Source organism: Arvicanthis niloticus, chromosome 18 (genome assembly GCF_011762505.2).
Source record: "Arvicanthis niloticus isolate mArvNil1 chromosome 18, mArvNil1.pat.X, whole genome shotgun sequence".
NCBI classification, from domain to species: domain Eukaryota; kingdom Metazoa; phylum Chordata; class Mammalia; order Rodentia; family Muridae; genus Arvicanthis; species Arvicanthis niloticus.
In genome coordinates this window covers 42,968,522-43,107,863 of record NC_047675.1, presented here as the reverse complement: position 1 = coordinate 43,107,863, position 139,342 = coordinate 42,968,522, and the positions used below count along the sequence as shown (strand labels likewise).

Sequence of the window (139,342 nt, the reverse complement as noted above, 5' to 3'; positions counted from 1 at the left end):
TTGTGTTGCCTTGGCTGACTCTCCTCTCCAACTGTGTGCCTTGATAAACTCTTCCCTCCTTAAGCTTCTTTGGTTACTTTGTCTCAGCAACAGGAAGTAAGAGGAAAAGTGGCAAATGCACAGAGCCCCCAGGGTGGCACCAAACTCAAGATCCACCTTCTCCTTCTCAAGTGCTGAGATTACAAAAGTAGGCCACCACCTTCGCCATGTTGTTAATAGAACTAACTCAGATTGGCATCATAATTACCATGTACTGGGAAGTTTTGTAAATGATTTGTATATATTTGCTTATTAATTAAATAATTAATCCCTACAAACTCAATGAAAAAATATGACCATTGTACAGATGAGAAAACTGAGGCAAAAAGAGGCTAAACAGCTTAAATTGGACCAAACTGGTTTCAGACCCACTCTCATAATGACCACATCAGCTTGCTTTATTTTAACTTCAGTCTTTCTTTCTTTCTTTTTTTCTTTTTTTCTTTTTTTTTTCTTTTTTTTTTTTTTTTTTTTTTTTTTTTTTTTTTTTTTTTTTTTTTTGTTGTTGTTGTTGTTGTTTTTCGAGACACGGTTTCTCTGTGTCCTGGCTGTCCTGGAACTCACCCTGTAGACCAGGCTGGCCTTGAACTCAGAAATCTGCCTGTCTCTGCCTCCCAAGTGCTGGGATTAAAGGCGTGCGCCACCACCGCCTGGTGTCAGTCTATTTCTAATTTGCTTTTCTTTTATTAAAAAAAAAGTTCGTTTCTTTTAATGTAGCATTTGTTTTTATTTTATGTGCACTGACATTTTGCCTATACATATATCTGTGCGAGGGTGCCAGAAGACCTAGAAGTCGAATTATAGAAAGTTGCGAGCTCTCATGTGGGTGCTGGAAATTGAACCCGGGTTTTCTGGAAGAGCAGCCAGGAAGTGCTCTTAACCGCTGAGCCGTCTCTCCAGCCCTGTAATTTTTCTTTCAAAACGAGAAAAGTGATTGCCTTGGGGTGCAGCTCGGTTGGGAGAGTGCTTGCGTAGTACTGGAGGTTTGGGACTCTGCCCCTAGTCCAGAATAAACACGGCCCGGAGGGAGGCTTAGACATCTGTCATTTTAGCACTTGGGAGGCAGAGACAGGATGATCAGGAGTTCAGGGCCATCCTTGGTTTCCATAGTGAGACTGAGGTCACACTGGACTACAATAAGTCCTTGTCTCAAAAAATTAAAATAAAAACGATTAAGTTTTTTTTTTTTTTTTTTTTTTTTTTTAATCGTGAGGATGGTGGAAGAATTTGAGATCTGACATTTTCACAGCCGAGAATGGAAAAGCCTAGGATTTTGCTGCCCATCCTTGCTCCTTGCTTTGTTTTCATTTAGACCAGGAATTGAAGAAGAAGCTAGGTTAGTCACATGAGGCTTGATCACTTCAGAGAGAACCACAGCCCAAGACTACCTGGGGTCAATGTACATCAAGAGACAAATAAAGAGGTCACAGCACATATAAAGCTGAGCTGGTAGGGTGCTTGCCTAGCATGCCTGGAGCCCTGGGTTCAAGCCCCAGCACTGTAATCCCAGCACTCAGGAGGCAGAAGCACAAGGGTCAGGAGTTCAAGGTTATCCTGGGACAAGTGAGATCCAGCATCAGAAGAGAGAGGGGAGAGACGGAGTGGGGTTTGGGGGATCGATCGGGACCGCACACTTGATACTTAGAAATAGAGAGATACCAGGATATAGACAATGAGAAGAATTCCAAAACTCCAGGCTTTGAGGAGCATTCTGCCTTGGGCAGGGCCACACACCCATCTTCTGTCTGTCCCTTGCCCATCCTCTTCAAGTCTGGGTTGGCAGCTTGCTTTGGTCAAACTCAGGCCTGCTTCCCCAGACAAAGTGGTCCCCACCTCCAAGCATCCAGGTAAGATGGATATACCTGCTCACATCCATCCACTCAAACTCCTGAGACTTAGGCCAACTAGGCTCAAAGTCTCTGTCCCTCCCCCAATTTTTATTCTGGCCACCCCCCTGACCCAGGAGCTTTCTGTTGTTCCTCTAACAAAGAACTTTGGACTCGGATGTGAGGGTACTCTACACAAGAGAAACCCCTTGTTACAGAGACTACAAGCTTGACATCAAGGTATCTGTGGCATAATTCCTTCCCTGGAAAGGCCTGTTCCAGGCCTCTGCTGCCAATGCTTGGCGCGGCTTAGCTTGTACACAGAAGCCTCACCCCATCTCTGCCTTGACAGTCAAGGCGTCCTCCCTGTGTGTCTATGTTCCAGCTTCCCCTTTTTATAAAGATTCTTCCCCACCCAGCATGACTTCATCTTGACTTATGACATCTACAGCAACCCACTTCCAAATAAGGTCACATTCAGAGGTGCTGGGGGTTATGTCTTCTAGGGATGGGCACAGTTCAATGGGAGGCAGAGTCCAATCCCCTCAGCTATTTCCCAGCCTGAGGTACCTCACTCCTGGATGTTCTCTGTGTGGATACAAGTCTTCCCTACTCTCCCCAGTCTCATTGTAGAGCACTCATGGGGCATACTTATGATTTCCTAGGCTCATGAGTGGGCCCCTGGCAGAAGGTTACTCAATTCCTGGTTAAGCACTGGAAAGCTTTATTCCAATGGATAGCCATTGACTGGAGTCTTTACCATGCTCTGGCTTCACAGGACAGCAGGACAGTTTGTGTGTGTGCGTGTGTGCGTGCGTGCATTTTCTAAGACAAGGTTTCTCTGTGTAGCCCTGGCTGTCCTAGAACTCTTTCTGTAGATGAGGCTGGCTTCGAACTCAGAGATCTGCCTGTCTTTGCCTCCCAAGTTCTGGGCTTAAAGGTATGTGCCATCACTGCCTAGTTCACAGGACAATTTTAAAGGCACTGAACCTGAACAGCTCACAATGAGCTAATAAATTACACTCAGCTTGGGTAATAGTGACACTATAAATTTAATTAGCAGTGGTGGCTGACAGCTAGCTAGTGTCTCGACCAGATAGTCATATGGTAGTTAAAGATGTAAAGACTTGTGGGAGTGAGGAAAAGAGGGAAAGAGGGAGGAAGAAGGAAAAGGAGAGAGAGAGAGAGAGAGAGAGAGAGAGAGAGAGAGAGAGAGAAGAAGAAGAAGAAGAAGAAGATTTGTTAGGTCTCTTGGGTCTGGAGTTATAGGTGCTTGTAAGACACCCACCATGGATGCTGGGATCCAAATCTGGTCCTCATGAGAAAGCATCAAGCACTCTTAACCACTGAGCCATCCCTTCAACCCTAGTTTATTATTTTTTAATGTCTGTTTTTTTAAAAGTATGTATATGTGTGGTTATCTATGTATGAGACTATGTTCATGTGAGTGCAGTACTCGCAAAGGCCAGGAGATGGCGCTGGATCCCACAAAGCTGGCGTTATTGGCCATTGTGAATCACCTGACATGGATGCTGGGAACCATTCTCTGCAAGAGCACCAAACGCTTTTAACCAATGAGCCACCTCTATGACCCTGCTTTCTTCCTATATTCATCTTTTTTTTCTCTTTCATTTGGCTAAAAACTCCAAGCAGATCTTACCCAAAAGCTAATTAGACAAATCATGGTTAAGGTGGGGGAAGCTGACTCACCTAGTCTTCAGCCAGGGCAGACATCACCAATCAATCGGGGACACCACTGATACATCTAAATCCCAGTAGCTATGCTGCCTTCATCTCCCTCTCAGAGAGTAGCCACTGATATGCAACATTAGCCTTGCTGAGGAGGGAACGTGTGGGCGGGCTCTCTGGCTCATCCCTTCTACTTTGCAAATGGGGAGATTAAGTCTCACCAGTGAGAAGAAGAAAACTTAACAACACCCTCCCTAGTAATGGGTAGTAACGGGAGACTCAGAGTGGCTGGCATCCTGGCTCAGAATACTCCCCAACCCCCATAATGCCTGTCTTTTCCTCCAGCTTCATCCAGGGTATGCCAGCAACCTGTGTATTTCTCACCTGTCTGATTGTCGTCTGAATCAGTGATGACAGTCCCCTGAATCAGTGATGACAGTCCCCTGGGGAGACTCACCTTGTCCTGGCTCCATCTGCCTCAGACCCTGGAGGCCACCTGCTGTTCTCTCTCTCTCTCTCTCTCTCTCTCTCTCTCTCTCTCTCTCTCTCTCTCTCTGATGTTGGTGTTGGAGGCTCTGCTATCTTGCCCTGTATTTTGGGGGTTCTCTCTGATGGTCTCACCATCTGGAGCCCCAGAAGTCTAGGGGGTCCTGCCTCTGCTGTGACTATACCCTTGGTACTTGGGTCCTCACCGCAACAACCCTGCTTTACCTCCTTCAAATAAATGCTCAGGGCTGCCAGGCCCCTCTGATAACTAACTAACTGGACAGGTAGGCCTCAGCAAGCAGCAAAGATTGACTCCTTAGTCCCTGGCTAGCTGGCTAATAACCAATGTCGCTATGAAATACTCATTTTGTGGAGTCAGGAAAATAGGTCAAAGCGTAAAGGTACCCGATGCCAAGCCTGACAGCCTGGATTTAATACTTAGGACCCGCATGATGGAAGGAGAGAACTGACTCTCACAAGTTGTTCTCTGTCCTCTGACCTCTGTTCATGGGCTAACACACACACCCATCTTAAGTGAATAAACGAATTGAAAAAGAAAAAAAGAAACTATTTTTTGAAACAGTGTCTCACTTAGCCCAAGCTGGCTCCAAACTTAATACTTAAAATGTAGCAAAAGATAACCTTGAACTTCTGATCCCCCTGGACATACTTCCCAAGTGCATGTGGCACCATGCCCAGTTTTATGGTGGAGATAGAGCCCAGAGTGTCACGAAAGCCCGACAAACACTCTGCCAACTGAGCCACATCCCAGCTGCCGGGAGCCTTTGTATGCTGCCATGTTTTGTTATTTTGATGGCTACATCTGGGGCCCAGAAGACAGGGTGTCATCTCCGTGGGGACTGGCATCTTCTGGAGACACCCTCCTTGTCTGTGCCCCTGTCTCCTCTTTCAGGGACTCAACTGTCTTCAACAGCCGCAGGATCTCCTGCCAGACAGACATGTGCTTGGCTAACTCCTGAGCTCTCCCTCCTTGTGTATCTATGCTACAGCACTTGGGTCACTGTGGGCGTTGAATATTCCCCTTCTGGGGGCAAACAGAAGCTTCTGCCTTTTGCTTCTTTCTTCCCACTTTTCGGTATGATTTTCCAACTATGTTGACGTAATGTAATTAAGTAATTGCCTCCTCTCCTGGGGGTCTCCTCCAGGAAGCATCAACGAAGGGAAATGGAGACTTAGAGATTAAGAAAAACTCTGCAGGTGTGGTGCCATCGAGGGACAAAAAACGGCCAGGAGGCACATGCTGTCTGGGACATGTGATGCTTTCTTTAACCCTGGAAACCTCTGATCCTTTCACAGGCGGTCCCTGGGCGGGATGTGTCCTGTCCACCTTCCCCTAAGAAGACCCCGCTCCCACAACCACTCAGAATCCACGAATGTGGCCTTATTTGGGAAAAGGGGGTCTTGGCAATGCAGGATCTCAAAACGAGGTCATCCTAGATCAGAGGGGCTGAGAATCCAATGTCAAGGCGTGTGTAAGAGCAGAGAAAGAGCACCAGCACAGGGCTGGGGGGGGGGGGGGTTCTATGAAGTCAGGAGCAGAGATAGGAGCTACACCTCTGCAAGCCAAGGAAGCTGGGTGGCAGGTCACCCAGGAAAAAACCCCGGACTTATTTCCCCCAGAACTTCCCATTGGATCAACCTTCTAGCCACTCAATTCTGATAATTTAGCTTCTTGCACTGGGGAAAAAAATTGTTTTGTTTTTTGGGGTTTTTTGTTTGTTTGTTTGTATTTGTTTTTATTTTTGTGAGGCAGGGTCATACTATGTAGCCAAGGCTGACCCAGCACTCACTATGTAGTTGAGGCTAGCCCAGAATTTATGTTGGTGCTCTTTCCTAAACCACCTGAGTGCTGGGATTGCCCAGCTAAGGCATCAAGAAGCATAGTACATGAGTAGAGGCACAGGCGTGCCTCAGCTCTTGCAGGACTGAGAGGGACTATGAGCGCATGAAGCCACCCTGTCACACATAGTGAGTACCAGGCAGTCTTGACAAGATGTTTGCCTAGCATCCATGAAGCCCTGGGTTCCGTCCTCAGAATCAAGTAACCAGGTGTGGTGGTGCCTGTTTGTAATCCCAGCCTTTGAAAAGTAGAGGGAGGAGAATCAGGAGTTCAAGGTCATCCTGTCTTTGATGGGAAGTTTGAGATCAGGCTGGGCTATGTGAGTGACAATATGGTGGTGGTTTGAATAGGAATGGCCCCCATAGACTCTTGTGTTTGAAAGCTTGGCCCATAGGGAGTGGCTCTAGTAGGAGGTGCGGCCGTGTTGGAGTAGGTGTGGCCTTGTCGGAGGAAGTGCGTCACTGTGGGGGAGGGATTTGAGGTCTCAGATGTTCAAATTATGTACAGTGTGGCACGCAGTCTCTCCCTGCGGCCTTCAGATGAAGATGTAGAACTTTCAGTCTCTTCTCCAGCATCATGTCTGCCTGTATACCACCATGCTTCCCCGACATGATGATGACGGACTGACCCACTGAACCTGTAAGCCAGGCCCAATTAATGTTGTCCTTTGTAAGAGCTGCCTTGGCCATGGAGTCTGCTCACAGCAATAAAATCCTAACTATGATAGAGACCCAATTTCAGAAAAAGAAAGGGTAGTAGCCGGTAAGAAGGCCGGATGGCAAAGGGCTCGCTGTGCAGCGAGGGGACCTTAGGTTGGCTCCTCGGCACCTCTGTACTCTGCCAGGCCTACTCGGAACACTAGTGCTTAGAAGTAAGAGCAGGCCGATCCTTAGGGCTCACCGGCCACCAGTCTAGTCAATGAGTGTGGGTAGAAAACTTATCTCGGAAAAACAAAAAATCAAGTGGAGAGAGCTAGAGGCACCTCTGGCCTCCACACACAAGAGCTCAGGCATCCACACACATGTGGCTGTACAGGAATGTCCTCCACACGGGGACATTCCATCCTGGGGGAAAGTATCATGAGACCCAGGAAGTAAGCAGGCTTCACACAGGGGAAGCTGAAACAGAGGAGAGCCACTATAGTCCCTCCCCAGGGTAGAGAAGCGGCAATCAGCTACTGGGAGGCCAGCAGTTGCCCAGAGAGAGGTTAGCCTGTCTGATGACACACAGAGCTCCAGCGACCCACCTTTGTTGGCCATGTTAGAGTGCACTATTGGAAATGCAGCCACCTTTGACTTGCCCATGCTCCAGTAGGTGACCCCAATAAACAGGCTCACCATCTTGGGCTTTGGTGTCATTGTTACTTTGATTTGAAATGGGTTCCTTAACTGGGGTGAGTAGTATGTGTGTGTGTTTGTGTTTGTATGTATGTTGTCACTCCAGGAAGAGTCTCACACAACTTGTTTACACATGTGTAGGCACACACAAACACACATTCAAATGCACATCACACACACACACACACACACACACACACACACACACGGATTGTAGAATGTATTACAGTAGACACAGGAGTCTAACATCCATCCCTTTGACCCCTTCTAGAAGGTCATAGCCAAAGTGGTCAGCTGCACTCATCACTGGGGCAAGCAGAGGTGTCATTGTGTCGGATGACGCACCCTCAGAGAGAACCTCTGGGAAAATAGGTAGTGTGTGGTTCTGTCCAATAGGAAAAGCACAGCATGAAGTGGGGTGGGGGCAGCCACTGGCCACTGGGGCTGGGAAACTAAAATTCTTTTCATGCATGGCACACACAAACAGATGCCAGATGGCCCGAGGCCAGCGTGTACGAAACAAAACTCGAAAATATTTAGTTGCGAATATAAGACAGTATTTTCATAACCTTGGGGTAGGACAGGGTAGCTTCTATGAGATAAGCCTTGCATCTCGAAACATTTGACTATGCCCAAGCTAAAAAACAGAAAAGCCTCTGGGGCTCACAGGATTCCATAAACAAGCAGGCAGACGAGCTGCGGGCCAGCGGAAGATCCTGCTGTGGGGGTGAGCACTCAGGATTCACCTGGAGTGGATAATGAGGTCGGCCATCCACTCCATCTGTGAAATGGACAAATACATTAGCCCGGCATTTCCCAGAGCAGAAACTAGATCATAGGAGATGGTCCTGTCACTCACTTGCACACATTGCCCGCACACACGCAGATGTATGCCACACACACAAATGTTGGGGAGGCGGTACAAATCAAGCAGGGGGTGCGGCAATGTGCTCCTCCATCAGACTAGCAGAAAACGACAGAATGATGTACTTAAGGCAAAGCCAGCGGGGAGAGGAGGAGATGCAGGACCCTCTTGGCTGGTCTGTATTGGGAAAACCAGGTTGGGAAGCGCTGATTGATGCCTGGTTTTGTTTGTTTTGTTTTTCCATGGCTATTGCTATTATTGTTTTGAAACAGGATTGCCTGTTGGTCTTGACCTCTCTATGAGCAAACAATGATCTTGAACTTCTGAGCCTTCTGCCTCCACCTCCCAAGTGCTGAGATTGCAGAGGCCACCACATCTGGCTGATGCAGAGCTAGGATGGAACCCAGGGCTTGGTGCGTGCTAGGACAGCACTCGACAAACTGAGCTGCATGTCCAACTTTGGGGCTATTTTTTTCTAACAAGCTCCCAGCTGGTATTGCTGCTGCTGATCGGGGTCTGTGTTTTAAGGAGGCTGTTGAGAACAGCCACAGGAGCACCCTCTCGGCCAGTGAGGAACCAGAAACTGCCCGACTGGTCACTGGTAGGGGCTAAATTATGTTCCCTATAGGATACTGTAATTTTTTTTTGTTTGTTTTGTTTTTTTTTTTTGAGACAGGGTTTCTCTGTGTAGCCCTGGCTGTACTGGAACTCACTCTGTAGACCAGGCTGGCCTCCAACTCAGAAATCCGCCTGCCTCTGCCTCCCAAATGTTGGGATTAAAGGTGTGCGCCACCACCGCCAGGCAGGATACTGTAATCTTAATACTGAATCTCTGATAACTTTATGGAGAAGTAAGGTCTTTGCATACAGTTAAATTGGAGTGACTGGTGGGCTCCTGTACAAGATTGGTGTCCTTTTGTTGTTCTGTTTTAGGGGTTGTTTGTTTGTTGAGACAAGGTTTCTCTGCGAAGTCCTGGCTGTCCTGGAATTGGCTTTGTAGACCAGGCTGGCCTTGAACTCACAGATCCACCTGTCTCTGCCTCCCAACTAGTGTCCTTAAAAGAGGGACAAATCCGCAGATGCCCTTATCTAAGTTTGGAGACATGCTCATCGCATCCAGGTTTTGCAAACACCAAGCAGTAGCCCAAGGTGAGCGGCATCAACGTTAAATCCAAATGCTCCAAACTGGGCCACCTCCATGCACTGACGTCATACCTGACACTGTGACTCTTTCAAGCACAGAGTTATTAAAATACTGGCGGAGGTTATCTTCAGGAGGGGTGCCTGAGCTGCATAAGAAGCATGGCAGATGGCATTGTCTTGGCTCCCCTCCTACTGTGGTTTGAATCTGAACTGTCCCCACAAGTTCATGTGTTCAAACACTTGATCCCTAGCTAGGGGTGATGTTTGGAGATACTGTGGATATCTGGGCAGCCTTGAGAGTTGTAACCTTCCCCTCCCTCCTCCTCTTCCTCTTCCTCTTTTTCCCCCTCCTGTATTTTTTATTTATTCTCTAACAATTTCATATATGTATGTAATGTACCTTGATCCTATGTACCCCCAACCCTGGACATCCCCACTATTCCTTCCTACACTCATGTCTTTGTCTCCTCTCTGTCTCTGTCTGTCTTTGAGACAGGGTATAACTTTGTAGGCTAGGCTGGTCTGGAACTCACAGAGATCTGCCTACCTCTGCTTCTTTTTTTTTTTTAATTTTTTTAAAAAATATGTATTTTATGTATGTGAGTACACTATAGCCCTGATGAGGGCATTGGATCCCATTACAGATGGTTGTGAGCCACAATGTGGTTGCTGGGAATTGAACTCAGGACCTTAGGAAGAGCAAACAATGCTCTTAACCTCTGAGCCACCTCTCCAGTCCCTACCTCTGCTTCTTAAGAGTTCAGATTAAAGCGCTCATCACCACACCCAGGTCTTCTGTTTTGTTTTGTTCTTTTGTTTTGTGATCCACTGAGTCTCCTCAGCACTGCACGCTGGAATGCTGGCTGAGCTTGTCGGGTAGCTCCTTTTTAGCTCTTGTGCAGGGCACGGTGACTGTCCTGAGTCATGCCTTCTGATTATTTCCTCTCTGCTTCCTTCCAAGCTGTGAGGGGTAGACTCACTGGCACCCACAGTCGCTCCTCTCCCACCAACATGGACCCAAACTGTGAGTCAAAAGAAATCTTTTCCTCCCTAGAGTGGCTTCTGTCAGGCCAGTTGTCATAGTGATGAGACTAGTAGCAAGTGTAAATCGTAAAATTTCTCATTACGTTTATGCAAATTTTATAATCCTATGGGCTGGAGAGACAGACAGCTTCAAGCTGACTAGGGGGACTTGCTGAGGGCCAGGCATGGCATCTTTAATCCCAGCACTCAAGAGACAGAGGCAGCTGGATATCTATGAGTTCTACATAGTGAGTTCCAGACTACCTGCTACCTGCTACCTGCTACCTGCTGAGGCCCTATAGAGGCAGGGCTATCAGTTCAAGGCCAGTCATGGATTCAGAGTTAGAGGCTAGCCTGGGCTAAATAAATCTCATCTTAAATAACAATAATAAGTAGAAGGGCCCTGGGTTCAAGACCTAGCACCACATATACACACAAAAGGTAAAAATCCATCCAATCAGCAAATATTTAGTGCCTACTGGGTAGGAGTAGAGCCTGCAACATTGAACCTAAGAGAATCTGGTTAATATATCTTTCATTTCTTTTCTTTCTTCCTCTTCCTCCTTCTCCTGTTCTTTTTGTGGGGGATGAGGTTAAGAGGAATTTGAAACTGGGTCTCAAGCAGCTCAGGCTGTTTTGAACTCTCTACACACAGCTAAGGATGACCCTAACATCCTGATCCTCCAGCCTCCACTTCCCATGTAATGGGATTATAAGACCCATTTATATGCTGACGAGGATTGAACCCAGGACTTCTTCATGCATGCTAGACAAGCACCTTACCCTTTGAGCCATATCTCCATCCTGGTCACTGTTTCTTAAACCTTATCTACCTTGGATTGTACAGCATCCTCCTCCCATGAGAAAACATCATATGATTTCTCTGTGCACAGAAAGGCAGAAAGCAATTTGTCAGTGTTTTCCAGAAAGTGTACACACACTCAAGTGCACGTGCACACACACACACCCCAAGACTTCAAAGAGAACACGACATAGCAATTTTCTCTCCCTATTTTCTGTTTCATAAAAGAACCAGAGAATTCAGATCCATCTTTCATGTCATAGCAACAGAAAGGAACAAAAAAGCCCCCAGAAAGAAGCTGACAGCCAAACAACGTGGATCTGCAGAAAGGTGTGCAGAGCCCAGCACCAGGAAACAAACAGCAGCCAGGAAGAGTAAACCAACTGCTGTCCTACCTCCCACGGCCCAACACATTGGAGAACTGCGTGGGGCTCCCACTTGAGCCCCTGCGCCTGCCACTGAGATAGGGGAGTCCCATGAGCGAGAGGGAACCAGGCACACTTACAGAGGCCAGGAACCCAGGGCACTAGTGTGAGACCAGACCAAAGAGGGTTAAGCTCAGGAACACGAGGACAAAATGAGTAAAAATCAAACTGAACAGACATGGATACATCGGCATGGGCAGCAGTTTGGTTTTTTGTTTTTGTTTTTTGTTATTATTTTGTTTTTTGAGACAGGGTCTCTCTGTGTAGCCCTGGCTGTCCTGGAACTCACTCTGTAGACTAGGCTGGCCTTGAACTCCCAAAGACCCATCTTCCTCTGCCTCCAAGGGGTTAAAGATAGGCACCACCACTGCCTGGCTCAGCACCGACAGTTTTTACTGCAGAGGCTTGGTTGTCAAGGAGAGGATAAAAGACCTCAGAGACACCCAGTGTGATTCCCTTTGCCTGAAGTCCAAGACCAGGCTATAGCGCTGGAGGTCAGACCAGAGGCACTGACCAGCACAGGGTGACGGTGGGCTAAACCAGCTTCTTCCTTTGTCTTTCTTTCTTCCTTTTCCTCTGTTCCTTTATTCCTTTCCCTCTCGATTCACCCCACCACCACTTTTACGCAAAGTTTCATTGACTTTCATTTTCTGTGTATGAGTGCTTGCTTGCCAAGTATGTCTGTGCACCATTTTGTTCCCAGTTTCCTTGAAAACCAGAGGATGGTGCCAGATCCCCTGGAACTGGAATTACAGTGGACTATAAGCTGCTGTGTGGGACATTTGCAATGGCAGCCAGTGCTCTAACCATTAGGCCATCCTTCTATCTCCCCTTCTATTTTTTTATGAGACAAGTCTCAATGGAACCCCAGCTTGGTTCATCATATAGCAGAGGGTGGTTTTGAACTCCTGATTCTTCTACCATTACCTCACAGATATACTCCTTCAGGCTCAGTTTTGGGAATGAAGTTATCTGACTATATCTGAATGCTTGATTCTCAAAGTAAACGCATGCAGAAATTCACAAAGCTGGTCCCTTGGCACTCTAGTCTGTATGTTATAGTTTGATTTTTTTTAATGAAAAGATAAAAATTAAGCAATAATTCTGAGACAGGAATTTCCAACTGTGCTGGCTTGTTTTATGTCGACTTGACACAAGGTGTAGTCATCTGAGAGAGGGAACCTCTATCGGGAAAGTGTCTCCCTAAGATACAGCTGTAGGCAGGCAGTGGTGGCGCACGCCTTTAATCCCAGCACTTGGGAGGCAGAGGCAGGCAGATTTCTGAGTTCGAGGCCAGCCTGGTCTACAGAGTGAGTTCCAGGACAGCCAGGACTATACAGAGAAACCCTGTCTCGAAAATTTAAAAAAAAAAAAAAAAAAAATCCAGCTGTAGTCAATCCTGTAGGGCATTTTCTTAATTAGTGATTGATGGGGGAGGGCCTCCACCTTGTGGGTGGGGTCACCCCTGGGCTGATGGTCCTGGGTTCTATAAGAAAGCAGGTTGAGCAAGCCAGTAAGCACGGGTCCTCCATGACTACTGCATCAGCTCCTGCCTCTAGGTTCTTGCCCAAGAACTAGAGACTTGAAGCTTAAACGTTCTGGTTCTGTTGCCAGTAACCAAGTGCTAATCTTTTGTGCAGCGCACAAAGGTTAAGACACGGGAATTCCCAGCAACTTTCCAGATAGGAGGTCATCAGCCGTTACAATATTGCCTATCTGTGGTGAAGGGGAGTCTGCCAGGGGATATCAGCACCTGGCCATAAACTTGACTCACTTCCAGCCTCCCAGACAGTGTTGGGCTGTGGCTAGATGCCCAAGCACAGTTCTGTTCTGCAGGGTACTCAACCGGGGCCAGTGGGCAGGTCCCCAGCAGTCCACTTATGTGACGTGGCAAACAAGAATGCACCAAAACCTAGGGAAAGAGGAAGGCAACAGCCCACTGGAAACTGGGAAGGAGAATACTGTGTGTAGACCTCAGGATGGCCGTGGGCTGGAAGTGTGCCTGACCCCAATAATCCCTTGTCATCTTGGGGGCGAGATCATCCCCACCGGCACTGAAAATGTATCCCAATCATGAACAAGTGTGGGAGCTACTGGCATCTGGTGGGATCTGTGGGCAGGAAGGCTGGACATTCTGAGCCGTGTAGGACAGTCCTCTAGGACAATGACGTTCGTCCCTTCATGTGGGCGCAGGTCCTGCTTGAAAGGAGCGTCATCTAAAACTCAACCTCATTTTATATACAAATGTGTTTTCTCTTTCCTGCTCCTTCATAAGAGTGACAGCTCATTTTACAGTACAGTCACCATGAACCACGGAGGGAACCTGGCTCTGAGAATTTGGATATGACCTTTTTTAGAAAATTGATGTCACCAATTTTAATGGCCTTTCTGCTTTCGCTGTCTGAATCACACACAGGGAACACCTGTGGCTGCCCCCCGCCCCTCCCTGGAGCTTCAAAAAAGGGGTGAGCGTCTGAGTCCTGCTTCATGTGTGGGAGGATACCTGATGCCTTATGTGGGATTTTACGGCGACCCACCTTCTGTTTAGCTCTCTTTGGCAGTATCATGTGACAACGCTTCTGAAATGATGGGACTAGGCAGGTGAATTATATACTGGAGAATCCGGCCTGCAACAGAAAGGCAACATGCCGGGTCAAGAGGCCAGGGGAATGGTTTCTGCACGGAGTTGAGCCAGAGCTGAATGGAGAGACTACTGAGCCCAACCAACATGAGGACATGACTATAGGAAATACAACCAGGGCATAGGATAAGCAGAGAAGGTCCAGTCATCCCATCGTTCCAGGTGGACACTTTTGTCCTGTGAGAACCCATCTATGCTGACCTGTGAATGCCGAATGAAGAAAAATCCAGGCTGAGGAGTTGCAAGCCAGGGCCAGAGGGTAGGGAAGCATTATGGGCGATGGATGAGACTTTGATCTTGACTGTACCCAAGTCACTCTGCCAGGAGTATGAGTGACTAACTTCTCCAGAACCTCCACTGCCTGGAGCTTGCAGAAGCATGGCTGACCTGTTCCCCCCAGCTCCACCAGAGAGAGGCGGTATCCGCCGCACTGCATTGGGTCTGGACTTCTTACAATAGTGGGGCTCTTTGGTCTTGCTGCTCTGCCTCCACTTCAGATTCAAATCTGAGGATGTTGCAAGTCAAACACAGATGATACTGACCGAATGGGCACAGTGAAGAATGTTCACTGAGGGGAGGGGCACCATGATTAAGAGACTTGCTTTTGCAGAGGACCCATGTTGGTGTTTATTCCTTTACATGGTAGCTTGTAACCATCTATAACATCAGTTCCAGGGGAATCCAACACCCTCTTCTGATCTCCGTGGGTACAACTCACACATGCACTGCACATCCATACACTTAGGTGAGACACTCATATACTTTTTTTTAAGATTTATTTATTTTATGTAGTCCTCTCAGAGACCCATTACAGATGGTTGTGAGCCACCATGAGGTTGCTGGGACTTGAACTCAGGACCTCTGGAAAGAGCAACCAGTGCTCGTAACGGCTGAGCCCTCTCTCCAGCCAGACACTTGGTATACTTAAAAATAAAATAAATGAATCTAGTTTTAAAAAGAACATCTATTGTGTAGTGTCTACACCAAATGTACAAGTTTCCACCTTAAGAGGAATGAAAGACTCTTTATTTCTGGAAAAAAAAAATTGAGTGACCATGCATTACAGATTCAGGGTACCCAAATTCCATTTTCCACTGTAATAACTATTATGTAATAATATTATGAACAGGACAAGGAGAATCATAGATTAATGTATTTCAAATACTTTGCTGGAGACACCAGGTTGAGTGAGTCCCAGCAATGCAGGGACAGGTCTCTAAGAGGTGACAGATGTTATCTGACCACACCCTTAGTTTTGGGGTTGTCAGGAGTGAGGGGTCTCTTTATGCATTCCAAACCACTTAGCTAATAACCAGAAGGATGTCAGATCACAAATGGAGGCGGGCAATAGATAGATAGCTATGACAAGCTAAAGGTGGCCCAAGATAATCTGGCTCTGGACCTGAAACATTCCAACCTCTCCCATCACAGAAGTCCTTATCAATCAATCAATCAACCAATCAATCAGTCAATCAATCTTTATTGACACAGCTCCCTTCCAGCAATTTTCCTTCACAGTGGTCATGGCTGCCCTGAGGCAGGGTACGAGCCAATCAGATCTCCAGAAGTCAGGGACCACGGTGGGTCAGGATCAGGAAAGGTGCAGGGGCTTCCAGTTGTTCCTCTGCAGCAGCAACAAGGTCCCCAAGATACTAGGGTTCTGTATTGGACTTGGCTAGGAGGGCACAGGTGACAGGCAGGCTAGCTCTCTTCCTGCTTCCGGGTTCCAGCCTACCGCCCCGGAGAGCCTAAAGCCCGAATCCTCGTGGGTTTCAACGCCCTCTGCTGCCCATTCCTGCCACTGCACTTTGATGCCAGAGGACTGAACCAGGAATGAGGAGATATTTGGGGGTTTGTAGCCTGACAGAAACAAAGTCAAGGAAAAGCTGGCCCCAGAAAGAAGATGGGAAGGAGAACACATTTCCAGACACAGTTCCTGGGTCTCTCTGTGTTGTAAGGTACTAATTCAGGACTCTAGTCTCCCCCAGACAGTTCTCTGGCTCCTCTTGTACTCAGGATTCACACTAGGCCACAGAATCCCCATAATATTGAAAGTATTTTAGGGGGAAAAAAAGTAAGTGTTTTTGGTCTGGGAATGTAGCTTAGTCGGTAGAGGGCTCACCTTGCATGCGCAAGTCTCCATCTGAAGCACTGTCTGGACTGCAATGGGCACATACACCTGGAGGCCCAACACTGAGGCCGAGAACGCAGAAGGAGTGTAAGTTCAAGGTCGAGGCCACTACTTAGCAAGTTTGAAATCAACCTGGGCTACGTGAGACTCAGCCTCAAACCAAAGAAAAACTAAAGAGCTCTCAAGGTTTCTCTTGATCTTGTTTACACGGACGGAATAACACCCAACAGCTGTCACTCATCAAGGGTTACAGTGTATCCCGAGAACTAGATTATTATCAAGCCCATTACTCAGATAAAAAAAAACTGAGGCCAGCCCTCAGCCAGAGGCTAAGTCTTGTGTCCTGAGCCCACAGTTGCTGTTACAGATGTCAGGTGATTTGAAGGACAGCAGTAACCACAAGTCCTTAGAGCTTTTAGCCTGGCCACATTACACTCGGAAGCTTGACTTGGTCTGTGGTCCTGACTCCTCTGGACCTAACTAGTGTTCAGGAGCCCTCTGGAAACAGAGGAAAGGTTCTATGTGGCCTCTGGTGCTTGGGAATCTGAGCAGAGAACAGAGCAGCCTCCTCCACCTGCCAGTGCCACCCAGGCTAGTTGCACTTTAGGTGACAGGCGCTAACAAAGGGCTGGTGCACAAGGCAGAGGGTCTAACACAACCACACTCCAAGTTCCAGAAGGCTGCCAGTGCAGCCTTCTGGGATGCAGATGCGTAGGTGAGGTCCCCCTTGTTTTCTGGGATGAACCAGGTGATGCGTGGGCTGGAAGGGGATTGAGAGAGTCTGCCCGTGTACTCAGGCCCGATGAGGCTCTGAAGACGGCTCCATTACTAATGTGTTTACCTTGAAAATAGGAGGACCTGGGTCCCATCTTTAGAACCCACGTTACAAAAAGTTAGGCACGGTGGCCAACACTAGGAATCCTAGCGCTGGGGAGGCAAAGACAGAGGACTCAACTAGTGAGCTACCCCAAGCTGCTTGGCAAGTTCAGGGCCAGAGAGAAACATTGTATCAACACCACCACCAAGAGCAACAACCAAGGGGATGGTGATATCGGAGGGTGTTCCCACACCCTGGTACACCCTCAAACACAAAAGCGTCAAGGAGAGGCAGATCGGTGGTTAGGAGCACCGGCTGCTCTTGCACAGAAACTGATCCGGATTCAGTTTCCAGCACCCACGTGGGGACTTACAACCACCTGGAACTGCAGTTCCAGGGGATACGATGCCCTCTCCTGGCCTCTGTGGGTCCCATGCCTACACATGGCACACAGACATCATGCAGGCAAAACACTCATATACATAAAATAAAAGCAGATAAATCACTGAGAAAAGAAAGCCTGCTAGGGGTTGGGATGTAGCTCAGGGGTAGAGCAACAGCAGAGAGGGCTAGTTCTTGGCTGAGAAGACACATAGTCCCTTCTGTAGCATCTTTTAAAAGCAAGACCCTCTGGGCTGGGAAGATGGCTCAGGGGTAAAGCACTTACCATACAAGCCTGACAACCGGAGTAACATCCTTAGTGACAACCTGAGTAACACTAACAAGCCCATGGCCTTTCTACTAAAATAATACTTGGTTTGTGGTCCACTCTGGTTTCTAGATCTTTTTTTTTTTTCTCCCATGCTTGCACAGCTTACTCAAACACAAGGATTCAGTCCTCAGCAGCTCTTTCTCGGTACTGGTTGACTGACTTCAGGGCCTTGTGCCTCTCGGTCCTTCTCAACCTTAAACCAGAGATCGCGGTAATGATGCTAAGTGCAGAAGGATCATGGGAAGTAGGTCAAGGAACTGGTAGTTGTATGTATGACATTTGCAGAGCCTGGCACAGATAAATCTCAAACAAACAAACAAACAAACAAATAAAAAAAAAAAAACCTAACCGACCAACCAACCAAACAACCAAACAAAAAAAACTGATGGCGTTTGGTAGTTGTGAGTGGAGGACGCCTGGCCTAGGACTCTCACTTTAGAAAATGCCAAAGCTTTGGGCAGCAGCCTGGAGGTTTGATTTAATTGGTCTCAGGTGGAACCTGAGTGTAGGTACTTCCCAGGTGATCCTGGTAATGGAAGGTAGGAAGTCTGGGTCACAGCTTGGCTGGCATCCTGGGTCTCTTAAGGGGAGGGAATGGCACCCAGTAGGGTGGCACCCAGCAGCTGTCAGGAAGCCTTAGCCGGTTACTAGAGCATCCTTTGTGTTTTTTATATGCTTGACTCAGTCGTGAGCAGGCGCGCGTGGTGAGTTTGGCTCCTGCCTCTCCTCAGCAGGAAGGATGGGCATCACCCACTCAGAGCAAGGTCAGCATGCTGGTATAAAGCTCTGTTTTGTCCTTGCCAAGAGTCCCTAATCCTTGTGAAGTCATCAGAACCCTCCCTCTCTTTGCCTGGGGCTCTGCTCACGCCTGTGGTAGGAAGGGACCCACCCAGATTCTTCTAGTCACACCTCAGTTGCTAGTTTTCCAGCGAGGGCCAGAGAACCTCAGATCTCACACTGAAGGAGGCTCCCAGGAACACAGAAGCCTGGGTCCGGGCCTGCCCAGTGCTAAGCGGCTGCTTTGGGCTTTTGCTGCCTTGTTTGCTGAGCGAGACCTTCCTGGCTGCTTTGAGTGGGAACAGTGGCTGTGTGGCCCAGACTGCCCTGGAGGGGTCCACCGTTGCCCAGCTGGACATCTGCGTGGGTGACATCCTAAAGCACTCATGATTTGGCTCAGTGACAGCGGGGGGGGGGGAGGGGGTTGGGTGGTGGTGGGAGTGGAGTTAGCCTGGCAAATCATCCCACCTCCTTCAGAAGGGACCCGCTTGGATTCTATTTGTAGGCCCAGAGGCTGAGCATCCTCACATCACCTCTTCAGGCCCCAGAGCTGTGAGGACCAATGGGAATAAGGCAGACAGTGTCTCTTCACCAATAAGGATTTTTGCCCAAGCCTATACAAGGACCCACAGTTCCTGGATCCCTGTACTCGATTAGTATGGAAGCAGATACACTCAGGTAAATGCATGAAGGTAATTCCAGGGGCCTCACAGCAGCCTCTGGGTATGACCTCTGAACCCGGACGTGCTCCAGAACCCCCAGTATGGCATTCACTTTTACTATCTTATATGTCCCCACAACCTATAGCTTGGTGTCTTTTGACAGAACTGGCACTGCAAATGTTGGTTAACTCTTTGCTGTTGTTTGTTTTTCGGTTTTTCAAGACAAAGGTTTCTCTGTGTAGCCCTGGTCATCCTGGGACTGGCTCTGTACACCAGGTTAGCCTTGAACCTAGAGATCTGCCTGCCTCTGCCTCCCTAGTACTGGGATTAGAGGCATTGGTCACCACTGTTGGCTTTTTGTTTTGTCTTTTGTTGTTGTTTGTTTGTTTTGCTTTTTTTTTGAGACAGGGTCTCACTATATAGCTCTGGCTGTCCCAGAACTCACTATGTAGACCAAGCTAGCCTAGAACTCACAGAGATCCTCTTCCTCTTCCTCCCAAGTGCTGGGATTAAGGGTGTGAGCCACCACTGCCTGGCAATGTAGACATTCTTTCCACAAACATTTATCAAGTACTTGCTGGGTGTCATTTGAAGTACTGGCAACTGGACACAGTCCACGGCTGCTGGAGCTGATATTCCAGGGAACAAGTGGGCGTAGGTGGGTGGGTGGGTGGGGAAGAAATATGACAAAAGAGTAAACAGAGATACCAGGGTTAAGTATGGGTCACACACCACCCCCTGTGTTTCCGGAATCCTCATTTGTTTCTTTCCAGTGTGGACTGGGCTCGGCTGAGAGCTTCTGCTGTTGTCACTCTGGCTAAGGTCCCTCATGGCCTCAGGTATAGCTCACTGGCATCTCTGGCTGGGAGGCTGCTATGATGACCTTCTTCACCATAGTTGATGTGGCCAACATGTGATTGTTTATATAGGGTCTTGTGACCCAAATGTTCTAACCCGTTTGGTCTAGGTTCTCATGGTCTAGCCTGCGGGGTTCCTCATTAGGGTAGCCAGAGAGTTTCAGGAAGCCAAGGAAAAGATACAAGACCAATTCAGGCCCGGGACAGGGGACTAGCTTGGTGTCACTGCACTGTCCTATAGAATTAGAGGACCAACTGAGAAGTAAGAACAGTAACTTCTACAATCTGAGCAATGAGAGAGAGCCAGAGTCAGAAATTGGTCTTCTAGACTTTTCTTAGTTTCAAGTGTTAGGCTTTCTTTTTTTTCCTTTCCTTCTTTCCTTCTTCTTTCCTTCTTCTTTCCTTCTTCTTTCCTTCTTCTTTCCTTCTTTCCTCCTCTCCTCTCCTCTCCTCTCCTCTCCTCTCCTCTCCTCTCCTCTCCTCTCCTCTCCTCTCCTCTCCTCTCCTCTCCTTTCCTTTCCTTTTTTCAAAAAAAAACCACAGGGCCTTACCTAGCCAAGGACAAACTTGAACAGGCATGTGATTAGAGATGACCTTGAGCCGGGATCCTCCTGCCCTTATCTCCTGAATCAGAAGTTTAAAAGTACTCCAGGCTACACAACAATGACCAGGACAGCCTGAGCTACATATCAAAACCCCAAACAAAATAAAATTAAAAAAATATTTTTGCAAATATTGAAACAGCAGGTGTCTCAGGGCCAGCTGTCACTGGTCAGTTCCCCACCTCCGACAGCAGCACTGGGCAACAGGAGGCGTGGCCACTACTCCCAGGACACTACACTGTCCCTACTATCTCTTTCCTGGCCACCGATGAGATGTACATCCTGTGGAATAGAAATATATCCACCCTTACTGTGAGAGCTGAGGCTGGGGTTCTGGGCTCTTCTTCTCCACAGTTTAGGCAGTGGAGAGGACGAACAATTCCCCACCTTCACCCTAGGCTGGGAGTTTCTGGGAAAGAGTAGGCGGGGCTCATTAGGGCCAGTTTGCAAGTGTTGATTTGGGCATGTGAAAACTGAGAAAAGGTCTCCTGTATCCCCAGGCTGATCTTGAACCCCCTCTACATCTGAGGATGGCCTTGAACTCCTGACCTCCTGGCTTCTACAAGTGTTAGGGTTACTTGTATCTACGTTGTCATACCCAGTCCTTGTGGGGCTGGGAGCTGAAGAGAAGACTTTGTGTATTCTCGGCAAGCACTCAACAAGCACTCAGCTACGTCCTCGGTCCTTCTACTCAGAATGAAGAGTCTCCTTTTTAATTTTTAAAGATGTATTTTTGTAGCCATGTGGTGGTGGTGGTGATGCCTGACTTTGATCCCAGCACTTGGGAGTCAGAGGTAGGTCGATCTTTGTAAGTTCAAGCCTAGCCTGGTCTACAGAGTGAGTTTCAGGACAGCTGGGGCTATACAGAGAAACCCTGTCTCGAAAAACCAAAAAACTTCCAGGACAGCCAGGGCTACACAGAGAAACCCTGTCTCGAAAAACCAAAAAACTTCCAGGACAGCCAGGGCTACACAGAGAAACCCTGTCTCAAAAAAACCAAAAAAAAAAAAAGAAAAAAGAAAAAAAAAAGAAAGAAAAACCAAAAAACAACAATTAAACGATGTCTTTTTGTGTCTATATGAGTGTGTGCATGGGTGTGTGCAGGTGTTATAGGCAGGGTCTCTCACTAAACCAGTGTTTATGTTTTCTCTGTTAGGCTGAAGCTGAGTAAGCCCCAGCAATCCTCTTGTCTCTGGCTTCCTCAGTGTTGGGTTCTAGGGTGCCTGGTGTGTTACATGGGTGCTGGAATCTGAGCTGTGATCCTCATGGTTGTACAAGTGTTCTTAACCACTGAGGTATCTCTCCAGCACTAAACGAGAAGTTTTAAATGGCAGCCATGGTAGAGAGTGTATATTATCCATCCTTCACTTTAAAAAGTAGTGCTGGGTTGGAGGGATGGCCCAGCAGTTAAGAGCCCTGGCTGCTCTTCCAGAGGTCCTGCATTCAATTCGCAGAAACCACGTGGTGGCTCAGAACCATCTGTAATGGGATCTGATGCCCTCTTCTGGCATGCAGGTATAGGTGCAGATAGAGCACTTGTATACATAAAATAAATAAATGAATAATTTTTTTTTTAAAGTAGTACGGTCAGGTCATGTGGCTCCATGTCTATCAGGCCCAACGAATTAACTGGTTCCTTGGATTCTGTGTCCAGATAGAGTAGAGTCCTTGGGTAGACGCAGATGCTTTTGCACTCAAAGGCTCTGTCTTGTTTTTGGTCTTTGGTCCAGTGGTGAGGGAGACGGCAAGGGGCAGAGCTATTCACCGCCTAGTTCCAGGGGCTGCCCTGGATGATGGCCCGAGTTCACATTTATAAGCTTGTATGTTCTTCAGTGAAGCTGGCTTCTTTTCTTTTGTTGTTGTTGTTTTGTTTGTCTAGAGACAGGATCTCATGTAACCCAGGCTAGCCTCAAACTATCTGTGTAGCTCAGGATGGCCTTAGACCATAGTTTTTTTTTTTTTTTTTTTTTTTTTTGAGCAAGGCACTTACTACATAGCTCTGGCCGCCCTGGAATTTACTGTGCCTCAAATCCAGAGCTCTGTCTGTCCTTGTCTCAAGTGGTGGGATTAAAGGCATGTGCTGCTATATTTGTGGAGACACAGGCTTCTTTTTTTGTTTGTTTGCTTTTCTAGCCCCTTGCTGCCTCTAGGCCTCAGTTTCTGTAGATGGCTATTTGTCCTGACTTCTCCTTTCGTTTTTTTTGTTTGTTTGTTTGTTTCTTTGTTTTTTTTTTTTTTTTTTTTTTAAAGACAGGGTTTCTCTGTGTAGCTCTGGCTGTCCTGGAACCCACTCTGTAGACCAGGCTGGCCTCGAACTCAGAAATCCGCCTGCCTCTGCCTCCCAAGTGCTGGGATTAAAGGCGTGCGCCACCACTGCCCCAGCAAGACACGGGCTTCTAAAAAAAAAAAAAGAAAATAAGAAAGAAAGAAAGAGAGAGAGAAAGAAAAAAGAAAAAAGAGCACTGACTGCTCTTTCAGAGGTCCTGAGTTCAATTCCCAGCAACCACATGGTAGCTCATATCCATCTGTAATGGGATCTGATGCCCTCTTCTGGTGTGTCTGAAGACAACTACAGTCTACTCATATAAGTGAAATAAATAAATCTTAAAAAGAAAAAAGGAAGGAAGGAAGGAAGGAAGGAAGGAAGGAAGGAAGGAAGGAGAGAAAAACCAAAACCTTGGCTTGGGGCTGTAGCTCAGTGGTAGAGTACTTGCCCAGCATGGACAAGGTCTTGGGTTCAGTTAAAAGAAAAAGAATAATTAGAGCTGGGTGTGGCAGAACACAAGGGCAAGCCCAGTACTCAGGAGGTGGAAGCATGAGGATCAGATGTATAAGGCCATCCTGAGCTACACAGATAGTTTGAGGCTAGCCTGGGTTACATGAGATCCTATCTCTAGACAAAATCAAAAGCCTCATTCAGTGGGCACGGTGGTTCCCACCTGTAATCCTCTGCCTGGTCTCCTCTGTGGGAGAGGCTCCTAGAGAAACCCACATGCCATTAGTACACAGGAGGAGAGCCTTGTCTTGGGAGGTCAAGAGAAGAGGAGATGGAAGGCTCTAAGTGAGCCTGGAGGGCACAGCAAGACCCAGTCTCTAAACAGACAGACAGACAGAGACAGACTGACTGACTGAAACTTGGTCAATAGTTGAAAAACCATTTTGGTGTTCTCAGTTCTGTTTTCAGCGGAGAGTGGCTGAGCATACCTGGCTCCTGTCTAGGAAAGTTTTCTTGTCTCTCATGCTCCACAGTCCTGCCTGCTGTCTCATCCTGGGCCACCAAGTCTCCAGAAAGGTCTGTCCCTTTTCAGAGAGACAGGCACGGCCATGACACGGTTTCGGCTGTGGATCCTGGAAGTGGCCTTAGATCCCAGCTCTGTGTTGGGTTGGACAAAGTGATTTGTTGGTGCCGTGTGGATAAAGTGGGTTGCTCAGGTCTCTGTCACAGTGTAAGATCCTTCTGGAAGCAGTCAGCACTGAGGACAGTGGCCTTTGGCCCAAGTATTATTGACCCAATGCTTACTAGGCTGATACTGGCAGTGTGTCCTCATTGCTTACAAAAGGTGACATGGAACATACCCATGGGGACCTGGATTCCTCTATGGGGCAGCTCGCACCTGTGTAATAGCAGGACCCGGCCTATCAGTTGGCCCAGGAGTTTTCTCGAAGGTTCTGCCACGGCTCTGGTTCACATGATGACACGAGTCCTAGTCAGGGTTTCTATCACTGTGATGAGATACCATGACCAAAGCAAGTTGGAGCGGAAAGGAAAGGGTTTACTCAGCTTACACATCCACAGTACTGTTCATCACTGAAGGAGACAGGAAGGAACGCAAGCAGGTCAGGAGCCTGGAGGCAGGAGCTGACCCAGAGGCCATGGAGGAGTGCCTGGTTTGCTCCCCATGGCTTGCTCAACTTTGACTTGTAGAACCCAGGCCAGCCCACAATGGACTGGGTCCATCTCAGTCAATCACTAATTAAGACAACACTTTATAGGTTTGCCTCCGGCCCTATCACACAGAAGCATATTTTTTTTTTTTTTTTGAGGTTCCCTTCTCTCAGGTGACTTTAGCTTATGTCAAGTTCAGATGAGATTTCCCAGCACAGCATACAACTCCAGGATACAGCTCCAGGGTCTAAGTTGAGAGGCTCACAGAAGACTGTGAAAGTCTCCCGTTCAGTCAGTGGGCACAGCCAGGACAAGGACACAGGTGTATGGCCCATGTTTCAAACACATTGAGGGCATCCTTCCATGATGCTGGAGATCTGAGACCAGGGCACTGAAAGTGAAGCTTCAAGCAGCCCTCAACTGAATTCTGTGTAGCCCCGCCTATCTTGAAACTCACTCTGTAGACCACGATAGCCTCTGACCCAGAGAGCCACCTGCCTCTGCCTCCTGAGTGCTGGGATCAAAGGGGTGCCCCTCATGGCCAGACTCCACTGTTGGGAGCCAGCTCCTAACTGAAAAGCGCCTATCATCTTTGCAGCCATCTTGGGCCATATATTTGCAGGTTGCTACTTTTCCACCCTGACAAGAGACTTTTTTTTTTCTAGCATGATGTTTTTGCAAGCACCCTACAACACCTAAGCACACTCTGATAAACATCTTGTTTTTCGCAGACAGATCCTGTTTTGTTGTTTAGTGTCCACAGCTGCAAGGCACTCATGGTAAAGTGTTTTCAGCTGCACTCCCCTGTTTGTGCTTATATACCCACAATTGCCTTTCAATAAACGAGACTTGAGCCCTGATTAGACACCCTGTCTTGTCTCCATTCTTCGAGTTTCTTGCCCCTCCATCCCCACTCTCTCTTGCAGACCCTGTTAACTGACCTGCAGGCTGGATTACCCCAGCACTGGTTTTAAGGACTTTATTCAAAGACAGTTCAACAGCAACCCTCTCCAGGATAAAGGGAGGTGCCTACAGCACCAAAGAGCTCTGTTAGGCCAGGTCTCCAGACCTACATGACCCTGTGGTACCAAAGACAAATGACTCTACTTCCCACAATCAGGGGGTCTGCAAAATGTGTGTACAAACTCAATCAGCTTGACTTGGCTTTCTGAGAGAATCTTTTTTTTTTTGGTCCTGTGACATCAGTGTAGATCTGTATTTGAATTACACTTTTTTTTGGTGAGTGACAATTCATTTATGTGTGTGCATGTGTGTGCACACGTGTGTATGTGTGCTAATGAGTGCATGTGTAGTGTGTGTATATGTATGTGTGTACGTGCCAAGTGTGCATAGTGTGCATGAGAGAGAGAGAGAGAGAGAGAGAGAGAGAGAGAGACAGAGACAGAGACAGAGACAGAGAGACAGACAACTTGGACTGGGTTCTCTCTTCCATCACTTGGGTCTTGGGCTCTAACTCAGGTCATCAGGCTTGGATTTTTTTGTTGTTAATGTTAAAAGTCTCTGAGTTATAGGGTAACTCTGTGGCCATGGTTAGACTTCTACAGCATGTAATGAATCCCTTGATCTCAACGTTTACCACTTGCTCAGCCGTGGAAAAAGATAGCCCTCTTTTTCAAGACTGGTCCATGCTGTGTCTGCAATGCTGACTCAGCAGAATCTACTAAATTAAAAAAAAAAAAAAAAAAAAAAAAGATAAACCGAGGGACGGTGGCACTGGCTTAGTTGTTACAATGCTTGCCTTTTGAGGACGAGAGCCTGCACTGGATCCTCAAGTCACACATTAAGACAAACAAGAGCACTAGGTGTGGTGGCACAGATTTATAATCCTGCCATGGGGAAGGCAGAGATTCTGGGGTTCACTGGACGGGGTGGGGGTGGGCAGAAGGTGTTTAGGAACAAAAGATACCCATGACCTCTTGCTTCCACATACTTGTATGCACACACCTGCACACACACACACACACAAAACCACAAGTGATTCAAATGTCTTCCCCATCACATGATTTTATTAATGAAACAGCTTAAAGACAATTCGTTTTGTCCCACAGTCTTCTAGAAAATTCTTCTAGAAAATAGTTCAAGTTGTAAACAGACTTCCAATACATAAAACAGAATGACTTGACCATACACAAATTTCAGCTCAAAATACTACACTCTGTTTTCTTACCATTATAAAATCCAGTCCATACAAACTACGTAAAAAAGATAAAACACTTTCACTGATCCTTGGTACGAGGGAGCAGCACAAAGGCCTTATTTCCCCAGGACCCAGGTCTAGTGCTAGGGGTGACGGACTGGACCCCACAGTCATCTACAATATCCAAGCCCTGTAAACAAAACGCTGCTACTTAATTTAAGAAAATCAACATATCCTTCTGCATAAGCGTTGCTTGTAAACCATCAAGTAACTTTGTAAGAAACATTACAAATTAAGAAAAAAAAAAAAAAAAACATTTCTGACTTTGCTGCAGACACCAGCAAAGGGATAGAAAAATCGGTCACTCCACCCAACAGATACATTTGGCCCACGAGGCGGGAGACGGGAACAGTGCAAGGAAATTCTCTGGACAGTTTTGTACTTTTGTGACCTTCTGGCCCCTCAAATATTTTACACTTTTTAGACAATGACTTTCATTCTGTTTATGTGCGCCCACTGTGCACGCGTTCCCCAGTGAGAGCATTGTGTGAGGGCGCTCAGCTCTTCCACACGCAGTCCAGCCTCACCGGAGTGTAGCTGTCTTCTGTCTGGGGACGTCACTAAATAGTGAGAACTTCAGGATTTAAATGAAAACCCACTTTACAGGTACCACACCATGGAATACAGGTATGTTAATGAGACAGATTTGTGTTTTCACGGGATGGGTTTTATTTACCTATTTTTCCTCCAGACAGTGTTTCTTTGTGAGGCCCTGGCTGTCCTAGAACTAGCTCTGTAGACCAGGCTGGCCTTGAACTCACAGAGATCTGCCTGCCTCCGTCTCCTGGGTGCTAGGATTAAAGGCCTGTGCCACCACTTCCCAGCTTGGTATGGTATTTTTGAAACCTGGTATGTATGTGGTTTTTATGGAGTTGTCCTTACGGTAGGAGCAGCATCACAGGGTAAGTCGGCAATGTGCTAGGAACCAGCTCTTTGCAGGGGGGTTCTATCAGGTGCTCAACACAATACACAATACACAATACATAATACACAATACACAATACAGTTGGAGTACTTGCAGGGCCCCAGGAAGGGGTGGTCTCCAGCCTGGGGATGGACAGTCTTATTTAACTCAATTCATGTTCTTTTTTCAATGGGTTTGATAGTTTTCTGTTCCAGCAGAAGTCAGACAGATGCTAAGAGACAGAAAACCAACAAACCGCCATGTTCACTGTGTACCGTGGGTGGATCTCTTCTGACCGCTGCAGACTGAGTTCTGCCTGGGTTGTGTCTGCAGCCTGTATACTGACGAGGAGTGAGTGTGGGGTGATCTCTATGCTGGGGGTAGGGGGCTGGGCATGAACTATGGGGCTCACGGTGAAGAGCGGTCAGCACTTCCACTGAAGCCACCGTCTTTGTTTATGGCTGTCACTCACGATTTACAAATGCGACAACATGGTTCAAGGAAGTATCACCATATGCTACTGTTGACATGGATGCTTACAGAAGGAGGATACAAGCAGAAGCTAGGTTTTGAGTGGGTTCAGAACCAAAGGACCCCACGGGTGGAAAAAGTCACTGGCTACTGAATTAAGCAATAAGCAGTTTGTGCTTTTTTTTTCTATTTAATTAACTGTTAGCTTTTTTCTTTTCTTTTTTTTCTTTCTTTCTTTTTTTTTCTTTTCTTTTCTTTTTTTTTTTGGAGACAGGGTTTCAATGTAGCCCTGTCTGTCCTAGAACTTGCTCTGTAGACCAGGCTAGCCTGGACTTAAGAGATCTGCCTGGCTCTCCCTTCGGAGAGCTGGGATTAAAGGTATTCACTACCATGCTTGACTTCTCTCTCCACGGAAGGTCACTTGGTATAGTTCCTAACGTAAAGTTCTTCAGCCCATAGGATTTAGATGACCTCTAATAAGGAAGCTGAACTCTAAGGTGCCACCTGGAAGAAGTTGTTACATGACAGACAGAGTGAAGGCTGAGTTACTTTTTTAAGTTTGAGGATACTTTTGCCCTGGGTACCAGTTTCCACATTATTTATTATTTACCTGTTTTTATTTGTGTGTGCACGCGCTTGAGGAGGTAAGGGGATCAGGTCCCCGGAGCTGGAGTTACGGCAGCTGTGAGCTGACGTGTCGGTGCTGAGCTGTCTCTCTAGCCCCAATCTCTCTATTACTGTTGTTTGTACAAAGTCTGCAGTCGCATTCTGTGAGTTATTCTAGGCACCTCCGCAGTCCTCCCCACCCTGGTCACCAGCATCATAGACATAGTTTCTAGAGCTTCTCTTGAAGCAAAAACCCCTGTGATGAAGATATGAAAAAGGGGTCCCTTTCTCACTGCACACAAGCTATTCCCACTTCTGACTCTACTCAGAGTTTGGGGTTCAAGGTGTATCGAAATTCAGAGCTAAACAAGGCAGGAGATGAAAGCCTGGCTTGCTCACTGGAGCGTGCCACGGGATGCAGGAAGGACTCCCATAGCTGTTTGCGGGGCCAGTGCAGAGGGAAAGTGTCAGCCGGCCTCTGTGAGGTGACCGGGCTCTGAACACTTCTTGATGGACAATCTGTGACCACACAACGCTGAGACAGATGCTAGATGCTGAGGTAGTATGTGCAGCCTGGTGCCGGCCCCCGACTCTGAGAGAGCCTGTGGTGACTCCTCTTCTAGTTTCCAGTTGCTCCAGGCTGGAGATGGGTTTGGCTATGCTGGGTGCTGACCCGGAAGCTGCCAGGGCTGGCTGGTGGGAAGTGCCAGCACAGAGGCATGGTCAGGGGCTGAGAAGGCACAGTCTGGGTAGGCTGCTGCTCCCAAGCTCTGGCTCCAGGGAGCAGGAGTTACAGCTCTCTCTTTTTTTCTAGTTTTCTTTTCTTTTCTTTTCTTTTTTTTTTCAAGACAAAGTTTTTCTGTGTGGACCTGCCTGTCTTAGCTCTGTAGACCAGGCTGGCCTTGAACTCAGAGATCTGCCTGCTTCTGCTTCCAGGGTGCTGGGATTAAAGGCATGTGCTGCCACCACCTGGCTTAATTTTTCTTTCACATTTACTTACTCATGTGTGTATGAGAGTGTGTGTAGGGGACACCTCGTGGGAATCAGTCCTCTCTCTCTACCACATGGGTTCTGGGAATTAAGCTCAGGTCATCAGGCTATATCTGTTAAGCCACCTTACTGGTTCTCCTTTCCTTGTGTCTTTTTGACACAGTTCAAACAACTAGAGAGCCAGATGGGAAGAAGAGTGGGGAGCTTGAAAACCAGCAGAGTATACCAGGGATGCTCTGATGAACGGATCCAGATCCCTCCCTCCAGAGGGCTGTGGGAAGGACCCTGTTCTCAGCCTCCTCCCAGAAGCATGCAGGCACCAGGAAAACAGCCCAGCGCTGAGGCTGGGGAGGGGAGCTGTTCTCACCAGCTGAGGCTGCTTTCCCATGACCACAGGGCTCCTTCCCATTTCTAGGCAGGGTTGAAGTGAACCGCTCACTTTTTGCTTTCACCAGAGGAGACAGAATAGGAACAAAAGGACGGGTTCCCTAGAAATGTTTCACAAGAGGTAACACAGAACCTTGCCAGCTCTCAGGGGAAGTTGGCTGAGCCCGCCAGGGACCTCCCTGGGCAGCCAGCCCAGCTTGGGAGACAGAAGTGTCATTTCCCAGCTTAAGGCAGAGTAGGCAGCAAGAAGCTTAAAACAAAACGCATGTCAACCAAACATGATGCTTCTGGTGGGCATCATGGCTTAAAGAGACCCCTGGAAATAAAAGACTGTTAGGGAAAGTTGAACCATGAGGCACTCTGGGAAGGGACAACCATGGTGGCCGGTGGCCAGTGGCCACAGTCAAGGGACCAAAGTAATGACAAGCAGTGGAGGACATAAGGCAAAGCCTAGCTGGGCCACAGGACTACCTCACAGGGCCCATGGAATGACTCCTTTTTACTAAACAGTCCCCAGAGCTCCTGGTTTTCGAGAGCTCTGGATGTGAGCAGAGCACCACACAGACTGTGCTGAGTGCAGTGGGTCCCCTGGTAGTGTTGGCAGACACAATCAGTCAGAACTGCAGAAAGCACTCTGTTACCCTAATGTCATTCCACTTGATGGGAGCAGAGGCAGAAGGCTTAAGACCTTATCTCAAAAAAACTCAAGAAAAAAAATGCACAAAATAAATAAACAAGACAATGAGACTCTGTAGCTCTGCCCACCGGCCTGAAAGGCTCTGTTATTTACTACCACTGGGCCAGAGCCTGAGGCCGTGCAGGGCCTGCTCATGTGGTAAGGGTCTACATGGCTCCAGGTCCTCAGGCCTCACACTGCACACCTGCCTAGAATCTCCACCACACGGATACAGAGGGTAGCAGTTTCCACAGACAGCAACCACATTAAAGAAGAAGCTTAAGTCTAAGCTAAGTCTAAGGCCTCAATCAGCATTTCAGAAAACACCCAGTTCACTTGCTCAACCCAGAAGACAAATGATACTGTGGTGAAGATGAAAAGTTCCACCCCGATAAAGGACTTTAAAAGGATCCTTAGAGGACTCCATTAGGCAAGCTCTGAAAAGAGGGCGCTCACCACATGCTTTTGCTTCTGTTTTTGTTCTTTGAGACAGGGTTTCTCTATCTAGTCTTAGTTGTCTTGGTGCTTGCTCTGTACATCAGGCTGGACTCGAACTCACAGAGACCCACCTGCCTCTGTCTCCCACTTGCTGGGTCTAATGGTGTGCACCGGCATGCCTGGCTTGACTGTAACTCTTGAACACTAGAGCACATGTCTTGGGGTGTTTCTGACACCCTAATGTTGGAGATGAGAGGTGGGATGTGTCCAGAAAGGAAAGGATTTTCTAAGCACAAACAGATGTCAGCTGGTTTCTAAAGTGGCGGTGGATGCTGGCCTAGGAATGACAGGAGGCAGGGAGGCTTTGCTCCCAAACAGTGCCCTCCTGGCCCAGTATCTTACAGCACTGTCTGTGTGGACAGTAGACGAGACCAAAGAGGCAATGGTGCCACCACTACTGATGGGTAACACAGCAACCAAGGTCCCACAGCCACCCTGATGTGTGACACAGCGGCCTCACAGTCACCCTGACATGTAACACAGCAGCCCTGGCCTCATAGCCACCCTGACGTGTGACACAGCGGCCCACAGTCACCCTGACATGTAACACAGCAGCCCACAGTCACCCTGACGTGTGACACAGAGGCCCACAGTCACCCTGATGTGTGACACAGCAGCCCACAGTCACCCTGATGTGTGACACAGTGGCCTCACAGTCACCCTGACGTGTAACACAGCGGCCTCACAGTTACCCTGACATGTAACACAGTGGCCCAGGCTCCACAGTCACCCTGACGTGTGACACAGTGGCCTCACAGTCACCCTGACGTGTGACACAGTGGCCTCATAGTCACCCTGATGTGTGACACAGCAGCCCACAGTCACCCTGACGTGTGACACAGTGGCCTCACAGTCACCCTGACATGTAACACAGCGGCCCACAGTCACCCTGACGTGTGACACAGTGGCCTCACAGTCACCCTGATGTGTAACACAGTGACCCTGGCCTCACAGTCACCCTGACATGTAACATAGCAGCCCAGTCACCCTGACGTGTGACACAGTGGCCTCACAGTCACCCTGACATATAACACAGCGGCCCTGGCCTCAAAGTCACCCTGACGTGTAACACAGCAGCCCAGTCACCCTGACATGTAACACAGTGGCCCACAGTCACCCTGACGTGTAACACAGTGACCCTGGCCTCACAGTCACCCTGACATGTAACATAGCAGCCCAGTCACCCTGACGTGTGACACAGTGGCCTCACAGTCACCCTGACATATAACACAGCGGCCTCACAGTCACCCTGACATGTGACACAGCGGCCCTGGCCTCACAGTCACCCTGACGTGTAACACAGAGGCCTCACAGTCACCCTGACATGTAACACAGCAGCCCACAGTCACCCTGACGTGTAACACAGCGGCCCTGGCCTCACAGTCACCCTGACGTGTAACACAGCGGCCCTGGCCTCACAGTCACCCTGACGTGTAACACAGCGGCCTCACAGTCACCCTGACGTGTAACACAGCGGCCTCACAGTCACCCTGACGTGTAAAACAGCGGTCTCACAGTCACCCTGACGTGTAACACAGCGACCTCACAGTCACCCTGACGTGTAACACAGCGGCCTCACAGTCACCCTGACGTGTAACACAGCGGCCTCACAGTCACCCTGACGTGTAACACAGCGGCCTCACAGTCACCCTGACGTGTAACACAGCGGCCTCACAGTCACCCTGACGTGTAACACAGCGGCCCAGTGTCACCCTGATGTGTAACACAGCGGCCCACAGTCACCCTGACGTGTAACACAGCGGCCCAGTGTCACCCTGACATGTAACACAGCGGCCCACAGTCACCCTGACGTGTAACACAGCGGCCTCACAGTCACCCTGACGTGTAACACAGCGGCCTCACAGTCACCCTGACATGTAACACAGCGGCCCAAGCCCCACAGTCTCCCCTTTTTTTAGAGTTCACTAAGGCCATAAACCACACTGCCCTTCCTCCAAAGACAAACTGAACTGAGCCTTGAGACCAGAAGACCAGTGACACAAGTCTGCAGACCCAGGTTCCTGACCACGCTCCTGACCACTGGACCTGTTCAAGTGCCAGGTAATTTCCTAGGAACAACTGAAACCGTGGATCTGGGGCCAAAGCAGGAAGGGAAGATTTGTTCTCTTAGGCGCTGCTCCCCAAAATCATGGGCTCCTGTTGGCAGCTGAGCTGGGCTGAGACGCTGTTATATTTCCACCCGAGGAGAAGCTTTGCCATTTTCTAGTCTCTGGGCCAACTGTGAAAGGCATCAGCACATAAATTTAATGTCTATTGCATGATGTACTCCAGTTAATCTAAGCAGGCAAGCCTGTGAGGAGAGCTCAGGCCTGTGAGGAAATCGCAGGGTTCTGAAGGAAGGAAGGCAGGGCTCTGAGGGGAGGGCTGGGTCTCTAAGGACAGTCCTGGATCTGAAGGTGCTCTGCTCAGGGCTGAGGAGAGGGTCAGGCTCTGAGAAGAGCACAGCGTTCTTCTGACTACTGACTACCCAAGTCTTTCATTTAAGTAGGCCAGGTCCACTTGTGACCTGAGAGATGGCCATTCCCATGGGAGCTAACTTCTGGGAGAGTCTCCAATGCAGAGCTCCTTCAGCAACTTCACCCTGACTTGGGGACCAGCAGAGACCAGAGGCTGGGACATTGAGGATCTGTTACTGGGGGTACGAAGAACAGATACACAGGGTGAAGTGTAGGAGACAAATCCCACCAGTCATGATTTTAAGTAGAAGAACATGATTTGAGGTAGCTGGGTCAACCTCGGTCTTGAACCTGGAACATATTTGCTTCATTTTGACATCTGGCCTATCAGGACTGAAGGGGAGAGGATGTTACGGTAAGGAGCCAGTAAAAAGGAAAAACTTCCAAGAAACTACAGCACCTTTCAAGAGACGGAACAGCAGCCTCAGGCATCTAAGTTGCAAACTGTATCAAATCAGACAAGCGCTCTCTTCTCTGATCCTAACAAGGACAGAAACTAAGCCCTCTATCCCGCGCAGCCCTGCTGTGTGCATATGCTGCTCTTCTGCTACAGGGAAAACACAGCCTTTTAAATGACTCTTTCAAGTTCAAGTTGAGTTTCAAGTAATCACCTTGCAGTAGCCCCAGAAGAATTACCGCTCCTCCAGGTTTAAAGTGCCTAGTTAAAAAAAAAAAAGGGGGGGGGATGTGGGGGATGGAACACGAGCCCTAGAGGGTCTGACTCCTCAGGATGCTCATTACTTGCTTCTGGGCTTTTGTTACAGGACAGAACACTGACTTCTTCTTACCTGTCAGGGAACCAAGTCCAACTCTACATTGCGAGGTAGCTGACCACAGACACTAAGATCAGGAGTGAATGTAAGCACTACCCATCCAATTAACCAGGAAAGGCCACAAAGCAGGCACCTGAGACTTCTCTGGTGCTGCTGGAAGAAATCAGCACCAGTGTCTAAGGTGTATCTTCTCTGCATCTGAGGAGGAAGAACAACGGAACAGGGCCCCTAAATCTACTGTCAGTGCTAAAATGCTTAACAGTAAAAGAAGGAACAGAACTCACCAGGCAGAAGGCAGAGGTACTCACAGCTGCGGGAAACGAAGAAAAACATAGCTGAGCCTACAGTTCAGCTCCTCCACAGCTTCACAGGCAGGAGTGAGACATCCTCCTGAGCAGAGGCTCCTCTCCACTCTGGGCCAATGGGCTCGCTCTGTGCTTACCCCATAACTAGACGTGTATAGGGAATGGGGCCGGAAGGAGTCTTTTGGGGACTATTCAAAAGGCAGAAAGACCTTGCAGTATGCCAAGGCGGTTTTCCTCCCCTTCTGACTGCATGGGGCAAATTCAATCAAGTGTTAGCTTTAGTCTTTATGAGCAAACCCCGCCTTGCTTCTCGAAGACACTCAGTAAAGCTCGAGACTTCCAACAGCTAACTGACAGGAAAAGAAGCAAAGGTTACCCAGTTTCTTCAGCTGGAAAGACTTGGTTCTAGAAGCTGAAACAATACTACAAGTGATGCATACTTTTTAGAAATAAAGACACCTACGTGCCAAGAAGAAAAATCAAGTTCCCGTTGAAGGGCTGGACTACCCTCGGGAAGCCCAAAGGCCTCGCTTCTGCATCTGGCTGCTGCTCACATCTGAATGTCCCTTGTAGGAAGAGGAGAGCATCCACAACCACCTCAGACACGAAAAGATCAAAGCAGAAAGTTCTAGAAAAGATTCTAAGCTCATATAAGATGCAGCAGAATCAACCTAATGCTAATATGATGAATATTATGAGATGTGCGCACAGGGCTTCAACTGTCCTACAGAAGCACTTGGAGACACAGGCATGGGCTGGGTACATGAGGCACTTGGCATCTTTGATTCTGTCCTAGTTTCCTGCTCCATAGGCCAGCCCACTGACACATATAGCTTTTCATTTAAAATCCAGCAGAACTGATGAGAACATTCTCTGCTTAGCGCAAAGCGCTGCTATGAAGGCTGGGGTGCTATGATCTGCTTGCAGACCCAGATCAACCCACACAGAGGTCCTCATTCAAGCTCCAGTGACTTCATAAGCCAGACAGGGAGGGCTGAGTCCCACCTGCTTCCTTGGGAGGTTCCCAGAATCACAAGCGCAGCTCTTGGGAGTAGGTCAGTATTTGCTGAGTGATGCAGGCACTGCCTTGCCTCAGCAGTCACTGGCTTCCTCAGGGCTCTCAGATCAAGGGGAGTCACCATCACAAAGAAGCCTTGCTCTCCCTTTGGCAGGTATTTTCCAGGCAGTTCTGGGCCTCAAGGTACATACAGTGAAAGCCACCTCATTCCTTCCCAGAGCATCCATGTCTTCACTGGCCACAGGAGGGCTGTGCAATCAGGAAAGCCAGCCTTCTAGAAGACAGCACTGCAGGGCTTGTCACACTCCTTGGAGAACTTCTGGAACCTCAGGTGTAGTATACTGGGTAGGGGATATTAAGTGGAGCCCTCAAGAGGTGCTAGCTGTTTCCCCAGACACCTGACTAGTGGCCATTCAGACCCCAAGGCACCACAGCAAGGACAGCTCTACTTTTACCCCCTCCTGCTTAGGGTTGGCCTCAGCCCACTTATAAAGAATGAAATGACACCTTCGAGTCCTTGGACATCAGAGTACCTCAGCAGCAGTGCTCAGAGCGATGTAACAGGACACCTGCTCCAGCACAAACAAGGCTCAGACACAACCCCCAGGTCTTTTGGTTGCTGGATCATATGAAAAGTCCAACTGGAGCCATGACTCCTCTGAGCAGTCATGCTCAGCCCTAGATTGGCCCTTTCCAGAACCAACCACTAGCTGGTAAATACATTTGTAAAAATCCTACTAAGGAAGAGAGACGCAACCTAGCAAAACTGACTACTGTCTACAAACAGTGCAAAACTGACTACTGACTACAAACAGTTCCACATTTACAGGAAACATCCTAGCAAAACTGACTACTGTCTACAAACAGTGCAAAACTGACTACTGACTACAAACAGTTCCACATTTACACGAAACATCCTAGCAGAACTGACTACTGTCTACAAACAGTGCAAAACTGACTACTGACTACAAACAGTTCCACATTTACACGAGATGTCCTAGCAGAACTGACTACTGTCTACAAACAGCTCCACATTTACACAAAATGTGTGTTTGACACAGCTGTGTAACTGAAGGTAGAGGGATTCAAGGGCTTATCTGAAGCACCAGGAGACAGTAGTGCACGTAGCCTGTGACTACAATTCAAAAGTAAACATACAGACGGACTTTCAAGTCACGTGGCACAGCCTGCACACACACATTTGCTCACCCTGCACACTTTTTCTTCTCACAGGACACACACACTCTTGAGATTAAAAAAAAAAACAAAACAAAACAAACAAACAAACAAACAAACTTCATTTCAAATTAAGCACTTAAATCTTTAAAAAAAAAAAAAAGCTGTGTTTGATATGTTAGAAAAAGAAGCAAGCAAACAAGCAAGCAAGCAACAAGCCTACTTTAGACCCTAGCTTAGGAGGGTGCCTTGATTTGCCTACTGTAGTTTAAGAGACAACCTTCCTGTAAAAAGAAATTGCACTTCCCCCAAAGATGTTTATGTTTCAAATTTTAAGATCTAGCCTCAGTTGCCAAATGCAGTAGCATGCATCCGGTCAGAGTGCCTTACAGAGGAGAGAAGGACCACTCAGATTCTGAGATACAAGTGGGGTAATAAAACAGGCCTGCATCAGAGGAGCTACAAGCTATTCCACAGGGCTAAAAGAGTTATGAAGAGGTCTGACTGACTCTGAAACATCAAAATAAAATTCAATACAGCCCTACTTGTCAACAAGATGGTTTTACACACACACACACACACACACACAAAATAATAGTTTGGCACTTAGCAGCTTTTGTTGATATTGCATCCCATATTAAGTTGCAAATTTATTTTATAAAATATTAATTTCTGCAGCTACTGTGTCAATAAACTGAACTGAAAACCTGTTTTGGTTTTTGTTTGTTTGTGTTTTGTCTTTTTTCAAAGTGAACTGATCAAGTCAACAGGCACCGGTGACATTGCTGTCACCTGTTCCTCTAAACAAGGAACTGTTTCTCCTTGGAGAGGCCTGAAGCAGACTGAGAAGAATTTTAAATTTCAGGAGTTAAAAACAAACAAACAAACAAAGGGGAAATCAACCAAAACAGAGCTGTTACCACAGCTGTCCTGGATATCTGTTTCTCTCTGCTCTGGCTGGCCAAGGCTCTGTCCTGTGCAGATATTTCACCAAAGTCAACTTGCCCCTTTTGGCAATTTCTCTCCTCTGAAGCCACCATCTCAGCAACAGCAGAAAGTGCCCCTCTGCAGCAGCTTTTCTGATGGAAAGCTTCCCAATTGGGAAACGTGCCAACAATGTGGCTTGAAACGCATCCCACAACCCAAGCCTGGCGGTGACTGACATCAAATTCACTGGATGGCATGAATGTGTGTCACACCTGGCCTACTGCAAGGGATAAAACCTTAGACTGTCTCTTGCCAAGTTGCTTCCGGCCATAGCAGTTAGGAAGCGGGTCCCAGCCCCTTTTACACCCATCCCCTGTCCTCTTTTTAGTAACTTCTTAGTGCTGATGGCTCCCAGCAAGTGTAAGAAAATCCTGCAGAGAGGCCCCCCTTTTAGAAAAAAAGGATTGATGTCTTATATGCACTTTAACTGCATATAAACATCTCACGTAGGAAGTTTCTAGAAGAAATTCCTGTTCTCCAATATAACCAAAGGATGTACTTATACATTTAGCAATCAGTAAGATACAATTTTGCCTCTTACACTCATACTTTAAGAGAAGGAAATATGAAGAAAACAGTTAGAAATGAGCAACTCTCTATCTAGCTGACTAGAAACTTGACATTGCGCACCATGAAATGATCCAGTGCGACAAGTCTCTTGTTTCACACCAAGGTGCCATAATCTAAATGGAAAACAAAACATCTTAGGAGAGAACTCCCACTAACTAAAGAATTCTTTTGACTAAGGGGAAGTGAACGGGAGGGTGAAAGTGGAAGTGACTGATGGGGAAGGGTACTAATGGGAACAGAATAAAATTAAGTTGAGGTAGTTTATTCTACCAGGCAAACATTACTGGGAGCGAAATTCATCTAAACTCCTACACTTTGGGAGCGGCCTGTTACGAAGACACAATTCTACACACACCTGCATTCAAAGACAAGCTTGCAGCTCTAAGCAGCAGTAAACAGGACTGAGTGTGCTTTCAGACAGATCAGATGCAGACCTTTTGATCCCTATACACGGTACCCGGACAGCTCCCCCCCCCCCCCACATGTTTCACTGTTTTTAGCGGTAGCAGAAGTCTCCTTTGCCCGACTCTGTCTGAAGCCTCCTCTGCACTAGCAGCCTGGAGCATAGAAAATGGTTCTGCTTTTCCAGGTGGACAGCAAGAATGTATGACTGGGCTCCCACCCATCTCACAGAGCTACCCCAGAACTCTCTCAGCCTGGTGCAGGATCTTTTATGGTGAGCGATTCCTTTAAGCTCACACAAAGGCTTCAGACCCGAGCTTCTCGGGTGACTGAATCTTTACTAAGGTAGACTGTTGCCAGAGAGGAGTTTATCTTAGTTTCAATTCATCAGAATATAGTTTTTTAAGAGTCTTAAGACAGAGCACTAGGATTAAGGGGGAACTAACTGCACAAACCTCAATTACTGGGCAGGGCCAGGCATTCTACCCTCCTATGCAGCACAAGAACAGCGGTGTGAGCCAGGTATGTTGGCTTGCATATATGGATTCCACACACACTGGAACGCAGCAGTCAGTCAGGTAAGAGTTCCCTTCTGGGAAAATGCACCTTAGGGCTTTAACTTTGATATTTCACATGACACCAACCCCCACACCCTTCTCCTAGGACACTCACTAGCCTTGGTTATAAACACACCAGGCTAGCGGAACTGATTCCTCCCAGGTCGTTTTTCAACAGTACACGGTCTCCAGACAAGGGCAGAAGCCTGAGCTTCTAAGCATGAAAAAAACCACCAAAGAGTAACCACACTGAAGCCCAGCACACAGCAGGATGGGGCTGCTTCTCTGCGCTTTGCTGCCATCCAGCCACGTGATACGCTTGGGGCAGGATCTCACTTTTGGCTCCTCTTCTTCCTCAAGGGGAATGGACCCGGATGCGGAACAAGCCTTGTTGCAGCTGCAGGCGGAAGAGCTTGCAGTTGGCTATGCGCAGGGCTGCGCAGCCTGTGCGCCGGAGGTCGGATGGCAGGAGCGGCTTCGTGTGGTGCCAGGTGCCCGTGCTTCTCTTAAACTCCCGCACGTAGTCGTAGTTGGTACCTAAACCACAGAGGGAGCAGAGCTACGTGGATGCCCCTGAGCCGCAGCAAGCAGCTCCCGGGAGAGCATCGCAGCTTACTCACCTGTGTCAAGGTCTCCGATAACATAAATACTGGCTCCTATGGGGACGGCTCCATAGACAAAGGAGGAACTGGCAGGGATGCATAGGTTCTGATCATTAAGGTAGATCCACCTGCAAGCAAGGCCAACAGACACAACTCAGAAAATCAGATGTACAGCTGACACGATTAGGACGACAAACGGACAAGGCAGCTCGGGAAGGCATCAGCGCACAGCACCCAGCCTCTCTTGACCCCCACTCCCCTTGCAGAAACCTTGGCTGTAGCGACTGTCAAGACAGACAGCAGAGGCTCAGACAGAGCCTCTCACAGAGGGGGACTGTCTCGGCTGCACACTGCAGCTCCTGGCACTCGGCTTTCGTCACACACGCTTTGCTGCTCTCTCTTTTTCCTTTTTCCTCCTTCCTTCCTTCCTTCCTTCCCTTTTTTAATTGTGTGTGTGTGTGTGTGTGTGTGTGTATGTGTATGAGTGCAGTGCCCACAGAGGGAAGCAGACGACGTCAAAATTCCTGGAGCTGGAGTTACAGGTAACTGCACTCACTAGAGTGGGCACTGGAAACTGAATCCGGCCCTCTGCGTGCAGCAAGCGGTCTTCCTAACGGAGGTCTCTCAGCCCAGGTAGGCTTCTCATCACTAAAGTTCCATCACACTTGCTAGCATTCATCTGGATGCCCTCCGGCTTGGGCTGCTGTCACTACAACAGTCAGGGACCTTAGGTGAGCCTTGCTTGGTTCTGTTTTTTGGTGGACTTATGGAACTGCTGGATTTGGTGGACAGCGCATGTGCCCTGGAAGTGATGAGAAAATGCCCACAGTGCTGCTTTGTTTTCTAGTCGGCAAGGCACGGGATTCAAGCTGCCTGTGCTCTCAGTCCTTTGAAGATTTATTTCCTCAAAGTCTAACTATGCTGGGTATTTTGGCAAGAGCTTACTGGCCTTGTCACTTTATGTACCTTCTTTTGCAAATTATCTTTTTGAAAATTCGTTCATTTTAGAAAACATACACACAAATAAAAAATAAGATAAATCTTTTTTTTTAAAGGCATTCTAGAAAATATCTAACCAATCTTCTTCTTCTTTTTTTTTTTTTTTTCTTCTTTCCGAGACAGGATTTCTCTGTGTCGCCTTAGCTGTCCTGGAACTCACTCTGTAGACCAGGCTGGCCTCGAACTCAGAAATCCACCTGCCTCTGCCTCCCAAGTGCTGGGATTAAAGGCGTGAGCCACCACTGCCCAGCCCCTGACCAATCTTCAAGTGTCAAGGTCAGAAAAGACAGGCTATCACAGGCTAATGGACAGCAAGGAAGCATAACATCTCTTGGCAACTAAAATCCAGGTTGACCTGAGGCAAGGGGCATGCTGGTGGGAAGTGGGTGACATTGCAGGCAGTCTGTATTTAACTAGTACTGTAGAACATGTGTGTTCTGATCAAGGGGGACACTAACATCAGGAGCTAAGTGAATGGTTTATGGGGACACGATGGCTTTTGGGAACGTTTCTACATGTTAAATTTACTGCAGGGGCTGGAGAGGCGGCTCAGTGGTTTAGAGCACTTGTTGCTTTTTCAGAAGACACAGGTTCAATTCCTAGCACCCGCATGGCAGCTCACAGGCATCTGAAACTCCAGTTCTAGGGGATCTGATGCTCTCTCCGACCTCCACAGGCATACACACACGGGACACATATAATGCAAGGAAAACACTCATAAACATAAGTCAATGTAAAAAAGTGACTGCAAACAGATATGGCTCAGTTAGTATGGGCATCCGCGGTGGAGCCTGCTGACCCGAGTTTGAGCCTTAGGATCCACAGCACAGAATCAACTCCTGCAGAGGTTCTCTAACCGTCATGTGACATAAATAAAGTCTAGGCTTTGCCATGTAGTAATGTTCACTCAGGAAACTGATCCATCTCCCACAAACGGCTTACAGCCACGCCAGATCACAGCCACTGCCTAAGCAGCCTTGAGGCTCTGCTGCCCAGGACAGTGCATGCTGTTCTGTGGACACTTTGGCTTCTCCACTCTGCTGCACAGCAGCTAAAAGGACCAGCATAGTAGGTGAGTGGCCTCTGATGTCAGCTACCAACAAAGAAACACCTCGTAAAGAACGCCATTCACTTCAACAAACTTCACCGACTGTCACAAAACACACAGCTTCCTTATTTTAAGTTCCAAGAAACAAGGAAACAAGATAATTTGGCCAAGATTATAAAACAAAGCTGAGCCACTTCATTTCTCCCCCTCTCTCCTTCCTGTCTCTCCCCTCCCTCTTCCTTTCCCTTTCTGAGACAGCGCCCAGGCTAAGCTGCCAAGGGTGACCTTTAGCCTCTGTTCTTCTGCGTCCACATGAGTGCTGGGTAACATGTCCAGGTTATGGGGTACAGAGGATGGGCCCCAGGGCCCCATCATGCTCTTTCCTGAGCCACATGCCCAGCCTACTATCAGGTGGCTTACTGGGGCTAGAAATATGGAACTGGCCCCACACATGTCCATACAAGTATTCTACTTAGTCATATCCCAGCCCTATGTCCACCATCCTCAGACACCTTTTCATCCCTTGTCATGGCTGGTCAGTAATTACATACACCATAGTATTTTCTGTTTAGGTTACTAGTGTGGGTTTTGCCTACAGGCCTCACCATGACTCAGGTCAAGAGCAGCATCTGCTCCCAGGGACTCATGGCTTCACAAGTCTTACTAAGGCAACAGAAACACTCCATTCTTCTAACCATCAGATCCACATGGTATGACATCCGCAAGGCCAGGCAGTGTGGTGTCTCCGCAGAGCATCAGGCTGAGCAACTTTTCTACATGGCTAACTCAGCCCTGAGTGCACACTGCGCACGTTAACTGCTGGCCCTGCCGATAAGACAAAGATTTAGAGACTTCCTTTGTACATCCTTGTAAATAGGAAGGATGAAGAGAAAACATCAGCCAGATCAACAGGCAGAGCATCCCAGGCAGAGCAAGGCCTGGGATGGAAAGACTCAGCCTGTCAAAGACACACCCCATCTGGACAGCAATGGCAATCAGCCGAGTCACAGCAGGGCTGAGGACGCTGCACACTGCTTTTCTGGACTCATTGGACATGTCCTCCCCAACTCTCCCTCCTGAGTTCTCAGTGTGATTGAAGTTGGTGTGAACTAGCAATTCTCCTGTTTTGGTCTTTTAAGTACTAGGATTTCACATACGTCCCACCACACCCAGCCATTTCTCCTAAGTGGCCTGCATGGAGGGATGGACCTCGAATGGATGTCTGCTGCCACTTCCCTGGGATGCGGTGGCCTTCTTGTCTTTGGAGGGCAGGAGTAGTCAGGGATTTACTTAGCCCTTCCTGGGTCACTAGCATTTATCCAGGTGTCAATCTGGCATGCTTGTGAAAAGTGGTACCAGCAACACAATGTCAAAGTTGAGAGTCACAGCAGGGAGCAGCAGGAGAGAAGGGGGCAGAGAGACCCCCTACTGAGGGACAAAGGTAAAGCCAGCAGAGCCATCAGAGACACTGTGCAGATAGCTGAGAACACCACAGGGGCTCAGGGACTTCCAGAGGACAGAGGGAAGGCCCTGCTCTCTGTGTGTCTTTACCATGACTTGGGAGTAATTTGTGGCCTTTCTTCTTAACAGCTTTTTTTTTTTTTTTAAATTCAAAAACCACAGAAAATAGTTAAGATATGGCATTTTCCCAGGAAAAATTTAATCTAAAAATAAGGAACAAAAGACAGGAAAGACAAGAGATTACACACAATCTGAATGGTCTCCCATCTAACCCAGACTGTTCATCTGATAGCAGTTTCTAGTGTGCAGAGAGCGCACACCCAGGAGGGAACGCTGCCCTACTGCTGGGTGGGATTTTTCGGCCAGTATTTATGGGAGCATAATCCGGTCAGCGGTGGACGCAAAGGGGGCTCTGTAGCCTGAAAGCCTGAGTGTGGGCTCCAAGTCTGACTGCTCAGAGCACTGCTCCCCGGCTCACTGTAAGACGGCTGGCAGTGCCTGAGCCTTGGAGGCTGCAGGGGACCACATGAGCCAGGCACTGCCACACTGGGCAGCATCTGGTTTCACCCATGCTCAGTGTTTTACAAATGTGCAAATGTCCTGTGTGTCACTGACAAGAGGTCCTGGCAGCTGCTCTCTGTTTACGCCTGGGAACACAAAGGCTGAAGATGCATGGATTTTATTAGGAATAAAAAAAGTTTTTTAAGATCTGGGGAATTTATTGTGTGTGTGTGTGTGTGTGTGTGTGTTTGTGTATGTATTCATGTGTGATGGTGTATGTATTTACGTATGTTTATGTATGTATTCGTGTGTGATGGTGTGCTTGCATGTGGGTCTAGGCCAATGTCATGCCTGGATTTCTTGAGGGTGCTAAGGACAGAATGAAGACCTGCAGGTTTGAGCAGCAAGTACTTTATTGACTGATGCACCGCCCCCCCCCCCAACCCCAAACACAAGAATGGGGCCAGGGAGATGGGCAGTGGTCAAGAGTGTTGGCTGCTTTTCAAGAGGACCTGAGTTCGGTTCCTAGCACCCATGTTTGGTGTTCACAACTCCAGCTCCTGGGGATCCCACACCCTCTTTTGATCCCCTTGAGCACCCACACATAAAAATACACAAATAGATAATAAAAAATAAATTTAAAGCCAGGCATGGTGGGGAGTCAGAGGCAGGCCGATCTCTGTGAGTTCCAGGCCAGTCAAGGCTACAGAGTGAGACCTCAAATCAGAAAAAGAAAAAGAAAAAGAAAAAGAAAAAAGGAAAAAGAAAAAGGAAAAAAGAGTTACAGTAGACAAATGGAAACAAAGCATACCCTCCTTCCCACTCAGCGCTGCCGTCTCCTGCTCAGAACAGACTCCCAGCAGGCTGACTGCAATACTGAAGTTCTATCTAACAATACAGCATGTCCTGGGATGCCTGGGAAGTGTTACAGTCAGACTTGATCCCACCCAAGGCAACAGACAAAAGGAACAGAAACGTAAGCAAATGACTTCTGACACAGAGCAGCTCATGCTGACTACACGCGCACAGAGTCAGTCATCACAAAAAAAAAAAAAAAAAAAAAGGTTTGTGTCGTATTTTATCAAAAGCCAAACACACTGCTACTGCTTGTTAATCAAGCGGGACAGACCGTCTCCTGCTCATCTGGGCAGGAGATTAATACACCATTTCCTAGGGCGGCAGCACTCCCCCACTGGGGCTTATCAAAGGAGAAAGTAACAAGCCTGACATCCCTGCCCACCCCCACACAGCAAATGCCTTCGAAGCTGCCTCCTCGTTTTCTGTCTAGTGAATTCCCCTGGCAGTCTGCCTCTAATGACGGGAAGTAGAGACATGTCTGAAGTACCCAAGATGGAGACCATGTGACAGACCAGGCGACATTCATACGCATGTCTAACACTGTGTCTGTTTAGTATTCACCCCATCTCAAAGACAGGAAACGAGGCATTATCTTATGGCACCCCCATCTGGTAACAAGACCTAAGTGCATAGGATCACACTGTGAAGCAGGCTCCCCTTGGAATCTGAACAGGTCACTGCAGCGACAACACTGTCTCATACTTACTGTGAGAGGAGTGGCGGGACAGCACCCACCACAGGCTCACACCTCAGTCTGTCAGGCGTTTTTAAAAAGGTTTTTCTTTTTACATTTATTCATTTACTGTGTGTGTGTCTGTATGTTTGTGCCTCTATCTGTGTGTACATCTGTGTGCGTCTGTGTCTCTCTGTGTATATATCTCTCTGTGTGTGTGTATGTCTCTGTGTGTTTGTGTCTATGTTGTGTGCCTGTGTCTCCATGTGTTTGTGTCTGTGTGTCTGTTATATGCTTGTGTCTCTATGTGTGTCTGTGTGTCTATGTTGTGAGCTTGTGTCTCTGTGTGTTTGTGTGTCTTTCTGTGTGTTTGTGTCTGTGTTGTGTGTTACTATCTCCATGTGTATTTGGGTGTCTGTGTGCATGTGTCTGTGTCCACACACTGACAAGCTGTATGGAAGTCAGAGGACAGGCTGTGGGACTCTGCTTTCCGTTTCTCTTTTGGAGTTCCTGGCAATTGAATCCTGTCAGTGTTTTAATATCACCAGATCAACTGACACATGATGAAGCATCTGATGCCTGTCAGGTTTGATGCTGGAGGACCACATGGGACCATGCCTTGTATACATTCAGTTAGCAGCTATGATGCCAAACACATGTGCAGAGGATAAGGGATCAGGGACTGAGGAGTGTGCTGAGCCTGGAAGAGGACAGCAAAGGCTTTCTCTGGAGATTTGACAGTTATGTGTAGTTTTGAAAAGGGCCAAGTTAACTAGATGGGCAATGAGGGAAATTTCAGGCAGCAGCAGCCTACAGCTGAGCTAGCTAAGGGCTCAGTGTGAAGCCTCTGAGCAGGCAGCAGCAGGAAAAGCAGATGAAGGCCCTGTCATAAAAGGCTACATATGGCCAGGTGTGGTGGTGCACACCTTTAACCCCAGCACTTGGGAAGCAGAAGCAGGTGGATCTCTGAGTTTCTATGTCAGCCTGGTCTATGCAGCAAATTCCAAGACAGCCTGGACTACATAGAGAGCCTATATCCTGTATACTAAGAGGACAATGTCAAATATGTGCTAAGTTCCAGGTTCCATGCTGTTTCTTTAAGTCACTTTGGTGGTTTGAATGAGAATAAACTCCATAAACCCATATATTTGAACATGTGGTCCCTAGTTAGTGGAACTGTTTGGGAAGGGTTAGGAGGTATAGGTTTGTTGGAAGAGAAGTACCAGTGGTGGTGGGCTTTGTGGTTTCAAGAGACTCACCATTACCAGTATACACACACAGACAAACACTCACTCTGTCACTCTGTCTGTCTCTCTGTCTCTGTCTGTCTCTCTCTCTCTCTGCCTCCAACTTTTGGACAAAGATGTAACCCCTCAGTTTTTCCTACAACCACACTTTGCTCCACCCTCATGAACCCCAACCCTCTGAAACCTTAAGCCCAATGACACATGCTCTTTCCTAAGCTGTCTCAGTCATCATGTCTTACCACAGCAACAGGCAAGTAACTCAGACACTGACTTCTCATGTCACTGAAAAAATATCCAGCATGTAGTGGACACACCCCCTAAGGACAGAACTCAATGATGTCACTGAGAACCAAAGCTAAGACACATCTCTGAAGCATGGAGGGAGGGGACAGGAGAGAAAGCCTCAAGACTGCTGCATGGGGAGAGAGAGCAGGCGTGACAGCCTCCAGACTGATTACCTCTTAAACTCGTCATGATAGAACTCAGACTTGCAGGTGACCATTTCGCTGCCCTGGATGTCCTCTCGACTTCGGACGCCTCCAAATACATAGAGCTCCATGGCAACCCCGCAGGCCACTGCTCCAAACCTGCAGGGCCACAGAACACAGGTGCTGCCTTAGAACACAAGACCTAAGCCCTAATTCCTCCACTACTGTTCTTTTGTTTGCTGGTCTTTTTGAGACCTCAGGGTAGGCTGGAACCCACCATGTACATCAGACTGTCCTTGAACTCACAGCAATCCTCTTGCCCCAGTAGCCTCCAAGTGCTATGAGACAGGCATATTATCACCATGCCCAACCCAATTCCTGTTTGCCTTTATGTGTATAGGCACGTGTGTGTGTGTGTGTGTGTGTGTGTGTGTGTGTGTGTGCGTGTGTGAAGCCCAATATTGATGTCACTAGTGATTCCTTATTCATTAAAGCAAGGTCTCTCAGTTGAATCCAGAGTGTGCCAATAGGGTAGTCCAGCTAGCCAGCTTTCTTAGGGAGCCCTTGCCTTCATCTTTCCAGTGCTGGAACCAGCTGCCTGACATTTATTTGGATTCTGGGGATCTGAGCACTGGCCCCCATGTTTGTGCAGCACACCACACACTTTTAACACTGAGCCATCTCCCCAGCATGTCTTGCTTCTTGTACCTGCAATGGTCTGTGTTCTGTGTGTGTATGGGCCTTCTGTCTTAGGGGCTGCTAGGTTCTGAGGCCTCCTACATACTGATGGGCACACACACTCTGCCTCACCTCCTCTCTTTCAGTGGGCATATGGCAGTCCATTGCTGGGTCCGTGGATCATAACACTCCACAGACTCAAACAGTTTTCCATACGAGCCTCCGCCCATGGCATAGATTTTCTTTTTCATAGCTGCATAGCAGCCAATCTGAAAGGAAAGAACGGTGGTGAAGGAACCATTTGCCAGTAGAACTGGATGGAAAGACAGCAACTGGCTCAGAACACGGTCACACGTGGAGGGCAAGCTCCGATTCCTAACAGCAAGACTATGCCTTCTAACATGGCCCACAGGACCCCAGAGGTGGAAAGAAAGAGCTGGTGGCATGCACTGGAAATCACCAGAAAAGGAGTCTTCATCCCTCTTCTGCAACAGAAGCCAGTAACTCAACTTTCCTTTACTTCTTGGGGGGCCATGCTGGGCATGGAACCCAGAACCTCAAAAATGCCAGGCCAGGGTTCCTCCACTACACTGGATCTCCAAAATCCTATAAAATATGTTTTTTTTTTTTTTTTTTTGGACCTAGCTCCCTTCGTCTACCATGTGGACTCTGACATTTCAGGTCAGACAGACAGACAGATGGTGAAGCTTGCAGCAAGCACCTTCACCCACAGAGCCACCGCGATGTCCCCATCATCTAACTTTTTACTGGCATTGTAGGCAGTGGTGCGGCACTTTCCTGGTATGCACAAGCTGTGAGTTCCACCCATACCACACCGGGTGACACGGGGAATGGAAGGGTCCTCCAGCATCTATCTCCTTACTCCAGTGCTTACATTCCCAGGAGTTAGGATTTTGGAAGAATAAGTTGCTCAGTTGCTGTCACAACTGTTTAGTTGGATGGTGTGGTGGTCTGAATAAAATGGTCCCATATGCCCACAGGGAGTGGCACTATTAGGTGTGACCTTGATGGAGTTGGTGTGGTCTTGCTGGAGGAAGTGTGTCACTGAGGGGTGGGCTTTGAGGTCTCATAGGCTCAAGCTTTGCCTAGTGTGACAGTCTTTCCCATGTTGCCTGTGAATCAAGATGTACAACTCCTTCTCCAGCATCTCGTCTGCCTAGACGCTGCCATGCCTCCTGCCTTGGTGATAATGGACTAAACCCTCAAAACTGCAAGCCAGCCTCAATTAAATGTTTCCCTTATAAGAGCTGCTATGGTCATGGTGTCTGTTCACAGCAGTAAACCCTAAGACAGAAGTGTACATGGTAAGAGAAGACAGGATATCCACAGCGTGGACCAGAGCCATGGCCAGGACTGATGGGCAGCTCTGCCCGTAACCCAAGTCTAAATGACAGAGGCTCACGGGCAGAAGCCATCGCAACTTCACTTGTAGAGTAAGTTAGGAAAGGGGGAGAGATCCAGCCATTCCCAAGTATCTACTCCAGACAACACAGCACTGCTGCTTAGAGCCAGACAAATGCTCGAACGGGCTCTTTCCTGCTGTGATGTGTGACTGTTGATATGCAGGCAAGCTGCCAACAGACACAGAATTCTAGGGCCTGGATCCTCAGAGCATTTTCTGTTGTGCCAAAGGCACCTTAAGAAGTGAAGATGTGTGCTGAGGACTGTACTCAGCACTAGAGCACTGAGCGAGGCCCTGGGGGTGAGCTTTCCCACTGCACCAACCAACCCCGGAGGGAGACACCGACTCTGAAGCCAGCTGAGCAGACTGAGGCGCTCACCTTCCGAACCATGGTCAAGTCAGGCTGCTTCGTCCAGGTTTTGGAATAAATATCGTAACACTCCATGGAAATCAGCTCGCGGTCACCATCCTCCCCTCCAAGAATGTACAGCATCCCATCTATCTCCACGATCCCAAAGTTGTGTCTTGCCTGGAAAGACATTGCAAGCCTTGGTAGGCGAAAGTGGATATTCCACATTGTTTTATTCCAGTGTTCCAGCAACGAGGAGACACTGTTTCTCCTTGGAATGTCTCTTCGCTGTGTGTGGCTTCCTCAGCACAACAGAGAGAGCCAGTCACTCCTCAGGACCAGGGACAAAAGATGTAGGCTCATTAGCAGAGATGCTGTGTTTAACCTACAGAACTGAGGAGAGCGCCTACCAGGACAGCTGGCTCCATGGGATTACTTCTGTGCAGGCAGGTTTCTGAGGTGACTGTGAAAGGTGGCAAAAGCCATGATGTGTGGACTACCTGTGGCCAGGAGAGGCAGCAGAGAGGACAGGGTATGCCCAAGCATCAAGAATTCCAGAAAGCTGAGGTGTTTATCATTTGGCCACAGTAAACAGAACACAGAAAGTTCCTGGCTTGTAGAGTCTCGGGGGAACATGTAAAGCCAGTGTATGCAGAGGTGGGGCACAGCAGAGAGAGGAAGATGGTGGGATGGCATCTAGAGACCGAGCAAGCAGTGAGGGAGGTGAGAAACAGTTCCTCTGCAGGAAGGTGGTGCTAGACAGGAGGCCAGGAGGAGGCAGCGAGGAGACAGAGATGTGGGAGAACAGGGCTCCAGGTAGGACGAGGCCAGGCTACCCCTTCTTTCCCCACATGGGAACCCACACCCAATAAAACTGTGGAGAGAAAAGAAACACACCCAGAGACAAACTGCACCATACCTCATTCATGGGTGGAAGCGCGGTCCACGTGTTGGCATCTGGGTCATACTTCTCTCCCGAGCTCAGCGTCTGCTTATTTTCATCTTGGCCCCCCAACACAAACAGAAATCCTTCTGTAAGAAGCACAGGGGACACAGAGGACACTCCAGCAGATGCCATGGTGCAGTGGCCTGACATTTAGAGCTCTCCTCCACAACGCGGCAGTCTCATGTATGACATTCTCAAAAGATTAAAATAAAAAAATGGAGAGTGTGTATGTATGGGCACATGCCATGGATCATGTATGAAGTCAGAGGACACTTGCAGGAGTTGTTTCTCTCCTTCCACCCTGTGAGTCCCAGGGACTGAACTCAGGTTGTCAGGCGTGGAGGCAAGTCAACTGATTTAAACCTTCTGCTCGTCTAGGAAATTATTCCTACAAGTAAGAGCACCCAGCAAAGGCTCTCGGGCACCAAGAGCTCTGGTCCTATGGAATAAGAGCAGAAGCAAATACCGGACACAGAGCTGCAAAGACCTGAAGTACTGGGTGACCAGGAAGACAAAGTAGCAAAAGTCACCACAACCCCAAGAAACACACAGCTACTGAATGATGCACAGGGTGCCACTGACAGGAACACAGCTACTGAATGACTGACTGCATGTGGAACTACTCACAGACAGACACACAAATAAATCCCATGGGTGGCCTAACAAGCTCTCAGAGCTGAAAAGTCACCAAGACAGATCAAAAGTGACCATCAACCCCATGTCAGAGAGGCAAAAAGACAGAAGGTGCCGGGTAGTAATAGCACACACCTTTAATCCCAGGAGTACAGAGGCACTCAGTACTCAGGAGGCAGAGGCAGGAGGATCTGTGTGAATTCAAGGCCAGCCTGATCCATAGAGTGAGCTCCAGGACAGCCAGGGCTGCACAGAGAACCCCCGACACCCAGGAAATAGGACAGAGCTGACAAGCAGAGAATGTGGAGAAAGGTCGGACATGCTAAACATGACGTCCAAGAGCCGAGGAACATGGGAAAATAAGTGGATGAGGAAGACAAGAGGGCAGGCAATATGGCTTTGCAGGTAAGAGAGCTTGCTACAAAGGCTGATAGCCTGAGTTTGATCCCTAGAACCATATGTCACCACCATACTGGGTGGTGCTAGAGCTTAAACCCAGGCCACTCAACCATCTGAGCGACAACCCCTAGCATTAAACTTTTTTGTGGGACAGTATGCAACTACATCTCCCTAGCTGGCCTGAATTCACTATACAGACCAGACTGGTCTCAAACTCACAGATCCTCCTGCCTGTGCCTCCTGAGTACTGAGACTAAAGCTGTGCACCACCAGGCAAAAATCATACCCGTGTATCTGTGCAACCCTGAAATAAGGTATTGCTTGGCCAGGGTTCTGCTAAAGTTGAACAGAGAGTACCTGCTGAAAGAACTCCATGGTTAATTCTTGGCATGCTCAGCGGAGCCAGCTCAATCCACAGCTGCCGGTTGGGGTCGTAGAGAGGGCACATACATCGCATGGCGGCTGTGGGTTTCCGTGACCTAGGGAAACACATAATTGATGCTCTCTAGTTCCTCTCATGACAACCACTGTCAATCTCAGTACTCTACAGATGGTTAAACATTTACAAACAGTCATTACTGGGACACTTCAGACACAGAAATTAGCCCTCCCTCTCCCTCTCCCCCAAAGCTCCCTCCCCCCACCACACTCACACTCTTTCCTCCCCTCCAATGGTCACGATGCACTCTGAGTAGCCCCTGGGCTTGAAGCTGGCCAGCATGGCCTCCCCCTGCTGCGGCTGGCTGAGCGGAATGTTGCTACACTCTTTGACAATTTCTCGCACCAAGGGCTCATTCAGCATCTGCTCTCGCAGGTAGCTGGAATCCAGCCCTGAAACCCACAGCGCTGACATGACGTCCTTCATGTGGACCTGCGGGTGGAGGAGGAGGAGGGACAGACAGGGATGACACAGATCTTCTGAAACACACTCTCTGGTTCACAGCAGATGGCATCTGTTAACAGTCTATCAGCCTATACTATTGTGTCTGTCAGTCCTGTCTGAGTATGCACACCAGTCCCCTCCTCTCCTCTCCACGCTCCTGTGTGTGTGTGTGTACACACATGTGTGTGCAGGTACCTATGGGTCAGAAGAGGGTATCTGATTTTCCAGAACTGGAGTTACTGGCTGCTGTGAGCGGCTTGGTGTGGGTGCTAGGAACTCAAGCTGGGTCCTCTGCAAAGGCAGCAGATGTTCCTAACTGCTCTGCCATGTCTCTAGCCCCCTTTTGAGACACAGTCTTGCTGTAATCTAGGCTGCCTTCAAGCCCACCTTTCCTGCCTCAAGCCTCCAAGTCCTGGGATGACAGGATGTGCCACTGTGCTCTGCGACCCTTCTCTACTTCTCTGGCTGTCCACAGTCTCTGGGAAGAAAGGTTTGAATGTTTCAAGAGCTTTTCTCACACTGCAGGTCCCGCCCCATTGGGTTAAGTGAGCGATGCTGTGTTGTCTCACACACCTGGATGAACTGTGACTAAGCCACACACTTACAGAAGCCCTAGGATGGTGACAACAAATCCAATGTGGTAAACTCAGGCAACGGATCAACATTAATATTGTAAGACAACCAGCAAAGCCAAAGATAAAAAAAAAAAAAAATCCCCAGAAGTGTGTAGTAATTCCTGCAATGATCATGGCTCAAAACTGTCTCACGGCTTTGGATAGTTTTGGTCTCGGTGGCTAACTCTGACACTTGGGCATGCTCTGGGTGATTTGGCTGTGGATTTGATCAACTAATCAAGTATGGTCTCTGTGGGTAAGGGGAAACCCTTGAGTAACTTCAAACATACATTTCCATGCTCTGAGAAGTCAGATTAACCAAAGGACAAAGAATTGTCACATTCCTTAGTAACCAGGCCAAGCCAAACCTCTGAGGCAAGAGATGGTCCAGCAGGCTGAGAAGGAGCAGGGTCTCCCAGCAGCCCCTGTGAGTATCACCCTTCCCTAGTTACCTAAATCAGTTAGGTGGTCTAACTGCAGCTAAGACCACGGCGTGGTTTCTGAGTGTATGTCCTCACAGGCTTACAGGATTTGCAAACTACAAGATAATCACTAAGAAGGGAGTTTGTATTGACAGGAACAGTGAGTAGTGCAATGACGCATTTCAAATCTGTTCTCTGAAACCAGCGCAGTACACATCTTATTTTCAAACAGGTGACTTGAGAGAATTGAAACCAAGCTCTATCCCCTGTTGGATTTCAATGGGGACCAAAAGGCTAACCGTCTCCGAGGCCTGTCACCCGTGGTCACTCCTAGACTTCCTCCACCCAGTTTTTGTTTGTTAAATTTCAGACAGAATCTCATATATCTCTCTCTGGCTGTCCTTGACCTCAGAGATTCACCTGCTTCTGGGAGCGAGGCATCTGCCTTTGCCTGGCTAAGCATCCCTTTTTCATTTTATTTTTTTCTCCAAATCAGCTAAGATGCTGGGGGCTGGGACCACTTGACAATGGTTAGACCCTTACCAGGTACCCTGGCTCCTTGAGTAAAGGATGTCAGCTAAGCAGAGCCCTCCTTCATGCCAGCCCACTGCTTTAAGTAGTCTGTAGATGCCTTTGGGAGGCAACACCGCTGCTTGCTGCTGAAGCAAACTCTGGCTCTAGCGAGCACAGTCTCCACCACAAACAGCTCGGACAGCCTGCACTGGACCTTTGTCCATCCCAAGCCTTACTAATCTTCAGCAGCCATTTTCCCTCAGGCCAGGCTGGAAACATGTCCCCGGTGGCCAGCCTGAGGTTAGTGCACACAGTCCTTCACTGGTATGACGGTCTGCGGTGACTGGCACAATTATAGCCATCTCCTCTCTGACACAAACATGAGGGACTGTACCTTACTAACAGTCCTGAGGGATGGCTATCATTATCCCAAACACTAGTGCCATCCCTCCTTTTTGGCTATATAGGAAACTTTTCCATAGCTCCTGGGAGCTGCTCTCCTGTGCCCCCACAGAAGGTTCTCTCCTTCAGTGGCCCTTCATTCCCAGTTGCGATCTTAATTGTTAGCCCACATGAACTGTGACACAGGAGACAAAATGGAAGAAAATGAACTGGTGGTAGCCGGGCAGCGAGAGCAGCAGTAAGACACTTAAAGACGTCCATCGAGTGGCTAGGACTGGGGCGCAGGAGACAAGGAAGGCTGTGAGGAGCTGAGAAGGAGGAACTATGTATGGGCCCTGTTACTAGAGGAGTTCCAGAGGGCCGCTAAGATGTAAAACCCAAGTGTCTCAGATATCCTAGACCTCACAGACATACATTCGACCCTGTAGAACTGAGGGTCTCAACACCTGAGGGCCCGCAGGAGTGGTAACAGCTGTAGGTAGGAACCCTGCTGCCCATTGCTGCTAGAGGCCCAGGATTATAACAGCTGTCAAATGCCAGGGCCACTGGGAATTAAAGTCCCAGCAAGAAGCCTCCAGCCTGAGCAGCTACAGCTACAAGTCTGACTAAACAGCCTGGCCAGACATGCTCCTGGCTCTCAGGGCTGGAGTGTGAGCCTTTGGGTCTGTTCAGAACCTAGGCCTTGGATACTTGAGGACCTGGGTCTGCCAGCAGTGGGAGTGTTCCTCCTGCCACCTGGGTAGACCAGAAGGCCGCCTGCTAACAGCCTGAGACGGGCAGCTTTAGTGACAGACCACATCCCTACCCATCCCGGGAAGTAAACACATGCATGAGAAGGACACCGAAGGCCACGTCCTGAGGGGAAGGCACCTTTCTCATCTCCACATCGTGTGCTATCCACCGGATCACTGCCTCGAACACGTATCTCTCGTTGCCCACATTCAGCTTCTCGAGAGAGATCACTTCCTTGAGCTTCTGAGGACTCAGCTCCAGGAACTCCTCTGTGCTGCTGACGTCCCGGAAGTGGGTCTCCAGGTACTCGGTGGCCAGGTAATGCACGTGGTGCAGGCAGTAGTGCAAGGCAAAGTCCCGGATGCCGATGCAGTTCTCCGCCGCTATGCAGCCCTCCAGGAACTCGCAGCACAGGGTTTTAAGGTCCGTCAGCAGCAGCAGGTCGGCTGCCTGAACAACATCTTGGATTGTATTTTCATTTAACCTGATCTGTAAGATTACCACAAGCATTTTATAGCTGCCAAACAAAAAAACAAAACCCCCAAACCACTAACTGGTTAGTCTGGCCCACAGGAAGTCCCCAGTTATTTCTTTTATTTTAAAAGATTTAGTCTTTTTTTTTTTTTTTTGGTTTTTTGGTTTTTTCGAGACAGGTTTTCTCTGTGTAGCCCTGGCTGTCCTGCTGGACTCTGTAGATCAGGCTGGCCTTGAACTCAGAAATCTGCCTGCCTCTGCCTCCCAAGTGCTGGGATTAAAGGCGTGCGCCACCACTGCTCGGCAGATTTAGTCTTAATTATGTGTATGAGCACATGGATGCAGGTGCCTGCAGAGGTCAGAGACCCTGGATCCCGCTGGAGCTGGAGCTGGAGCTCGAGTTACAGGCAGTTGTGAGATGCCAACATGGGTGTCTAACTGAACTCGGGTCCACTGCAAGAGGAGGAAAGCACTCTTAACCACTGAGCCAGCTCTCCAGGTCCCTAATCCCCAGGGATGTAGGTCAAAGATGATGAAGTATTGTTGACCATACACTGCACACCCTTCAATACTCTGAGGCATCAAGGGGCCTTAAACTTTTTTTTTTTAAAGCTTTCCTTCCTTCCCTCCCTTCCTTCCTTCCTTTCTTCCTTCCTTCCTCCCTCCCTCTCTTTCTTTCTTATGTATACAGTGTTCTGCATACATAAGAAATTTATTCCTGTTTGCCAGAAGAGGGAACCAGATCTCATTACAGATGGCTGTGAGCCACCATGTGGTTGCTGGGAATTGAACTCAGGACCTCTGGAAGAGCAGACAGTGTTCTTAAACCCTGAGCCATCTCTCCAACAAGGGTCCTTATCTTACAGCAGATATGTCTGACCTGTTTGTTTGTTTGTCTTTTTGAGACAGGGTTTCTCTGGGTACCCTGGGCTGTCCTGGATCTTGCTCTGTACAGCAGGTTGGCCTCAAACTCAGAGATCCACCTGCCTCTGCCTCTTGAGTGCTGGGATTAAAGGTGCGTGCCACCACCCCCTGCTCATGCATCTGATTTTGATTCCACCTGTCCAGGCTTTGCCCTCCCGTGCTAGCATGATCTACTGTTGACGGAACCTACCCATGTGCTCACATCTGCAACTCACACAAAAACCTGACTGAGCATTTAGGGACAGTTCTGCTACTAATGGAAATTGGAGTTGTCTGTTCCTGCCTGCTGAGTGGAATGCCAGGTAGGTGCAGGCTGTGGATCTCCTCAGTAGCCCGCACTCAACGCTTAAGCCTCCAACCACCTTCCGGATCAAACCCACAATGTACAAGTTTCTCTCCTTATGACTCTTTCCTTCTGATAAACTGTCTCCAGTTTTCTGACTGATGTGTCTTTCTCTCCCTGCTTCACACTTCTCTGTGCAATAGTAAAGCAACAACACACACATCTCCTCAGGCTCCACTACTTCCGAAACGAGGGAGTTCAGGGCCCAGCAAAAACCATTTTACCAGATTCTATGTATTTTCATACCATAGACTTAAAAATGTGGTATCACTAATTGCCCCAGAAACGGAGCACAGAACCTTGGAAAATAAATAGGGAAAATTTCCTGTCTCAAAGACATAACTTTTTCTTCTTTTTAAACTTCTTTTTTATTTTATGTGCATTTGTGTTTTGCCTATATGTATGTCTGTCTGAGGGTGTCAGATCACCTGGAACTGGAGTTACAGACAGTTGTGAGGTGCCATGTGGGTGCTGGGAATTGAACCTGGGTCCTCTGGGAAAGCAGTCAGTCAGTGCTCTTAAATACTGAGCCATCTCTCCAGTCCACCTTTTCTTCTTTTTACATTTTTTATGTGTTCTGGCTAGTTTTATGTCAAATTAACAAAAGCTAGAGGCATCCAAGAGGAACAAGCATCAACTGAGGAAAGTCTTTGTAAATCAGGCTGCAGGCAAGCCTAAAGGGCATTTTCTTAATTAATGTTTGATGTGGGAGGTCCCAGTATCTTGTGGGCAGGGCCTCATGCAAGCTGGGACTGGCTCTAGCATTCAGCCATATCCTCAGACCTAGGAATATTAAGTTTAGCCAGCAGAGAGGGAACAGCTACAGACCGTCTAAATAAAACCCATGAAAAGGCACTAGACCACATCTCGAAACCAACAGCTAATTCAGGAGTTTGCAATCCCTTAAGCTGCCACCTGGGTTCTACACTTTTGGCTGGGACAAATCCCAACACTCAGTCTGCAGATAGTGCCTGAACAGCAGTCGAAGCTTGCACAAAGCATGTCCTCCGTGGCCTGTCACTGTCTATGCTCACAACTGCAGTGACCTCACCCTGCCAGTGAGAGCACGATGCCTGGTTCCTCCTGCTGTGCGGGGTCTCTAGGATTTTAGGGGCTCTAACTTCATTCATTTTAACAACTGCACATGTGAACACCCGCTGCCTTGTGTTTAGGGGAGAGTTTCCCTAAACTGTTTTCGCAATGCTATGAAATCACACCGCACACTTCAACAGGACTGGAATCCCTGAGTGTGGACAGAATGGATGCATTCAGAAAAGACAGGTGATACACTCCAAACACTTAAAAACTGGTGGGAAAACAGGCCTTTCAAAAAGAGGAGGCAGGAAACGGCAGTGAAGAAGGCGCCAATGGGCAGGGTGAAGGGCAGGATCTTGGAGAAAACGAGGCAGAACAGTTTCACACACCTAAACGTACAACACACTACTCTGCTCTCTGGCCAATATACCTACCCGACTTGTCTTTTCTGTTTGTTTTTAAAAGATTTATTCCTATTTGTGCATGTGTGTGTGTGTGCACTTGTGAGTGTGTCGCGAATGCACGTGCACACATGGAAGCCAGATCCCCTGGAGCTGGAGTCACAGGTGGTTGTGGGCCACCTGCTGTGGGTGCTGGGGACCAGAGACCTAGCCAGCTCTCAGCCACTGAACCATCTGTATCCTTGCTAAGAGTCTTAAGAGTCCTATGCTAGAACCCAAGAACATAAAGAGGACAGGGCTGGGAAGCAGGAAAAGAAAGCGGTCTAGTGGCTTCCCATTTCTTGCCTGCCTCTTATCACATCTCCAGAGGCAATGTGGCACAGAGAGGGAAAGCAGGAAGCGTGGCGGGGGTGAAGCACATGACCACCAGCGAATACTATGCTAAGGGGAGCTCTCAATAGGAGCTGCCTTTCATGGCCATGTCCTACAAGAAACTGTTTCTACACAACAAGTCCCAGTGACAGATACTTCTATTTCCACGGAGACAGAGAAGGGCCAGAGTGGATGCTGCACAAGACCAGATTCAAGATGTGGTGGCAAGAGTCGGTGGTGAAGGGTGCACCTTGTTCTTCTAACCTCAGCCTGGAAGGTGGAGCTCAGAAGAGCATGACCTGGGATTTGGTCTGTGATCTGGGTTGCTCCTTTAGGGACAGAGTCTGGAAGAGCGTGTATGTGGGGCCATCCCCAGGGAAATGCCAACGGATGCCCCCGACTGCAGAAGATGGCGTGGCAGTGCCACTCTGAAAGCTGCTGAGTCTCTGCCAGGTCTTGCGCCTGGGTCTTGCCATACCTGCCCACTGAAGATGTAATCCAGGATTTCCCTCATGACCATCACCGATATCCCTTCAAGTTCAATCTTGTAAGTGGATCCGTCATCTTTTGGAGGGTTATAGTTTAACTTTGTCCTAAGAAAGGGAAAAAAATGTAAAATTTCTATGAACCAACAGAAACTATAAATATATATGCACTGAACACTATCATACAACACATACTAAGTAGCAAATACACTTCCACTTAGAGGATTTAGCTTCAGATACACAATATACACAGCTTTAGCTAGAAACCATTGGTCATGCATACAAATACTACTACATCTTTTTTAAAGATTTATTTTTAATTATGTGCATGTGTGTCCTGATGTGTGCAGGTATTCATGGAAGCCAGAGACATCAGATTCCCCCAGAGCTGGAGTTAGGAGCCAACTGACATGGGTTCCAGAAACCTGAACTGAGGTCCTCGTAAGAGAAGAAAGCCAAGGATGCAATACAATGAGACAGTCTTTAATTGAAATAAATAAATTAATTAAAAAAAAAAAAAAGGCGCTGGAGACCCAGCTCAGTGGTTAAGGGCACTGGTTGCTCTTTCAGAGGACCTAGGTTTGATTGCCACCATCCACACGGCAGCTCACCTGGAACTCCACTCCCAGGAGATCAGATGCCCCCTTCTGGTCTCTGTGGGTACTGCGTGCATATGGTACACAGGCACATTTAGGTAAACATTTATAAGCATAAGAACAAAATAAATAAAATCTTTTTTAAAAAGTTAGGAAATAGGAGAGATACGGTAAGAAAACCGGAAGATAAATCCAGGAGAGTGGATTTAAGGTAGTACTGTCTCCTAAGTCACAGACAAAAATACCTAATAAGTACTTGTGAGTGGAGACAGACAGACTCAACCCGAGGTGGTTCACTATGCTGCTTGAGGATGCTGGATGTGGGGAAGGATTCTCACAAGCCCTCAGGAAGAGAACAGGCCCCAAAGGAAGGGGTGACGGTCAGAACAGCTGCCCATTTTACATACAGAAAGACAGAAAGCCTGGGAGAAAGAGGAGGCTTCAAAATGTGAGGCTAAGCCAGGTGTGGCGGCAGGAACTTTAAATCCCAGTACTTGGTGGGCAGAGGCAAGCATTCCTTTGTAAGTTCCAGGCTAGGGCGGGGTAGTACAGTGAGACCTTGTCTCAAAACAAACAAAAGAAAAAGAAAAAAAAAAAAAAAAACCACCAAAACATAACAAGACAAATAGCACAAAAGAGATTTTTTTTTTTTTTTTAAGTCCAGAACAGAGTATTTTCAGTTACACAGTCCCCAAACAGCCTGCCAGCCTTTCAGAGAATGTGGTCAGGCTACCAAGGCAAACCCAGAAAGCAGGCATGCACACAGAGCAGACAGGACTGTCAGTGTGCTGCAGACACTGCCACTTAGCCCGGGAGAGCAGAGGAAGGAAAGGTGGAGGGTGAGGAGCGACTCCTGGATCAGCAGCCAGGTACCAGCACAGGACGCAGATGTCTCTGGAGAATCTATAAAGCAGGGAGTCAGACAGCAGTGCTCCTCTTGGTATTTAAATCTCCTGAGTCCTTACTAACTCCAGTGTTTTCTGAGTTAATGTTTACTGGGCCTCCATTCGGACACTCTTGGGTCTATTTATATGCCTGATAATAAAGGGAAGCGCCAGACGACCTTCAGTCAAGAGATGCTATGAACAACACCAAACCTCCCAAATGCACCCTGTGCAAGCAAGCCTGTCTCCCAGCAACCTTTACCACTGACATCTGTCTGTCAGAGTCATGGTGCTGGTGGCATGGCCATTCAGCTCCCAATTCACCCTCTCTGCCCACTCTGTCAAATTGGGTCAGGTCTTTTAAAGCATTTTCCCCCTCAAGCGAGGTAATGCTAAGCTTCAGGAGAGGTCAGTGGAAACAAAAGAAAGAACACTGCAAGACATGCTTCCCGGTTCTGAGGGACCGCCTGGGAGGCTCCCACGGTGCAGTCTCTCCTGGCTCAGGCTCCTGCACTGTCCAGCTATACAGAAGCCACCTTCAGTCACCTCCCCCCTTTCCCAAGCACATTAGAAAATCAATTTCCAGCAAGGTCTCCCAGTGTGGCTATGCAATGAGCCACAGGCATGTCCTGTGCAAGGTCAGCTCGGAGGCTACGGCTGCCATTACTCCTACATTTTAAAGGTTCCCCTGGATTAGCCAACTTATTGCTAGCCCTGTCTCCTATAATGATTGATTCTTTGTTCAGGGGCAGGGAGACAGCTCAGCAGGTAAAGAAGCCGGAAAATCTGGTGGACAGACAAAAGTGACTTCTGTAAACTGTCCTCTAATCTCCACACGTACTGCAGCACACCCACTGGGGGACACCCACCCACCCAGCACACCCACCCACTCAGCACACCCACCCACCCACCCAGCACACCCACCCACTCAGCAACCTACCCACCCAGTACACCCACTGGGGGACACCCACCCACCCTCCACCCATCCCTAAACAAATGAAATGAAAAAAATTAATAAAGACCGAAGTCAAAACCCAATAGTGGTGGCCATAGCATACACCTTTGATCCCAGGACTCAGGAGGCAGAAGCAGGCAGATCTCTGTGAATTTGAGGCTAGCTTGATCTATAGAATTCATTCCAGGACAGCCAGGGAGACACCACACCACTATATATATATATATGATTCTTCAGTTAGAAGCATTTACTGCTCTGGCAGAGGACCTGGGTTCAGTTACCAGAATTTGTGTGGCAGCTCAGAGCCGTCTCCTAACTCCCGTTTTAGGGGTTCAACACTCTCCTTCTTCTGGTCTCCGTGGGCACAGCTACACACACAGTGCACATACATACAGGAAGGCAAGGTACTCATATATACAATAAAAGTAAATAAGCCTTAAAAACAAAACCAAAAAAGGAAACTCTAAACTTTCATGTTCAAATTCCTGTGTGGTTTCTCTGACCCAGATGGAGAAGCACAAGGCTGTTAAAGATGTGCTTAGCTGGAGGAAGCTGTTCCACCTCAGCACTGTCCAGAGAAGGCCTGGCTGGGCTGTATGCTGCATACAGCAGGTGAGGGAACTACAACTCACTTCAAAATGACTACTCTGTTACATGTTTTCCCGACAAGAGGGGATCCATTTTAGATTGTGTCATTTTCTCGGACACAGAGGACTAAGAGGAGAGAAAACCAGCTAAAATATGTCACGTGAGGCATCTTAAAATGTGGTCATTTCTGGAACCCGTGACAAATGAATTGTATACTCTACACATTTGGAGGTTAAATAACAAAGCTAACATTAATTATGCTTTAAACTCACCTGTCCTTCTATCCTACCCCTGCACACCCTCCACCCAACCCCAGCACTGTCTGAGCACACTTAACTGCTACATCCTGAGAGACTAGTCCCAGGCTAGCTGCTCCATGGGGGAGCATCTGTAGAAACTCCTACTGGGATGGGTAACACTGCTACCCTCACCAAGATACCTAAACTTTCCTTCACTGTAACAGACCAAGTCAGGTTCAAATTCGTGTGTGTGTGTGTGTGTGTGTGTGTGTGTGTGTGCATGCGTGCGTGCGTGCGAGCGTGTGCATGTTCATGTGACCTCTGCGTCCTAGCTTCTCTTGACAAGGTCTCATGTATTTCTAGCTGGCCTCAGACTCACTCAGAGACAACCATAGTCTTCTGATCCTCCTGCCTCCACTTGCTGGGTGCCGGGATCCCAGGCATGCATCACCACACCTGGGTGCTGCCACCCAGGGCTTCCTGCATGCTAGGCAGACACTGCCAAGTGAGCCACATCCTAGCTCCTCTGCTGAGCTCCCAGGCCTAAGGCAAGAATTCTTCTGACCACTGGAGTCTACCAGGAGACCAGCAAGTTTGAAAAAAGAAACGATACTCTTAAATGTCCCCCCAAAACTCAAGTGTTGAAGGGACAGTCCCCACTGCAGCCAGTGTCTAGGGCTTTTGGGAGATGACTGGATCACAAGGGCTCTGACCTCCTGGGTGAGCCAGCCCATTTATGGACTCACAGGGTTTGGTGAAGGAGCCTTTCTTGCTTTCTCTGAAAGTGTTTCTTCCAGCATGTTCAGCCTCAGCAGACCTAAGCAACCCCGGACTGAAGGAGTGAGCCCAAGCACACCTTTTCCTCTTGAGCTCTTTGGGATATTTCATCTCAGCAATTGAAATGTAACTAACACAGTGCTCCACTGTTATCTGTAAAGCATTCTGAGCTGTTAGTTACTGTCGAAGGAGTACCAGAAAATAAGTGTCACCAGATGACTTCAGGTGGCAATGGAGCTGAGTGAGAATCAGCTAGACAGGCAGGACTTTCTGATAACTGGATCTGATGCCCTCTTCTGATCTCTGCACACACATGGTGCAAACATATACATGCAAGTAGAACACTCACATATAAAAGAGCTATGGAAGAGGTTTCATGGAACAGCGGCAAGCAGGAATGGAGGGCTTTTCTTCTCCACGGATGCAAACACTCATTTCTAATAAAGTAAACATACTCAGGCAGGACACAGGGGAAAGTGATGTCCATGGAGTCAAGGCGCTGCAGTCTGGGTGATTCATGGCATGGCTCCCACAGCTGCTAAGACTCATGTCACCTGGACTCTGTGCTAGGAGGCAGGCCCTCTGAGGTGCTCGGAGACAGCCTGTGCCAGCATGCTTTACCCCAAACTGGCAAACTAGTCATTTGTTCTTTTCGAGAATTTGTTTTACAGATGATACCCTACATACACACACACACACACACACACACACACACACACACACACACACACACAGAGGTTTAGAACAGTGAGAGTCTGTGTGTGACACAGTACTAGCAAATACGTGTATTCACACATTTATGTAAGTGTACAAATTACACACCCACCAGAGGGAGCCCGCTGGGATCCATGCTCTGGGTTATCATGCAGTGGCAACACAGGTTTATTAAGTGTAACACATGTCCCACAATAGTGATGGGACTGGGGGAGGGGCTCTGCACGTGGGGGCTCAGGCCTTCTCTGTATCTCCTTCTTAATCCTGTTGTGAGCTTACAATTGCCCTAAGACAAATGGTCTGGCTAAAAAAAATTTTTTTCTAAACTTATATCTGAGTTTTTTAAAGTTGTGCTTTGTGCACATAAGTACAGCACCCACAGAAGCCAGAAGAGGGTGCTAGATTCCCTAGAACTGGAGTTACAGGTTATAAGTTGCCTCTCTTGGGAGTTGGGAACCTAACTCAGATTCTCTGGAATATAACTTACACACTCCTAACTACTGAGTCATCCCTCCAGTCCCTAACATCTGTTTTGTGGATTTTTTTTTCTCCAAAGATCTTTTCTAGTTCCCATTTGCGGTCATATTGCTAACACTTCAATCAACAGATGGTTCTGGTACCCTCTGACACAGGTCTTTGGTGGCACTGTCTCTAGTAGGAACACAGCAGCTAGCCTCACAGCCCTTCCCGCAGACAGGAGAAAAGCATTCACCCTGGGATCCTGAGAGTGTCAGAGCTCTCAGCAGGAAGCCTAAGCAGGAGGGGCTGTACACTGGGAGCTAGAGACCCAGGCCAGCTTCACACACAGTCCCACCACTTCTAGGTGAACCAGGAAATCTCTCTCTTTTTTTTTTTCAATTTAAATACATCTTTATTTTTTTATTAGTAACTTTAAAAAAAAGTTCATCAAAGGTTTTATAAGTTTGGTAATGCTCAATAACAAGATGCCCATACGATCAGAAGTGTAACCCAATACCCAACCTAGCTATACCAACTATCTTTGACTGGCGGAGACACCAGAACATCCACCTCCATGTCCCCCCCCCTTCTCCTAGCTCTTCCTCCTCTTGTTACTCCTTTTCTTCCTCTACTTACTCCTCCCACCTTAGCTCCTCCTACATATCACCCTTCCTGTTAAAATAAAACTTTTCTCTCAAAATACAATTAAAGCACAATTATACCAATTTGTATCAGTAAGGTACAAGATAGACCTAATACCCAGTCCGTCATTTTGTTGACTAACCAGAACCTCTGTCATCTCTCCTAACTAGAAGACTTAGTTCTGAACCTGGCTTATTTCTTGGCTTTAGAATGAATGTCAGCTGAAAACCATCCTCTCAAATCTTTTCTCTCAAAGTAAATAGTCAGGATTGGCTATGAGACTATAGGTTTTCAACATCTTCAGAAATCCAGAATGACTGAATTAACTGAAATTATGAGAACCACAAAGCATAGCTTCTAAAACTTAGCCAATTTATAGAGACCGCTGAACACCTGGACAGTCCCTATACTACAAAACGTTGGAGCATCCGATCTTCAGCCTTCTGGCCCAGGATCATCTGACAGACCTAGTGATGCAGAATTATTAAGGGCCGATTACTCTGTCTTAGCAGATATAATCAGTTGACTATTCCGCAAGTGTGTCCTTTTCTGAACCAGGAAATCTTAAGTGTTTCCTGGAGCTAAGCCACAATAGGGGACTGAGCACAAACAACAGGGCCTGTCTGAGAGAAGGAGGGAAAGAGACTACACCCGGCTGCGGGACTCTGAATGTCACGTTTATAAAACACTTATGTATGCATCTGTGTGGCTAAGTGCATGCATATATGAGGGCTTGTGGGGTACAGGAGAGGGTGTTGGGTCCCCTAGCCCTGAGTTGCAGGTGGCTGTGAGTCACTAGACATGGGTGTTGAGCATGAATTCAGGTCCTGTGTAAGGGCAGCAAGTGCTCTTAACCACTGCGCTGTCCCTGCAATTCACAAACAACGTTTTAAAGGATGGTGTGCCAACAGTCTGTGTGCTGTCCCCTCAGTCCTCCTTCATCTGATTTCTTTTTAACACGAGAAGTATGATGTTTATTTACTTTCAAAAATTTCTCTCACACAGATCCTGTGAGTCACAATTTGAACAACTTTACGAGTAGTTCCCTGGGCTGACCTTCCAGAACCTTCTGGAGAGCCGCTATAAAGAACCAGATATATGGGTCTTATCCTAGACCAACTAGGTCAGCCTTAGGTTGCATAATAAGTATAAGACATACCCCTGGCTCTGGCCTGTTCCTGCTGCTCAGATGCTTCTTGGGCCTTTCCCCACATCTGCATGCTCTGCTTCTCCCCAGCTAGGTGTGCCCCAACACCCACAATGGCAGCCTGCACACCCGCCCTCACCGTCTCTTCCCTGCATTTATTTTCCTTCACAGGATTGTTTGTCTCCTAATGAACCTCACCTGCTTATGCTGACTGCCACGAACACGGACTGTATGTACCTTCCTGTGATGATAATACGGCCAACCCCACAGGATCGAAAATTAGATTATGTGAGCCCCTGGGAATGGCTGTGAGGAATCATTTAGGTTAGGTTACCTGAGGTGGAAGACCCTAACTCTGAGTGGCACCATCCCACGGTCTGGGGTCCTGTGCTGAGTAAAAGGAGGTGAGCTGAGAACCAACATGTACCTCTGCTTCCTGACTGTGGACGCCACAAGACCAGTTGCCTCAGGCTCTGTGCCTTCCCTGCCATGATTGACTGTAACCAGTAAAGCCCCGGTAAACCTTTCTTTCCTTAAGCTGCTTTGCCAAGGACTTACATTACGGCAGCAGGATAAGTAACTAACGCATTGCCCTGCCCCACACCAACATTCATGGTATTTCACACATAGAAACTTGCCCTGAAGCACACTGGCTTCCAACCCAGCAGAATCAGTGTCTGAAATGAAGTGAGCACAGCTATTGGGACAGGGCACGAGTGACCAGCAGAGCAGCTGAGAGCATTCACCATCACGTGTTGGCATGCACAAAAGGCAATGTCCTCCCGCTGCAGGCCAGGCACACTGTAGTATAATGTGCAAACACTCAGCTACCCGCTGGGCTGTTGCCCTCACATGGGAGCTGCATTGGAGGCCTGGCTGAGAAGGGAGCTTCTTTCATTTGTGGGTTAGCTAGCCATACCTCAGCTTTCTATGCTTCCGTGTCTCATGGTCACCGTCACCAAGGGCCTTCTGGGAAACCTAGACTTATAATACAATAAAGACTCTAAAAGGTTTCCTGAGCTCTGGCCTTAGGTTTAGGTGCTGTCCTGAAGATGAAGAGGCCCACCGGGTCCTGTAGGGGTTCAGAAGCAGCTCCTGTCACAGCTGTGGTCCCACCTCCCCCAACATCCTCCCCAGGCTGTGATACTGGCCCAGGCACAGGGCGCTTTTTACTTTCCTCAGGGAACCTCGTCTCCACTGTGAAGAGGGAAACATAGCTCTGATGCCACACAAGAAGATAAATGTTTATCTTTGAGAGTCAGTAACTTGATGGAAAATGGAATTTACTTTAAGGAGGCCATGTTTTCTGAAAAGAGACTATGGGAACTCAGCATGTATTACAACTTAGTAGAGGGTTGGGGAAAGGGCGGTTGGTAAAGCATCTACCAGGGAAGGGTAGAGAACTGGGTCTCAGCACCTATGCAAAAGTCATGTGTGGTCATGCGTCTGTGTCCCAGCATGGGGGCTGAGGGTGGAGACAGCTAACAGGTGGGGCCGAGAGACTTTGTCTTAAAAATATTAAATACTTAAAGAAAATGTTTGTAAGTGTATTGGTGTTTTGCCTGCCCACTTCCCACAGAGACCAGAAGAGGGCGAAGGATCCCTAGAACTTGAGAGCTGCCATATGGGTGCTGGAAACTGAACCTGGGTACTCTGGAAGAGTGGTCCATGCTCTCAACAGCTGAGGCATCTCTCCAGTCCCTGTACAATGTATCGTGACCAAACCCGCCCTCCAAGCCCTCTAGACCCCACAGTACATGCTCCTCCTACCATCACGACCTTTCTAAAAGACCCAGTAACCACTGTTCACTCAGTGCTGCCTGCCTCCCAGGCAACCTACCGGGGGTCACCTCCCTTAAAGGCATGGCACCTCTTCTCCCAAGGAACATGGATTGCCAACATCTCCTCGGCTCGGGTAAAGCCTCTCTCATCTACTCTAGCACTGCTGACAGCTTGGTCCTGTACAGTTTCCAGAGCTGCTGTGATGTCATGAGTGGACCCGTCTGTTTTGTCCACAAGAACATTCCACAGCACTCCTCCAACCCTCCAGCTCTTCGTCTCTTTCTGGCCTTCTGCAACGGTCCCTGAGCCTTGTGGGAGGTTAATGCGGATGGAGAGATCCTGTCTGGAAAGGTAGGCTGGGGGGCCATAGTGCATTATTCCTGGCGATGGCCCCTGGCTCTAGAAGCCTGTGTACACACAACATGCACACACACGTAAACTACACATGTGACACACAAACAGGATGCTGTGGAAACATCTAGAGTGTATACAGGAGTTTGGGGACAGGGAGGCAGCCAACATGGCATCACAGGAAGCATAGGAATGAACACTCACAGTGATAATGACTCCAAGCAGAAACAGTTACCCCCACTGAGAAAGACAGCCTGTGACCCCAGCAGTACAAACTGCTCGGCTTAGTCTTATGCAACTAGCCCTTCCTTGTCCCAGAGAGGTACTGACAGAACTTGAGAGAGCCAGCAGGTGCTTCCCACTCTAGCAGCTATGGCAACAGTGGCACTTCTAAACAAAGTGTCAACAAGATCAAACTGTTGTTGACTCCAGGAGTTTGCATATTAATGCCCTTGTGTCATCTGGTACAGCCATGACTCCCTTCCTTCCAGCTTGCTCAGTCTATTCCTTCTCTTAGTGAACTACTGTTTCTGCCCAGCTGTGTACGAAGACAAACCAATAAATACCGGGGGGGGGGGGGGGGGAGGAGAAAGGTGTTAGACTGTAGGTGGATGCTGAAACCAGCAAGACAGTGGGTAAGTATCAACTCCCAGATCTACTTCCTGGTTACCAAGAGAAAGCTGCGTAGGCCAGGAGATGTCTGTGACCCAAGTCTGCTAATGCCGGGACACCACTGACAGCATGCGGTTTTAGATCTGAAACACCCAGGCAGGCACACTCATACTGTGGCCGTTGTTGAAGACTAACCTCAGCCCAAGCTGAGGGTCACCATATGAAGCGACTCACTAGTTCTCACCCAGCATCAAAATCATGACACATAAGAAAAGCTGAGGAACCGCCACAGGCGGGCGCTTGTTGTCTGCAACGCTCTGTCTTTTCATGGTGTGTGTATGTATGTGTGTGTGTACGAATGTATGTGTGTGTGTACGAATGTATGTGTGTGTATGTGCATGCGTGTGTGGGTTTACGGGCACCACCTGAGTGCAGGCACCCACAGAGGCTAGAAGAGGGTGTTAGATCCTCTGGACCCAGATTTACAGGCCATTGAGTGCTGGGAACTGAACTTGAGTCTTCTGCAGTAAGTGCTTTTGATAGTTGAGGGGTCTCTCCAGCCCCCTTTCCTTGTCTTTGATTCTGACTCTGATGAGCCGGCCAGGTACCTTGGACAGCATCAAGTGAGGCAGGGATGCTCCAGAAACACCTGAGGTGCCCTTATCTATGGGGGAGGCCCCGTCTCCTACACGTCAGTTAGGTAAATGGTTTGACAGGGTTCTCTACTGCAATCACTAGCTTTCATTTCATAGGTAATAAACACATGGGAGATCAATTGGAAAATATAAAAATTGATTGATTTCTCTCAGACTCTTGCCCAGTGAGTGACCTCAGTACCTACCAATGGCTCTGCCTGTAACAACTACCACTGTCAGCAAGGATGATGTCCATCCACACTTATGTCCCTAACTTCCTGTCTCCCCTACAACATACACATTAGGGGCTCTTTTAGGTTGCCTAGCCTGGCTTTGAACTCGTGACTCTCTTGTTTCAGCCTCCTGAGTGCTTAGCTTCAAGGACTTTCTATGTCAGTTCTCTTTACAGATGTTAACTGAGATTCTTTTGTAAGAGGCACACTGCATCTCCTCTCCCATTTGTAAACATATGTTTGCTTGTTCATTTGTTCATTCATTCATTCATTCACAGACACACGATGGCTGTTTACTTTATTCTGACTATAATTCAGTGTGGCCCTTTGTTGCTCGTACTGCAGTAGCTCACCCACTACAGTTTTTTGAGGCTGGCTCTTTTTGGTCCTCCCCCACCCCCGTTTTCTGGCACAAAGCACTTCAGGCTTATGGAGTAGTTTTTCTGTCTTGGCACCAAGCCAACTAGGTCTCTGGAGACATTAGAGTTTTAAATGTCATCTGATTCTACTCTGGAAACCTCCCTCTGGTGGCAACAGGGTGGAGGACAGATGGGGACTGTGTGTGGAGGGAGACAGGCCAGTGGGAGCCCGACACAGCTTAGGGCCAAGTGAAGCTGGAGGCTGAGTGGCCAGCTATGACCCGGAGGAGCAGATTCCAGAGAGCAGAGAGCAGAAGGGATGCTTTGGCACTGATTGGATGCTGAGGGAAAGCGGGGAGAAGGCCCTTTGCCAACAGCTCTCAGCTCTCTCCCGAGGAGCCTGGAGGTATATCAAAGGTGATGGAAGGGGACAGCAAGGTGGCTCAATGGGTGAAGTACTTGTCCTGCAAGCCTAATGACCTGATTCCATCCCTGGAACCCATATAAAGGTAGAGAAAATCAACTCCACAAAATTGTCCCGACCTCCACACCCTCGCTGTGGCATGTGTACCTCCCTGTCATAATACAAATATTATTTGTATATATAAATTTGTAAAAAAAAAAAAATGAAGGGAAATAAGAATCTGGGGAGGCGGCTCAGTGGGTAAGAGTACTTGTCCTTGCGGCAGGAAAACCTGAGCTCAAATCCGGAGCCACTCACACGGCTCCATGTGCCTGTAGGCCCAGAGTTTGAGGGCAGAGATCTTGTCTCAAAAAGTCTATGGACAACAACAGATACCTGACACACTGTTCTATGGTGTACACACACACACACACACACACACACACACACACGTGTGTGTGTCCCACCTTTACCCAATACACAAAAGGGAAGGAAGGACAGCTTACTTGGGAGGAGCAGTGTGACCACCATGGGTGAAGGTGGCCATGTACTAGGTAAGTGACCTTTGGGCTTGGGACAGAGGAGAGGGCAGCAAGTGTCTTGGCACAGCTAGTGCTGTTGGGGGGGGAGGGGGCGGAGGAAGGTCAGAACTGTATGCCTGACCACAGTCCAGGGACAGGAAGGAGCAGAACCAGAAAATCGACAGTGGGGGAAAACAAGACAAAAGACGTCCCTGGAGCGAGGAGAGACGGAATGTCAAGAACGTGATGGACGGTGATAAACAGGCAAAGGAAGAGAAATGTCTCAGTTTACACTGCATCTGGAGATTACACTTCACAGCTCTTCAAAGAACAGGTTCAGTGGAACCATGAAATGCACGTTTAACTGCAGAGTGAAGGCAAAAGGGGACTGACACTGAGAGAGGTGGCTCCCCAAGCCTTAGCTAAGAAGTCGAGGCTAGACACTGTCAGAAGGGACAGCCACTCTGCTCTCAGTGAGTCACACGTGAGGTCACGCATGCTTTCCAGCAGGGGCAGGGACTCAGCAGAGATTAAAATGACAGGAGAAGGGGTGGCCTCCACCTGAATGCAGAAGATGGTAAGAATCACACAAAACAGTCAACAGCGAGCCTCAGGCCGGGTGACAGTGAAGCCAAGGACTTCCCACACAAGCAGAAGGACTGGAGTCTGGATCCACAGAATCCATGTAAAAAGCTGAGTTTGGGATGTCGAGTACCTGCTATCCTAGCTCTAGGAAGGTGGAGACAGGAGGATCCCTGGGGCTCACTGGAAGCCAGTCTAGCTGAATTGGGGGCTCCAGTTCAGGCAGAGCCCCTGTGTCAAAAGATAAGGTAAAGAGTAATAGATACCCAAAGTCAGCCTCTGGCCTTGGCATGGTACATCGATTGTATACACACACACACACACACACACACACACACACACACACACCCCCCTCAGATAAATAAGTAAAGGAAGGAGGGGGGAAGGAAGAAAGAAAGACAGACAGACAGACAGAAGAGGGCAATGAAGGAAGACACTTGATACTGACCTCTGATTTCCACACGCATGCTGACACATGTGCAGGGGCACTATACATGGGATCATGCATAACATAGATAAATAGAGAACCATGCTTATGCTTCTGTCCAAACACCTAAGGCTCTAACCCTGGAACAGAAAGGGTGGAAAACTCTACCTTGCTGCCTGTGTCTGTAAGATCTTTGAGTGAAGCAGTTTTGATGTTTTCAAAGTGTGTTAGGGCAGACAGTAAGGATACATAACAAAAAAAAAAAAAAAAAAAAAAAAAAAAAATCTCAGGACACTTCCAAGCTAACATTTCTGACCCCTAAAGAAAGAGCCAGGATTTTAAAATTCCATCGACCAGAGAGGCAAAATAATGGTTTTGCAAACCCACTTCCAAAAGTGCTAAAAAATCATGACAGGTCTTCTTCAAAAATGAACCCCTGGATCATAGTGAGACTTCACACGGCAAGAACAAGTCTGGCTCAATCCTCCACCGAGAACACAGGTCCTCACAGCTCAGTCCTTCACAGATACCCACAAGACACAAAGCAAAGGGAACCCTTCTGATGGGTTCACAGGGTCACTCTTCAGCGGGTACAAGCAGAAATGGGAGCACTGACCAAGAGAATGCTGTAGGATATAGCAACAGACAGCACTGGAAAGCGATGGTTATGTGAGCTGGCTATGGTGGCTCATGCCTGCAAGGAGAAGGAGGCAGGAGGATTGCTGTGAGTTAGAGGCCGTCATGGGCTATGGTATGAGACCCTGTCTCAAACACACACACACACACACACACACACACACACACACACACAAACTATCCCCAACATGGCATGGCTATGGGCATTTTTATTGAGACAGCTTTGATGTAAAGTAAGCTCCAGAGAAAGCATGAATATAAATAGTAAGCACACAGACATGACTCCAGGATCACACCCGCTCATCACGCACAATCAGGAATAAACTGAGTTGGACTCTCATGATATCTTCTTTTTACACATGGGAAATACATTTTCTAAATTTAAGTACAGTTTCTGTAACTTCCTAGTCAGTCAGTAACATCTACATTTTCAAAGGCAAAGCTGGGAAGTCCATGTTAAATTTCAAGATGAGCTCAAAGGCTGAACGGTGACCCAGCAACTTCTGAAGCAAATTCCTCTAGAATGAAACAAGCCAGTGTCTTGCTCTGGTCACGCCCCGATCTTTTGAAAACACACAAGAGAGATGCATTCATGACACGACATGCTAGCACTTTCAGACTTTCTCCTTGGGAATTATTTCTCAAGATGTCATTGAAAAGTGGCTCCTTCAACGACCTTGAGACCTCATGCAAAAGGTCATGTCAGAAGTATAGCTCTTTGCTTTGGCTACTGTGTAGGACACTTATTGTTTGCAGTTCTGGAGGCCAAAAGGCTGAAGACAGAGCCAGGGTGCTCAGGCTCCTCCTGGCTCACCCATGCAGTCTTTCTTACCTGCCTTTATATAGCAGAGACAGAGAACTGGATGGGGGTTGGGAGCGATGTGGCCTGACTGTTTCCTCCCTCACTAACAAACAGCTGCTTGGGTTCGTCTCTGCGACAGTATACAAATGGCACTGAATACCACAGACACTCCACATTCTGGCAGCGGGTTCAAATTTCTCTCACTTTCCATTTTCTCTTTCCATATGGAGCAGCGAGAGGGAGGAGGAGGAAGAGGAAGAGGAGGAAGAATAGGAGAAGGGCTTATGGCTTTTCAAACACAGCAAGCCTCCTAAATAAACATAAGGGGACAGCAGAAGCTCTACGAGTTCATCCTTTCAAAGAAGTTCAAACCAGCGCGCTCCGTGAGCTTTAGGGGCTGTCTGTTTTGCCTGGGTAGGATCAGCAGAAGCTAGTGGCTCACACACTTGGAGGCGGCTCCAGGATCAGCTTCTACTTAGCAGCATCATGCTCCAGTTCCAAGCTGGTTCCTTGCTTCTGGCAGCTCCTTAATTTATAACCCACTGCTACAACTGTCTCCAAACAACTTGGGGCTGCACAAGGCTTTCCAGAGTGTTGTCAAGGGAACGGATGCTTCTCCACGAAGTCCTGGGCCCTGCTGGGACAGCGGCTCTCTCTCACTGCTGCTACCGTTTCTGAATACAGAGTTTGGTCTCTTCTCCCGGGCCTCTTGGCACCAGAGCTGACCATGTTGTTGAAGACAGCACATCAGGCCTCTCCTCCATGTCCCCAGCCCCCATCAGTTACTCTTTGTGACATGATGGCTACTCTGTCCTCCTTCTACACCAATATATACTCAGCCACGGAGACAGATGCTTTGGCCAAAAGTTTCATCTTACAGGGTGGTACACACAGCATCCTGAAGAGCAGCATCAGCACTTTCAGGTTCCACCTACCCACCTCTCCGTGCAAGGTCCACTGATGCCTCTAGCAGCTCTAGTCTGGAAATACAAAATAATCGGCTTTCAAAGCAGCCTGTCTGTTCCCTCTGCTAGACAAAGGACTGATGGAGGGCAAGCTGAAGCACTCTGCCACACACTAAAGGGGCCTGTGTGAGGGAGAAAATGAGTTGGCAGTGCGGGAAAAAAGTTGTCTACAGAGGGATATTTGAAGCAGGCTTCTGTGTGTGTGTCCGTGTGTTGTGTACATGCACCTAAGTGTAGGGCAAATGGATATTTGAGGCAGATCTGTATGTGTGCTCATGCATGTGGAGGGCAGACGTTTATGGGGTCTTTGTCACTCTCTGCCTTGTTCTGAGGGATGAAATACCTCTGTCACTGTACCTGGACTTTACTAGTTTAGTGACAGCGATGGGCCAGGTGGCTCTGGTAGTCGTCTAGCTCCACCTTCCTGTACTGGGATCTGAACTCAGGTCTTCATGTGCAAGCACTTTGCTCTGAGCCATCTGAAGCAGGTCTTGAAGGATGGACATGAATTTACCCACCTGAAAGTAGCAGGGGGTTCAGAAAGGCAGCGAGTGGCCACAAGCCTGATCAGGAGCCACGTGTGCAGAAGGGCGAGGCTCCGGTGGACAGTTATCTCCTGGCCCCACAACTGTGCTCTTCCATTCTGTCTTATGGTTAGGTCCCCCACCCCTGCACTGAAACAGGAGCCAGCTCATTTCTCCTCAAGCCTGACATCAGCTAAGCTTGGGGCCTCACCCTTGCCAGGCCGCACAGCAGACATTTCTCCACCGCATTCCACGAGATGTTCTGTAATGACAACAGCTTAGGACTGAACAAGGACCTAAGCCAATGAGACCTGGCCTTCTAGAACACTCTGCCTCCCTTCCCTCCTACGTACCCTCACAGTACCTGGGTCCAGTTACACGGCTACTCACTACCTGTCCTGCAATGGCCACACTCCTGTTCTACCTGAACACCCCACAGATCCATCTCTGCACTCGCCACACCTTGCTCACACATGGCTTTCTTCATCTGTGATCCCAGGGAAGAAGTCCTGGCGCTAGAAGCGCCTGTGTGTTAAACAGCCTTTGTTCCACATCGGGTAGGTTCTACCTCATAGGGAAGTTTTATAGAGGGCCCTAAACTCAATCTCAGCATCAGTGATGTAAGCACTACAGAAGCCCTGTGGAGGGCCCTAACCTCATTTCCAGCATCAGTGATGTGAGCACTTTCCATGGGTGGGAATGCAGACATCATCAGCAAGGTAGGGGGCCATCTCGGTGTCTCCTTTTCTTCACCAACAAGTCCCAATGCAAATAGCACCAATTCAGCCCCCATGCTCCACCCACAGCCCAGCCGTAGTCCAGGGTACCTACTTTCTGTCAGAAAAACTACAATAGCCTCACAAAGGGCTCCTGCTTCTACCCACTCCTCTACCTGCTCTCAAGTGACCTTCAAAGAAATGTACAAACAAGAGTATAGATTCTCTTTCCAAGAAGCTGCCAGTGCCATTCTCAACCTGTCAGCTCCACCATGAGCTGAGTGATAACATGAATGTGCTCTTTTGTCCCTCCCTCTACTCTGCCACCTCCTAACACAGGAAAGCACAACCTTATCTAGGAGCAGTGTGACACTAGTGTGCCTCTGGGACCACAGCCACGTGTGTCCCTCTGCTCTGCTCTGTGAACACCCTGCCCCAACTGCTGGTTCTGACCCAGCACCACTTGCCCCTGTTCTTCAGCTTAGATATCTCCTCCTTCACAGGCACTTCTAACAGAACAAGTTTCTCGAAGCAGTCCCCAAAGCACCCACCCCCTACCTCCCTGCCATTACAGGACTGTGTACTGTGGCTTCCCAGTGTACACTTCACAAGTGCCAGAACGCTGCCTGCCTGGCTCAGGGCAGGACTGCATACGGACACAAAAGAAAAGCCTGTTGCAGCACACCAGTCAGGAGTCTCTCTTACCACTTAGAGACGGGTGCTTCCACTGTGCGGCATGTCTCACAGAGACTGGTCAGTGTTTACAGTGAGATTTCTGAAGTGTCTACCTCAGTAAACAGAAGTCTCATGCACCATTCCTGACCTTCTGACCCTTTTCCTAGATGCTGAGACCACACTGTGAGAAAAAAAAAATGAATACCCAAAATAGTTCTGAAGTCTTAGATATGTGTTTATTTTTTCACTAGCTCCACGGAGGTAGAAAAATAAAGGGGCAGCCTAGAGTTCCAGGTACCCAATCTTAGCTTTGGCCTTGTTTGGTGGAGGGCAGTGAATACCCACCCAAATGTCAGGAATGGCAACCCTGTGTGCCCTGGGAGGTCAGGGACCAGCACCCTGTAGCTGCCCAGACTTGGGATTACCTCCTGGATGTATCTGCTGATGGCTGACTAGCCCTGTCTTCAGCCTCCTGAACAACTGACCCGGATACCATCAAGGCCCTCCCCATTAACTGTACCAGACAAACAGTGCACAGGGCACTTCTGCAACCTTAGGCAACACTCCCTCCCTAATTGTGACTGGCAGGAACAGCCCATGAGCACATGTGTAAAGGCTATGATGCCATTTGTGAAGAATGTTCTGACCATGATGGTGGTGAATACTGTCCTCGGCACCCTTTATCCACAGGACACAGAAGGAAGCATTTGTCTTCTTGCTCCTGGGCTCCACGGCTGGAGGAGACAGCATTTTAAACCTCAGTGCCAATAGCATGTGCTGTAAGGTTTATGCAGGGAACAGCATTGGTATCTCTGCACGACTAAGACTGCTGAGAAGGCAGGAGAGCACAGTGATGAACCACACAACACAGAGAAGTCTGGAAGCTGCAGCTGGAGGTCAAAGAATCCACACCAGGAGGGTGTGGTTACACATCCGTAGTCCTGATACCTGAGACATGGCAGCCAAGGGAGTCTAGATTTGAGGCTATTCTGGGTTACAAAGCTGAGAGCTTAAAGGCAGAGAGAGCCCGCCTAAAGGCAGATAACCAGGGGCTGGGAAGATGGCTCAGTGCTGAAAATGTTAGTTGTTCTTCCAGAGGACAGTTCTAAGTTGTTACCAAGTTGGGTGGCTTGCAACCACCTGTAACCCAGCTCCAGAGGCTCCAAAAGATGTGTGCATGTGCTCACACATAGAGGGAGGGAAAGAGGGAAGGAAGGAAGGGACGGAGGGAGAGAAGGAGGGAGGGAGAAAGACATCTTTAAAAATTACATCTAACAGTTCTATACCAGCTCCCCTGAAGAAAAGGCTGGAGTACAAGAACGTTCCCTTTACTAAGAAACAGAAGCCTGTGTAGTGAGCGGGGGGTGGGGGATGGTGGGGGTGGGGGGTGGGGGTGGGGGTGGGGGTAGGGGTGGAGGGTGTCCTGTAGCCTCAGATTCTGTCTCTGAAGATGAAGCTGGACCCCAGGCTGCAGAAGACAGGGCAGATACAAGTATCAGCGGCCCTTCTGAGGATTCTCACTGTTGTTTGAAACCCCACTGTTAAACTTCTGGCCCCACTTGTCATTCTCCATGGGTCAGGAGAGAGGCACACCCAACTTCATGTCCCTCAAGGTTAGGGTCCAGTGCAGAGACTGGTAGACAAACAATTCAAGTGGCAGACGTTTGGGGATACCTTCAGCCCCACAGTACAGACAGCATTCAGCTTTTCGGAGGCTCTGGCAGGTGCTTATGATGAATGCTAATATGACTAGAAAAACTCGTTTCAAGGTGCACCAGTCTTTTAGCACTGAATCCTCTTTCAGTTGTTCTAATAAGACAGGGCAATGCTTCTAGGGAGAGAAGAACCAGAATAAAAATGGCACAGTGGAGAGTCGGCCTCCATCAGCACACAGCTCCAAACAGAAAGAAAACATGGCTTCCCTCAGTGCTTCTTAGTTCAGCAGAGACGTTAAAACCAGCCTATTTACCTTCCGCTTAGGCTGCACAGTGCCCAGCAAGGCTCTGTAGAACTGTAGGGGTTTGTGAAGGAGAGTTCCACTGCGCGTGCCTGTAGCTCACCACTTCAGCTAGAGTGGCTTGCCAGCTAGCTCTGGGCACCCACCTGCCTCCGCTAATTCCAGCAAGGGTTACGAACATGTGCTGCCACACCCAGATTTTAAGTGGATGCTGGGGAATCTGAAGCTAGGTCCTCAGGCTGGCACAGCAAACACTGGTACCCACTGCACCACCTCCCCAGCCCTTGGAGCTTGCTTGCTCACTTGCGGTGTGTCTGTCTGTCTGTCTGTCTTTCCTTCCATCTTTCTCATGAAGCCTTTATTAAACTCTTTACATAAATACACATTGACTGGGCAAAAAAAAATCTTACTTATGTATTCTTTTTCTAGCATCTTTAACCAGAGGAAACACAAGAATCCTTGTCTACAACGGAGTGTGGAGAGCGAGAAATGAGGAGAGAGTCTGCATTTTCTTCACTCACGACCAGATGTAATCTTCCAGATTTACAACATTTGTGTCTGCATTTAACTCTGACCCTTATGAAATAAGGCCAGGGTCAGGCTTTGGAGATTTCCGATTTTTAGCCTGTGTTTCCTACGGTCACTCTGTGACAATGTTGGACTTTTGTCACTGACTTCCACGGGCGGCCAACGGGAGGTTAACATCAGCCCATCGTGTGGCTCCGTTGCTCTGGCAGTAAGGGCTCTGGAATCAGCCCAACTCTGTTCTGCAAGCATGAGGCTCAGGGCTCTGCTGGACCCGGGCAGCCTTTCTCGTCTGCTGGGCCTGCCCCATTCGTTCACCCAACTTCCCATCCTTCCCTTTTCAGGCTTCCCACGGCTTAGGAGGTACAGAAGCCTGGGAATCACTGAAGTTCACGGCTGTAACCAGAGCCTGCCATTTGTCACACCCCACACCCCCGCATCTCCGCCCTTAACCTAGAATCCTAACTTGCAAATTATTCACTTATATTATAGCTTCAGTACACAAAATGATAGCCTTTCTCCTTGGGAAGGATGAGGCAGCTAAGACTTGCTGCCTGCTACTCAAACCAAATGCCTCCTCATTTGTCTTAATTATGTTTTCTTTATGTATTATAAAGAGCTTGCAGGTCCCTCTTTGACAGCATGAGAGGAACCGATCAGCACTCCATACAATAGGTAATGTGGTTTTCCACTCCTTAGGCTTCAGAGTCCCTATGTGGAAAAGTGCTTTATTTGAATCCTAACTATAAAATGAGAATTACTGTAAAAATGATGAAGGAGACTGATGGGAAAATCCAAAAAATAAGTAAAAGTCAAAGGAGTGGGGGGTGGGGGGTGGAAGAGATGGACCAATCAAAAGAGCAGCACCAATTACAGCTGAGCTTCCTCTACAGACTCTAAAGAACACCGGAACTTTGGACAGCCACACCTCCCCCTCTGTCCCAGCAACAGTCTTACAAGAACTGTATTGATTTGTTTCGGCATTTGAAACCTGCCTCTCTAATCAGGGCATTTGTGGCTACTGGGACATTCACTGTTGTATACAACAAGTATGTTTAAGCTGCAGAAACCAGACCTAAAAGACAACACCAGCTTAGGAATGTTTAGCTTCCATAGAAGGCCAGACCACAGCACTCTGGTGATCTGAAAAGGATCACAACTGTTTTCTTTTGAATTTTCCTTTTGAAATTTGAAATTTGAAATTTTCGTTTGAAAAAACTCATGTATGTATGGGGTTTAACCAAATAAGACGAAAAAAAAGAGCACATTGCATTTTTTTTTAAAAATTAAATGTGTTCATTTTTCTATTCATGTGTGTGCATGGTCTCCACATAGCAGAGTATGTGTGTCAAGATCAGGCTCCAATTTTTAGCAGTCAGGTCTCTTGTCCTACCATGTGTAGGTCCCAGAGATCAAACTCAGGTCACCAGGTTTGGCAGCAAGTGCCTTTACCTGCTGGGCGTTTTAAAGACCTAACTCTAAGATCTTCAGGACAGATGTACTCTTTTAAGCAGTTGCTAGGAAGGTCTTATTGTAGGAAGACAAAAACAAACAAGGCCCAGATCCATTAGAAGATACAGGCTCAATTTATTTCCCATCACTGCAAGATCCTGACAAGACATGGGTACCATGAGCCTCAAAGAGTGGTGGAGATTCAGACAGAGCCTCAGAAGCCAGGACGCTGGGCGCATCCTAAGAAATGCAATAGGCAACCCTGGTTCCTTAGAACCCTTTCAGCGACCCCAGGAGCTGCTACAAACTCAAAGCACAGGGAGAAGATGAAAATATCAAAGGAATGGAAGACTGTTCAGAGAACATCACTTGGCAATGCCTTTGGTTCATAGCAAGGACCTGAGTGGGTGTGGCTGTCTGAGGGAGTGGCTCAGCTTCAGAATAAAGGATGCAAAGACCGGTTAAAGTCTACTTAGTTACTTGTAGAAGTGAATCAAGAAAAAGGCTTTGAGAGCTAACAACACACTTTGTATATAGGGAACAACATTAGAGGATGATACTTACACCTCAGTGACATTAGATTTTCAGATAGCCCTAAAATGGATGTTAACGATTTCTATGCTACTATGAAACTTGGCTCTCCAATAGAGCTCATGTTGGATTCCTTCAGTATTTTTCTCCACACTACCCATGAGTCAAATCTTAGATTTAAATGGCAAAACAGGATTGTCAATAATTAGGCCTGGAATGTACCCAAGTTACCAGCGTAAAACAAAAGCTCCTTAGGACACACCACTGCTGGCTGCATTCATACAGAACACCCAACAAAGTCCTGCAGGCAAGGCAAGGGAAGCATCTCCTCATCGGTGCATATATAATGACATACACAGAACTAGAAAGAGACAACCCCTCCACTACACACATGAAGAGCAAAGGAAAGACCCTCACGGTTACACATGACATGACCTCATGTGGCACAGTCAACTTCAACCAATAAGGAAGTCAAGTCCTACAAAAGTTCAAGATGACCAGACTGCAACAGTGAACCTCTCACTGCACCTTCACTAGACCAACCAGAAAGCAAACAAAGCCATCTCCATTGCCAGCTGACTCATCAAAGGATTTAAAAAGAAATCTCAGGGAACTCTTTACTCTCCAGGACTGAATGCTAAACAATATCATCACAGGTCCCAGAAACGTGTAAATTCTGGGACACACAGGACCAAGAACCTGAACAGAGCCACTTTAATGTCACTTCACAAGCACAGAAAGATTTTCAAATCTCTGTCACTTGCATCATGCCCAAGAACAGATTGAGAGGGAAGGGCACCATCAGATCAATGGGACTGGGATCAGACAGAGGAGGCAAACTGCAGTATTCCAAGGCGATTTCTTACTCATTCAAGGAGCCACTCCCTGGGTGGGGGGTGGGGAGTCAGAGCTGCTGAGAAAGGAAAGACGGGGAGCATCCAATCCACGAGCCATAGTCTTGCCGTTTCTAAGGCTCACAGCTGCGTTGAGATCTAGTTTCCCCAACAAGCTATAACTGTTAGGCAGGATGGGCCTGGCAAAGCAGCCTATGGGGAAGGCAGCTTTCCATTTGCAGAGCTGAGTGATACACAGATCATGGGAGGATCTGCTCACATCTCTCCTAAGCACCAGGACATTCGACTTCAGAACACACAGGCTCAACCTCAGACCTCCTTCAGCTGGTTATGAGGCATTTATCATTGAAACTGAGTTTTTTGGTGTTTCCCCTTTTTACTGAAAATATTTTTTTTTAACATGGCATGCTTGAAACTGGCTATTTATTGGAAGGACAAATGGTAGAAGACACAAGAAAAGACTAAACCAGTAAGTTATACTGCAAGACCTTTGAATAGTAAATAGAAAATATGTTGATCATGTTGCCATCTTTCCTAGAGTGACAAAGGTGGGCTGGCTTCCTAGACTACACACCACTAGACCTCCTGTGACATTTGTTCTATCTAGGCTAAAGACATGGAACAAACCCATACTTTTAGATTTATAGATTAAAAACATCATGGACCTAATTCATCTTGTTTCAATGCCATTTCAACAAAGCTACATTTTAAAAGTCTAATAGCACTGGGGTCAAAAGGTATTAAACTGGGGACTAGAGAGATGGCTCAGTAGTTATGAGCACTGGCTGCTCTTCCAGGGAACACAGGTTCAGTTCCCAGCAACCACATGGCAGCACACAATCATCTGTAACTCCAAAGGATTCAGTGTCCTCTCTGGCCTCTGCACATGTGGTGCATAGACACACGTGCAGGCAAAACACTCATACACATAAAATAAAAATAAATCTAAAAAAATGTATCAAGATACATTGCATGTATGCAATTATCCAAGAATAAAAATATTCTAAAAATAAATAAAAAATTAAGCTTTGTTTTAAGTAGTAATGCAGATTACTTTGGAATACCCTTGGCATTGATAATCTAAAAATATCACAAGAATGTTCTAGCATTTCAGTAGTCAAACCTAACACAATCTGTTAATAAAGAAAGTTTAATTTATTGATAAAATATTAACATTACTTTCCCTACCAATTGCCAAAACTGGTTTAAAATGAAAATCAAAATGGCTCAGTCTATGGCCATGTTGCCGAGCATTTAAGTCAGTGGCTTGCAAGCTCCCCAATGCTGCAATTCTTTAATACAGTTCCTCATGTTGTGGATAAACACAAAATTGTTTCCTTTGTTACTTCACAACTCTAATTTTGCTACCATTATGAATCTCAATGTAAATTTTGGTATTTTCTTAAGGTCTTAGGCAACCCCTATGAAAGGGTCATTTGACGCCCAAGGGGTCACAACTCACAAGTTGAGACCACTGATTTAAATGATAAAATATATAAACCATCAAGTGTTGGTTTTATCCCAAGTACAGTCAAGTACAACCAGTGTTGTCATCTGGAGCAATGGGAGCAGGGCACTATGCATAATAAACTTGGGAGTCTACTCTCAGCTCAACCACTAAGCACCAGGAGCCTCGACATCTAAATTGGTAACATCCTCTGAGACACCATTTTTCTACTTGGAAACTGACAGACCTGGACCAAAGGAAATCTATCCTAACTAGTTATTGGACAGACTTACTTGGAGAGTTGTAGAGGCTCTGAAACTCATTACACTTTGTAGGTGCCTCAGATATTAAATGGGCACCATACTGTACCCCTCATTTGTCATATTAATGAGCAGAAGCCAAGACGTACGTTATCCCCAACAACCCACAGCTAGGCAGGTAAGAGCCTAGCTTAATCAGATCTCCAAACGCCCAGCCCGGTGCTCTTCTCAACCAGTTAACATGGAAATACAACAGGGCCACTGATATCCACTGGAAAGGAAGGTAATCACTCATTCAACACATTTATTCTGGCCCCAGGCACCATTCCCTCTATGAAGGTCTCAGCAAGAAACCAAAGAAAAATCCTTGGCTACTGACTGCATCGTGGCTCAGAGATGAGCAAAATACAGTGTTTGCTGCAGTGGTAAGTATCATAGAGAAAGATGGAGACACCAAGAGTTTCAGGATGTGCAACTTTAAAGTCAGGGGCTTTTTAAGGATTTGTAACAATACTGCAGCCACTGTAGTTTTCCTAAGCATTTCCCAAACAGGGATTACTCTGGATACGGGAAAGGCCTGGCCTGGAAATTCAATTTGATTGATTGTCCTAACCTCTGAACTGCCGGCTATGAGCTGTCATATTGGTGATCTAAATTTCCTATTAACAAAGACACCAGACCCTCAAGTCCACAAAGAGCCCAATGTTATAAGGCCAAGCTATGATAGAAGCCAGATGTTTCAAGGGCACTTGGATTGCTTCTGAGTTCAAACGTCTCCAAAAGCAAAGATTTAAGTACAGCATATGTGTCGAGTTCTGCTGGGACAGAGCTCCAAGAACGGCATACACATGATTTTCCATTTTCTGACCTGCCAATTCTAGTGACATTGTCTACCATTAGTCTATATTTAACTAGCTTACTAGGCACTTTCTCCAGCTTTTTTTTTTTTTTTCTCCCCGTATTAAAAGAGCAACCCAGTTTGCCTGAAGGAAAGTTGCTAAAGAAAAGACAGGAGCTGTTCTCACAAATTCTGATTCGATGCTATAAGCTCGGTCTCAACCTTTTCATTAACCTAGTAAACTGGGCTAAGGTTTGCGTCGCTGAAGTTTTACAGTGCCCTCTTGGTGGTTACAATCTCTGGGTCCTCGATGGGTAACTGTAGCCAAAAGAATGACAGTGGGTCTTCTCGAATTCGCAACAGTTTAACCTGTTTGTAACAAGGGAGTGGCAAAGTGACAGTTGTGCTTTGCGGGCGGGGGCTTCCTACCGACATCTTACAGGGTTCTCCTTCTGCCTACGCCGCGGGGTGTTTGTTTTGGCTTCCCCGCGCAAAACCCGGCCGGCCCACTGTGCGGTGACTCGGAGGTAAACTTCTGCGGGGCTCCGCGGGCCGGGCGGGGCCTGTCGGGGCGAAGGGGCGGCTCTTCCCAGAGCAGCCCCGCCCTGCTCGCCGGTGCGGGTCCAGGACGGCCAGTACACAGTGTATGGGGCTTTGGGACACATCCCGGGGCTCTGGGGTCCGGGCGATCTCGAGGGGAAGGGGGTCTCCGGGAGAGGCCCATGGGCGCCCGAGGGGCGCGGCGACAGAGCCCCGGGAGCCGCAGGCGGCCAGACCAGAGAGAGGGAGGGATGCGGAGGCGATGGGCGGCGGCGTCCGCTCACCTGATGTACGGGCTGGCCGCCGCCAGGATGTTCTTCTGCACCGGGATCTCCTCGCCGTCGAGGACCAGGTGCGCGTCGCAGAAACGCGCCTCCTCCCGGAACGAGCTGAGCGCCCGCAGCAGGCGCGCGGCGTGCTGAGGGTCGGACACAGCGCTGCCCTCGGCCATCGCGCCTCCCGCTCCTCCGCCGCCACCCGGCCGGCCCGCCCGCCCGAATCCCGCGCGCGTCCCCACCGGCCACTCGGCGCGTCCGCCCGCCCGGACTGAGTGAAGCTCTCGAGTCAAGAGCTGGAAGTTCAACAACGCGCCTGCGCCATCGGCAGCGCGTGCGGACGGCGCCTTTAAGGAGCTGTGGCCTTGCGTCATCTTTCCGCGACGCCCCCGCGCCCCGCCCTACCTCGCAGTAGCCAATCAGAAGGGCTGGGCTGCGAGCACCGGTCACACCCACGGTCTGGACTTGGTGGGGAAGGTTTTAGCGGTTCCGCGGAATTGAATTCCGAGTCTCGGTGATCCGAGTAGTATGTGTGGAAGAGAGTGAGACTCAGAGTGAAGCCGACTTATTCCTTTCGCGGGAGTTACGCCTCGCTACGTTCACGTCCATTATTCCCGGGCAGAGCGTGAAGTCCGCCAGAAGCGTTCGCTGAAGATGTTGCGAGTAAAGCGAGAGAATTAGCAGTTCAGTTTTGCAAGGTTGTGGCAAGGAAGTTGTTTTCCTCTTTCAGGGTCTGCGATTGGGAACCAGGAGCAATGGAAGGGTTTTAAATACCGCTGTAGGGGTAAGGTCTTGCAAGCATTGCTAAGTTCGGGGTGTTTAAAGCAGATCGATGCTAAGATTAGATGGTGGCCTGGATGAAAGGGCTCTGTGGTGTATACCCCTTCCCCTCCCCCGCCCCCGCACAAGACTACAATTGGGAAGGAGAAGGGGTCCAGTTAATTGCATGGTTGTCATCGTTACCTTTTAGGAAAGATAAAGTCTGAAAAGCTGGGGGGTTTAAAGGCCAGATGTTCAAATAGTGGGGGCTAGACTTCCCACAGAGGCAGATCAAGGCTGTGATAGTAAGCAACTCTGGGTGTGCTCACTCTGCTGGGCAAGCAAGCCTCTTGTTGTCTGAAGTGTCCCTGGAAGTTGCTGAAAGTGCTTGGGAGTGGAAGAAGTAGCTACCATTTTGTGCAAACATTAGGTGCTCAAGGCTACAGAAAATTAGGTCTTCTGAGGACCAAGGATCAGAACGTTGGGGCAGCATTCACGGTAAAGCAGGACGGAGTTTTCAGTGCATCAGCGCAGCCTCCGCTAGTCCAAAGGCCCCAAGGAAAGTCTTGCGTTTTCATCCTGGAAGCGGCAAGGCCTTGGAGTCACTGGTAGGAATCAGAGTGTAAACTGTACTCAGGGCAGGAGACCAGGTGAGGCAGGGAAGTTACTAGTAGAAGATTGACACCTATTTCCAGTTCCCATCCCAAACACAGCTCAGTGTCTATGGGTGCGGTGATAAAACTATCTAGAATCTAAGCCAGGAGGTAGAGGCACTCAGAAGGCCGAGGTAGGCAGATCTCTGTGAGCTCTTGGGCAGAATGGTCTACACAAAGAGAGTTCTAGAACAGTCAGAACTACATAGAGAAACCCTGTTTGAAAAACCAAAGAGACAACAACCCCCCATCCAAAAAATGTATTTTAAAAAAAAAGGTGTCAGAACTAAAGTCTGGGAAAGTAGAGCAGAGTAGAGCTAACAAGGGACTGTGAGTTACTAATTAGTAAAGACTGTAGTGGGCTGTCTATTAGCCTCTGTAGAGAAAATATAATAGAGAAAATATGATAATAAAGTAGTGCAGGCCTGTCTTCTCCACAAACCTGGCATAGTGCTTCTGGGTTTGGTCAACACTGTTTGTTTGTTTGAGCAGTTGCTGTGTTTTGAACATTGCTCTGCAAGACGCTTTTTTATTCATATGACTAGCTAACTTTCGTGTATATTGTAGCCTGGCACGATTTCCAGGTGCCAAGCACTTGGTATCAGAGTACTTGGTACATAGTGCTACTCACTTAGGGTTGGATGAATGGTGGGCGGTACTTTATTCTATCTTTAAGTGTTAAACGCTTATTAAATAAATGTTTCCTGGGTTGTATTTTTTTTGTGGTTCTTGTGCATTTTTTTTCCCTATTGGGATGTTGTCAAAAGTGGACTATGTGGATGGGGGAGTGTGGTTTGGTCTGTGGAGGGCTCACAGTGCAACCATGAGGACCTGAGTTCCATATCAGCACTCATGTAAAAGCCAGGCACAGTGGTATGCACTTGTGATCCTGGCTGGGGTTGGAGAAGGCACTGGGTGAGGGGCAAGAATATCCCTGGGACTTGGTGGCCAGTTTAGCCAGAATCAGAATCCTAAGGACCTTGTATCAAAAGCAATGTAGACAGGTGGTTGAGGAAAGACACTTGATGTCAGCCTCTGGCTCCTTAAGATGCTTCCACACCTTACCCTTCCTCCTCACCCCACCCCCCCATGAAGTCTGTGACTAGGAGAGCTTTACAGAATGCAGGTATTTGATACAATCGTATTAGTTGATTGTAATGGTAGTCTACTCTTCAAATGCCAGAGGTTCCGAAGTAAACAGCTCTGTTGAGAGAACGTGGTCAGGTATCTGAGGATGGGAGGGTTGTCTCCACAGAAGCAACTGGGGGTGAGTGTGGATCAGACAGACTCTTCCTGGTAGAGATGAACTTGCAGTGTTTTCCTTGGAAAGGGATGGCATGAATGGGGCAGAGGCTCCTAACAGTCGTTATCAGTTGGGAGGGAGGTGGCTACTGGCTGGTGCACTTGCACAATAGGACACAACAGCACCTCCACTGTTTCCGTCATCCCCATCACTCAATGTGCTTGCTGAACTCTGAGTCACTCTTGAAACTCAGCTCAAACATGACTGTCCGTAAGCCTTCTCCTCATCCTGCCTCCCAGCACAAGGTGGGCAAGTGCTGTATTCATTCCACTGTGTTTTATTAATTTATTATGGTGCTGGGATCCAGCTCGGGGCTTTGTGTATGTTGGGAAATTGCTGCAACATTGAGCCAACTCCCCATCCCAGCCTTTCTGAGCTCCTGGTGTGTATGCTTTAGTGATACACTTCCTTCCTCCGCTTGGTGGTGAGCACTTCTCAGGAAGGGTGGATGTTGGATGCACCTGTGTCCCCCTGGCTGCCTGGTACCTAGCAGATGCTTCCACCTCAAGCATTAGTTAGCAAATCAGGTAAGAGTAGAGTGATGTAGGGTGCTGAGCTGAAGAACACATCCCCTCAACGCCAGCTGATTACCATATGTGGTTAAGTCGTGGCAACTCATTCCACTTAAGGGGAAGAAAATCTCCTGAGTCTGCAGCCAAGATCTGGCTTTAATCCCATCTCAAAGATCGTCAGTAAAACCATCAGCTCCCTTTTGGAGGGAGTTGATCCCACTGATGCTAGGCTCACAGTAAAATATATCCAGTTGAGGTCAGGTGTCCCCGAAGTATTCAGCCTGGTTCTAAGGGGTAGGAGGAGTCCTGGGGGTTGGAGGAACAACTCCCTGTCCCCATGAAGAGCAGTCCTTGCTGTGTCTTGGAATGCTTTGCAGCCATTCTTGGTGTTGCTCAAACTGATCTGTCCTTGATATTAGTTACAATCATTGAAGTTGTGTATACAATGTTATTGTTTCCCAGCATTCCATAGGTATCAGATAGCAGTTATTGTGAAACATGCAATCTGAGAGAGAGCCCATACTGCCTGGCCAGTTTCAGAGTTTCAGTCTCTGTTGGCAACACTGAATTCACAGCTAGCTCTCTCTCTCTCTCTCTCTCTCTCTCTCTCTCTCTCTCTCAGACTAAAAAGGATGTTTGGAAGATACTAATAATAGTGACTAGATATACTTTTTACAGCTTTGGATACTTGGTCTCACAGAAGGTGTAAGGATGCTGAGAACAGACATGCCTTTCTCAGTTGGTCTTAGAACAGACTTGTGTTTCTCAGTAGGTCTTCAGTCTCTGCACTTCCCTTTGCATTATTTCTTCACTGACCATGTATCATGTTTACAGTTGAGAAAAGAGAACAATTCCCATTTACAAAAAAATATTAAAAGCTTTCTTCTGTTGAAAACTGAGCTCTCAAGAGAAGTATCCTCTTGGGTGTTTGGGCTTTTATTTTAAAGTAACTGTAAGTACAAGACAATAAATACTGTAACACAAGTAATCAGGAGTTTAAAAATCTGGGATTGGATGGGCTCACTTTATTGAAGAGAAGATTGAAATTCAGATGAGTCAAAGGCTCCATCAAGGTCAGTCATGAGACTGAGTGAGGGTAGAGAGGACCAAGGTCAGGTTCCTGCCTTCCAGCCCTGTAAGCTTTTCCAGTCTCAAAAGCTGCCTCTTTATAAATACTCGTTTAGTCGAGACGGTCTCTTCTGATTCATTTTAAGGCTGTCTTCAGATATTTTATTGGGCAAATCTGTCATTTGTCCAAATCCATAGATAGCTCTTTCTGAGAAGCCTAAGTGCTTCCGAAATTGCTGAGTCAGGGAGCAGGTCGGTGTTTATGATGCTCAGGAGTTGATTCTATATATTTCACAGAGCTCAGAGAGGTGGCTCAGAAACCAGGGAGCTAATTAAATTGTATCAAAACTCCACGAAGGTAGAGGCTGTCCTTGTCTCCCACCCAGGATCCATCATAGTACCTGACATCCACTAGATGCTCTGGATAGATGTGCTGAATGAATAAATATTATTAGGGATGATAGATATTTTTCCACCCCTACCGGGTAACTTCAGGGGCTATTTCGCACAATTCTCCACTGACCTCCAAACTAGCTTATTCAGTAACCTGCCTGACATCGCCACTGGCATAGCTTCATGACCGTCTGCAACTTATGCAGGTCACAAAATAAACTTCTGCGGGTTGAAGAGATGGCTTAGCAGCTAAGAGCACTGGCTGCTCTTCCAGAGGACCAGGGTTCCATTCCTAGCACCCACATGGTTGTTCATGCCCATCTGTCTGACTCCAGCTCTGATGGATCTGACAGCTCTCCTCAGGCCTCTGGCACTGCATGCACGTGGTACATAGACACACAGACAAAAACAATTCAAAAATAAAAATAACTCTTTTTAAAGTTATAAAACCCTTCTTTGACCTCCTCAAATCTATTTATAATTTCTCCCAAGTACATGGTAGTTCATTGATAGTATTTGTTTACACAGTGGCAGAAAATGAGGGGTCTTTTTAAGGAGTGAGGGTGCTGGGGATGGACCCCAGGATCTTGTGTACCCAGGCCACCAATATGTTTGATCTGTATCCCCATCCACTGCTCTATATCCCTAGCTGTGGGTCTGGGTCCTTCACCCCACTCCCCAGTAAGCCCCACAAACTCCCAGGTGGACTGTTCTGCCCCTGGCTATTTTCAGCCTCACTAATATCGTTGGATCTGTCACCACCTATCCCTTCTGCCTCCCCTCTGCCCTTCTGGGGAAATCCTTCCTCCCTGACCAGGTAATCAAATAAAGCCACTTCTGATTTCTATAGCCTCCAATGGCTTTCCATCAGACTTAGGAAGGGGAAACAAACAAACAAACAAACAAACAATCAGAAAGCCTCTCATGCTGTACAGAGCCCAGAGTGATCTATAGCCTATATCCTGTGTGACCACATCCCTGGACATTCCCTCCCAGTGTGTACCAGCCACGCTAGCCATCTCGCTCTTCCTGGAACAGCCCTAAGTTGTCCTCCACCCCAGGGCCTTTGTATCATCCTCTCTCTCAGACAGGAAGTCCACTGACAGTTCCATTTTGCCCCTTTATTCTTCTTACAGCTCAGAGATAATGGCTCCCTCACCCTGCCTCATCTTTCTTCCGTGCACTCAACCCCTGCTCAAGTTATGTGCATGTATTACATGTGTATCGTGTCCTTGCTGCCTATTTGTTCTAGAGGCTCTTGTGAGGCTTCACAGGGTCAATTGTGTGTGTGTGTGTGTGTGTGTGTGTGTGAGAGAGAGAGAGAGAGAGAGAGAGAGAGAGAGAGAGAGAGAGAGAGACTAGACGCTAAAAGCCAGAACGAAAGCATATGCCCTAAAAAGATTAGTTATCGGCAGACATCCCTTTCTCTCTCCTGCTCCCTAACCTACCTCTCCACTCCGAGGATGCTGAGTTACTGAGAGTGATTTAAAGAACTGGAAATGAGCCTTGTAAATCTTGGATTGCAACAGCTCCAGGCATAGGCTACCTTAGTGTTGTCTTTCAAACTAGGTCCCATGCTAGAACCTTGGTTTTGTTCTATTAAGGCATGCACCTCTTTGCGGTTTTGTTTGTTTGTTTTTTTAGACAGAGTTTCTCTGTGTAGCCCTGGCTGTCCTGGAACTCACTCTGTAGACCAGGCTGCCCTCAAACTCAGAAATCCACCTGCCTCTGCCTTCTGGGTGCTGGGATGTAAGGCATGCACCACCTCTCATCTCACGTGGCGGTTTTTACCCAACACATCTGCTTTGGTTTATAAGTACGTGAACGATATATAAAAAGGTACTCAAATTTTGCTCTTTAGCAAGAATTCTATCTACCTTGCTGTTGGGTGTATGGTGAGTTGACTCAATCATCAGCGTTCCCATGGTATAAAGAATTTACTTGCACCTTGGATATGTCTAACAGTCCACGAGCTCATTTGAATCCTCCAAGTGGCTAGCCATTGGGCTGCTGCCTTACTTCCTTCTGGGTACTCACGGCTGCTCTGATTAAAATGGTAAATCCGCAATTCTCAGAACATATCACTGTTTCTGTGAACCTGGAATAACCAGAGCATCTCCTCACCCAGCAATAGTGAAAGTATGAGTTGGTGCCAGTGAAGGCTGGCAACAGGGTCTGGCGCACAGTAGGTCCTCAATACGTGCCGTATTGTTCCTCATATTATTATGATTTCTCCCTACCATCCCTGTCTTTGATTTTGGCAGGCTCTTGCCCAGCGTGGGAAGTATTTACCTCTAGTTGAATTTTAAGTGAATTCTAGTTTCTCCACCCTTGAAGCCAGTACTGTCTCCATGGCAGAGTTGACATCCATCTCCCCTTTATCTTTCTTTGACTCTAATTCTGGGAGCTAGGTGAACTCCATCTGTTTCCCAACTGCACCACATACTTTTGCCTTCCCTACCGGGCCTTTAAATGCCCCATTCTGTCTCTTCTATAGCACGCCCCATGCCTTTATTTATGGATTGACAGAATTTTGTGTATCCCGGGCCATACTTGAAATCATAAAGAAAATCTCCCTGCCTCTGCCTCCTGAGTATTGAGATTAAAGACTCGTGCCACCACACCCCGCTTTTTAAATTTACAATTATGTGTGTTTCTGTGTGGCTATGTGCATGTGAACACAGATACCCATGGAGACCAGATGCATTGGATAGATATCCTGGGCCTGGAGTTATGGGTAGTTATGAGCCATCCAATATGGCTGCTGGGAACCAAACTTGGGTTCAAAACTTGCAGTGTTCTTAACCACTGAGCCATCCTTCCACCCTCTTACCTTCTGATATACTTTTCTTTCTTTCTCTTTTAGTTTTCTGAGGCAGGGTTTCTCTTTCTCTGTGTGTAGCCTCGGCTGTCCTGGAACTCACTCTGTAGACCAGGCTGGCCTTGAATTTACAGAGATCCTTCCGCCTCTGCCTTCCAAATGCTGAAATTAAAGGCATGTGCCACCAATGCCCGGCTCTGATTTCCTTTTAAACATTTAAATAATTTCAACTATTTTCAGAAATGGACCATACCTCCTTGTATTTCCTCTACGTTCTGCTTGATGAAGCTTTGTTCTTGTGATGTCTTCCTGTGCTTTCTCTCAGAGGGTTTTTGTGTCCCATCTTAGGTGTGTGATTGACCTCGGACATGTGCATTTTCTATTCTCTACCTCAATCCTGCCGAGACGAATACACCTAAATATGGAATCCATTCACACCTTGACTAGCTCCTTCATCCAACTGAAGTTCTAAGTGCTTACCCTTGTGGGAGACCATAGGCAATTAGGGTCGGCACTAAATCTGAGGAACTAATTGGCTACTAGGGGAAGGAATGTTGAGAGAGCAGTAATTTAGTTGACAAAGATGATCTGGCCTGCTTATTTAGACTTGTGTGCGCCTCTGGGAACACAGCAGACAGGGGCCACCCCACCGTCAGTCATCCTGTTTCTAACACGTGTCTGTCAGTCCCTGGGTACAAGTCCAGGACAATTTGCATGAGTCCACTCTCTCTTTCCTCCTCCTGGAGACTGAACTAGGCCATCAGGCTTGGCTGCAAGCATCTTTAACGGCTGAGCCATCTTGTCAGCCCTTCTCCTTTGACATATCTACCGTCGTTCGTGGTCAATCCTATGGACCATGCTTCCTGAACCTCTAGGTGGAACCAGTAGAGTCTCCTTGCAGGCCTCATGAACCTGATTTGTCCCCCTTCCTGGTACCTGTCCCCAGGACCGGACAGTCTCCAGCATCACCCCACAGAACTCTTTCACTCAGCTCCTTTTAGTCTTGCTGTACTGTTAACCTCTTCCCCTGGAGTCTAACTGCCAGGCTCAAGTTTTGCCTCTGTCACATTACAGCTTTCTACCATGGGCATGCTCCTGCATCAGTTTGAGCCTCAGGCTCCTAGCTGGGAACAGCTGTCTCAGCTTTACCCCACCTGTCTCACCGCTGGTCACGTAGTTCACATCTGGAACACATCTATGTTCCACTGTGTGACTTGCCCGACACATAGCCATGTCCTGCCACTCTGACTAACACACTTGGCCTGGGTCACATGTAGTGTACCTAGTTTTATTGTGGCTGTGTCAAAATGCCTGACACAAACAACGAGGAATGATTTACCTGGCTCATAGTCTCAGACTCTTGTTGTACAGTTGTGACAGCACCCTGCATGATAGCTGTGGTTATCTGGATGTCACTATCTGTCACTGTGTCTAGTACCCGGTAAGTGACCAGTAAATGGTAACTTTAAATAGCACAGTCACCGGGCTGGAAAGAGACTCAGTGATTAGGAGCACATACTGTTCTTGCAGAGGACCCCAGTTCAGTTCCCAGCCTCCATGTCAGATTGCTCATAACTACCTGGAACTCCAGTTCCAGAGGATCAGACACCCCCTACTGGCCTTCTCAGGTACTACACATTCACATGCAGTCAGGCATGCACACACACACATATACACATATTCACTCACAGACATGCATACACATGTACACATTCACTTGCACACAGACATGCACAAACATGCACACATTCGCTCGCACACAGGCATGCATACTCAACGCACACATGCACACGCACATACTCACGCATGAGCGAGCACCCGCACCAGCACCTGCAATTTAAAATAATTTAAACTAAACAAAAAAAACTGGAAACACAGAGTCACAGATGGAGAGGGGGCTCCCTGGTTAAAAGTGCTTGCTAAGCAAGCATGAGGAACAGAGTTTAGATCCCAAGAACACACTTGAGTGCCAGGTGGGCAAGGTGGGGCGTGCCTGAAATTCAAGCCTGGAAAGGGAGAAGCAAAGGAGCCCAGAGCAAGCTGGCTAGCAAGACTAGCTAGGTCAGCAAACTCTGGGTTTGACATTAAGACCTTGCCTTTATGGACAAGGTAAAGAGTGATATCAGATAACTCCAACATCAACCTCTGGTCTCCACATGTACTCAGACACATGTGCCGGCAGCCACACATGTGCAAACATGAACAGCATATACACATAAGAATGAAAAAAGAAACAAAAAGCAAAACAAAACATAAAATCCCACAGTCACACCTATGGTATTAGCAGCAGCAGTTTGAACCCATCTCTCTTCTCCTTTCCCTGGGGGGTTTCTTAAATAAGGGGGGGGCATCAACTCAGTTTCTTTATAATGACCACTTCCTCTGGTACCCATTTGTACAGCATTGGTGTCTCCCTATGCAGGAAGCTCGGTGTCCATCCCACTGACCAGTCCTTCCTTTCTGCCACCAAAAGTTACATATCAGGCATTCCGTGTCACAGCCTAAAAGACTGTGTCCCAGAGAACCACTGACCCTCAGCTAACTCATAGAGTGGCCAGGGTTTTGAATCCTATTGTTTCGGAAAAGCTTGTAAACCCCCACACTCTGTCATTTGTCACTGCACATCCGTGCATTCCTGGGATCTACATAAAGATCCTGGTAAACAGTCAAGCAATGCAATCAAGCCTAAGAGACTCAGAACCTATACAAGCATGCAGAAAGGGGCCTGGGTTTAACTGGGCCACCGTGGCTCTGAACACATCCCTTCAGGTCTAGTCAATCAACTCTGCAGATAGCATCTGGGCAGGTGACTGTTTTCAATGTCTCCCTCTTGGGAAAGGTGGTTTCAACATCGATAATTTGCACTTGTGGCTCCCAGGTGTGCTCTTTAATCAAGACAGTGCCACCCTTCCAGAGGAACGGGTTGCCACTTTTCACGAAATTTGTCCTATTTAGTGAACTTTTTGGTTGGGTGCCTGATGAATTGCTTTCTCTGTTACAATCGTAAGCTTTTAAAACGATGTGCCAAGAGTCTTGGGGAGTTCCTCCATGGGGAGACGCTGAAAGCTCGACCTCTCCAGCTCCATTCTAAGTGTCTGAAGAGCAGAGACCACAGGCAACTGTCTGAATCTCCAGGGGCACCTGGCTTGGGTAGACAGGATTTCAAGAAGTCATTACCAAGTCATTATCTGCTGTGGTGATGTCTTATGCTGAGTGCTGGGCTAGGCTGTGGGAGGGATAAAGCACAGATCAGAGTCAAATCCGGTCTCTAGAAACTTCTAACCCCTGTCCTGGGATAAGACACAAACATCATAAGTGATGAGCAACTGATTTGCCTAAATGCTGTGCATGGGAGGGGGTGTGGCAGGGAGCCTCACTGAGATGCATCCCCTTCCCTGAACATTGCTCATACTTAAAGATGGACGGGTCCTGTGGGGCGGTGGGCTGTGAGAGGCAGCTGGGCACCTGGTCAAGCACAGGCCTCGAACCCTGGACCCTAATCGGATGGCAGGTGTTTGGTTCTGCTCCTGGGGCCCTGGCTCCTTTCATTTAGCTTCAGCCCTCCACAGCCCCTCCCACAGAGAGGTCTATGGCCCTCAGTCAGAGGAACAGTGCCTCAGGCTCTCCCACATGTAGATGAGGTATCTCCATGCTCTCAGACCAAGCCAATAGGCGTTATCCGCTGCCAGACCCTGACCCACCCCAAAACTGTATAAAAGAGTCCTATTCGGGAGAAGTAAAGGTGTGTGTAAGAATCATCTGGGTGTCCGGGAGTTTCTGTTGCAAGAGCTGTACCACTTGGGAAGAGATCTGCTCTCCCAAAACACCTTTAGGACCCTCCCCTACTTGCCAGCTAGCCGGCTTCTCACCAGCCCAGTCTGGACCGGCTCAGCGCAGAGGGACAGGTGCAGCACCTGGGAGTGACTGGGAGGCAACAGCAGAGATGCAGGCGGAGGCAGCAGCAGCCGAGGCGATTCCCCCTCCCTGCTGCACTCTATCCCCTTAGCCCGGACCCCCCCCCCCCCCCCCCCCCCGGTCCAGGCCAGAGATCTTCATGGAACTCCCTCCGGAACAGGGACCCACAGGGTCCTTTGATACTAACACAAGTATTGAATGCCATGGCAGACACTGTGGCATTTTCATGCCTGTCATGGTAGACCCCTATACTGCACCCTTCTTCTCCCCTCTTTCTGCTACTGGATATTTCCTGATGGATACAGACAAAGATTGCCACCTGCGTGTGATAGCATTGAGTTCCCAGTTCAAGCACTCTTCATCATGATCCATACATGTTTGATCAAGCAGTTGAGTATTCTGGGCCCCAGTTTACTCATGATTTTCATATGTATATGCATGTATGTATGTAGAGGAACTCTTGTCACATATATGGTAATTTTTATACTCATGGTGGGAAAATGAATGATTCTGGCAAGTGTATGGATGGATGGATGATGGCTAGATGGTAAATGGATGGATAGATGATGGATAGATAGATGATAGATGATAGATGGATGGATGGGTGATGGATGAATAGATAATAGATGGATGGATAGACAGATGGATGGACAGATGGATGGATGATGGATGGATGGATGATGGACAGATGGATAAATGGACAGATAGATGGATAGCTGGATGGATGATGGACAGATGGATAAATGGACAGATGGATGGATGGATGGATGATGGATGGATAGATGGGTAGATGATAGATGGATAGACAGATGGTTGGATGGATAGATGATGGATAGATGATGGATGGACAGATGGATGGATGATAGATGGATGGATGAGTGATGGATGGAGGATAGATGATGGACAGATGAATAGATGATGTACAGGTAGGTGATGAATGTGATGAATGATGGACAGTTGGGTAAGAGATGGAGAAGAGAACAAGACAGTGTGCTGCTACACAACAAACAATTTACATCCCCTCTTTATCATTAACACTGTGCAGTTCTATAGTATTTGTATGCCAAAAGTCCTTTCACAGCACAGTAGAACCAAGGACACTAGAATGATCCATTTCACCCGTGAAGAAAACTGCAGCCCCAAGCAATAGCATCATACACACATGGGGATTGTCAGCCTCAGCGCTGAACTGACACTGGCTCAGCATCTCAGCAAAGCTCGGGGAAAAGGCCACCACTGAAGACAGTGCTTTTCCTTCCTGAACTAATTCCAGCCATATGTCACAAGTCGGTGCCGGGCAAGGGCAGACATGCTTCTGTGGACACTCTGCCATGGATCTTGCTCTTCTTGACACTTGTGCATCCAGCAAGTCACACACTATTTCTGGAAGTCCATGAGAATCCTGCAGCCCTCCTGTGGCCTTTTCAAGTGCTCGAGATTCCTCTACAGGGGACATCCTGAGTCTAACCGAGCATAGAAATACAAACACAGAACTTCCAGGAAGAACAGTGGGGGTGAGGAGGGAGTCAGGCGTCGGGGTAGGGGTATACTCAGGGAATGTAGTATATTCAAGAATCTCCAGCCGTGGCCACTACAACTCCTCAGTCATTACCCTTCTGAAAACTCACAATGTCCATTTCAAGCCAAAACATCCCTTTCTCCCTTAAGATGCTTCTCAAGTCTTGGTGGAGATAACAACTGAGGTCATCTGCTTCAGAGATCCAGGGTGCTAGTTAACTGGGCAAGGTGGAGACCAGTGAACAGAAAAATCCACAGATTACTTAGAACTGCCTGGCAATATCTTCAGGGTCTCGAATGGCAGGAATGGCCACAGCAGGTAGAAGATTAATGCTCTTGAGTTTATATATTCACTCAACACACCTGTACTGAGAACTTTCTAGGCCCTGGTCTAGACTCTGGCTTCTTAAACTGCAGGTTGTTTTCCCGTGTGGGATCACAAAACTGAATGCAGGAGCCTGAAGGAATTTGGCAACAGTAAATGATTTTGGAAAATTCAGTAACTGAAAACGAGTTCAAAATCCAGAGTGGAATAAATCCGAGGCATTTCTGGCTTCTCACTGGTGTAGTATGGCGGAATTTCCTCTGCAGCTTGGGTTCTGAACACACACCAAGCACACTTTGTGCAGTGTGTGTTCCTCACACGCCACCTGCAAATCTTTCCTCAAACACCTCGGCTCAGACTCAAAATCATTGTATGTTATATACTACAGTGTTTTAAATATATAGTGTATGTGTATATGTGTATGTATGTATGTATATATGTATATATGTATATATGTATATATATAGTGTGTGCATGTGTATATATATATGCATAGTGTGTGCATGTGTACACACATATATGTATATGTATGTGTATATGTATATGGTATATGTGTATACATGTATATGTGTATATATGTGTATATATATGGTGTGTATGTGTATATGTATATGGTATGTGTATATATGTAATACATGTATATGTATAGTGTGTGTATGTATATGTATATATGTATATAGTGTATGTTTATATGCGTATATATGTGTATATATATGTATGTGTATGTATATATGTATATAGTGTGTGTTTATATGCGTATGTGTATATATATATGTATGTGTATTTCCTGCTCTTATAGAAACAATGATTTAGTTGCAGAAAACAAAGACTTAAGACTTTCCTCCTGTCCTCCATCAGCTTGTATCAAATCAGTCTGTCTTTTGGATTGGATTATATGAGAATGTTTGGTTTTAAAATTTGCTGGTGCTGGGGAGCTGGCTCAGTGGGTAAGAGTGATTACTACTCAGACCTGAGGACCCAGGTTTGATTCTTTAACAGCCACATAAAAAGCCAGGAGTGGACACATATGCCTGTAATCCCTGACACTGGGGTGGAAGGTAGGGGTAGGAGGATCTCTGGGGCTTGTTGGCTGGCAGCTTAGCTGAAAAATGGAGAGTTGTAGGTTCAGTGAGAGGCCCTGCCTCAAGAGAATAAGATGGACCAAGATAGAGAAGACCAGAGGTAGCTGCTTGTGGTCATGTGATACCTTCCCCCAAAGACACCTAAGTCCTAACTGCTGGAGCCTGTGAATATAGGAACTGCTACAGAAAAGGGACTTTGCAGATGCATCCAGAGTAAAGCTCTAGAGACAGTGATGCATCCTGCATCATCTCAGCAGGCCGGTGGAATTATAAGGGGGAGGCAGGGGAGGATTTGAACCAAAAGGGGAAAAAAAATCAATGTGCCCTGGGAACAGGGGCGGAAACTGTGTGTGAAGTTGGAACACTGGTCAGGGCATGAGGTTAGTTGAAAAGAGTTTCTCCCAGAGTCTCCAGAAGAGAGGGGTCTCACAGCCCCTTTGCTTTTTATTTTAAGATTCATTTTGGACATCCGACACCCTGAAAAGCAAGAGAATCAATGTTCATTGCTTTAGGCCATACCAAGGCTTGTGGGATTTGTTTCGTCTACAACTGGAGACTCTCACTTCTTCCTGTAAAGCACCTTGTCGGGCACAAGCTGGTTTGCCAGTTTACATGCACTCTCGTTGTTGTAAGAAATTGTAGCCCCCGGCCCCTAGCAGAGAGGATCTGCCAGCACTGTGGACAATGCTGGCACTCCCACATCAATTCCTAGGGTAAGAGCCCTGAGTCAGGTGTGGGGCCTCACATCTGTCCCAACCAAATGTCTGGTGACAACAAAATCAGAATGTCAAGTGTTCTTCACCACACCGGAGGCTCTCCCGCCTGCCTCCTGGAAAGGGCAGGAACTATGGATGTCAGCAGCCAAGGAAGATGTGGGTACGTTGGAACTCTCGTGCTACAATCGGAGGAGTGCCACAGGCTCAGCGACTTTGGAAATAGTCTAGAAGCCTTGCTGGGGGTTAGCGAAGGACCCCACGATGGCTGGGCATAAACTTTCTCTATAAACCATTGACTGATCATACCCTAATCAAAAGACAATTGTAAACTCCCTAAAGTCCTGAGATGAGACCCTCCTCCACATTAGGCTGGCTACTCTGGGAGATCACCAGCGATTGATCGGGCTAACTGCAAGGCCAATGTGGTCAAAACTGGCTTGTTGGATGATTCTAAAAAGAAGTGTAGAGCCGAGGAGATTCCTGCGCCCAAGGATAAATACATGGTCCCGATGAACAAGGGAAAGTCCGAAGCAAAGAACTGTGCTGAGTTTAAGTCTAAACCCCAGTCCAGGATCCAGGGATAGGAGAACCAGCTCAAGAAAAGAAAGAACATGATTCCTTCTGATCAGACAACCATGGGGGACTTGGATGAATCTTTCCAGAAGCCAAGGTAGACAAGAAGTACCTGTGTTGGCCTCACCTCTAACGCAGTCCAGGGGGAAGCTCTAGCCCTTGTGTTACAAACCCTGGACATTAAAATAAAGCAATCAAATAGTATGGTGGTTTGAATAGGAATAGTCCTCATAAGCTCATAGATTTGAGTGGTTGGCCATTGGGAGTGGAGCTACTTGACAGGGATTGGGAGGTGTGGCCTTGTCAGAGGAAGTGTGTCACTGGGGGGGTGGGTTTTGTGCTTTCAAATGCTCAAGCCAAGCCCAGTGTCTCTCTGTTCTTGCCACCTGCTGACCCAGATGCAGAACTCTCAGCACCATGTCTGCCCACGCGCCGCTTCCTGCCATGACAATAATGGGCTAAACCTCTGAAGCTGTAAGCCGTCCCCAGTTAAGAGTTGTCATGATCCTGTTGTCTCTTCGCAGCAATAGAACATCAACTAAGACACACAGTTAAGAGGAAAAGACGGAAAGAAAAGAGAGAAGAAAGAAAAGTCTAGCAGCGCCTCAAAAATGTCAAAATGCGGAGTTTTCACGCGATCCATAGTTGGTATGCACTCAAGAGAAATGAAGGCATGTGTCAACATAAAACGGGTGCACAGTGCGGGGGGGGGGTCCGACTTGGTGGTGGAGTACTCACCTAGAATGTGTGAGGTCACACTCAGAATGTTATGAGGTCACACCTAGAATGTATGAGGTCATACCCAGAATGTTAGGAGGTCATGGCACTCTATCTTTTACCACCATGGACAACACTTCTGCATGAATGTCCACAGCGTAGACTTGTTCATGCTAACTTAATAAGGAAACCACCCAAATGTTTACCCACTGGTAGACAGAGAAGCGAAGTGTGATAAAGTCACACAGTAAGTAATATGCTGTCACAATAGCACTGAAATAGTGACTCATGCAAAAACAATAGACAAACCTTGAAAACATCATGCTGAGAAGCCAGTCACAAAAATTAAAAATAGGTCTGGAGATGGCTCAGCGGGCAAAGGCACTCGACGGCAAGCCTGACAACCTGAGCTCGAATCACCAAGGGCTACACATGGTGGAAAGAGGGAATTAACTATTACAAGTTGTCCTCTGAGATACACACACACACACACACACACACACACACACACACACACACAATGAATATAATACAATTTTTAAAAATCAACATACCAGGCTGGGAGATGTAGCTCAGTTGAGAGAGTGATTGTTAGCATTCATGGATTCTATCACCAGTACCACATACAGTGTAATGTCATGTACCTGTGACTTCAGCACTTAGAGGGTGGAAGCAGGAGGATCAGGAGTTGAAAGTCGTTCTTGGGTATGAGTTCAAGACCAGCCTGAGCTAAATGAAACTCTGTGTAAACAAACAAACAAACAAACAAAGCATACCATTCTATGTACAGGAAACTTTTCCTTTAACTCCTTCCAGACCCACCCTCTCTCTCTCCCATCCACACCCATCTCTCCCCTTTTATAAGCCATGGAATCCAGATTGTGCTGCTCATATATTTCTGGGTGTAGGGCTAGCCACCGGAGGAGCATAGTCAAGTACCAAGAGCCACACCCTGAAAGAAAACCAGTCTCCCTCCCATAGCAGCCGTCAACTGTCCATAGTTCCTCAGCCATGGGTGGAGACTCCTGATCCCCTTCACGATCCAAGCTGTAAAGCTAACCGGATTAATCTTGTGTGGGCAATTTTTTCTAAAGGGAAACAATATCAATCATCGGCATATCAGGTAAGGGAAGGACTCTAGAATTTCGTGCAAACTGACCCATCAGTTACAACGGGGAAACATTCGAAATGTCTTAAAACATAGGATGGTACGCGTTACCCAAGCTTCCACGTCCCAAAAAGGGGGTAACATGCACCCTTGAAAAGAAGGTAGTAACCTGTTAAGTGCAAAAAAATGGAAGGTTTTCAAGCTGGCGTGTTGCTTATAAATAGATTGCTAGCCTGTAGACATCACACCCAAACAAAAGCTATATAGAAAACACACCAGAATGCTTTCAGTGGTTTTCTTTGGGATTCTGGTTGTCTCTCATTTTATTTCAATCTAGCTAGAATTTCTACAATGAACACACAGGAATTTATGATCAGCGAATGCACGCACTCCTTCATCTACCTCCTCCCCTTTCTATGACTCTTTCTTGGGATCTTTGCTCTATACCGGATTTGTTCAGGCATCCACATCAACCTCTATCCTAGTCCCAAGCTGCGGCCCCCACCTGCCGGGAGCGGACCCCTTTGCAGATACAGCCAAGGGCCTCGCAGGTCTCTCCGGAAGTCCCGCCCACCCTGGATGCGTCTTCCAATCACCAGGCAGAGGGACCCTTGCTTATGTCTAGCCTGCCTAGATTCAGTGCTGCATACTCTACTTAGATCCTGTGGCCAAGAGAACGCTCTGCTTCTTGGCTGGGTCTCAACCTTGAAGGATGCGTCTCAGGATGGCCCTGTTTGATAGTGGATATGAGTTTAAGCTTCCAGAGGGGAGATGAGGCACTGAGGCCCAGAGGTGTCTCATTGCTGTTACGTGGTGTCAGATGGTATCAGATGCTATCAGATGGTATTGATGGTGAAGGCTTTTTCATGTGTGTCCTAATCTGCCACAGGAAAAATTCTGGACATTTTAAAAACAACCCAAGAGATCTTTAGACAGTGTAAGAAGGGGTCCAAGGGGTTTTGACTTAACCTGGACCAGCATTCTGTTGAAATCTGTGAGCCCTGCACCAGGAGGAACCCGTGGCTCAGAAGCATGAAGGTTTCTCCCGAGTTGATTCACTCAGATGTGACACATCCAGCTTGTCCCAGCACTGGGCTCACACTAGGGAAATGTGTGGTAGACACAACAAACACCTGTGAACCTTTCCTGCACCTGACACTCGGGACTTAGAACACTCCAGGAAGTAGCTCTTGATGAAAGTCATAAACAAACTCAGAGGTACTTCTCTCCCCAAACTTCCTGGTTGTTCATCTTGCCCACCCACACACTTCATAACCAGGAAGTCCTGGAGGAGAAGGGGGATTGTTTTGTGGTTTTTTTGGAGAAAGAAGGATGCACGGAGTGGGCTCTCAGCTAAGTGACCTGGCCTGTGCATGTACAAAATGTAACAGAATTACAGAACCCTGGACCCAGACAAATCAGATATCCTGTTGTCAATCTTCGGAGGTTTTTTGAAACCGAGAGAACAGGATCTGGTGTGCCAGCCTCCCTCACCAGTATGGTATTCCAGCTGTCATCTTAAATAAGGTCAACAAACCAATGTTGTTTGTTGTTTTCCTCCCTGAGCCCTTTTCTGAGATTAGGTCTGGCCGCTGTTTGGCAACTGAGAGCATGGGGGTGGGGACGCAACCGCCTCACATTCCTCTCTACCCTCAAACATTTAAAGCAGGAGTGGGTGAGCGACTGTCACATCTGTCACCTCCCTTCCGCTCCTGCCACCCAAACCCAGGCTCTGATGGAGTCTCCTTCAGGTCACTGTAGCTGACATTTCCAACCTTCCGAGCCTGAAGGGCTGAGATTCCCAAGGGACATAGATAGTGGGGAAGGGATCCAGGGGTCTTCATGCCACCACCTGTCCCGTGCATGCCAACTGTAAACTCAGGGCGAGATGGACACGGTGAGGAAAACAGAAGGGGCTGGTGAGACATGGTGGGACGCGAGTGGCAGGAGAGATCAGGGACTTACGGGAGAGAAAAGTCAGTGGATAACTGTGTGTTGACCTAAGGTCCTGGGTGTGTGTGTGTGTGGTCTGTCTTCCCCAGCTCCCAGCCACTCTTTAGGGAAATGCCCATCTCTTAGGAAGCTGTGGTGTTCAATGTTTGCTAGGGGAACTATAAACTCATGTACTCATGCATTCATTTAACAAATACTTAGTGAGTATCTCCATCACACCGGGTGATATTGAGGTGTTAGGAATAGAGCAGTGAACATATGCTGTAGCCTGAGGAGTCTCCACAGAGCCAACCTCAGAAGAGTTAACACAGCGTGATTCATTTACAGGACCTTCCCTTCTCCTCCTCCTCCTCTTCCTCCTCCCCCCTCCTATTCTTCCTCCTCCACCTTGTCCTCTTTTTCCTCCTCTTTCTCTTCTACCTGTCACTGTCTCAAATAAGGTCTTATTCTTTAGCCTAGGATAACCTCAAACTCATGGCAATTCTGCTTCAGCATCCCCAAAATGCTAGGATTACAGGTGTGGGCCAGGATACCGGAATTTAGCTAATATTTCTGAAATGACAAAATTCTATAGGTGGTCGTTGCCAGGGTGTAGGGACAAGAGGTTGGAGGGACAGTCTCGTGAGGATCCTCGTGCTGACAGACCATGTAGTACTTTGACTATAATGGTGAACAAAGGAAGGTACTGGTTTTATGATGGACGGACCATGTAGTACTCCCGGTGAACAAAGGTAGGTACCGGTTTTATACAGGTGATAACACCAGAACTACTTACACACTCATGCACACGCATACACATGTATGAATTTAACCTGTGGGAACTTAACCTGTGCTTTTGGTCCCACTAGACTCCAACAGTGATGCTCCAATGACCACGGGGCTCCCAGCAATCAGGGGGGATGGAGCCATCAAGCTCCTCCATCCCAGCTATTGTCTTGCTAGGGGCTCTCCTTCCAATCTGCTCCACATACCTGGTCTACCTTGAAGTGCAAATAGCTCAGGACACCCCCTTTCCCTTCAGATGCTGATGTGGCTCACACTGGTTTTTCAGGCTAGCCTGGTCTTGGTCTTTCACCCTGAACCCTGGCCCTTCTGCCATGGCTCATCAGGTCAATGCCAAGTCAAGGGACCCCTTCCTGCAGAGAGGGGTTCCATTATAAACCTCCAGTCGCTGATCATACAGTCGGACTTGTTACAGGCCAGGGAGGGTGAAGCTCTGCAGCCCCACTTTATAGGCTCTAAAGAACTGGAAGAGGCAGCCACTTAAAAATCAAATAAGCTCTCAACAGACTTTCAAGTTTTTTTTTCTTCTTTTATATTCTGCTACCTCTTGTGTGGAATGACCACAGAGCACCATGCCCTTCTGGTCACACGACTTACAAACAGGGCATGCCTGGGAAAACCAGAAGGCTACACCCACAGTTTGGTCCATTAGAAAGGAGGGAGCAGATGGAAGAAGAAGCCAGGATGATCCCCCACCTTTTCTCGAGTTCCTGGCTGCTTATTCCAAGAACAATGATAACATGGTTAATATGCTTCTTGATTCACATTCAAGGTCTTTTTCAAGTGTATTTACCTGTATGTGTGTGCACTTGAGCACATGTGCATACGTGTGTGTGTGTGTGTGTGTGTGTGTGTGTGTGTGTGTGTGTAGACTAGAAGTAGACATGGGGTATTTTCCTCTATTCTGCTCCACCTTATTTTCTGAGACAGGGTCCCTCACTGTTTGCTGAGTGTGCCCATTAGTTAGATTCTCTGGCCATCAAGCCCCAGAGATCCTCCTGCCTCTGCTTCATGAGAACCTGGGATCTAGACACATAATGCCACATCCAGCTTTTCTGTGAATAGCTATGGGGGGGGGGGGTGGTCGAGTGCCTGAACTCTGGTTATCTCACCTGAGTTCCTCATCTTCCCAGTTCCTGAAGGCCTTTATAAGAAAAGAAAGGGCTTTCGTAAATATACTAGAATTGACTGGTAAATACTTGCTTTTTCAACAAGGATTCTAAGGAAATCAAACTAGAGCTGTCTCTGTGGTTTACTGCGGTATTTGCTCATAGTATGACAGCAGGATGACCATCTCCAACAACAGAAAGGTGCAAGCTTACTTACTTTTCCTGTTGCTGGGATATGATGACTGACAAAGTTACTTAAGGGAGGGTGGATTTATTTTGAGTCACAGGACCAGTGTACAGTCTATCGCGGTAGAGAAGGCACGATGTCAGGAGCGTGAGATGGCTGGTTACGTCCACAGGAATCTGAGAGGAATGAATGTTGGTGCTCAAGTGGCTTTTGCAGTGACAACTTTAGTTACTTTAAAAGAACACAGAATATGCCGGGCAGTGGTGTTTCAAGCCTTTAATCCCAGCACTGGGGAGGCAGAGGAAGGCAGATTTCTGAATTCGAGGCCAGTCTGGTCTGCAGAGTGAGTTCTAGGACAGCCAGGGCTACACAGAGAAACCCTGTCTGAAAAACCTAAAGACAAAACAAAACAAAACAAAAAACCACAGAATGTTTTATTTTTAATCTAAGGTATGGAGCTATGGGGCCGCCTTAGAGCAGCTGACTATGATTTGCCCTGTGCTCTAGCAAGGGTGTGGTTTTGCCAGCTAGTCCGTGACCTTTAGAATTCTGGGGACTTTTCAGAGGATGTAGGGCCCCAGAAGTGGGTTGTTGTTTGTTATTGTTGTTGTTTGTTGGTAGCTGTTGATTGTTGTTGGTTGTTATTGGTGGTTGTTGTTGGTTGTTGGCTGTTGGTTGTTGGTGGCTGTTGTTGTTTGTTGTTGTTTGTATGTTGTTGTTGTTTGTTGTTGTTTGTTGACTGCTGTTGGTTGCTGTTTGTCATGTAGTCATGTGAGAAGAGATGGGAAAAAAGGAAATTAGATAACCCTGATGGCAAAGATCAAACTTATCCCAAGGAACTCAATGCCTCTAATCAGCAGGACGTAGTCTAAAGATAACATTGCCCCTTTCCCCTCTATCCTTGTTTCTCTTCTCCCTGGTCTTAGGGGTCTGAAAGAGTGGAAGAAGCTGGGTGGAGAAGGGTGGAAGAAAAAAAATCCACAAAGTAGCAAAAGTCTGGCTACAGACTTTTTTCTTTTTATTCAGTCCTGACCTCTGTTCAAAGGATGGGATGATGCTGGCCACTTTCAGGTTGGATCTTCCTCTCCCAGTTAACAAAATAAAGAAAGGCTCTCACACACAGGCCCAGAAGTTTGTTTCTTAAGGGATCCTAAATGCTGTCCATGTCGACAGTGTCAACAACCATAGTTACTGTCCCCAGGTCCGACCAATGAAGTCTTTCTTTGTTTTTATTTTGTTTCGTTTTCAAGATAGGATTTCTCTGTGTAGCCCTGCCTGTCCTGGAACTTGTATTGTAGACCAGGCTGTCCTTGAACTCAGAGATCTGCTTGCCTCTGCCTTGAGTGCTAGGATTAAAGGCTTGTGCCACCCCGACCTGCCGGGAAGTCATTTTCATTGTGGCCCAGTCCTGGTGCTGTCAGACCCGTGGGATGATCTGAGTTTTCATCCTCTTGCATTTCGGCTGGAGTCTGCTTCACTGTATCCCAGTCTGCATCTGGGATGAATAAGCCATGCAGGTCCAGGTGCATGTCCACATCAACAGAGGCGCGAGCCAATTCTGTAAAACTTTTGGCATCTAGAATAAGTAAAAAGGGCAGCTTTTGGGGATCCGTAGAGACGATGGCTGATAAGATGACTCCTACAAGAAGACACAAACAAACAAACAAACAAACAAAAAACCAGTTTATTTCCATTTGCATTGCTGAGAGTGTAATTCAGGGCCTTCCTGCAGGCTAGACATCTTTCCCCATGGGTTCCATCCCTAATCCTAAGAGATACCTAACAGTGTTCAAAGCATAGCCTCTGTACCCTCTACCTGGAGAGGACATTTCTCAGAGGTGTCTCCCTGTTGTCTTTGAACTCATCCTTGATCCAAACAGGAGGAAGGAGAATCTATGATATTCTGTGTTAGCGGAAGAAAAGCCAGAACTGGAATCAGAGAACGTACTTCTGGGAGAGTCGCTTTGCCTCCACGGACCTTCGTCTCTTCATCTCTGCAGTGAAGCTAATTCCCACCAACCCCTGGCCTCATGAGTGCTGGGATGATCTGCAGGGTGGGTTCTGGGAGCACTTGGTTCATTTTCATGTGTTTTGAAGAATGGTTCCTTTCCTACTGCTTGGAACCTCCAAGTATGGAGAGAGACCCAGCCAGGTCAGGGAGGACACATGGGCTAAGTCGTGCTACTTGGTAGAGCAGGGACTTCTTAAATTGCAAAAGCATTGGCATATTTGTTTTGTTTTGAGGCAGGTCTTGCAGCGTAGCCCAGGCTGGCCTCATATCTGCCTACCTCCACCCGTCAGATACTAAGATTCCAATCCACGTGTTGCTATGTCTGGGTTGCGGTGGCACTGGAATGAATCCAACCCATCTCCTGGTTATGTTGGTAATTCCCAGCTTTTGCCCATAAATTGGGATGTCCTTTATCCTCTGTGCTCACTTTCAAGGTACAGCAGATTAAGGAAACTTTTAGTAAGTGCCCAGGATGTCACCCCCCACCCCCCACCCCAAAGGACCTGGGTTGTAGTAGCTGAACACAGGTGATGTCAGATTGGCCTGGATTCAAATCCAACCTCTGCATATGGAGCTCGTGACTTTGGTCAATTTGCCTCACTCTGAGCCTCCCCTGGATGAAATGAGGACAATGTCACTCCACACCCATGGAGAGAAGGCGTGAGAAGCAGCTGCCCAGCCAAGCAAGGGGATGGCTTCAGTAGGAGTGGATGTGAACAGTCCCTTGCCTTAAAGGTAGATGACAGTGACATGGGATCCCCCTGCCTGTGTGCCAGGTCACAATCAGAAGGAAGCCAAGGCCAGGTGGAAAACCACTCCCTCCCACCTGAGGAAAGAAGCTGGCAGTCTCAGTGGGCCAGCCTGCCCTCCCCTGCAGGTGTGGGCAGCCCCATCCCTAGCTTGGCTGGGCGGTGTTCTTACCCATAGCTTATTACCTTCCCTGGTATCCTCAGGGCTGTGGGCAGGGCATTTTTTGAAGCAAAGGGGGATAAGACAATTTGGCTAAAGTGGAAACCTACATTTCTCGAGTACTGTGAAGACTTTAAGAGAGGTCATTTGAGATCTGGGGCCAGCCCTTGCAAAGAATTCTAAAACTAAAGCCGCACTTTCTCTCTCTCTCTCTCTCTCTCTCTCTCTCTCTCTCTCTCTCTCTCTCTCTCTCTCTGTGTGTGTGTGTGTGTGTGTGTGAGAGAGAGAGACTGGCTGACTGACTCAGTGGAAAGGATATGGACTTTGTGTAACACAGAATTTATTCCATGCCCAAAGAAGGTCTGGCGTTTGTTCAGTCTTACCTATGAGAATGTTTTCAGAAGCTGTGGGGTATGTCAGGTCGTATATTTTAACAATTTTATCTATCCATCACCCACTCATCCATCCATCCATCCATCCATCCATCCATCCATCCATCCATCCACGTACCTATCTATCTTATTGCTATTGCTTTTTGGAGACAGGGTCTTAGTAGTTCAAATTCTCTGTGTGTCTGAGAATGACCATAGACCCCTGGTTGTCTTCTGTCTGCCTCCCAAATGCTGAGATCTCAGGCACACATGCCATGCTCAGCTGACAGTGTGATTTATGAGGGGACTCTGGACCACATGGTCTCTGCTTGGCCTGCAAGGGGCTGAACAGTAAAGTTCATCCACTCAAGGTATTTGTAATGTCGTGTGAGTGAGCCACAGTAACATCTCTGGATACAGAGGCTCAGGTGAACTTCCATGTCTGGAAATGATTGGCTGTCAGAAATGAACACTATAGGCAAATCCACTGGGAAAGGATGGTGGGGATCTCCGGGGGCCCTAGTGGATTATAGAACCTGGTGGTAGGAGCCCTCGACCTTACACTCAACATCAGAAGTGAGTGTGGTCTCCGGAAGTTCTCAGTTAGGTGGTTTTACCACGGACACACCTAGACTTCTCATCAGGCAACCCACCGGGGGGATGCCCCTGGGCGGTGCCTCTGTTGGTCACATGGGCTCCCTTCTCCCACTCTTACCGTCATCTTCATCCTTGGCACCTGGCGTGGGAACAAACAGAGGTTCTGCCGGCCAGCAGTTCTCCTCACACCACTTTAAGGAAGACTTTGTGAGAATGTCATATTTTAGTATCTGTATATGCAGAGAAGAGAGAGATGGCATCCTGTATCTGCAAGCACACTGACTCCCTAGAAGCAGAAGGGCATGAAGGCCACCGAGGGGAGATTCAGCCCTCACACCTACACTTGGGACATCACACCCAAGTGACATCTGTCCCAGGCAGCACAGCCCCAAGAAGGGAAGAGCCAAACTTCCCCCCCAATATCAACACAGGTCTGACTTACGGAAGGCTGGGACCCCAGAGTCCTGACATTTTCCAGTATTTGGTGCTATCTCACAATGTTTTACAGCATATAGTTAAGGTGTTTAATGCCATTAATTAAAATATGATATATTTCTTTCCCTGCTTTAAAAGTAAAAGCCCTGGACTAAGATTAGAGCTGGGTGGTAGAGCCCCTGCCCAGAGCACCTGAGGTTGTGGTTTGAGTCCCAGCATCCTAAACACAAAACAAAGCAAACAATGAATAAAAGAGGGAAATTCCCATGAGCTCTCATGGGCCTGTTCTTGTAGGGTTTAGAATTAATGGGAGTGGCTTGGGGCATGTTTGTGCTTCTCTCTCTCTCTCTCTCTCTCTCTCTCTCTCTCTCTCTCTCTCTCTCTCTGTGTGTGTGTGTGTGCACCTTAACTTTTGCTTTAAATATTTTTCATTTAGGAATTATTTTAAATTTATCGTTTTATTTGTGCTCTCTGCATCTTTACAGTGTGTGTCAGGGGCGGGGCATGCATCGCTGCATCATCATGCCACAGCGTGCATGTGGCAGCCAGAGGGCAGGAATTGGTTCACTCCCTCCACCACGTGGGTTCCTTGTATCGAACTCAGGTAGCCAAGCTTGACAGCACATCCCCACACCACCTGAGCTATCTCGTCAGCTCCGCATTTTTAAATGTACATACAAATGTTGATCTGAAAGAAAAATAGTGTCTGGCCGGTGCTTTGGACAGCACTGGACTATATTAAATGTGGATAAATAGTTACTTAAAACAAAATTAATTCTCCAAGTTCCTGTGACACCGGCCTGCTGGAGAAGGCGAGGTAGCTACTTCAGACAGCACTCCCGGGTGGTTGCTTCCACCTCAGAGCCCCACATAGCCAGGGCTCCCTAAGTGCAAATGGGAACAGAACTCTTACTTCAGGATTATCCCAACTGACTTCTCTCCTGTATCCCCTTTCCCAGTCTTAAGCCCTGAAGAGTTTGCTTTGCAGACATTAAGTGGGTCTAGAGAAAGCCAGGCTGCATGCACAGGGACTCCCAGGATGCAACGCTCAGTACCTTGGTTGGGACTGGACTCCATTGTACTTCAGCCGCAAAGATGTAGCGATAGGGCTTCCCGTTGTGAGCATAATTTATCCGAGGGAGCTCTAGGCCTATGAGAGGACAGAACAGTAATGAAATCCCACCATTGGTGTGGGGAACTTCCCTCTTCATGCCAAACTGGACCTCATTCCATAGAAAGAGTTCCCAAGTACTGCCCTAACCTTGATTCAGATCCAGATTACATGAAAGGTGGTCACAGGTAGGGAGGGACCTCTGATAATGATGCTGTCCCTGGCAGAAGGTTTGGGAGTGAGGTGCCATAGACCAGAGGACTTTAAATGCTTCAATACCTGTAATTATCCATGATAGAAATCAGAGAATTACAGATTTAAATCAGAGGCTGCTGCAATTTTTAAAAGGCTGTCTAAAAGTGCTGTGTTTGAGTGTGTGTGTGTAAGTACACATGGGCATGAAAAAAGACTTCATAGGCCACCGAGATGAGTGTCAATGCACAATATAAAATAGATGTGGTACCCGGGATGGGGCAGTCACTATACAAGTACTAGGAGATACTGAAGCAACAGGAACACCAGAAGTTCAAAGCCAGCCTGGGCTACAGAATGAAACCTTTATTTAAGTAAGTAAAATAAATTCAGTGAATCCTATTATAATCTTTATAAAAAGGATGTTTACAAAGGATTTTCATATCACCGGAAGTGTTTATATGGTAGAGTTCAGTGTAAACAGAGTGATTATAGAGTGTGTCCATTATGTCACAAAGAGAAAGTTTAGAAGCAATACTGGGGTCAGCACTGCCTGCTGGCTGATACTCCATCCTGCAACTTTCCTTACTTCTATTAACCTTTGCCTACTCAGTGTTCTTGGTTTTTTGTTTGTTTGTTTCAAGATAAGATCTCTTAGAGCCCATGTTGGCTACTTTGTAGCTGACAATGATTTATCCCACCCCCCATCTCCCAAGAATTGAGATTACAGGCATACAATTTGGTTTGTTTGTTTGAGACAGAGTATGTGGATCAAGCTAGCCTGGTACTCAAAGCAATCCTCCTGCCTCAGCCTCCTGATGCTGACATTACCGGCATGCACCACTACACCCAGCTTCATTGTACACATAGAAGTATGAATTACAGATTTGTCTACATAGGGCTTTGTGCCACACCCTATGGTACACTGAGCACAGAAACAGCCCCTTGGGACAGTGGCACCTCCCCGAGAGCTTTTCACTGGCTCCGGTGTAAGGTGAGAGCTATTTAGAATCTAGGGACGTTTCTGGGCATCCTCCAGTGGCAGCACTGCCTTACTACAAAGGAGACCTACCCCACATGTCATCAAGGCTGAGGAACATGGGCCGATGGGTGTGGCTCCTGTCTTGTGGCTTGACACTCTGTATATAGCTCAGTATCCCTCAGGCCCAGTGGACCAAGAATGCCCACTTTGTAGGAACAGTGACAATGCAGAGGGAGATACAGGAGACTACGATGCCTGTGCATACATCACAGCCATTCTCGTACATCAGCTGTGAATGTCATCATCTATCCAAGGACCAGAAGTGTTGGAAGCTATTTTAAAAAGATCTCCAAATTCTTTTCCTGGGGTTCCAAGAACCTTCCTTGCTTTTCCCTGTTCCCACACGGGAAGGGAGCTATCACTGAGAGAGGGTTTGGGACACCCTGTGAGAAAGGATGCATCCTACCTTCATAGAGGACCTCGGGCTGGCAGTAGACATGGCCATCTTTCTCCTTCAGGGCTGTTGCTGTTGTAGATGACACCTTGACTAAATTTGAGCCCACTTCTGCATCCTGAAAAGAATAAATCAAAAGCAACAACAAAAAGAAAAGGTTATTCCCACAAACCCTTGCTTTACCATATCCACTTGAACAGAGTTTCAAAGTGTATCACCTTGCTTGGCCTCTCAGTAACCACAGGAAGCTATTTCACTGCTGTTACTTTCAGTTAGAAATAATACTGCTGGAGGCTGGAGATGGCCCAGCTTTTCCAGAGGATCAGGGTTCGAATCCTAGCACCACAAGGTAGGTAGCTCACAAAGGTCTGTTAATTCCAGTCCCAGGGAATCTAATGCCTCTCCTGGTCTTCAAGAGGCACTGCACATAGAAGTGAACAGACAAAAATGCAAAGCACCTATACACACTAAATAAATTTGTTTGTTTTCGTTTTTTGAGACAGGGTTTCTCTGTGTAGCCCTGGCTGTCCTGGAACTCACTCTGTAGACCAGGCTGGCCTCGAACTCAGAAATCCGCCTGCCTCTGCCTCCCATGTGCTGGGATTAAAGGCATGCGCCACCACTGCCCGGCTAAATAAATAAATTTTAACAACACAACCATCACACAGTATTGAGGACCAGCAACAGGAACAGACTCTCCCAAGGCCGAGCAGCTGGTGGGAGGTACAGTCAGGACCTACCTAGGCTCTTTATCTCTCTAAGAGAACAACAATATGCTCTAAAGAGTAAGTTTTCCCTTTTTAAATGCTGGGCGTTTTTCTTGTAAACAGCTGCTTCCATCATTCGATGGATATTTGCGGAATCTATAGCAACACACGTGCTTAGGATGTAACAGTGAGAGAAAGCCTCTGAACAAATTATACACACATGTGAGCTCAACCACATATGCTCATAAAGTACACTGGGATGAGAATGTAAGAAATTGCACAGATATAAACAACAGAACAGATAGTGGAGACTTCCCTATTTTCCATATACTTAAGCATGAGACTTGGGGCAAGAAGTTAGCATCTCTGTGGTTCAGTTTCCTTCTTTGTGTAATGAGACAATAGTATGCAGGTCTTTGGCGGATTGTAAGGATTAAATGACATCACCTGCCAAATGGTTTGAAGTAGGACCTGGTCAAACACTTTGGTGGATGATGACATCTTTGCAGTCACACAGCAGGTCTATGCTATAGCACTGACTCTCAGAGGATTCATTGCAAGCCCTTGGTGATGCCCTGAAACTCAGATAACAACTGAATACTTTGTGTAAGTGTTGTAACCGACAGCATCTCATTGATCTGATACCTGAGCCAGCTGCAGAATGACTAAGAGGGCGAGCAGGGTATAGCGAATGGATACATTGTACAAAAAACGACGGGTCCAGTTCTGAGTAAGTCTGAGGTCTTGGACTATTAATCAGAACAGCATGCAATCTTACACCTAAGACTAATTTCTTTAGCCAGGCAGTGGGGCTGTATTTAATTCCAGCACTCTGGAGGCCCAACACTAGGGTGGCAGAGGCAGGCGTATCTCTGTGAGTTCGAGACCAACCTGGTCTACAGAGTAAGTTCCAGGACAGCCAAACCTACACAGAGAAACCCTGTCTCAAAAAAATAAAAACAAAATCAAAACCACATTTCTTTAGAGGTGAGGCTTTCACTGAACATTTTTCGGAGCTTTCTGGATTCTAAGTCACTGCATGGTTGGAACGTGAAGCCAAATGAGGGAATAATCATATATTATTATTACTATGGCTGATGTCTCCTTCTCTGTCCAATTTTTCAACATCATTTTTAACATTAAAAATAGTCTGCTTCTTCTCTTGGAGCCTGAGTATGTGTCTGGTGTGTGTATGTGTGCTTGTGTACGGAGGTCAGATGTTGGTCTTTGGTGTGTTCCTTGGTCACTCTCTATCTTTCTTATTTGTTTGTTTGTTTGTTTTGCATGCAAGTTTTTAGTTTGTCTTCTTAGGAATCTACACCATCCCAGCAGAAGGAATCACTGCAGAATTTCTCCTTGTTTTGCTTTTCGCCAGTACCAGCATTGGCCTTTGCTGTCCCCCTCCCTGGTCTTCCTCATCTGGTTTCTGCATTCCTTTCACTGTTTCCTGGAAGTCTTCCTCTAGTAAAGGCCACATCTTGCAAGTCTGTGTTTAGGCTCATTCTTCCTTGCATAAGCCAAAGACTCATGGATCACACAAAGCCAGCTGTCCTACCACCATCAAAGTGCGTTCTGAATTCAAATACAGAGATGACATCTGGTGCTGTCTCATACTTTGTGGCTAGCTTTTCCTGTATATCTGTCTTTGATATTGTGCTTTCCTGGGGCGAAGGACATCAATGACTGGGAAACCCTCTGAAGCAAACTGTTAGTCACGAACTGCCTAGTGAGGATAGTTAGACCGATGCTGTGTCATTCATGATGGTGGTCCTTGAACACTTAAGAAGAAAGAGAGGATTCAACTTTTTTGTTGTTGTTGTTTTTGAGACAGGGTCTCTTACTTTACTTGGAATTCACCTATCAGCTATATTGGCTGGCCAGACGGCTTTAGAGATCTGCTTGTCTCTACCTCTCTGGCGCTGAGATTATAGGTATTCAATGTCATGCTTGCATTTCATGTGGATGCTGGGGATGGAACCCAGGTCCTCATGGCTGAATAGCAAGCACTTCAGACGGAGTCACCTCTCCAACCTGCTACCCCCCAAACAACCCATCTTAATGACAGCAGATGCTGAGAAAGAGAGCAAGCTAACCACTTCGTGGTGGCTGAATTGAAGGGGTCCTCAGAGATTATTCATCTAGTTTGATTCCTTGATTGTTAGAAGAGGAAGCTGATGTCCAGAGACAAAAAGTGACATGTCAAAAAGTCATACACAAAGAGAGAGAGGCAGAGCCTGGGTCCATGGCTTCATATTGAGATTCTCCCAGAAGCAAGAACATTTTGGACAGAGGGCAGAGCTAGGGGTCCTTTCCCATCCTGTAGGTTTTAGTTCAAACTTCTTCTTCCCTAACCACTCTGCTGAATCTGCTGAGCCTGTGAGGCAGCAGTCCTGGGCTGTAATTATTTTATTCAGGAAGTGTCTTTGTCCTTCTTTGTGGTCAGTCTCTCCAGGATGTCAGAGACCATATCGCTCGGGGTATGCATGTGGCACCCAGGAAGTGAACTCAGGACTATTAAGCTTTTCCCCACTTTCAGTGGTCAGGGACAAAGAACGTCTCTGCTTTGCAGTTTGGCTGAAGAGCCCACTGAAACCAAGTCTGCAAACCAAGTAGCCCCATGCTAGGTGCACTGTGGTAGTTCACCTTGTGCCTGTGCCTCGCTGGGTACCACCCCCTCCCCGCCCAAGGCATGTCCAGCCTTGATCCACAGGGAGTTGGTCTACAGACACACTCTTTTAGCTCCAGTCTGAAACTGGTCAGACTGGTTAAGGGATAAACTTTTAATTTTCCACACACAGCAGGAACCTAACATGACTCGGCTGCTTTTAGCAGCCAAACCCTGCTCAGCATTGAAAAGAAATCAGCCAGAATTCAGGAAAAAAAAAAAAAAAATCCCACAGGCTTGCTCTGCCATCCCGGTGCCCGAGGGAGCTTCCAGGGGGTAAGCAGAGAGCTCGGATATTTGCCCATGTGCTGCCAAGGAAATACCAGCTTCCACATGGAACCAGAATTCAGAACTTGCTATGTGAGTTTGAAAAGACTCTTGACCCCACTGGGTTGGCTTCCCTATCTGGAAACGGGGTGCTGGGTTTCTGCCTGATCTTGGAAAGTTATGGTTATGTAAGCATCTGCTCCTGGGCCAGAGGCATCATTGTTAATAGACACGAATTCAAATCCTGACCTAATCCCAATGGTGAGTCTTTGATGTTGGGCAAACTACTTTCCCTCCTAACTGGAGACTCTGGGATAAAGAATAACTCAGAGAGTTGCAGTGTGAACTGGCCAAACAGTTAACAGTTCTTAAAGTTGCAGGGCCTGGAGCAATAGCCCGAGTTGGGGCCCGCAGGTCCTACGCCCAAATGCAGCAGGCTATGAGTCGACCAAACCACCCTCCTACCCTGATACATCGGCTTCCATCATCTGGAACTGTTCTGTCCAAACACTGGGACTAAAACCAACCTATTTTAATGATAGCAGCTCTTCTTCTTCTTCTTCTTCTTTTTTTTCTTGAAAGAAGAGAAAGTTTATTGCATTTCTGTAGTTAGATTGCTAGGGTCTTTAAAGATTGACCCCGTTCCATCCCTCAGTCTGTAGCAAAGGAAGCTGAGGCACAGAGAAGAGCCGTGTGTGGATGTCGAGACTTAAAAAGGATGAAATGAGATCAGAATTTCCATGGGCCCTAAAGAAGCCACATCTCCCATGCTTTACCACCACACTCTTGTTGGCAGCTACTGTGATGGACAGGGGGACCATTCCAGCAGCATAGTGGCTCTGTCTCAAAGGGTGCCCTGACAGGGGTATGGGTTGAAAAGTCTAGTACCCCTTAGTTCTAGGCCAGACAAAATGACCAGTGAGCACTTCTCATTCCAGGCTCAACCTGGAGCTACACAGATACCCCACCCAGCACCCTAAGTCCCAGCCAGTCCCAGACACCTCAGGGACACACTAGCAATATCCCCTGTTCTTAGTAGGGCAGTGGCAGTCTCTCAAACAGGTTGGTATCCCAGTTATCCAAAGCATGTGTAGCTGTGATGGAGAGATGCCTTTCTTGGTAGGCATGACCCCTTGGCCCTCCAAACTTCTCATCTCATGGAGGAGCCATGATGGAGACAGAAGGGACAGATAGAGGCCTCTAAAGTGACAGTCTCAGAGAAGGGGATTCTATTGCCAGAGTCTCCAAGCAGAAAAGCCATTTAACACAGGGCCCAGCATTCAGCACACCTCCGTGGATGCTACTTTGCCTTATCATGTATTCACGTCTGCCTTTGGAGACAAACCCCAAATCTGCTGGTCCAGGATCCAAAGCCACCTCATGTAGGTCTAGCATGCCCCCTCCTGTGACAGCCTGTGATCTATGACAGCAAATTCTCACAAACCCATCTCTAACATGTCGTGGCGCCCTTCAGGACAAGGGCAGGGCGGCTGCCCCACTGTCTGGACATGCCTAGGTTCCTCCCTGCCACTCCTCCACCCCTGCAGAGCCCCACCTCAGGTGCCTGCAGTACTACATAAACAGATGGGGTATTTGGGGCCCTTCCACGCTGCCTTCCTTTGACCCCAGCTGGTCTGAGCATCACAGGTAATCATAAGGTCCTAGAACTCTGAGAATAATCTCCCACCATCTGCTTCTGGCTGTAAAGCACTGCTCCCCAGGACATGGTATGAATGGTAACAGGAGAGTTGTGTTCTCGTTAAAACTTTGCTTCACCTTTTCCATTCATTCATTCATTCATTCATTCATGCATGCATTCATTCCCCACCTGTAAGAGTTTTTAAATACAAGGATGACCTGCTGCAAGACAGTGTCCCTGCCCTCTAGGAGCCTGTGTCTCAGCAGCAAGAGAGGATCAAATAAGCTTGTCACACTGAAGGTGGGTGTCACCCTAGAGGGTGCCACAGTGTACACACACCCCTGACAGGGGAGACATTAATGGCACAGAGATCAGAAAAATGAAGTCCTTTCTCAGCCCAGAGAGCCTCTTAGCATGTATTATAATCATTTGGGATGTTCTATGTCCAGGGCGTGCTGCAGATAGGTTAGGCAGAACTCCAGAGTGGGCCACTGAGGCAGGCAAAGGGGAGATTGATGGGCAAATATCCCTGAGTAGAGGGCATTTGAGAAGGGGGAGAACTTTCCTGTCTAGGATGGAGCTGGGCCCTTGGAGCAGGCTGTGTGTGGCTGTGTCCATCAACCCAAGTTTCCCATCTGTACATCCAGGCAGCTGAGTGACTTGAAAGCAGAGAAGCCATCTTTAAGGGACAATAAACAACAATTAAGCAGCGTGGCCAGAGCCACCCATCCAAGGGTTTGTGCTCGTCTTTGCTAATTTCAAAGCACCTGGTGGTTACAAGGTGGCTTTTAAAGACACACAGACAACCCATGCAAGCTTGGGTCTGAGGAAGTAGCCTTTCCCCCATGTGATCAAAGGATGTGAAACCTTAAGTGGGGGCAGGGAGGGAGCCTGTCCCTCTTCCTCCATCAGCCCTGGGCTGAGTTCCACCTTGTGACTCATGCCTTGTGTGCTCTGTGACACCCTTTTCTCCCTAGACCAGAAGAACACTGAACAACTCTGTGCTGCATTGTGGGGCTTTCCCAGTACAAGGGATGCAGAGGCCAGAGATGGGGTGATTTTATGGGGTGCCGTTATCACTCAGTGGCCCTCCTGAGGGTGGGAAACTAATGCTTTAAGTCCCCCCACACCCCAGAATTTTCAGTAAAATTGAAACAATTGAGCCTAGGGCTGAGGGCCTCCTGTTTACTAACAAACATGATAGCATTGAACTACCCTGTAGTCCAGGCCTGGCTTTAAGATCTTATTTTTATCTTGAGACAGGGTGTCACTGAGTTGCCAGGTTGGCCTTAAAATATTCAGATCCTCCTGCTTCGGCCTCCTGAGTAGTTGGGGTTATAGGCTGGCACAAGGAGACCAGCTCGTCTCTTTTCCTTTGCTTTCCCTTTCTTTCTTTCCTTTCTTTCTCTCTCTCTCTCTCTCTCTCCCTCCCTCCCTCCCTCTCTCCCTCCCTCCCTCCCTTCCTTCATTTCTTTTTTTAAAACAAAGATTTACTTACTTTTATTTTATGTGCATTTGTGCTTTGCCTGCATGTATGTTTGTGAATGTGCCAGACCCTTGGAACTGGAATTATACACAGTTGTGAGCTGGGTGCTGGGAATCAAACCTGGGTCCTTTGGAAGAGCAGCCAGTGCTCTTAACTGCTGAGCTATCTTTCCAGTCCCTCCCTCACTCTCTTCCTCCCTTCCTCCCTTCCTCCCTTCCTTCCTTTCTTCCTTTCTTCCTTCCTTCCTTTTTTAAACAATTAAAACAACAACAACAGTTAAGGTCTCACCAGGCATCCTACCAACCTAGCCGTTACTTGCACTTCTCCCGCCTTCGACTCCTGAGTGCTGGGATTGTAGGCATATGCCAACATGCCCATCTGGTTGACTCCTTTCTTTCTTCAAGGTCATATTAGGAATTAAACCCAGAGTCTCAATATACTAAGCAGTCTCTCTACCCTTGACTTAAACTCCTGTGCTGGCTAGTTTGATATCAACTTGATACAAAGCACAGTCATCCAAAAAAACGAGAGTCATCTGAAAGAAGGGAACCTCACTTGAGAAAACACCTCCGTAAGATCAGGCTGTAGGGCCTTTGCTTAATTAGTGATGGATGGGGGAGGGCCCAGATCACTGAGGGTGGTGCCACCCCTGGGCTGGTGGCCTGAGTTCTATAAGAAAGCTGACTAGGGGGCTGGAGAGACAGCTCAGTGGTTAAGAGCATTGGCTAAATCTTCTAAAGGTCAATTCCCAGAAACTACACGGTGGTTCACAACCACCGGTAATGAGATTCCCTCTCCTGGCAAGCAGGTGCACATGCAGACACAGCACTCATAGACATACATTCATGAAAATATACATCTTTTTTTGTTTTGTTTTTGTTTGTTTTTCGAGACAGGGTTTCTCTGTGTAGCCCTGGCTGTCCTGGAACTCACTCTGTAGACCAGGCTGGCCTCAAACAACTCAGAAGTCCACCTGCCTCTGCCTCCCAAGTGCTGGGATTAAAGGCCTGCGCTACCACTGCCTGGCGAAAATATAAATCTTAAAGAAAGAAAGGAGGAAAGGAAAGAAGGAAGGAAGGAAGGAAGGAAGGAAGGAAGGAAGGAAGGAAGGAAGGAAGCTATGAAGAGCAATCAGTAAGCAGTACCCCCATGGCCTCTGCATCAGCTCCTGCCTTCAGGTTCCTGCTGTGCTTGAATTCCTGTCCTGACTTTTTTCCATGATGGACTATGTGACGCATAAGCTGAGTAACCTTTCCTCCCCAAGTCACTTTTGGTCAAGGTGTTTTTGATCACAGCAGTAGACACCCTAACTAGGACAACCCTCGACACTAAATTCATTTTGCAAAGGTAGACCTTGGGAAGAGGCAGTCCTAGCCGGAGCGGCAGACCTCTGCTGGGCTCTCAGGTCTCATTCATTGCATGGTGTCCTCCATGGTACAGCGGGAGTGCTGCTTTCCCTGGTGAGGGTCACGTCCCCTTTCACATAACTTAAAACGACAACAACAAACCATCATTACGGATGTGAAATCAGGGTGGCGTAAGATGTGGGATAAGGCATGGCAGAGACACATGGAGACATGTTACAGAGAGGAGAGATTTTGGAGACACACAAGCCTGGTACAAATCCTGGTCCTCTTGCTCCCTGGACGAGGTTAGATGGAACCCCTCCCTGTACTGCAGAACCCAGAAATGTGGATGGGAAAAGGCGCCTTGGATTGCAGAGGACTGTTCCCCAGGCGTAAGGCCTGCAGGGCGATCAACTGAATTCCTATTCCTCTGTACTCACAGATACACCTTTGGTGACTGGCTCAGGGTTCCAGCCTTGTGGCCTGGGACACATTCCTTTACCTCTTTGACTCTCTTTTTTTTTTCCAACTGTAAAATGAGCCTCTCAACTTTCCCCACAAGTTGTTTTGGTCATTAGGTGATGTAAAATAAACAAAGACAAAATGCAGAGCCAAGCCCTTGGCAGCCAGGGCTCCTTCAGAAAACGGGAGCCGCCACGTCTTAATTGAGTTCAATTTGGTTCCATTTAAATTAATTATATCATGAAGTCAGTGAGTTCTGGAGCCAGAAGCTTCCTCTTGCTCAGAGCCATGACAGCAGCATCCTGACTGAGGAGGACTCCTGGCCCCGGGGGTTTGCTCCGTGTTAAGAACAATAATTCAACAGCAGGGACATCATGCAAACTGGTAGTGCTGGATCCCTCCCTTGGACTATTAGCTGAATATTTAAAATGAGAGCATAAAGTGATAACTAGATATATAATTGGCATACAAGGCAGAAGGCAAGAGAGTATGCACACGCTTGGCCCTGTGAGAAAATGCAGTGTGGATACACGCTGCGATATGCACGAAGGAGAAAACACTCCTGAGTAGGAGACGCCAGAAGTACCAGGCTTCGTGCTGCAAGACTCCGCCAGCATAATGCATTTGGACAGGTGACACTGTTAAGGCTGGAGGACACCTGTGGTTGCCTGGGGCAAGGGGAGAATTTCTGGGGCATGGTGGCTAAGAAGTAAAAAGTACAGAATTTCTCTAAGGCTGGTAAAAAAAAAAATTCAAAACTGAGGGTGGGGGCGGATGTCCAACTCTGACTACACAAGGGATAATGAATTGAACGCTTTAAATGAATGAGGTCTATAGTATGTGGATTATATCTCAATAAAACTGTTAAAAGGTACAATTAAAATATACATGTATGCATGTTTTGTATGTATGTATGTATGTATGTATGTATGTATGTATCTATCTATCTATCTAATGTGTATCCAGAGAGACTGGAGTAAATACAAACACAGTGTTCACCTTACATGGTGAGTTTAATGGGGATCATTTGTTTGTTTGAGACAAGGTCTGGGTATGTAGCCCAGGTTGGCCTTAACCTCCTCAGAGCTGACAAAACAGCCTACATTATCATTTCAAGCCATTTTTTAAAAACAACTTTCTTTCTTTCTTTCTTTCTTTCTTTCTTTCTTTCTTTCTTCATTTCTTTTTTCTTTCTTTCTCACTTACTTATTTCTCCTAAAGTTTCTACAGAACATAGCTGCTTTAAGAAGAACAACAAAAACTGTTTTCAAGTATATTTCAGGGCTGGGACAGGGATCTGTCGCTCAGCGGTAAATTACGTATGAGGCCCTGGGTTCCATCCTTGCAAGCAAAGCAAAGCAAAGCAAATCAAAACAAAAAAGAAAACCCAGTGCACTGTGGAATTCAGTGACAACCAGAATCAAGAGAAATTTCTGCCCAGATTCGGGGCTGTCCAGAAAGCAGAGAATCCCCTGAACATGATACCTTGTCGATATGGAGGGGCACGGCAAACCTCCTGAGGGTAGGCACTGAGGTCAGCCTGGACTTCTCCTCGAAGTCCTTGTTCAGGTTGGCCAGGTAGAAGAGCTGATAGAGGCTGCTGTCCTCATAGGCAACGACATCAAACAGGACACAGCCGTCCTCCTCATAGGCATTGGCATGATGGAAGACCACCATGGGGTCTGTGTAGAACTTGGTTGGCACAGGCTTTCTGGTCCTCTGGTCGATGATATGAATATAAGTCTGAAAGAAGACACCCACATCAGCCCACGAAGTGGTCAGCTCACCCTCGGATATTCCTGGTATGATGACGTCACAACACCAGGCCTGCCCTCGCTCAGGCCATATGATGTCCCTTTTCCCATTCTGAGCTCTGTATCCACCCAAACTGCCGGGTAGTGGTATTCACAACCGCCAAACTACAAAATCAACCAAGGTGTCCACCAATAAATGAAGTTTATGTCTTTCAAAATTCTATGTATTTTTTAAAAAGAATTATTTATTTTATGTATATGAATACACTGTTCTCTTCAGACACACCAGAAGAGGGCACCGGATCCCATTACAGATGGTTGTGAGCCTCCATGTGGGTGCCAGGAATTGAACTCAGGACCTCTGGAAGAGCAGTCAGTGCTCCTAACCACTGAGCCATTTCTCCAGCCCCCAAAGTCTACATTTTGCGTATGTGTGTATGAGAACGGAAGTAGAAGGCAGAGGGGATGAACATAAAACACACGATACGTTTGAGTGAAAATATCATCGTGAATCTGCCACTTTAAATAAGTATTTCCTAAAAAAAACTTAAGACAAGGGGCTGCGGAGAAGGCTTGGTTGATAAACTGTTCACTGTACAAGTTTGAGAACCCGATTGGGATTCCTAGCACGAACGTGAAGAAGAAGCCGGGAGTGGTGGTTATAATCCCTAGTGTTTAGGGCTGGGGTGGAGGCAGGAGGACCCGTGGTGCTTTCTGGTTGAATAATCTAGCTGAATTAGCAAGCTACAGGCCAGGCAGAGACACTGTTTCAAAAATCAAGACTGGCTAGGGAGCTGCATCTGCCCCAGGTGGCCTGGCTGTGTGTGACCAGGCTAAAATCATCCCGGGTGGTAATGAGCAATCTCTACAGGTCGGTTGTCTGATATAACCTCTCCCCCTCACTCCCTCCCTCTCTCTCTCCCTCTCTGTTATCTCTTTTGGCAGTTCTGGCTTAGCTACCTTCTAGGGGAAGGAGGTGGCTTCTTTGGTCTGGTTGTTTTCTCCCCTCCCCCAGAGGCCGTGGAAGAGCTGTGACGTCATGGGGGTGGGGCGTGTCAGCGCGGACAGGTAAGCACGGGAGTGATTGGTTTAGACAGTTTCTTTGTTGTGACTCCAACCCCGGCTAGACACTCGGATTTTTGTGAGTTTACTCCCAGTTGATTTCTGGAGCTTGGGACCCTCTGGCCCAGGGCCTCCCCACAGCTACAGATTCCAGGCTTCCTGGTCTCCAAGCTCCTGGCAGTAAGAGAACCCCAGTGATTCTGAAGATGGCTGCAGAGGGTATTCAACTTGAGTTGGCTTCCCCGTTCTGTTCATTCATGCTACAAATACCGAGGCCCTTCTGATACCGGGCACTTTGGAAGCCATAGCGACATAGTGACAGGTAGTGGCTCCTTTCAAGGACTGTAATGTGAGCGGGGTGAAACCCATGAGAAACATAAGTGCACTCTCAAGAAAAAACGAACTAGGGTTGGGAGCTAGAAAATGCCAACCTGGGATTTCCAGCAGATAGTGTCCGCATTTCTTCTAGGCTCCGCCCCACAGTTACCTGGCAACAGGTATGCCTGACTCACTATAAAAGAGGCTGCTTGCCCCTCCTTACTTTCTTAGCTTCCTCTTCCCCTCTTCCCCCTCTGTCCCTTCTCTCCCCATTCCCCCCCTTCTCTTTACGTGCTCATGGCCTCTCTCTCTCTCTCTCTCTCTCTCTCTCTCTCTCTCTCTCTCTGCCTCTCTCTGTCTCTACTACCCCCTAAACTCTCCTTCCCATGCCCTAAATAAACTCTATTCTAAATTCTGTGGCTGGTACCTCAGGGGGAAGAGATGCCTCAACATGGGCCCGCAGAGGTAACCCCTAGCCCCACACCAAACAGTGCCTCCACCAAGCATATCCCTGGAGATATATATATCTTACAACAAATAGGTCCAGGAAAGAAGGAGTGGAGAACTAGACCAGTGAGGGAGGAAGGCATCTCATCCCTAGAAGAACAGAACACCAGGACCAGGAGGCCCTCAGCAGTCAGATATCAGAGAAGATATCCCAAATCATCAAGGAGAGAGAGACAAGTGTGAGGCGACTGAGGGTGGTCAACGAAGGCCTTGAATCCCATTCTGAGAAATTTCTAGAGCGTTATTATCAGTGGTGGACCACATCTACCTCCTTCTGAGGAGACAGAGGATGCTGTTAACGAAGGTGGCCAGCCATTGTATTTATTCCTGTAAATGGAAGAGGGCGCGTGTCCAGAAGTACCAGCGTGGACAGTCAATGGATAAAGGTGACTCTCTCCAGAATGGGGAGCAGACAGGGAAAGGAGGGGGAGGGAAGATGGTGGGGAGTCTGATGGGAAGGGGTTTTTAAAAAAATATTTTGAGATAATATCTCATGTAGCCCAGGCTGGCCTTGAACTTACTGTGTAGCAAAGGATGACCTTAAACTTGTGATTCTCCTGTCTCTGCCTCCTCCGAGTTCTGGGATTGCAGGCATGCACCACTATGTCCAATTTATACAGTCCTGGGAATTGAACCCAGGGCTTCATGAATGCTGGGCAAGTACCCTACCAGCTGAGCTACCTCGCCAGCCCAGGAAAAGGATTTAAAGGGTGGCTTTCTATACTGCTATGTTATCTGAAGAGGTAACACTGGGAATCGCTAGATGTTTGTCAAAAGCATCAACAGCAAATAAATACACACATACGTACATACACATGTGTTTAACATCCATCCATGCTTGCACATATGTGTACTCACTCATCTGCATGTGCTTAGAACACACAATGTTCCTCTGACTGAAGGAGATGTTTTTACTCCACATCTGTGGAACGAGGTGTCATCCTGATATGTAAGCTCACTGGTATCCAGGACTCACTAAGACCCCCAAGACGGTACAATGAGAGTAGAGGCGCCAAAGGTGCCTTCCCAATGGATGGTAGTGTGGGTGTAGGTCCCAGCTCTGGGCGACGACTTGATCCCATAGTGGTTGTGCATCTGTGGATAGTTTGGGGGGATTTTGTCTGCCCAAGATTGTATCTGTTTTGCAGGACAGTCTGCATTGGAAGTAAGGATGTCCTAACTTAGGACCACTCCATCCCAACATCAGAACTCTCTAGATGGTGGCAGCTGCCTGCAAAGGGACTAAACAGCAGCCAATGTTCCACAAGCATCCCTCAGGGTGGCCTCCCAGTCAGTGTTCCTGGGCTGGGGTAGACAGACAGGATGACCTCACCTTGTCCTCCCTGCAGAAGGACATACAGGAAGCCCAGCTTACTCCCCTCACGTATGCGGTGGCCATCTTGAGGATATCCAACTTAAAAGGCTGCTCCAGAAACACCACGTAGTTCTCCGTGACTCCAAAGCTGTGGTAGTAGCTGGGAGAGAGCAGCGAGCGAGAGGGGATGGAGCAGAAAACTTCCGCTTGCTTCACGGGGTTCTTCCCTTTCTTCTTGCTGCCTGGAGAAGACAAAGCTGGAAATCTTGCACTGTCACCGACACCGAGACTGTGTTCTCAGGAGTTCAATGAAGAACCCACAAGCCCAGATACTGAGAGACTTCCACTAGAGTCCAGGGGGGGCTGCGGTGAACTCTGGATGTCCAGCCTGAAAAACCACTGTCTCACCCAGGGAGGCCTTGAGGGGCCAACGGTCTGCACAGCAGCTGGGGGACTACACTGAGCTTCTAGCTGCCTTCACAGATACAATCTCAGACTGCATTTCTACCAAGGTTCCCAGGGGCAGCCTTCCCACAACCCTTGTGTTTCATGAGGAGCCAGCATACGCAATATATTCCTCAGGGATTCCACCCATTGTTCTTAAGACACCCAGTAGAGGACCATCCATTGTGATGACAGACAGCCTGCCCTGTGTCTCGGGAGTGAGGTAAGTATGCACAGGCACCAAGGACAACCTGAGCTGTCATTGCCTTCCCAGACAAGGGTTCTCACTAGGACCTGGAGGCCACGTATTCTACTAGTGAGCCCCAGGAATTCACCTCACTAGTTTCTGCCTCTCCAGAGCTAGGATTACAGCTGTGTGTAATCACATCTGGCTTTCTACATGGGCTCTGGGGATCAAACTCAAATCCTCATGCTTAGAAATCTAGCTTTCTAAAGACAGGACCATGCTTCCATCCGAGGACAAGGGACCTTTACATGTACTATGGCAATTCAGCTAAGCTGTAGGATGCCCCTTTCGCAGATGGGCAAATGAGGTGAATGGTCTATACCAACGATCCAAGTCATAGATGACTTCTTCCTGTGCTATTAGGGGCAGGGGAATACCCAGAAAAGCAAGCAGTAGAACATGGGGGAGGGGTGGGAGGTCTGTACCCACTCTCTGTTCTAACCACACACAGTTCATGGGCCTCTGCTGGCACTGAAGGTCACGGCTGTGTGTGTGCTCTGTTTTCTGAGTCCTTTGTAAGCATGAATCAGCCCTGGGCAAAAGGCCTCCCCACCCAGTCCTGAGGCTGGTTTATAATGAGTTCTCTGTCAATGTCCCCACCTCTCTGTGGCCACCTGTGCACACTGTAAACAGCTGGCTGGTGGGAGGGGACACTGTGGGGCTGTGGGCTTGTTTTCTCTACAAATGAACACAAAGCCAGGTCTGACGTGTAGAGCAAGAATGCCCTGCCAGCTCCTCTTGCATGATGTCAGGGCTCCCATAAGCCATGTGACCAACACCATGTCACTTAATCTGAGTCTCAAAGTCCCCTGTGATATAAGGCAACAAATAAAAAATGCCGGGAAGACCACAGTCTGAACTCTGAGATGCTGGATTGGACCACACATCCTTCATCAGCTTAAGTAACTTGAGTTTCACTTAATGTTCATGGCACCTTTTGTCCTGAAGGGTCCCAGCTTCTGTCGTCACAGCTGGGTAGTTTTCTACAGCTGGCAGGGGTAGAGGCAGGTGCTATCAGGGTCACAGATATAAACTTGTTCCCTAGGCCAGAAGGTCAGGTCAAACACCCTTGAAGGCTTCATCTGCTGGGTGTGGCAGCCAGAAGGGTCTTAAACAAACATAGGTTGGGAGCCTCACCCTCTTCCCCCTCGGGAACACGCAATCACTGGCCTGGGCTTTGCTCCAGGACCCGGCCCTGAGAGGAGGAGGTCCAGAAGGCTCTGGGAACAGGGTGTGGATTTTGGAGTGGATCCCAGCAGGGCTGAGCACCCCAGTAGCCCTGAGAGCTTGGCTTCAGGATAGAGGGGGTGGCACAGTCTTGGCATATAAAAAGTTTGCCAGGAGACTTTTAAAAATGACTAAACTAGTAAGCTAGGGGAAAGGTTAGGATAGGCTAAAAAGATGGGTGGGATAGATAGATGATTGAATACGTGGGGGGGGTAGATGGATGTGTGGATCTGTATATAGGTGAATAGGTGGTTGTGTGGATGGATGGGGAGATAGGTGGATGAACGGAGGAGTGGTTTAGGGGTAGTGAATGGATGAGGAGACATGTTGAATGATAGGCAAGTAGATCAGTGCATAGATGGATGGGTGGATAAATAGATGGATGGATAAATGGATAGTTGGGTGGATGGGTGATCAAGCAGGTGACCGTGTAGACTGAAGGATAAATAGGTGAGTGGGTGGGTGGGTGGATAAAATAGTGAATTCATGAATCGGAGCCTAAAAACAGGAAGTTAAAGGAGTGTCAGTATTTCTTTTATCCAAAATAATCTCAGAAATGTCTCTTTTATGTTAAAGGAGAAAATTGAGTTCTTCCCCAAAAGAGCCTTTGCCTTCAACTAAATGACAAAACTGACTTTAAGGTCATCTGAATAATCGATGAAGCGTGTCACAAGCACGCATCCGGACTCTCCAGTCAGGGTCACCCAGCTGTCTTTGCTTTGCCAGATCCCCAGTGTGATTTACCTGGTGCTGCGGCAGGAATCTTAAAGATCACGTATTTTGTCCTTCCTTTGTCCACAATTGACGTGCCCATGTTAAGGACATTCCCAGCCTCGTCATAATGAGGATGTGAGGTAGCCAGGTTTACAGCCACATACTTCCGGTAATCAACCTGTAAAATACAATAGCCACTCGGTTTTGTAAAGACAAGAAGATGGGATCCCATGAACACCTGACTGGGTCTAAGTCTAGAACGAGGGTGGGTCTCTTTGAATATCTCCTAACTGGGAGGAAAAAGGCCTAATTTACCTTTAAAGAGATGTCTACTCTCATGACCGGATATGAGTTTGTACTACTTCTGTGGCAGAAGTTGGTTGTGGGGCGCTAGTGAGCCCCATGTTTTGTTTTGTTTGTTTGCTTGGTTTTGTGCCTGTTGCTCTCCTATCCCGCATCCTGGTCTAGTCAGGATCCTCAGCATAGAGACGAGGTGCCTCACGAAAGAAGGCTGCAAGCAATGGTGGAGGTAGGTAGAGCCAACCTTCCAGTCAGTCTCATCCACTTCTCTGTGTCAATGCTAATTAAGTCGTTTAAATTCACCCCTGTTGGAGTCCACAGAGGCAGAGACACAGCTCCTCGGGCCTCTCATGATTATACTTTGGAAACAGAGGTTCTAAAACCATTTACTTAAAGAAGGAATTCTACTAACAAGTTGATCGATGACCCCTGCTCAGAACAGACCACAGCCGGAGAACCGTGGGATGGCTAGGCACTAGCTGTTTACCCTTCTCCAGGATAAGGGCTCTGGCCCTTCCGGTATTTCCCAGCATGCATCAGTTGGGCCCCTTGCCACCGAGTTTACAAGGAACTGGACGTAATTTCCCGGCTAAGAGAAGTGTTCAATTTAGCAGATCGCTCAAATGCCTTATGACATCACTGTGGCTTTGAACAACTAGCTGGAGCAAACTGACATTGTATTGATTTTCATGGGAATGTTAGCCCAGGGCTTCCAAGGAAGTGGTTCTATCTGCGGACGCCCTTGCTCTCTGAGTGATTACCTCCCTCTGCAGGTCAGTGTGGGTAGAACACCCTGGGTCCAATAAGAACTATGGATATGGTTTTTGAGTTGTACCATCTTCCAAACATACAGAAGGAAGTCCTAACCCCAGTGCTTGTGAATGTGATCTCACGCGGCAGTAGCATCTTTGTGTAATCAGCACAAGATGATGCCGTACCACGTGGCCTGTGGGCTTATGACTTGCGTGCGATAGGAAATTGGAACACACACAGACACAAAGGGAATACCATGGGACTGAGGAGGTCGAGATTCAAGTGATATTTCTATGAGTTGAGGAACACCGAGGACTGGAGAGAAGTCCAGGAACTGGAAAACACAGGAAGGAGACCCCCCCCTATAACCTGCCAGAACCTGGCTGTACATATTGGATTTAGAATTGTGGCTTCCATAAATACAAGACAGTAGGTCCCTGTTATTTTAAGCCTCTTAGTCTATACCACTTTTAGGAAGGAAGATATGTTCTAAAGATTTGTTTTTATGTCTGTATTTTTAAAAGTGTATGTGCACGTGCGAGTGCATGCAGTACCCACACAAGCCAGAAGAGGGCATCAGATCCCCTGGAGCTGGAGATACAAGATACAACCAGGGTGCTGAGAGCTGAACTCAGATCACCTGAAAGATGGTGGTGCATGCTTTTTTACCACTTAGCCATCTCTCCGGCTCTGTGGGAACACAAGAGAAAGTCGTCATGAGGCGATTTCACCACATGGACATCATAGAGTTTATCCGATAAGATAGCTACTGTGTCACTAGGTGGAACCATCTTTGAGATCCTCATCACGCATGTGTCCTGTAGTTAACTGAAATATGCTTAAACAACACATAACTGCTGTATCTAGGAACTGCTGGGAATATGGGCAGCCAGGAAGATGAACACCATGCAGTCCTTGCTGAAGTGTAACTACATGCACCGTGCTAAGGGCAGCTGAGACTTTAGTGGAGGAGGCTTTCGGGCAGCTTGTAGGTCAGGAGTGGACACCGACTATAAGCCTACCATACCTTATCTAAGGTCTCTAGAGTCTGGGGGTTGATTTTCCTGATGTAGTTGGTCTCTGTGGTCGCATAGAAGTCCTCTCCACATTTCATGATGTTGATCAGACAGTTGTCTGTGAAGTCGGGGATGGTGTGGGACAGGTAGGAGAAAGCTCTGAAAGGAGAGAAAGCGGGCAGAGTTAGTGGCCGCTCCTGGCCAGCTGGGAAGTCCTGCCCTCCGTGACCTGTCTTCTCACCATTTAACATGTCCTGCTTCAGTAGTAGAGAAAAGAAAACTCTGGGTATCAATGGGTCACTTGAGGAATCTGGGGAATCCACGTATCAGGTTCCCCACATATTCCACAACATGGAGTCAGCCAGTTGCCCCAGTGTTGGGGCGGGGTGGCCACATGACACTCCTCCTGAGTGTCAGAAGTGCAGGGGTCTCTTTAACTAGAGCCAGCAGGAGCCGGTGTGCTTCCAATTGCCACACGACACTCCTCCTGAGTGTCAGAAGTGCAGGGGTCTCTTTAACTAGAGCCAGCAGGAGCCGGTGTGCTTCCAATTATTTTAAGTAGCCATACAGATATCAGACCTGTACCCATAATAGTCCCCAAACCTAGCAACAGTTAATCTCCACTTTGGCAGGGTCTGACTCCTTACTGAGTATTTAAAAATCGTTCAAAAATTATTTGAAAAACAAAACAAAAACAACAACAACAACAACAAAAAACCCAAAAGCCGGGCGGTGGTGGCACACGCCTTTAATCCCAGCACTTGGGAGGCAGAGGCAGGCGGATTTCTGAGTTCGAGGCCAGCCTGGTCTACAGCGTGAGTTCCAGGACAGCCAGGGCTACACAGAGAAACTCTGTCTTGAAAAAACAAAACAAAACAAAAAAAAATTATTTGTGGGTTTTTTTGTTTGTTTCTTTGTTGATTTTTTTTTCTTTTGAAACAAGAATTCATTCATCCCAGGCTATGTACCCAAGGATGTCCTTGAACCTTGAACCTTGAGCCTCCACCTTCTGAGTGTTGTGGCTAGGCATGGTCAGACACATGCATGTAACCCAAAGCTGTGTGACAAGAGACAGTAGGATTGCTGGGGACTTGCTGGTAGGCAGCTTAGCCTCAAGTTTAATCAGAGACTCTGTCCAGACCTGGAGCGTTATGTCTGCTTTAAGCTTGTGCTGGGGATCAAGCCCAGCGCTTTGTAGGAACATTCCACTAACTGAGCTTCATCCTCAGCCTTGGGGTTAATTTTTGGCAGAAAGAAAAAGGAACTCATGTTCGTTAAGACTCTGGGTTCATTTCACCAAATGGCAAACAGGAAGAAAGAGAACCCAAGGGGGTTTGATTGGTACAAACGGCAAACACTGGATGCAAGCATTGAGCGATACTCCCCCTAGCGGCAGAGAACGTCACTGCAGGGATTCTCTTTCAGGTAAGGTTTTCAAGTCCTTCAGGCCCGCTCCCTTCCCTCTGTTGACGCCACCCCAGCTCAGCCCATCTGCAAGGGCGAGGCGCCCTGTTCCAGGGAAGGATGATGTCAGCCTCGGAAGAGCAGAAGTAGTTTTCCTATCTTTGGCAATCCACCCTGAATCTTTCCATAGCTCTCTGGAGTGTATCTGAAGGGAGATAGGGAGAAGAGGCCTGACTCTCTAGCCAAGAATTTAATTGTTGAATGTGTAATATGCACATCTGCTTCATAACCCAGATGACTTCAGATGTGTTCCAGAAAAAGCTCCCCGCCCTCTCGTGCCTCAGCTTCTCACTCCCTTGACTGTTTTCTCAGATCTCCTTATGCCCTGTGCAATCAGAACTGCATCTAGCTTCCTTCTGCCTTTTTCCTCCCTGAACACAGAATGCATTTATGTGCCTTGCTTTGAGAAAGAGGGGTGTGTGTGTATGTGTGCATGTGTGTATATGTGTGTATGTGTGTGTATGTGTTTATATGTACATGTTTGTGTATGTGTGTGAATATGTGTGTATGTGTGTACATGTATGTGTGCATGTGTGTATATGTGTGTGTATGTGTTTATATGTACATGTTTGTGTATGTGTGTGTATGTGTGTACATGTATGTGTGTATGTGTGTGTATGTGTGCATGTGTGTATATGTGTGTATGTACATGTTTGTGTATATGTGTGTATGTGTATATGTGTGCATGTGCGTATATGTATGTGTATGTATATGTGCGTATATGTGTATGTAAGTGTATATGTGTGTACATGTATGTATGTATATGTGTGTATGTGTTTATATGTACATGTTTGTGCATGTGTATATGCATGTGTATGTGTGTACATGTATGTGTATGTGTGTACATGTGTGTATATGTGTGTATGTGTATGTATATGTGTATGTGTGTGTCACATGTATGTGTATATGTGTATGTGTGTACATGTATGTGTGTGTATATGTGTGTATGTGTGTGTGCATATGTGTATGTGTGTGCATGTGTGTATGTATAGTTCATATGTGTGCAGGTCCATGTACCTGTGCACATGTGCACAGAAGACTAGAGGCAGATGTTAGCTGCCCTGCCTCTCACTCTCTCTCACACTCTCTTGAGGCAAGGTTTCTGATTAGACCTGGAGCTAGGCTGTCTGTCTGCAAACTGCTGTACTGGGACTACAGGCATGTTTGTGACCATGCTTAGTTCTGGGGACTTGAACTCAGGACTCCATGCTTTTCTCTCAATAAGTGCACTGGCTCACCAGCCATCTCCCCAGCTCTACTGGCTGCTTGTGTGTGCCAATTTGACACAGGCCAGAGTCCTCAGAGAGGAAGGAGCACCAGTTGAGGAAACGCCTCCATGAGATCCAGCTGTAAGGCATTTTCCCAATTCCTGATCAGTGGCAGAGGGCCCAGCTCTCTCAGTGGCAGTGGTGCCATTCCTGGGCTGGTAGTACTGGGTCCTATAAGAAGGCAAGCTGAGCAAGTGGGGATGGGGGGAAGCAAGTCAGTAAGCAGGACCCCTCCATGACCTCTGCATCAGCTCCTGCCTCCCAGATCCTGCCCTGTTTGAGTTCCTCGGTGATAAACAGCAATATGGAAGTGTAAGCTTCTTCTTCAACTTACTTTTTGGCCACGGTGTTTTTGTTTTTCACCACCAAAAGAAATCCCAAGATACCAGCCCTACCCTGCTTTAAAACAACAATATCATCAACATCCTCCTCCTCCTCCTCATCCTCATCAACAACAACTTTTTAACTTACTATGTCTTAGGATTGATTTGTACAGTAGAACAAGCAGCCGCGCTGAGGCACTTTCTTATACAGCCTCACTGTTGTGTATTCAGCCAGACTTCTGGCAATGACATTAGGGTTGTTTGCAGCTTTTGTCATAACACATGACACAGTCAGGAATAACTTTGTCTATCTGTCATTTCAGACACGAGCAAGTGTATCTCTAGACCAAAGGGAACACACATTTGCAATTTTGACTGATAAGGCCCAAACACTCTCCCACCAGGCAGGCGGGTGAACATCTGACAATTTGTCAAATGGTCTCTGCTTCCCTTGCTATCACTGGTCAAGAATCATGCGGCATCTGTGGCCACGGGCTGGCCACGTGGTTTTAATCTGCCCCAAAGAAAACTAACAGGGGAGAAAATGTGGGCCGTTTTGAGCATCAGGAATATCCAACAGTATGGATTCGTCGAGATTCAGAAGGGGATGTTACTTGGAAAAGATGTTTTTGCAGGGGTCTGGGTAGGCCATTGTTCCGAACTCAGACACCACGATCCTGTTGGCCTCGATGTTGGCGTTGTAGGTGTCGCTCTGCAGGTATTTGCTTCTGTAGAAGACCTCCCCTGAAACAGAAGCAGACACTGGTCAGCATGACACCTTTGGGGGACCTATGAAATTGATGTCAGCCATTCTCGGGGCTTTACTGGGGTCCAGAGGGAGGTTTGTTGACCCAGACCAGCCTCTTTCATGCAAGTGTGTACTAGAGAATTTGAAGTGTAAGTTCATTTGCACACATTAAAAAAAATGGGGGCTGGAGAGATGGCTCAGTGGTCAAGAGCACTGACTGCTCTTCCAGAGGTCCTGAGTTCAATTCCCAGCAAGCACATGGTGGCTCACAACCATCTGTAATGGGATCCAATGCCCTCTTCCGGTGTGTCTGAAGAGAACTACAGTGTACTCATATACATAAAATAAATAAATAAATTTTTTTTTTTAAATGTATGTGGCCGGGCGGTGGTGGCGCACGCTTTTAATCCCAGTACTTGGGAGGCAGAGGCAGGCGGATTTCTGAGTTCGAGGCCAGCCTGGTCTACAGAGTGAGTTCCAGGATATCCAGGGCTACACAGAGAAACCCTGTCTCGAACCCCCCCCCCCCCAAAAAAAAATGGATGTATTTTGTGTGTGTCAGAGAGAGAGAAGGGGGAGAGGGCAGGAAAGGGAGAGGGAGAAGGAGAGGTGGGGGGGGGGAAGAAGGAGATGGGAAGGGAGTGGGGAGAGGGAGGAGAATGGGCGGGGGGGGGGGGAGGGAGACTGGAAGGGAGTGGAGGTGGGAGGGGAGGGAAAGGATGACCTTGGTTTTTAGGAGCCAGAGGCTGAGAGGACAGAGTGAAACAGTGCCTTCCAGACTCAATAGAATTGCTGAACTGAGGGACTCAGTAGCAGTTGGCCTGCATGACATCAAGACAGTTATCATGCATAGAAATGGGCTCATAACCTCCACTCCTGGTTAAATAGCTAGTGGCAGTTGTGAGCTGCAAGCAGAGAGAGAGAGAGAAAGAGAGAGAGAGAGAGAGAGAGAGAGAGAGAGAGAGAGAGAGAGAGCGCGAGAGAGAGAGAGAGATCTCTTTAGAGGTGTGATCCTTGTAGATTTTGCAGGCTCCACTGGGTAGCCCAACACCGATGCACGTATGGGCAGCACTAATTAGACTTGGTGGATCATAAACATGAAGTAAGATAAAAGATGAGAAGGGGGAGATGGTTTCATGCATAAAGGCACCTGCTGACAAGTCTGATGACTCAAGTTTGATCCCCAGAACCCACATGGTGGAAGGAGAGAACTCTGCCCCCACCCCCATGCATGCATGTACTTGTATGTACACACACCAAACAAATAAATATATAAAATGAAATATTCTGCCCCTTCCACCCCACCCCTCGACAGATGGAGGGAGAGCTGGCCTTGGAGTCATGAGAGCCAGAGAGCTGGCCCTGCCCCTCACCTGTTGCAGTGCTCAGGAGAGCAGCCCTCAACCTTGTCTGCACAGCATAGTGGAGCTGGCCCTGGTGTTGTGGGTGCAAGTGAGCTTGCCTCAAGGGCATGAGAGCTGGAGAGCAGGCCCTGCCCTTTACCAGCTGTGCCATTAATTGTGAGCTAGCCAGGGCAGTGCTGGAGGGCTGGCTCTGGGGGTATGGGTATGGGAGAGCTGACAGGCTGACCAACTCAGCAACCATCCAGGCCCAGATTCAGGGCTTTGAGTCGGCTCACCCCAACATCTGTCCCATCTATGCCTCCATTATGCCCATGAAGAGCCCGGTCCTGCAGATTCAAAGCTGCAGAATATCCATGACACAGGGCAACAATAGGATATCTGAGAGGAGTTCTAGTGAGTACTAATAGTCTTGCAGAACCCAGAGACCTAGAAGGAGACCAATAACTCATTGCAATGAACATTTGTTGCAGGGTATTAGATCACACTGTGAACCCTGAGAGTTTGTTATTTACTGAAAAAATAAAAGCTGTTTCTAGATGTGGTATGGCTTAGCCCTTAGTACACTTCTTTAATCCCAAACAATGAAAGTAAAGTTAGTTTATAGAAGGAAGCAGCCATGGTTGAAAGCAACTTCTTATTGAGGGGCAGACAAAGTGATGAATCAGAGAAAGATCTGACAGAATAAGATATGCCCAACTCTCATGAAAAGAGAGAGGAAAGGGAAGCTACTAAGGAGGGTGGTGCAGAGAGGGAGAAGAGGAGGAAGTTTTACCAGGACATTTAATTATAGAGTCAGGTTGCAGTGAGAGAGAACAAGCTAGATACAGATGAAGACAGAATGAGCCAGAGAATGAGAAGGAGCCAGAAGATTAGAACAGATTGCCAGAGTTAGTATGAGGCCAAGCAGAGCAATTCAGGAGAAGGTGAGAGAAGCCAGATTGAAACAGTCAGTGTGGAGAGGAGATCTGAGCCAGAACAGCTGAGCTGACCAGCCAGCCAGAGTTCAGAAAGAGCTAGAAAGGGTGAGCTTATTCAACAGCAAGTCTCAGAGGCTGAAAACATCCGAGGCCTAGATTAGATTGTACAAAGGCTAGAAGCTTCCAAGATTTGACCTAGGTTAGCAGACAGAAGCAGTTAGCTTCAGAGATACTTACCATACAGACAAATAAAAGATATATTTACAAACATTTGCAAGTAAAGATGTTTGGACAAAGGGGCATACTATGTAACACGCATGACACTCAAAAGAAAAAGAAACAATAATAACCTTGCTTTGAAAGCTACAGTATGTAACACACTGTAGCTTTCATTGCAAGATTTTGTTTTCTTTTGAGGGGGAGGTTGAAAGTGTGGAGGGCAGATACAAAGGGATGAGAAGAATAGGATTGGGGTGCATGACATGAAACTCACAAAGGGATCAATAAAAAGTTAAAAATAAAGAAATGTTTTGAATAAAAAAAAAACCCTAAGTTGTTGTGGTCAGAGAAATGGCTCAGCGGGTAAGAGCACTGGCTGCTCTTCCAAAGGTCCTGAGTTCAATTCCCAGCAACCACATGGTGGCTCACAGCCATCTGTAACAGGATCTGATGCCTTCTTCTGGTGTGTCTCATATACATAAAAGACTGCACTCATATACATAAAATAAATAAATAAGTTTTTAAAAAAACTAATGTAAGTTGGCAATCAACAGGTACATAAGAGAAGTTATAGACACTTGAATGTAAACTTTCTTAACACGCGAAGTACAAATGTGACCATTCTCACTGATGCAGTTGAGGTGTGGAGAGGTTCAATACTGTAAACTGCACAGCTGTTGAGCAGTAATGGATTCCTAGGCTGGTAATGAACCCAGAAATGGCGGCTCACAGGCAGGGTCTGAACACAGCAACACAGTCAGTTGGACTCTACTGATGACACACCTCACACAGGTGGTGTCTGAGTTAATAAAGAGGATATGAAGAGTGTCCCATGCAATGGCAAGCCCTCTCCCTCGTGATCACGCTGGTGACTTCTAACAGCACTGATGCTGTACCCTCAGGTGTATT

At 47.7% G+C, this 139,342-nt stretch overlaps 2 protein-coding genes, 1 long non-coding RNA gene and 1 pseudogene across 6 annotated transcripts in view; 1 reads left to right on the top strand and 3 right to left on the bottom strand.

The window, feature by feature from the left end:
- Window positions 1-26,580: 26,580 nt before the first annotated feature.
- Window positions 26,581-85,708, bottom strand: Gan (gigaxonin). Its single transcript, XM_034522708.2, has 11 exons — window positions 85,354-85,708; window positions 59,435-59,549; window positions 55,546-55,896; window positions 52,495-52,712; window positions 52,199-52,320; window positions 50,783-50,895; window positions 49,894-50,043; window positions 48,224-48,360; window positions 47,444-47,572; window positions 40,217-40,326; window positions 26,581-40,133 (listed from the first exon to the last, which is right to left on the bottom strand). The coding sequence occupies exons 1-11, from the start codon at window positions 85,518-85,520 to the stop codon at window positions 39,952-39,954; spliced, it is 1,794 nt and encodes a 597-aa protein (XP_034378599.1). The 5' UTR covers window positions 85,521-85,708; the 3' UTR covers window positions 26,581-39,951.
- Window positions 85,709-107,100: 21,392 nt separating this feature from the next.
- Bco1 (beta-carotene oxygenase 1) overlaps window positions 107,101-139,342 on the bottom strand; it is a 38,778-nt gene continuing 6,536 nt past the window's right edge. Inside the window, exons 3-11 of one of the 3 annotated variants that reach the window (XM_076915939.1) lie at window positions 135,800-135,929; window positions 132,142-132,289; window positions 130,092-130,239; window positions 127,448-127,686; window positions 123,959-124,216; window positions 113,914-114,019; window positions 112,218-112,312; window positions 110,846-110,957; window positions 107,101-108,478 (exon numbers count right to left, since the gene is read on the bottom strand). In XM_076915939.1, the coding sequence (XP_076772054.1) occupies window positions 108,192-108,478; window positions 110,846-110,957; window positions 112,218-112,312; window positions 113,914-114,019; window positions 123,959-124,216; window positions 127,448-127,686; window positions 130,092-130,239; window positions 132,142-132,289; window positions 135,800-135,929 (1,523 nt within the window). In that variant the 3' untranslated portion in view covers window positions 107,101-108,191. Of the gene's footprint in view, window positions 108,479-109,330; window positions 109,464-110,845; window positions 110,958-112,217; window positions 112,313-113,913; window positions 114,020-123,958; window positions 124,217-127,447; window positions 127,687-130,091; window positions 130,240-132,141; window positions 132,290-135,799; window positions 135,930-139,342 lie in introns of those variants that run through there. The other 2 variants (XM_034522744.2, XM_076915940.1) reach the window with 2 other exon arrangements.
- On the bottom strand, window positions 115,455-121,043 carry LOC117723431 (small ribosomal subunit protein eS24 pseudogene; annotated as a pseudogene).
- LOC143434985 (uncharacterized) lies at window positions 127,669-136,304 on the top strand. 2 transcript variants are annotated; one of them, XR_013104907.1, is made up of 2 exons: window positions 127,669-128,096; window positions 133,382-136,304. It is a non-coding gene; the product is annotated as an uncharacterized LOC143434985 (long non-coding RNA). The 2 variants fall into 2 exon arrangements; XR_013104906.1 differs by lacking the exon at window positions 127,669-128,096 and adding an exon at window positions 130,235-131,134.

Coding starts and splice junctions, on each gene's coding strand:
- Gan (XM_034522708.2), bottom strand. CDS start 85,520: ATGGCCGAGGGCAGCGCTGTGTCCGACCCTCAGCACGCCGCGCGCCTG. Junction 55,897..59,434: donor ATTACATCTTCAGTGGGCAG/GTATGGCAAGAC, acceptor GTAATCTTACAG/ATCAGGTTAAATGAAAATAC. Junction 48,361..49,893: donor ACTTGACCATGGTTCGGAAG/GTGAGCGCCTCA, acceptor CTTTCCTTTCAG/ATTGGCTGCTATGCAGCTAT.